We start from the raw sequence: 144179 nt of genomic DNA, 5'->3' as shown, positions 1-144179 counted from the left end.
GAAGTCACACCAGACATACGTCTGCTTCTCCTCAGCTGACACCGGGCGCTTCTCCCTCCTATCACTTCGGCTGCTCAACTGCCACTCCACCCGGGGGAGGGCTCGAGGAAGTCTCCAATGAGAATGAACCCGTGTCCAGCCTCGTAATCACTGTGAACCCGGTGGGGGGTCCATCAAGAGCACATACATTCCCCTTCTACAATTCAGAAGGTTTCGGTTCAGGGGCGTTACATACTCCCCAGTAGAATCATACGTGTCCTCATGTTCTACATCACACATGCACCAGACCTACGGCAGGTGCATATTCTCCGAGTATGGCCCCCTATGCTGCCGTGCCTCTCTGACCGCAGCCACTTTCAGCGACACACCCACATCAGCCTAACCAGTCCCGACACCTCCCAGGAACACCAACATTCTCAGACCGCGCATCTGATCATATGCTGCGTCTGTGAGCAATCGGGACACGTGCTCTGCGACTCATACACACAGACCTAAAACACGGCGTGCAACACTGACATTGCGTCCACCTTCCGAATCAGCTGTGAAACACAGGAACCCCCCGAGAGTACCACTATGGAGGGGATAGAGGACTTTACCCCACTCTGCCCAAATTTCTGGATTTTGAAACTTTCAGATTGGCTCCAAATTTATTCTGCAGCAGGACAATGTCCCCAAACATACAGCCAATGTCACTAAGAACTATCTTCAGCGTAAAAGAGAACAAGGAGTCCTGGAAGTGATGATATACCCCCCACAGAGCCCTAATCTCAACATTATTGAGTGCCTGGGATTACATGAAGAGACAGAAGGATTTGAGCAAGCTACATCTACACAATGGCCCTCATTCCGAGTTGTTCGCTCGTTCTTTTTCATCGCATCGTAGCGATTTCTTGCAAACTGCGCATGCGCAATGTTCGCACTGCGACTGCGCCAAGTAAATTTGCTAAGAAGTTTGGTATTTTACTCACGGCATTACAAGGTTTTTTCTTCGTTCTGGTGATCGTAGTGTGATTGACAGGAAGTGGGTGTTTCTGGGGGAAACTGGCCGTTTTATGGGAGTGTGTGAAAAAACGCTGCCGTTTCTGGGAAAAACGCGGGAGTGGCTGGAGAAACGGGGGAGTGTCTGGGCGAACGCTGGGTGTGTTTGTGACGTCAATCCAGGAACGAAACTGACTGAACTGATCGCAGTGGCAGAGTAAGTGTCGAGCTACTCAGAAACTGCAAAGAAATTTCTATTCGCAATTTTGAGAATCTTTAGTTTTGCTAAGCTAAGATTCACTCCCAGTAGGCGGCAGCTTAGCGTGTGCAATGCTGCTAAAAGCAGCTAGCGAGCGAACAACTCGGAATGAGGGCCAATATCTGTGGTTACTTCTCCAAGATGTTTGGAATAACCTCCCTGCCAAGTTCCTTCAAACACTGTGTGCAAGTGTACCTAGAAGAATTGATGCTGTTTTGAAGGGAAGGGTGGGCACACCAAATACTGATTTACATTTCTCTTCTGTTCATTCACTTTACATTTTGTTAACTGATAAAACTAAACTATTAACACTTCTATTATTGAAAGCATTTACTTTGCAGTTTATGTTCCACACCTGCCTAAAACTTTTGCACAGTACTGTAATCTTGCAAATAATGCACATTAATATCAGGAGCTGGTGAGTCTTTATTTACATAGCACATATTAGCAGTTACAGAAATTGGTTGTATCTTTGGGGTGTCATACAATGGGCTCTAAACCCTCTTACTGCACACAGTGCTGACATATTGGGGGGTATCCCATTATGCACCAAGTTTCACAACTATTTTTTTACAGGCTATCCAATTAGATCGCCCATAAGAAAATACATTTTCTCACAAAAACACACAGGTCTGAAGCTGTTCTTGGGGATTTTATTTCATCTGTCTGAGGTAGGTGAAACAAAATCCCAGATAAGCCGCAGCTCATAATGGTTTATCGGCAATAATAGGATTTTGGTACCCTTTCTCATAGTCTGTAGAGGATGCTGGGGTCCACATTAGTACCATGGGGTATAGACGGGTCCACCAGGAGCCATTGGCACTTTAAGAGTTTGAGAGTGTGGGCTGGCTCCTCCCTCTAAGCCCCTCCTCCAGACTCAGTCTAGAAACTGTGCCCGAGGAGACGACATACTTCGAGAGAAGGACTTAACACAGATAGTGGTGAGATTCACACCAACTCACACATACAAGGCACGTCAAGCTAACTTAGCCTGAAAACTCAGCAACCGCTGAAACAGTACTTACCAAGTAACGATGCAGTACTCAACTAAAAACAAAGTTGTACTGAACCAGATAACAGCTGCAGGAAAACGAAGCACTGGGCGAGCGGCCAGCATCCTCTACGAACTACAAGAGTTAGGATTTTAATACCAACCGGTAAATCCTTTTCTCTTAGTCCGTAGAGGATGCTGGGGTCACTTCAAGAACCATGGGGTATAGACGGGATCTGCAGGAGACATGGGCACTTTAAGACTTTCAAAGGGGTGTGAACTGGCTCCTCCCTCTATGCCCCTCCTTCAGACTCCAGTTATAGGAACTGTGCCCAGGGAGACGGACATTTCGAGGAAAAGGATTTGTTGTTAAACTAAGGTGAGATACATACCAGCTCACACCTCAAGCACGCCATACAACATAGCATTCAACACAACGCAAGTCAACGGCATGAACAACATCAGCAACAGGCTGACTATAAACGTAACACAACATGTGTGTAACCATAACCAATAACTGCAGATACAGTACGCACTGGGACGGGCGCCCAGCATCCTCTATGGACTAAGAGAAAAGGATTTACCGGTAGGTATTAAAATCCTATTTTCTCATACGTCCTAGAGGATGCTGGGGTCACTTCAAGAACCATGGGGTTTATACCAAAGCTCTAGAACGGGCGGGAGAGTGCGGATGACTCTGCAGCACTGATTGACCAAACATGAGGTCCTCATCAGCCAGGGTATCAAACCTGTAGAACTTAGCAAAGGTGTTTGAACCCGACCAAGTAGCCGCTCGGCAAAGTTGTAATGCTGAGAACCCCCCCCCCCCCCCCAGGCAGCCGCCCAGGACGAGCCCACCTTTCTGGTAGAATGGGCCTTCACCGATTTCGGTAACGGCAATCCAGCCGTAGAATGAGCCTCCTGAACCGTATGACAGATTCAACGCGCAATAGTCTGCTTGGAAGCAGGAGCCCCAATTTTGTTGTGAGCATACAGGACAAACAGAGCCTCCGTTTTCCTAAACTGAGCCGTTCTGGCCACATAAATTTTCAAAGCTCTGACTACGTTGAGAAACTTCGATTCCAGCAAGGCGTCAGTAGCCACTGGCACCACATTAGGTTGGTTCAAGTGGAACGACAAAACCACTTTCGGCAGAAACTGCTGACGAGTCCTCAACTCTGCTCTATCTTCATGGAAGATCAAATAAGGGCTCTTGTGAGACAAGGCCGCCAATTCAGACACCCGCCTGGCGGATACCAAGGCCAACAGCATGACCATTTTCCAAGTGAGGAAATTCAACTCCACCTTTTGTAAATGTTCAAACTAATGAGATTGAAGGAATTGCAACACCACGTTAAGATCCCACGGTGCCACAGGGGGCACAAAGGGAGGTTGGATGTGCAACACGCCTTTCACAAAAGTCTGAACTTCTGGAAGGGAGGCCAATTGTTTTTGGTAGAAAACCGATAATGCTGAAATTTGTCCTTTAATGGAGCCCAACTTTAGGCCCGCATACACACCGGCTTGTAGAAAATGGAGAAAACGTCCTAACTGAAATTCTTCCGAGGGAGCCTTCTTGGATTCACACCAAGACACGTATTTTCTCCAAATACGGTGGTAATGTTTAAACGTTACTCCTTTCCTGGCCTGAATAAGAGTGGGGATGACTTCCTTGAGAATACCCTTTCGGGCTAGGATCCGGCGTTCAACCTCCAAGCTGTCAAACAAAGTCTTGGAACACGCACGGCCCCTGCTGTAACAGATCCTCCCTCAGAGGAAGAGGCCAGGGATCTCCTATGAGTAATTCCTGAAGATCTGGATACCAAGCCCTCCTTGGCCAGTCTGGAAAAATGAGGATCGCTTGAACCTTTGTTCTTCTTATGATCTTTATCACTTTTGGAATGAGTGGAAGCGGAGGAAACACGTACACCAACTGAAACACCCGCGGTGTCACTAAGGCGTCCACTGCTATTGCTTGAGGGTCTCTCAACCTGGTACAATATCTCTGAAGTTTCTTGTTGAGGCAAGACGCCATCATGTCTATTTGAGGAATTCCACAAAGACTTGTCACCTCTGCAAAGACCTCTTGATGAAGACCCCGCTCTCCTGGATGGAGATCGTGTCTGCTGAGGAAGTCTGCTTCCCAGTTGTCCACTCCTGGAATGAAGATTGCTGACAGAGCGCTTGTATGCCTTTCCGCCCAACGGAGAACCTTTGTGGCCTCTGCCATGGCCACTCTGCTCTTTGTTCCGCCCTGGCGGTTTATGTACGCTACTGCTGTTATGTTGTCCGACTGAATCAAGACGGACTGATTGCGAAGATGTTCCGCTTGCAAAAGGCCGTTGTGAATGGCCCTTAACTCCAGAACGTTTATGTGTAGACACATTTCCTGGGCTTGACCATCTTCCCTGGAAGCTTTCCCCCTGTGTGACTGCTCCCCAGCCTCGGAGACTCGCATCCGTGGTCATTAAGATCCAGTCCTGGATCTCGAACCTGCGTCCCTCTAGGAGGTGAGAGCTGTGCAGCCACCACAGGAGTGAGATTCTGGTCTTGGCAGACAGAGTTATCCTTCGGTGCATGTGCAGATGGGACCCGATCCACTTGTCCAACAGGTCCCACTGAAATACTCTGGCATGGAATCTGCCAAACTGAATGGCTTCGTAGGCCGCCACCATCTTCCCCAGCAACCGAGTGCATTGATGGATCGATACTCTTGGCGGTTTCAGGATTTGTTTGACCAGGTTCTGAATTTCCAGATCCTTTTCTATTGGAAGAAAAACTCTCTGTAATTCTGTGTCCAGAATCATTCCCAAAAACGACAGCCGTCTCGTCGGAACCAACTGTGATTTTGGCAAGTTTAGGAGCCAACCATGTTGCTGCAGAATTGTCAGGGATAGCGTAATGTTCTGCAGTAATTGTTCCCTGGATCTCGCCTTTATCAGGAGATCGTCCAAGTACGGGATAATTGTGACTCCTTGCTTGTGCAGGAGTACCATCATTTCGGGCATTACCTTGGTGAAAACCCTCGGAGCCGTGGAGAGACCAAACGGCAACGTCTGAAATTGGTAATGACAATCCTGAACTGCAAACCTCAGGTAAGCCTGATGTGGAGGATAAATGGGAACATGTAAGTAGGCATCCTTTATGTCTACCGACACCATAAAATCCCCTTGCTCCAGAGTGGAGATCACCGCCCGGAGAGATTCCATCTTGAATTTGAATTTTCTTAGGTAGAAATTGAGGGATTTGAGGTTCAGGATTGCTCTGACTGAGCCGTCTGGCTTCGGGACCACGAACAGGCTCGAATAAAAGCCTCCTCCCTGTTGCGATGGGGGAACCCTGACAATGACTTGATTGAGACACAATTTTTGTATTGCGGGGCATACCACCTCTCTGTCCAGAAGAGAAGCTGGTAAGGCCGATTTGATAAATCGGCGAGGGGGAACGTCTTGAAACTCCAGTTTGTACCCCTGGGACACTATTTCTAAAACCCATGGGTCCAGGGCCGAACTAGCCCAGAACTGACTGAAGAACCTGAGACGTGTCCCCACCGGTGCGGACTCCCGCAGAGGAGCCCCAGCGTCATGTGGTGGATTTGGCAGAAGCCGGGGAGGACTTCTGCTCCTGGGAACCGGCCACGACCGGTGATCGTTTACCTTTTCCCTTTCCTCTAGTAGTAAGGAAGCAAGACCCTCGGCCTTTTCTGTATTTATTGGGCCGAAAGTACTGCATCTGATAGTGGTGTGCTTTCTTTTGTGGTACAGGCACATAAGGTAAAAATGATGACTTACCCGTGGTAGCCGTAGATACCAACTCAGCGAGGCCGTCACCAAACAATACACCACCTTTATACGGTAGAGAATCCATAGCTTTCTTAGAGTCAGCGTCAGCATTCCATTGATGAATCCACAATGCTCTCCTAGCTGAGACTGCCATGGCATTGGCCCTTGATCCCAAGAGGCCAATATCCCTCGCAGCTTCCTTTAGGTAGACTGCAGCGCCCCTGATATAACCTAGTGTCAGAAGAATGCTATCCCTATACAGGGTATCTATTTCAGATGACAAGTTATCTGCCCATCTTTCGATAGCACTACTCACCCACGCAGACGCAGTGGCTGGTCTGAGTAGCGTACCCGTGGTGATATAAATGGATTTCAATGTATTTCCCTGCCTACGATCCGCAGGATCCTTTAGAGCTGCCGTGTCAGGTGACAGAAAAGCCACCTTTTTGGACAGCCGTGCTAGAGCCTTGTCCACAATGGGGGGTGACTCCCATTTTTCCCTATCCCCAGAGGGAAATGGATACGCCACTGGAATCCTTTTGGGAATCTGAAACTTTTTGTCAGGACTTTCCCAAACCTTTTCACAAAGGCCCTCATTCCGAGTTGATCGGTCGCAAGGCGAATTTAGCAGAGTTACACACGCTAAGCCGCCGCCTACTGGGAGTGAATCTTAGCTTCTTAAAATTGCGACCGATGTATTCGCAATATTGCGATTACTAACTACTTAGCAGTTTCAGAGTAGCTCCAGACTTACTCTGCCTGTGCGATCAGTTCAGTGCTTGTCGTTCCTGGTTGACGTCACAAACACACCCAGCGTTCGCCCAGGCACTCCCACCGTTTCTCCGGCCACTCCTGCGTTTTTTCCGGAAACGGTAGCGTTTTCAGCCACACGCCCCTGAAACGCCGTGTTTCCGCCCAGTAACACCCATTTCCTGTCAATCACATTACGATCGCCGGAGCGAAGAAAAAGCCGTGAGTAAAAATACTTTCTTCATAGTAAAGTTACTTGGCGCAGTCGCAGTGCGAACTTTGCGCATGCGTACTAAGCGGATTTTCACTGCGATGCGATGAAAAAGAACGAGCGAACAACTCGGAATGAGGGCCAAAGTGCGTTCAGTTCATGAGAGGGAGGAAACGTTACCTCAGGTTTCTTTCCTTTATACATACAGACCCTAGTATCGGGAACCGCAGGGTCTTCAGTGATATGTAATACGTCTTTTATCGCCACAATCATGTACTGAATGCTCTTTGCCAATTTTGGATCTAATCTGGCATCACTATAGTCGACACTTGAGTCAGTGTCCGTGTCGGTATCCGTGTCTGCCAGCTGGCTAAATGAACGTTTTTGTGACCCCCGAGGGGGTCTGGACTTGTAACAACACATCCTCTACGGATTTCTTACAAGCCTGGATCTGAGACTCAGATTTATCCAATCTCTTATCAGAGCCACATTAGCATTCAGAGCACTCAAAACATTCACCCAATCAGGTGTCGGCGGTGCCGACAGGGTCACTCCGACAGCCGTTTGTGTCCCTATGATCGTCTCCTCCTGGGAAGAGCCTTCAGCCTCAGACATGCCGACACACGTGCACGCAGCACACACAGACACACTGGGCATATAGGGGACAGACCCGCAGTAAAGCCTGTCAGAGAGACACAGAGGGAGTTTGCCAGCTCACTCCCAGCGCTTAAACCCGGTTCTGACACAGTTACAGAATGTCCCAGACCTGCAGCGCTTTTATAATAACTTATATTGCACCAAAATTCACTGTGCCCCCCCCCCTGTTTTGCACCCTGTTACTTGTACAGCAGTGTGAGGAAGGACCAGCGTCTCTGCAGCTTCTGTGAAGAGAAAATGGCGCTGATGTGAGCTGTGAGGACTAAGCCCCGCCCCCAGAATGGCGCGCTTCAGCCCCGCTATTTTTCCAAAATCTTTATACTGGCGGGGGTTTGGACAGAGGTTTGGCACGTATGCCCTCTTGCCAGTCACTTTTTTTTAGAGGTTAATATGCTGCCCAGGGAGCCTCCCCCCGGCGCCCTGCACCCTGTAGTGCCTCTGAGTGTGGGAGCATGGAGCGAAGCGCGGCCGCTGTGCGGTACCTCTGAAGCCGTCACTGAAGTCTTCTGTCTTCTTCTACTTACCTGCCTTCTGACTTCTGGCTCTGCAAGGGGGGTGACGGCGGGTTCTGGGAACGAGCATCTAGGCGTACCTAGCGATCAGACCCCCAGGAGCTAATGATGTCCTGTAGCCAAAGAAGCAGAGCCTTGAAACTCACAGAAGTAGGGCTGCTTCTCTCCCCTAAGTCCCTCGATGCAGGGAGACTGTTGCCAGCAGGTCTGCCTGAAAATAAAAAACCTAACAAAGTATTTTCAGAGAAACTCAGTAGAGCTCCTCAGAGTGCATGAAGTCTGCCTGGGAGTCTGGAGGAGGGGCATAGAGGGAGGAGCCAGTTTACACCCCTTTGAAAGTCTTAAAGTGCCATTGTCTCCTGCGGATCCCGTCTATACCCCATGGTTCTTGAAGCGACCCCAGCATCCTCTAGGACGTATGAGAAAAGGATTTACCAGTAGGTACCAAAATCCTATTTTCTCTTACGTCCTAGAGGATGCTGGGGTCCATATTAGTACCATGGGGATGTACCAAAGCTCCCAGAACGGGAGGGAGAGCGCAGAGGCTCCTGCAGAACTGATTGACTGAACTTCAGATCATCAGAGGCCAAAGTATCGAACTTGTAAAACTTTGCAAACGCGTTCGACACAGACCAAGTTGCAGCTCTGCAAAGTTGCACTGCCGAGACACCCCGGCCAGCCGCCTAGGAAGACCCGACCTTACGAGTAGAGTGGGCCTTAACAGACTTAGGACACAGCAATCCCACCGTAGAATAAGCGTGCTGGATAGTGAACCTGATCCAGCGAGAGATCGTCTGCTTAATAGCAGGACACCCAATTTTCTTGGGATAATATAGGACAGAGAGTCCGACTTTCTGTGACGAGAAGTTCTCTTCACATGTATCTTCAGAGCCCTTACGACATCCAAGGACTTTGATGTAATTGAGGAGTCAGTAACCACTGGCACCACAATAGGTTGGTTGATATGAAATGCCGACACAACCTTCGGAAGAAACTGCTGACGATTCCGGAGCTCATCTCGTTCTTCGTGGAAGATCAAGGAAGGGATTTTACAGGACAAAGCCACCAGCTCGGACACACGTCTAGCAGAAGCTAAGGCCCAATAAAGTGACCGCCTTCCATGTAAGAAATTTGACCTCTACCTCGTGTAGAGGTTCAAACCAATCCGACTGGAGGAACTGCAACACCACGTTAAGGTCCCAAGACGCCGTAGGCGGTACAAAGGGAGGTTGGATATGCAGAACTCCCTTCAAAAAGGTCTGAACCTCAGGGAGAGCAGCCAATTGTTTCTGAAAGAAAATAGATAGGACCGAAATCTGGACCGTCACAGATCCTAACCTCAGGCCCATATTCACTCCTGCTTGCAGGAAGAGGAGGAAACGTCCCAGTTGAAACTCCACCGTAGGAAACTTCTTGGACTCACACCAAGAGACATACAGTATTTCTTCCAAATACGATGTTAATGTTTAGACGTTACCCCTTTCCTAGCCTGTATGAGGGTAGGAATAACCTCCATGCCTACAAACGTAGCCGCGGTAAGTCTTGACAGGCGAACGGGAGCTGCTGCAGGTCCTCCCGAAGAGGAAGAGGCCTCGGCTCTTCTTGCAGCAGATTCAGAAAGTCCACGTACCAAGCCCTTCTTGCCAGTCTGGGGCAATGAGGATCGCTTGAACCCTTGTTCTCCTTATGAGCTTTAGGATTCTTGGGATGAGTGGGAGTGGTGGAAACACGTACACTGACTGGAACACCCACGGAGACACCAGGGCGTCCATTGCCACTGCCTGTAGGTCCCTCGACCTGGAACAATAACGCCAAAGCTTATTGTTGAGACGAGAGGCCATCATGTCTATCTGGGGGTAAACCCCAAAGATCTGTTATTTCCTTGAACACCTCCAGATGGAGTCCCCACTCTCCTGGATGGAGATCGTGTCTGCTGAGGAAGTCTGCTTCCCAGTTGTCTACTCCCGGATTGAAGATGGCTGACAGCGCTAACGCGTGCTTTTCTGTCCAGAGGAGTATTCTTGTCACCTCTGACATTGCCGCTCTGCTCTTTATTCCGCCTTGTCGGTTTATGTAAGCCACTGTTGTTACGTTATCCGACTGCACTTTAATGGCCCGATATCTAAGAAGAGGGGTGCCCGAAGAAGACCGTTGTAGACGGCTCTTAGTTCCAGGATGTTGATGGGCAGGCCGACTTCCAGGCTTAACCACCGTCCTTGGAAGGTTACTCCTTGAGTGACTGCTCCCTAGCCCCGAAGGCTCGCATCTGTGGTTAGAAGGACCCAGTCCTGAATCCCGGACCTGCGTCCCTCCAGAAGGTGAGGCAATTGGAGCCACCAGAGGAGTGAAATCCTGGCCTTTGGCGACAGACGAATTCTCTGGTGCATGTGGAGGTGAGATCCCGACCACTTGTCCAGGAGATCCAGTTGGAAGGTCCGAGCGTGGAACCTCCCGTACTGGAGAGCCTCGTAAGAGGCCACCATCTTTCCCAATAGGCGAATGCACTGATGAACCGACACCCACCCCAGCTTCAGGACATCCCGGACCATAGCTTGTATCACCAACGCCTTTTCCTGCAGAAGAAACACCCTCTGCACTTCCGTATCCAGGATCATTCCCAGAAATGACAACCTCTGGGTTGATTCCAAATGTGACTTTGGAAGGTTCAGAATCCAACCGTGACTCTGGACCAGTCACGTTGTGAGAACAATGGACTGCAGCAGCCTCTCCTTGGACGATGCCTTCATCAGCAGATCGTCCAGATATGGAATGATGTTCACACCCTGCTTGCGGAGGAGAACCATAATTTCCGCCATCACCTTGGTGAATACCCTCGGTGCTGTGGAGAGGCCGAATGGCAGGGCCTGGAACTGGAAATGACAGTCCAGCAATGAGAAGGGGAGCCAGATCGGAATATGGAGGTATGCATCCTTGATATCCAGTGATACCAGGAATTCCCCTTCTTCCAGACCTGATATCACCGCCTTGAGCGACTCCATCTTGAACTTGAACTCCTTTAGAAAGGGGTTCAATGATTTTAGGTTCAGAATAGGCCTGACCGAACCATCCGGTTTCGGTACCACGAAAAGGTTCGAATAGTAACCTTTATTCAGCATGTGAGGTGGTACTGGCTCAATGACCTGTGCCTCTACCAGCTTTTGGACAGCGTCTTGTAGTACAGTGCTATCCTCCAAAAGAGTTGGTAAGCCTGACTTAAAAATAAGATTTTAAACCTACCGGTAAATCTTTTTCTCCTAGTCCGTAGAAGATGCTGGGGACTCCGTAAGGACCATGGGGATAGACGGCTCCACAGGAGACATGGGCACTGTAAAGCTTTAGAATGGGTGTGCACTGGCTCCTCCCTCTATGCCCCTCCTCCAGACCTCAGTTATGACTGTGCCCAGAGGAGACTGACAGTACGAGGAAAAGGATTTTGTTATCTAAGGGCGAGATACACACCAGCCCACACCATACACACCGTACAACATGGTATACAATAACCAGTTAATAGTATGAACAAACAGCATCAGCCAGAGGCCGATCTCAACTGTACTTAACCCTTAAGTATGCAATAACTATATACAAGTCTTGCAGAATGTTTCCGCACTGGGACGGGCGCCCAGCATCCTCTACGGACTAGGAGAAAAAGATTTACCGGTAGGTTTAAAATCTTATTTTCTTTTACGTCCTAGAGGATGCTGGGGACTCCGTAAGGACCATGGGGATTATACCAAAGCTCCAAAACGGGCGGGAGAGTGCGGATGACTCTGCAGCACCGATTGAGCAAACATGAGGTCCTCATCAGCCAGGGTATCAAACTTGTAGAATTTTGAAAAAGTGTTTGACCCCGACCAAGTAGCTGCTCGGCAAAGCTGTAATGCCGAGACGCCTCGGGCAGCCGCCCAAGAAGAGCCCACCTTCCTAATGGATTGGCCCTTTACCAAATTTGGTACCGGCAATCCAGCCGTAGAATGAGCCTGCTGAATCGTGTTACAGATCCAGCGAGCAATAGTCTGCTTAGAAGCATGAGTGCCAACCTTGTTGGCTGCATACAGGACAAACAGTGCCTCTGTTCTCCTAACTGTAGCCGTTCAGGCTCAATAAATCTTTAAGGCCCTGACTACATCAAGGGACTTGGAATTCTCCAAGGCCCCATAGCCACAGGCTCACAATAAGATGGTTCATATGAAATGACGAAACCACTTTAGGCAGACATTGAGGACAAGTCCTCCACTCTGCACTATCCGCATGGAAAACCAGATAGGGGCTCTTGAAAGACAAGGCCGCCAATTCGGACACCCGCCTCGCAGATGTCAAGGCCAATAACATGACCACTTTCCAATTGAGAACCTTCAATTCAACTGTTTGAAGCGGTTCAAATCAGTGTGACTCAAGGAAACTTAACATCACGTTAAGGTACCATGGTGCCACTGGGGGCACCAAAAGAGGTTGGATGTGCAACACTCCTTTTACAAAAAACAGGACTTCTGTGAGAGAAGCCAATACCTTCTGAAAGAATATGGATAAGGCAGAAAGCTGCACCTTACCAGAGCCTAACTTTAGGCCCATATCCACTCCTGTCTGTGGAAAATGGATAAAACATCCTAGTTGGACATCCTCAGTAGGAGCATTCTTGGCTTCACACCAAGACACGTATTTTCTCCAGAAATGGTGATAGTGTTTCGCCGTAACATCTTTTCTAGCTTTAATAAGAGTAGGAATGACCTCCTCTGGAATTTCCTTTAGCTAGGATTTGGTGTTCAACCGCCATGCCGTCCAACGTAACCACGGTAAGTCTTGGAACACGCACGGTCCCTGTAGTAGCAGGTCCACCCTGAGAGGAAGGCCCCATAAAATCTGCATATCAGGCCCTTCGAGGCCAATCTTGAACAATGAGTATCGTCTTCACTCTTGTTCGTCTTATGATTCTCAATATTTTTGAGATGAGAGGAAGTGGAGGGAACACATAGACCGACTGAAAACACCCACGGTGTCACCAGGGCGTCCACCGCCGCTGCCTGAGGGTCCCTCGACCTGGAACAATACATTTGAATCTTCCTGTTGAGGCGTGATGCCATCATGTCTATTTGAGGAAGTCCCCAACGACTTGTCACCTCTGTAAAGACTTCCTGATGAAGTTTCCACTCTCCTGATGAAGATCGTGTCTGCTGAGGAAGTCTGCTTCCCAGTTGTCTGTAATGAAGACAGCTGACAGTTTGCTTCCATGATTTTCTGCCCAGCGAAGAATCATGTTGGCTTCTGCCATTTCTGCTCTGCTTTTTGTCCCGCCCTGGCGGTTCACATGCGTCACGGCCGTGACGTTGTCTGATTGGATCAGAACAGGTAGGTTGCGAAGAAAATTCTCCACTTGTTTGAGGCCGTTGTAAATGGCCCTAAATTCCAGCACATTGATGTGTAGGCAAGCCTCTTGGCTTGACCGTATTCTCTAAAATTGTTTTCCTGTGTGACTGCTCCCCATCCTCGGATCCTCGCGTCCGTGGTCACAAGAACCCAATCCTGAACGTCGAACCTGCGACCTCTAGAAGGTGAGTACTCTGGAGTCACCACAGGAGAGAGAGAGACCCTGGCCCGGGGAGACAGGGCAATCTTCCAATGCATGTGCAGGTGGGACCCTGACCACTTGTCCAGAAGGTCCCACTGAAAAGTCCTTGTAGAATGGCCTCGTAGGCCGCCACCATCTTTCCTAATACATGAGTGCCTTGATGAACCGACACTCTTTTTGACTTTAACAGGTCTCTGACCATGTTCTGGAGTACTTGGGCTTTTTCCTCTGGGAGAAAGACCTTTTGTTTTCTGTGTCCAGAATCATGCCCAAAACGACAGTCGAGTTGTTGGAACCAACTGCGCCTTATTGTAGATTTAGGATCCAGCAATGTTGTTGCAGTATTCTCAGGGAGAGAGATACGCTTTGTAACAATTATTTCCCTTGAACTCGCCTTTATCAGGAGATCTTCCAAGTACGGGATAATTGTGACGCCTTGCTTGCGCAGGAGCACCATCATTTCCACCATTACCTCGTCGGGGCCGTGGAACGCCCAAACGGCCAAGCCTGAAATTGGTAAGAACAATCCTGTACAGCGAACTAGCCGTAGCAGGCGCTGTTTTCCCTCTACCTCCACCTCTGGCGAGGAAGGAAGAACCCCGACCCTTTCTGGACTTATGCGACCGAAAGGACTGCCTCTGATATTGAGGTGTTTTCCTTTGCTATGGGGAAACATAAGGCAAAAAAGAAGATTTACCCGCGGTAGCTGATCCGCGAGATCAGATCCGCGAGGCCCTCCCCAAATAAAACTTCACCTTTGTAAGGCCAAGCCTCCAAATGTCTTTTTGAATCAGCATCACCTGACCATTGGCGGGTCCACAGGGACCGTCCAGCCGAAATTGCCATGGCATTGGCTCTTGCACCCAACAGCCCAATATCTCTCGCAGCTTCTCTCATATATAATGCTGTGTCTTTAATGTTACCCAAGGTCAACCAAATGGTATCTTTATCTAGGGTGTCAATGTCAGATGACAAGGTATCTGCCCACGCTGCAGCTGCGCTACCCACCCATGCCGACGCTACTGCCGGCCTTAGTAGGGCACCCTTATGTGTATAAATCGATTTTAAGGTAGTTTCCTGTCTGCGATCAGCAGGATCCTTGAGGGTTGCCGTATCCGGAGATGGTAGCGCCACCTTTTTTGACAAGTGCGTTAAAGCCTTGTTCACTGTGGGTGGGGAATCCCACCGTAACCTGCAGGGCCGTCTTTTCGTATGGGCTCAATGGGCTCTTGCCCAAGGGCCCCAGGAGTATAAGGGCCCTAGGCTGATAGCTGAGGGTCCCCTCTTTCCAGGGGTACCAGATTTTTGAAAATCGGCCCTGGGGAACTGGAGATATCTGACTTGAAAGCAGAGGTCCCCATCCAAGCCTGTTAATTGCACTTCCCAGTCAGATATCTCAGGTTCTGTCTTTCAGTGGACACTGGCAGCTTGTCTCTACTATGCACAGAACCAGAGATATCAGCCTTCAAGCAACTGGTCCCTGCTCCAGCTCCACACGCCTAATATGCACTTTTAGATTTTCGTTGGTGAATTGCTCTGGCTCCTGAACTCTGATCCTCAAGTCCCCAGTACCTCCTGAAAGATGGAACTCACTAGTTTTTTATCCCATTCAAATCTAAGAAATATATTTTCAGGAACTTGAGATATCTGTAGTAAAGCAAGCTGCCCTCCTACCGGAAAACAATAAATATTAAGCCCACTACACTATCCACCCCTCCCCTACGAATTAAACACCCCCTAACACCCTGGAAGTCATGTACCAGGGCTTCTTCATTGAGCCCAATGCCCCCTTCTACAGTTTAGCCCCATCTGTGCAGTAAAGGAGTAATTAGCAGAAATTACTGCTCCAGGTCCTACATGCTGAGCGGAAGATAGAACACCCCCTACCGCCCGTGGGACATCAAAGCTGCAGCTGATAGCACCCCCCCCCCCCCACACCCCTACCGCTGGAGGATAGGTAGGGGGCCCAGTGCATTGCGGTGCCCAGGGGCCTACACTCCTGTTAAGACGGCCCTGGTAACCTGTCCTGGGAGTGGAAAGGTTACGCCATAATAATTCTCTTGGGAATCTGCAGTTTCTTATCTGGAGTTTCCCAAGCTTTTCAAACTGGGCGTTCAGCTCGTGAGATGGGGGAAAATTTACCTCAGGTTTCATTTCCTTAAATATGCAGACCCATATGTCAGGGACAGAGGGGTCCTTAGTGATATGCAAAACATCTTTTATTGCAATAAACATATATTGAATACTCTTGGCCACCCTTGGGTGCAACTTAGCATCATCATCGTCGACACTGGAGTCGGAATCCGTGTCGGTATCAGTGTCTACTACCTGTGAAAGGGGACGTTTCTGAGACCCCGAAGAGCCCTGTGACACAATCAAAGTTATGGATTAACTCCCTGGTTTTTTCTTTGGACTCAGCATTGTCCATTGTGTGTAAAACATTCCACATATCCACCCAATCAGGTGTCGGCGGCGCCAACAGAGACACCACAATCATCAGCTCTGCCTCCTCCTTAGATGAGCTTTCCACCTCAGACATGTCGACACACACGTACTGACACCCCCACACACACTGGGATACCTAATATTATGAGGACTGACCCACAATAAGGCCCTTAGGAGAGACAGAGAGAGAGTATGCCAGCACACACCCAGCGCCGCTGTACACCGAGACAAAAATCCCAGTCTGTCAGCGCTTTTTATATATATATGTGTAAAAACATTCTTTTTCACAAATTTTGCGCCAAGTAACGTGCCCCCCCCCCTCATTTTGACCCTCTGTATTAGGTGACAGCAGGGGAGAGTCCGGGCCGCTTCTCTGCAGCATGCTGAGGAGAAAATGGCACTGGTTAGTGCTGGAGGATCAAGCTCCGCCCCCGACGGCGGGCTTCGGTCCCGCTCTAAATCTTTATACTGGTGGGGGATTTGGAATATATAGCCTCTACAGCAGGCATGTCCAAACTGCGGCCCTCCAGCTGTTGTGAAACTACATATCCCAGCGTGCCCTGTACTTTGCCAGTGTTATCTGAGGTATATTTGCTGCCCAGGGCGCCCCCCCAGCGCCCTGCACCCTTACTGTGGTGCCTGTGTGTGTGAGCTGGGAGCATTGGCGCGCAGGGTTACCACTGCGCATTACCTCATGAAGATCTGAAGTCTTCTGCCGCCTTTGAAGTCTTCTTTCTTCTTATACTCACCCGGCTTCTTTCTTCCGGCTCTGTGAGGACGGCGGCGCGGCTCCGGGACTAACGGCGACGGTGAGACCTGCGTTCCGACTCCCTCTGGAGCTAATGGTGTCCAGTAGCCTAAGAAGCAGAGCCTATCATTTAAGTAGGTCTGCTTCTCTCCCCTCAGTCCCACGATGCAGGGAGCCTGTTGCCAGCAGTGCTCCCTGAACATAAAAAACCTAACAAAAGTCTTTTCAGAGAAACTCAGGAGAGCTCCCCTGCAGTGCACCCAGTCTCCTCTGGGCACAGGATCTAACTGAGGTCTGGAGGAGGGGCATAGAGGGAGGAGCCAGTGCACACCCATTCTAAAGCTTTACAGTGCCATTGTCTCCTGCGGAGCCGTCTATCCCCATGGTCCTTACGGAGTCCCCAGATTCCTCTAGGACGTAAGAGAAAAAACGATGAGGGAGACTTTGAAATTCCAGCCTGTATCCCTGAGACACAACATCTACCATCCAGGGATCCAGGCCGGACGATACCCAGACATGACTGAAGTGTCTGAGTCTCGCTTCCACTGGCCCCACCACCGGGGCGTGCAGTCCACCGTCATGCGGAGGACTGTGGCGTACCTGAAGCAGGCTTTTGTTCCTGGGAACCTGCAGCGGCAGGTTTCTTGGACTTAACCCGACCTCCGCTAAAGAAGGTATTGGAAGTTCTGGCCTTTCTAGGGATGTCAGGCCCAAAGTACTGCGTTGCAGATGAAGAGAAGGATTTCTTCGGAGCAGGTGCTGCTGAGGGAAGAAACGGAGACTTACCCGCTGTAGCCGTGGATATCCACTCATCTAGAGCTTCCCCAAAGAGAGCCTGACCTGTATAGGGTAGGCACTCCACACTTCTACTGGATTCCGCGTCGGCCGACCACTGGCGCAGCCACAGTCCCCGACGAGCTGAAACAGACATGAAAGATATTCCCGCAGCCATGGAACCCAGGTCTTTCATGGATTCTATCATAAAACCTGCTGAATCATGTAAATACAATGCAACGTCATCCCTATCCATCGTATCCAAATCCTCAAGTAAGGTAGCCGACCACTTTACTATTGCCTTTGCAATCCATGCAGTAGCAATAGTGGGACGTAATATGGCCCCTGAAGCAGAATACATTGATTTAAGCGTGTTATCAATTTTCCTATCAGCCGGCTCCTTTAAGGCAGTAGATCCTGGAACAGGTAAAACCACCTTCTTTGAGAGTCTGGAAACAGAGGCGTCAACAATAGGCGGGTTTTCCCATTTTTTCCTATCCTCCTCAGGGAAAGGAATGCCACCTGGACCCTTTTAGGGATCTGTAATTTTTCTCTGGGTTTACCCATGCTTTCTCAAATATAGCATTCAATTCCTTTGACGCAGGGAAGGTTAGCGAGGCTTTTTTATTTTCAGTGAAAAAAGCCTCCTCAACCTGCTCAGGTGTGGTATCATTAACATTCAACACATCCCTGATAGCCTCTATCAACAATTGCACCCCCTTTGCAAGAGATGCGGACCCCCGCAACACATCCCCATCACCATCTGTAGTGTCAGAATCGGTATCCGTGTCGTCTTGTGTGACATTCACAAGTGCACGTTTGTGGGGGTATATAGCGGGGCGTCCTGAGGTACCAGAACCAGGCCATACTGCCATGGAGCTCTGTAATACCTGGGCTGCAGATTCATTACTTTCAACCCTGTCAGAAATCTGAGAAATCCAAGATTTGATAGAGGAAAACCACTCAGGTTCCCTTGCTGGTATCTGCGCTAAACCAGTGCTATCCTGATTACATGGAGTGGGGTCATCCTGGGAGGATAAATCCTCTGCAGCATATGACACAGTGTCCCTGGACATAGCTAAAGGAGACCACCAAACACTCCACACACACACACACACACACACACACACACACACACACACACACACACACACACACACACACACGTGGGGGCAGACAGAGTTTCTCCCCCCAAGAAAGGCAAGAGAGACACAGAGATCGGAGCCAACCCACACACAGCGCTTTTAGTAAAGGGAGACCCCTTGTCAGCGCTGTGTCCCTTAATAGGAGACACAGTCGTTTTACAGCCTCCCCTCCCTTCTACAACCCCCTGGTACCGTGTACTGATAGCTGGAGTTGCTGTGGAGGGACCTGTTCTTCCACCCAGCGCTGTGCAGGCAGGAAAATGGCGCTGGAATGCTGCTGGGTCCGCTCTGAGGAGAAGTTCCGCCCCCTTAATGGCGTTTTCTTCCCGCTCTTCAAGGATTATACTGGCCTGAGGAAAATGTGCTGGCTGAGATCCGCGGACCCCGACAAACTTGTGGACCAGTGTGGGGGTAAGCGCTGGCCCAGGGCGCCCCTCACAGCGCCGCACCATGTGCCTCTGAACCTTCACAGGAGCGCAGTTAATACTACGCTCCCTCCCCGTTGCCGCCATCTTCACACCGGCCCCCCGATTGCTAGGGGGGTCGGTGTCTCACTCACCACTCTTCAGCTCTGTACGGGGTTGGCGGCATGCTGCTGGGGCGAGCGGTCCCCTGTGGCGGAGAACGATCAGACCCCTCTGGACACTGCTCCCCCCCCCTTAGTCCCTCGCTGCAGGCAGGCTGGCTGCTGTTAACAGCCTCCTGTAAAAAAATAAACTCTAAAAAATATCTTTAACTAGAAAAGCTCAGTAGAGCTCCCCTAGCTGTGACCGGCTCCTCCGGGCCCACTTTCTAAACTGAGTCTGGTAGGAGGGGGATAGAGGGAGGAGCCAGCCCACACTCTCAAACTCTTAAAGTGCCAATGGCTCCTGGTGGACCCATCTATACCCCATGGTACTAATGTGGACCCCAGCATCCTCTAGGACGTAAGAGAAAATTGGATAACCCCCGGGGATGCAATAACCTGCAGTAAATTACCATGGGTAATTGGATACCCCCATTTTGTCAAGTTAATATTTGAGTGTTGCCATTACCCCTGAAGCCGACCCTGCATGGGCACAGCCATAGTGGATTGATCAGCTCACTCCCGGTTTGTCCAATTGATGAGGAGCTAGCTCCCACATGACTTGAGCTACCAATAACTGATCAGGGACCTTTATTTAAACCCCTCAGTTTCATCTGCTCATTGCCAGGACAACTTGTACCTTACCTGTTCCTTGCTCCAGTGTCACCAGCTCTGCTTCCTGGCTTGTTGCTGTCCAATGTACACATAAGAGGTGGACACAGTGTCAATGTCACACACAAACGGCCGATGTTTTTAATCTGCGCGTGCATCAGAGTTGCACAGTTCATGTGTCCCAATTGGCAGGCGCAGAGTCTGAGAATTTTAGTGCGTGTTCCTGGTAGGTAACAGGAAGGCTGGCGAAGCTGAGGCGGCAGTATCACTGAAAGTGGCTGCTTTCAAAGATGCACAGCCAGGACGCCATACCCAGAGAAACTGCGCCAGCCATAGGGTTAATGGTGTGTCTAAATACGCACAATGTTGGATTTGCACTGGTTTAAGATGCGGCAAGTTGGCATCATGGTTGTTTAATAGGCGCCAGCATTAGCCTAAAGCAAAAATCCATCTCTGAATCAGGCCCTAGAGATTCCACACCACAGATGCCTCTGATGAAATCACATTTGTGGAGAAACGCGTCACAATAATTGCTGGTTCATTATTAAATATCTCATCTGTACAGTTTTATCATTTTATAAATCAGGTTTTATGTTTGTCCTATAAGTATTGTATGACTATTGTGCAATAAATAAGTCATGATGTGCTTCACTGGATTAGATCATGTGACCTTGATTACGACACAGCAGCGTTCTACCGACTACCTTGACTTCTGCCACCCTGTTACTGGACTCCTTTGTGTTATCCGCCTGCCCTGAACGTGGTTTGCCTCCTGTTGATTCTGCCGTCCCCAGCCCTGACTTTGGAGCAAGTGGTGCCTATTTTTGCCAGAAGTCTGTCCAAAACAGATACCTTAAGAGTCCACTCTTGTAGAAATGTAGCCGATAGCACTTCACTCAGACATTACCTTATTAGAAGAGGTCCCATGGAAAAAAATATACAGAACATTCTGGAGACATGGGGTCTATCTGAGATACTGTACATTGGAGGACCTCAGAGTGGAGCAACCAGTTGATGGGTGACAGGCCCTAGGTAAATACCTGGGGGTAAATTTACTAAGATGGGAGTTCTATTTAAGATGGGATGTTGCCCATAGCTACCAATCAGATTCTATGTATTATCTTCTAGAAGGTGGTAGATAAATGAGAAGTAGAATCTGATTGGTTGCTACGGGCAACATCCCATCTTAAATAAAACTCCCATCTTAGTAAATTTACCCCCTGGAGTGTGATGAGAAAAGTATTTACATTTGTATTGTGAGTGTTACGCACACCAGTGCTAACAGGAGTATACCGGTGTATGAACAGAGAGGGATGCGAAGCAAACAAACTCAAAGACAGTATAACATAACATACACAGGAGGTGATGGAATAACTAATAAACACAAAGTGAACGGAGAAGCCCAAAGGCTCAGGAATTGGGTGTCTCCCTAGTGTCAGGAATGCTCAGATGGAATAGAGCGGACAATGAAGCGAGGTGTAGTGATTTAACATGTGGAGCACCTGAAATGATGTTGCTAAGAGCAACAGAAGAAACCCCAAAGGGTTACCAACGGGTGTGGGAATAAACTCCTTGGTCAGAGATAGAAATATAGACACAAGGAGAGTATCCACAATCCTAACCCCCACTTGCAGGGCACATGTTCAGCTTACTGCCACTAAACTGACACCTGGACGCCCTGCACAGTGAGGGAGGATTAAGCAAGCAGGTCTGAGAGTACAGCCGCAAACCTGCTGGGTTCACAGAATAGCAAAAGAACCCCAGCAGGTCAAACAACTGACTCCAGTCTTACTGCTAGGTCCGGATTGGCAGAATGAAGTACCAAATCCCAAGGCCTATTCGCAGTAAGCAACAAGTAAATACAAAGTCACACAGTACTAGCTAACTCTCTGGAACTGACTAACAAACAAAGATTCAGCAGCATTTGCCTAGCCTGAGAGGATGGTTTATATAGCAGGTGCTGTCCACGCCCCACTCAGACCTCACAGACTGTGAGCACAAAACCAGCGCCGGATTCCCTGCCGTGCACAGAGCCTGTAACCACTACACAGTAAAAACCCGGACCGGAGTATCAGCTGCGCTCAGGTTACTTCGCTAACACTTGCCTCCCGGTTGCCATGGCGACGTGGCAGCACAGAGCAGGAGATCCTAACAGTACCCCCCCTCTGACGAGGGGTCAAAGAACCCCTACCACCGGGTTTATCGGGGAACTGCGAGAAGAAAGAGCGCATCAGTCTGGGGGCATGAAGATCACAACTGCGCACCCACGACCGCTCCTCCGGGCCATACCCCTTCCAGTGCACCAAAAATGACAGCCGACCCCGAACCATCTTGGAGTCAAGAACCCTTTCAACCACAAAATCCATGGAAATGTAGGTCCATGGCTTAGACGGAATAGAGAGTGGATGTAATGGGCCGACAGGAACCCCTCTAGGAGTTTTATTTCGGCAATGCCCGAACCCACTGATCCACATCCCTAGCCACCGAGGGCCACCACACCGCCCTAGACAGCAACTCCCGAGTTCTGGCAATACCCGGATGCCCTGCCGACCTCTTGGCATGGAATTCCAGGAACACTCGCTGTCTTAACCTAGGAGGCACAAACAAGAGACCTACCGGAAGGTCTGGAGGAGCCTGCTCCTGTGCTCTAAGGACTAATGATAAGAGGTCCTGGGTAATGCCCACTTTAATACATGATGGGGACACAATGGGCAATGGCTCCTCAGTGGTCTCTTGAACTGGAGCAAAACTCCGCGAGAGCGCATCAGCCTTGATGTTTTTTGACCCAGGGCGATATGTTATCAAAAAATTAAAGCGAGCAAAAAACAAAGCCCATCGTGCCTGCCTGGTATTGAGCCGCTTCGCCGACTCTAAATATGCCAGATTCTTATGGTCGGTGAGAATTGAGACCACAAACTTAGCCCCCTCAAGCCAGTGTCTCCACTCCCCGAGTGCATCCTTTATAGCCAACAATTCCCGGTTACCCACATCATAATTCATCTCGGCAGACGAAAATTTACGGGAAAAGTAAGCATAGGGATGAAGGCGATTATCAGACACCCCCATCTGAGAGAGCACTGCCCCAATACCTATCTCAGAGGCATCCACTTCTACCACAAAAGGACGCTCTGGATCTGGGTGTCGCAGCACCTTGGCCGAGACAAATGCCCTTTTGAGACGGGCAAAGGCCGCTTTGGCCTCCCAAGACCAGTGAGCAACTTCCGCCCCTTTCTTAGTGAGTGCCACCAAGGGGGCCACTATAGACGAAAATCCAGCGATAAACCGTCTATAAAAATTCGCAAAACCCAGAAAACGCTGAAGCGCCTTCAAACTAGTGGGCTGCACCCAATCCAGGACTGCATGTACCTTAGAACCCTCCATTTGGAAACCTTCTGAGGAGATAATATACCCTAGAAATGCGATTTGCTGGACTTCAAACTCGCACTTCTCCAGCTTCGCCCCAAGCTGGTGGTCTCTGAGTTTCTGGAGGACTAAGCGTACATGCTTCCGATGTTCATCCAGGGAATGAGAGAAGATTAGGATGTCATCTAGATAAACAACTAAGAATCTATCCAAATATTCCCTGAGCACATCGTTCATGAATTCCTGGAAGACTGCCGGGGCATTAGAGAGCCCAAAAGGCATCACCAAATATTCATAATGCCCTGAGTGGGTATTAAAGGCAGTCTTCCATTCATCCCCCTCTCTTATTCGGATTAGATTGTAAGCACCGCGTAGGTCAATCTTAGAAAAAATGGTGGCAGTACGAAGCTGGTCAAACAAAACCGAAATGAGAGGCAGTGGGTACGAGTTTTTAATCGTGATACGGTTCAATTCCCTGAAGTCGATGCAGGGTCGCAACGAACCGTCCTTTTTACCCACGAAAAAGAACCCCGACCCAACTGGGGACTGTGAGGGTCTGATAAATCCCTTAGCCAAGTTCTCCTGAATGTACTCTGCCATAGCCTGAGTCTCAGGACGTGACAGGGAGTACAACCTGCTCTTGGGAAGCTTAGCATCCGGCAACAAATCAATGGCACAGTCATAGGGGCGATGGGGAGGTAGTACCTCCGCAACTTTTTTGGAGAACACATCCGCAAAATCTGCATAACATCCTGGCAATCCTGGCAAACTTAGCTGCGAGAGCCTGACTGGAAGGCTCAAGCAACTCCTGAAACAATCACTACCCCAACTAAGAATCTACCCAGAGACCCAGTCAAATTGAGGGTTATGGGCCCTTAACCAAGGTAACCCCAAAACCAATGGGGCAAAAGAACAGACAGTCACATAAAAAGACAATTTTTCAGAGTGTGTGGCTCCAATAAACAAAGGAATTTGGCTGGTGCAGGAGGTAATTTTACCCTGGGACAATGGTTCCCTGTTTAACCCACAGATCTCAATCTCTTATGCCAAAGGTACTGAGGGAACAGAGTGTTCCAGGGCGAATTGACGGTCCATGAAAACCCCATCGGCCCCACTGTCAACAAAGGCCTCAGTCTTGACAGTTTGACCGAGAATCTCCAAAGTCACCGGAATGAGAAAAGTCTTTTTAGGAAATTCTGACTTCTGGCCTGACAGGATATTTCCCATCACCCTCAGGCCCTGAAGTTTTCCGGTTTTTCTGGGCATGATACTACAACATGACCTTTATTCCCACAGTACAAACACAAACCCTGCTGTCTCCTCCGCGTCTTCTCACGCGAGGAGAGGCGGGTAGCCCCAATCTGCATAGGCTCCTCGGAATATTCCTCAGAGTCTGAGGTTCCCTTGGGAAAAAAGGAAACTGCGGTCTCCCTTTCAAGCCTATGCTCTCTCAGCCGTCTATCCACCCGGATGGATAACTGCATGAGCTGATCTAAGCTATCAGGCGAGGGATATTGTACACCAGTTGGTCCTTTATCTGGTCAGAAAGGCCCCTTCGGTACTGGCTTCTCAGGGCTGGGTCATTCCACTGGGTATCATGAGCCAACCTCCGAAACTCCGTACTATAAACCTCAGCTGGCCGTCGCCCTTGCTTAAGAACCGTAATCTGAGCCTCGGCTGAAGCCATCTTGTCAGGGTCATCATACAAAATGCCCAGTGCCGTAAAAAAAGCATCAACACTTTTAAGCGACGGACAGTCAGGCTGTAACCCATATGCCCAGACCTGTGGGTCTCCTTGTAGCAAGGAAATCACCATGCCCACCCGCTGAATCTCCGACCCAGAAGACTGGGGCCTAAGCCTGAAATATAGCTTACAGCTTTCCTTGAAACAAAAGAACTGCGAGCGATCTCCAGAAAAACGATCCGGGAGATTTACTTTCGGCTCCTTAACCCCTGAACTTGCCGCTGCTGCTGCGGGAGCTCCGCTAGCGGCCTGCGGGGTATTCATTTTAATGGACATCTCATTAAATTGTCGAGTCAGGACCTGCACCTGATCGACCACCTGTTGCAAAGTATTTTGAGGGGTATGCTCCATATTCCCACAAAATTTCAACAGGAGTAGGGCTGCTGAATATGTTACGCACACCAGTGCTAACAGGAGTATACCGGTGTATGAACAGAGAGGGAAGCGAAGCAAACGAACTCACAGACAGTATAACATAACATACACAGGAGGTGATGGAATAACTAATAAACACAAAGTGAACGGAGAAGCCCAAAGGCTCAGGAATTGGGTGTCTCCCTAGTGTCAGGAATGCTCAGATGGAATAGAGCGGACAATGAAGCGATGTGTAGTGATTTAACATGTGGAGCACCTGAAATGATGTTGCTAAGAGCAACAGAAGAAACCCCAAAGGGTTACCAACGGGTGTGGGAATAAACTCCTTGGTCAGAGATAGAAATATAGACACAAGGAGAGTATCCACAATCCTAACCCCCACTTGCAGGGCACAGGTTCAGCTTACTGCCACTAAACTGACACCTGGACGCCCTGCACAGTGAGGGAGGATTAAGCAAGCAGGTCTGAGAGTACAGCCGCAAACCTGCTGGGTTCACAGAATAGCAAAAGAACCCCAGCAGGTCAAACAACTGACTCCAGTCTTACTGCTAGGTCCGGATTGGCAGAATGAAGTACCGAATCCCAAGGCCTATTCGCAGTAAGCAACAAGTAAATACAAAGTCACACAGTACTAGCTAACTCTCTGGAACTGACTAACAAACAAAGATTCAGCAGCATTTGCCTAACCTGAGAGGATGGTTTATATAGCAGGTGCTGTCCACGCCCCACTCAGACCTCACAGACTGTGAGCACAAAACCAGCGCCGGATTCCCTGCCGTGCACAGAGCCTGTAACCACTGCACAGTAAAAACCCGGACCGGAGTATAAGCTGCGCTCAGGTTACTTCGCTAACACTTGCCTCCCGGTTGCCATGGCGATGTGGCAGCACAGAGCAGGAGATCCTAACAGTGAGCTACATATAATACATCATATAACAGAGAATAACACACATGATCCAGAACCATTAGAGGTATAAGTAAGTCCAGCTTTCGGCCAGAAACACTGTGGGCACTTAATAGCCTGGATGAACTGGCCTACATACTGCCAACAATTAAATCTGGAATGTCCCTGTACTCCAGACATCTGGATGCTTGGGAAGTTCTCTCACTAGCAGATGGGTCAAATTATTTTGCACCTTTTAGATGAATGGTTAAAATCTTTCACCCAGAATATGCCAATGTGAGTATATTTTTGGTTATGGGGGTTGTCATCCCACGTTACTCCAGCCAAACATTAAGAGTTGCTATAATAGAGAACAAATAAGAAAAGGCAAAGGATGATACTATGGGAGCAGTCTGGAATAGCAGTCGGAATATGGATGATGCTATGGCTCCAGGGAGGAGTGTAAATCATAGTTATGTATTCCCGGCACACAGATCTGTCCACCTACCTCAGAGGAACCTCCAGATTATTTCCATGTCCCAGTGGCAGCTCTTACTTCTTAAGCAGTGGTGCTACAAGTGTTATGGACATCAACATCCCTTCACATACTGCCAAATGGTGTGCACCAGAGAGACATAAGGGAAGACCCTACATTGGAAGACCCCAACTTTTCCCCTCTATCCAACAAGACAAGGGACATCTGGGGCAACACTGTAGAGAGAAAGGAGGCGGCACTGTAAGCGGTGCAGGACTAACAAGACAGGGGAGACAAGGCTGTCACATTCGCTGCTCCAATATGGAATACACTCCGCACCCAGATGGAGTGAGGCAGAGGCATCTACAAAAGAGGATACATCGCTGGCAGAGGTGGGTGAAGGGAAAGTAGGTTCTGTGCTGTGCTACACTCAGTAGGCTCGGGTGCTAGTACCTCCTACGGCAATAGTTTATGTAAGAATGGCTTGTTTACGAAAATAGCACAAATGGAAAATCCATGCAACAACTGCTCATCTACGAGGGTACATGAAGAAAAAAAAGTCTGAGAAAAGCATCATGGGTCATGTGAGATGGTCACTGAACGCTCCTGTCTCTCTCTGTTAGTTGACCAATAATATAATGAAATGCCAACTGTTCAATGACCAACTATGTCGAAGTGGATGTAAAATGAATTTTAAAGGCACTTGACAAGGAGAAGCAGAAATGGTGAGCCGAGTTGTGCGATACAAGTGAGGAAGCTGAAATGGTGAAATGAGTTGGGCAGACAAGTGAAGAAGCTGAAATGGTGAAATGAGTTGGGCAGACAAGTGATGAAGCTGAAATGGTGAAATGAGTTGGGCAATACACGTGATGAAGCTGAAATGGTGAAATGAGTTGGGCAATACACGTGATGAAGCTGAAATGGTGAAATGAGTAGAACGACACAAGTGAGTAAGCACAAATGGTGAAATGAGTTGGGCAATACAAGTGATGAAGCTGAAATGGTGAAATGAGTTGAAAAATACAAGTGATGAAGCTGAAATGGTGAAATGAGTTGAAGGATACAAGTGATGAAGCTGAAATGGTGAAATGAGTTGGACAATAGAAGTGATGAAGCTGAAATGATGAAATGAGATGGGAAGACGAGTGAGGAAGCTGAAATGGTGAAATGAGTTGGGAAGACAAGTGATGAAGCTGAAATGGTTAAATTAGTTGAACAAAAGAAGTGAGGAAGCTGAAATGGTGAAATGAGTTGGGCAATACAAGTGAGGAAGCTGAAATGGTGAAATTAGTTGAACGATACAAGTGAGGAAGCTGAAATGGTGAAATGAGTTGGGCAGACAAGTGATGAAGCTGAAATGATGAAATGAGTTGGAAAGACAAGTGAGGAAGCTGAAATGGTGAAATGAGTTGGAAAGACAAGTGATGAAGCTGAAATGGTGAAATTAGTTGAACGATACAAGTGAGGAAGCTGAAATTGTGAAATGCATTGGTGAAATACAAGTGAGGAAGCTGAAATGGTGAAATTAGTTGAACAATACAAGTGAGGAAGCTGAAATGGTGAAATGAGTTGAATGATACAAGTGAGGAAGCTGAAATGGTGAAATGAGTTGAACGATACAAGTGAGGAAGCTGAAATGGTGAAATGAGTTGAACGATACAAGTGAGGAAGCTGAAATGGTGAAATGAGTTGAACAATACAAGTGATGAAGCTGGAATAGTGAAATGAGTCCGGAAATCCAAGTTATGAAGCTAAAATGGTGAAATGAGTTGGTAATACATTTGATGAAAATTAAATGGTGAAACAAGTTGTATGATACAAGAGATGAAGCTGAAATGGTGATATGAGTTGGAAATACAGGTGATGAAAATGAAATGGTGAAACGAGTTGAGTGATACAAGTGATGAAAATGAAATGGTGAAACGAGTTGAGTGATACAAGTGATGAAAATGAAATGGTGAAACGAGTTGAGTGATAAAGTGATGAAAATGAAATGGTGAAACGAGTTGAGCGATACATGTGATGATGGTGCACTGAATACAATGCGGCAGATGTATTAACATGGAGAAGGGAGAAAGAACTGATAAGTGCAAGGTGATAACGCACCAGCCAGTCAGCTGCTGTCACTTTTTAAATCCATAATGATTGGCTGGTGCCTTATCACCTTGCACTTATCACTTCTTTATCCCTTCTCCAGGTTAATACATCTCCCCCAATGTTCTATGAGTGGACAATGAAGACTCTTGAATGTTTTTTTTTATTACGGTTTTGGTACCTGCGCTCTGCTTCCGATAGTTCTTCCTTCTGCCAAAGTGATATCTTATCTGAAGACAGTTTCCCCACAAGGCCTTTGGAGAGACAGAGAGAGAGTATGCCAGTACACACCCAGCGCTGATGACCCAGGAAAAAAAAACACTCTATGTTTTACCCAGATAGCGCTGTAATATCTGTTTTGCGCCAAATTATGTGCCCCCCCCCCCTTCTTTAAAACCCTCTTTCACCGTGGTTAAGCAGGGGAGAGTCCGGGGAGCTTCCTCTCAGCTGTGTGCTGTGGAGAAAATGGCGCTGGTGAGTGCTGAGGAACAAGCTCCGCCCCCTCATCGGCGGGCTTCGGTCCCGCTTAAAATTTCAAAACATGGCGGGGGATCTCTCTTATATACAGTGCCCTGCCTGTATATAAGGTTATTGCCACCTTTTGAGGTCCATATTGCTGCCCAGGGCGCCCTGCACCCTTACAGTGACTGCCGTTTGTGTGTGCTGTGTGGGAGCAATGGCGCACAGCGCTACCGCTGTGCGTTACCTCAGTGAAGATCTGAAGTCTTCGGCCGCCTTTGAAGTCTTCTTTCTTCACATACTCACCCGGCTTCTATCTTCCGGCTCTGCGAGGAGAACGGCGGCGCGGCTCCGGGACGAACTGCGGGGTGAGACCTGCGTTCCGTTCCCTCTGGAGCTAATGGTGTCCAGTAGCCTAAGAAACAGAGCCTAGCATTAAAGTAGGTCTGTTTCTCTCCCCTCAGTCCCTCGCTGCAGGGACTATGTTGCCAGCAGGCTCCCTAAAAATAAAAAACCTATCAAATACTTTCTTTTTCAGGAAACTCAGAAGAGCTCCCTGTAATGCACCCAGCTCCTCTGGGCACCGTAATAAACTGAGGTCTGGAGGAGGGGCATAGAGGGAGGAGCCAGTGCACACCCATACCTAAAGTTCTTTCTTAGTGCCCATGTCTCCTGCGGAGCCCGTCTATCCCCATGGTCCTTACGGAGTCCCCAGCATCCTCTAGGACGTAAGAGAAATTGTGTTTTCTTTGGTTCTTATGTGAATGGGATGAGGACATTGTATATAACTGTGCCCTGAACACGGAAGTGATGATATTGCTTCTCACATCTACTTGTATGTCCAGGACATGCTGACAACTAAAAAGAGACGGCGTCAGGACCTGGGCTGAGAATTTATCCTTTATTGAACAGAAATAGAAAAAAGGGGAAAACACTGTAACCAGTATATGCCGGCTCAGTGACACCGGATATGAGGCGCCAGCTGGAGAACCACAGGGCCCAGGAGTGACATGAAATATTTAGACATTTTCTGAAGGAAATCAGAGCTCAAAGTAAGACAAGAGATGGGTCGGAGTCTGAATTTACCCTGTTTGGGGCAAGACCAACACTCCTCTCTGCTGACTCCTATTATGGTCAGGGGCCCAGCAAAGTAACGAAACGTGCCCCACTACCTACAGGCGCATACTATTTACAATACAAAACGTTCTGCTGTGTTTAGTAAGGATCCTGGGGGAAGACATAGTCACCGAAGTACACTTAGGGCAAGTGTCCATTCACATGTGGGCCAGAGACACGTACCCCAGGCCCAAAAAAAACCTATGTTCAAATTTTTCTAAAAATATTGTTTGGGTTTGTCCCAGCCCCCTCGTCTCTCCCCCTCTGTACAGAAAGGTCCCGCTCTTTGGTATCTGTCATTGTTACACTATATCAGCTCTTCGGCCACATCACTGGGTGCCTGGACACATGGATACTTTGACCTGTATATTAGAATTGAGTCCTGATAGATGAGATATTAGAGCACTGTCTTGTGCATTCTGGATGGGCTAAGAGTTCCATACGTGATGTACCCATGTCAGATACGTAGAAGCCTCCACCTACGTTGCGCAAGAGCAGGGTCTGATTTCTCCCTCTTTAAGGCAAGTTGCTCTATCTGTGAGCGCTCCATGCTCTCAAAACAGCGGCTGGGGGTGCTTGTCGCTCTTACGTCTGGTGCGCAGCTGTTCATTTAATCGGTTCCGGATTTCGCTGTGATCAGATTTCCTCAACGTAAAATGACGCTCCACGATCTCCATCACCCGCCTCTTGACATTCAGCGGCACGCCTTTCCTGCCTCGCAGGCCGTCCAGGTTTACGCGGTTTACCCACCCTTTATAGATATCAAATGGAACTACGGCCCGAAACACGAGAGCGGCAAACCTGCCTGGTTTCCCTGCGCTCCGGGCCAGGAGACCCCATTCTCTCTCCGCACTCATAGGCTGCATGGCAATGTTTGGCAGCCGCTCCCCCATGCTGCACGGAGCGTACTGTGGGAGTCCATAGAAAGGAGAATCTAGAGAGGTGCCCAGGTCGGATTCATCCTCTCGTTTGATGGTGGTCGTGGGTAACATGTCATCTTCATCATGAGGATTCTCGTACATCCATGAGACGTGTTCTCTGTTCTGTTCGGAGAGGGAGTCCAGACCGTAGCCGTACTCACACTGCAGACTACTCTCCGGAGAGGCCTGGCCAGACTCCGTAGACTGTCTGTCATCTGAAGCTTGGCTCCACACTGGGCAGGAATTCTGCACTACTATAGTAGGAGGATGTGATGGAGATCTGCAGGCATCGGACAATGGTTTGGAGGAACAGAGCGAGGCTACCATCTCCTTCAGCTCCTTCATCTCATGAGCCAGCTGGTCCATGGCTGCCCTCATCCAATCCCGTTCATGCTGAGCCTGCGCAGTGCTTCTGCGGAACCTTTTCAGCTCCCGTAACATCTCCTGGTGCATGCGGCTGGGCCTCTTGTTCTATCACCAAAAGAAAAAGACAGCGAAACTGAGAAGTGACCTTCTGCAAACAGCATAGACACCACAGTACTAAACACCGATATTACCTTACTAGAAATTCAACAAGGGTGGGATAATGACAAGTGTCTCCTAAAGTAAAATAACATTTCGTTGGAGCTTCTTGTACGATTTATCAGTAAAAAAAAAACAAAACAGGATTTTGATACCTACCGGTAAATCCTTTTCTCCTAGTCCGTAGAGGATGCTGGGGTCCACTTCATGACCATGGGGTATAGACTGATCCGCAGGAGCCATGGGCACTCTTAAGACTTTTCAATGGGTGTGAACTGGCTCCTCCCTCTATGCCCCTCCTCCAGACCTCAGTTATAGGAACTGTGCCCAGGGAGACGGACATTTCGAGGAAAGTATTCACTTTTATACTAATGGTGAGATACATACCAGCTCACACCTCAACCATGCCACACAACATGGCATTCAACAGAACACACGCCAACAGGCATGAACCAATTACAGCAACATGCTGAAACTAATATAACACAACTTGTGTAACTCTAATAACAAAACTGCAGGTAAAGTACACACTGGGACGGACACCCAGCATCCTCTACGGACTAGGAGAAAAGGATTTACCGGTGGGTATCAAAATCCTGTTTTCTCATACGTCCTAGAGGATGCTGGGGTCCACTTCATGACCACATGGGGTTTATACCAAAGCTCCAGTACAGGCGGGAGAGTGCGGATGACCCTGTAGCACCGATAGACCGAACTTAAGGTCTTCATCGGCCAAGGTGTCAAACTTGTAGTATTTAGCAAATGTGTTTGACCCCGACCAAGTAGCTGCTGGACAAAGTTGCAATGCAACCCCCGGGCAGCCGCCCAGGATGAGCCCACCTTCCTAGTGGAGTGGGCCTTCACCGATGTTGGTAACGGCAATCCAGCCGTAGTATGAGCGTGCTGAATCGTACTTCTGTTCCAACGCGCAATAGACTGCTTGGAAGCAGGACACTCAATCTTGTTGGGAGCATACAGGACATACAAAGACTCTGTTTTCCGTATTCGAGCTGTTCTAGCGACATAAATCTTCAAAGCCCTAACCACATCTAGAGAATTTGACTCAGTGAACGTGTCAGTAACTACTGGCACCACAATAGGTTGGTTTATGTGGAAAGATGAAACCACCTTCGGAAGAAAATGTTAACGAGTCCTCAACTCTGCCCTATCTTCATGGAAGATCAGGTAAGGGCTCCTGTGAGACAAGGCCCCCAATTCAGACACCCGCCGTGCGGATGCCAATGCCAAAAGCATCACCACTTTCCAAGTGAGAAACCTCAACTCTATCTCTTGTAGAGGCTCAAACCAATCTGATTGAAGGAACTGCAACACCACATTAAGGTCCCATGGTGCCACTGGAGGCACAAATGGAGGCTGGATGTGCAGAACCCCTTTCACGAAGGTCTGCACCTCTGGAAGAGAGGCCAATTGTTTTTGGCAGAACACTGACAAGGCCGAAATCTGGACCTTGATTGATCCCAATCGAAGGCCCGCCTCCACACCAGCCTGCAGAAAATGGAGAAAACGTCCCAACTCAAACTCTTCCGTAGGAGCCTTCTTGGATTCACACCGAGACACATATTTTCTACAAATACGGTGGTAATGTTTCAACGTTACTCCTTTCCTGGCCTGAATAAGGGTGGGGATGACTTACTTGGGAACACCCTTTCGGGCTAGGATCCGGCGCTCCACAGCCATGCCGTCAAACATAGCCGCGGTAAGTCTTGATACACGCATGGCCCCTGCTGCAGCAGGTCCTCGCGAAGAGGAAGAGGCCGAGGATCTTCTATGAGCAACTCCTGAAGATCTGGGTACCAAGCCCTCCTTGGCCAGTCTGGGGCAATGAAGATTGCTCGAGCTCTTGTTCTTCTTATGATCCTGAGCACATTTGGGATCAGCGGAAGTGGAGGGAAGACATTCACCGACCGGAACACCCACTGGGCCACCAGCGCATCCACTGCTATTGCTTGAGGGTCTCTCGACCTGGAATAATATTTCTGAAGCTTCTTGTTGAGACGAGATGCCATCATGTCTACTTGAGGAACTCCCCAAAGACTTGTCACCTCTGTGAAGACTTCTTGGTGTAGGCCCCACTCTCCTGGATGGAGATCGTGTCTGCTGAGGAAGTCAGCTTCCCAGTTGTCTACTCCCGGAATGAAAATTGCAGACAGAGCCTTTACATGTCTTTCTGCCCGGGTCTGGGACTCCAGGTCGACAACAAAAAGGTCGACACACCTTAGGTCGCCGCCAATTGGTCGACACACCTTAGGCCGACATGGACAAAGGTCAACATGGACAAAAGGTCGACAGGAACAAGGTCGACATGGAAAAAGGTCGACATGAGTTTTTTATGTTTTTTTGGTGTCGTTTTCTTCGTAGAGTGACCGGGAACCCCAATTAGTGCACCGCGTCCCCTCGCATGGCTCGCTTCGCTCACCATGCTTCGGGCATGGTGCCTTCGCTCCGCTTCGCTCGGCACAGATTACCGTTCCAATCGTAGTCTACATGGATCGTTAAGTATAAAAAAGTTCCAAAAAAGAAAAAAATTGTGATAAACTCATGTCGACCTTTTTCCATGTCGACCTTGTTCCTGTCGACCTTTTGTCCATGTCGACCTAAGGTGTGTCGACCAATTGGCGTCGACCTAAGGTGTGTCGACCTGGAGTCCGGATACCTTTCTGCCCAGAAGAGGATCTTCGTCACCTCTGCCATTGCCGCTCTGCTTTTCATTCCACCCTGCCTGTTTATGTACGCGACTGCTGTTACATTGTCCGACTGGATCTGTAGAAGGCCGTTGTAAATGTCTCTCAATTCCAGAACGTTTATGTGAAGGCAGGCTTCCTGACTTGACCATTTTCCCTGGAAGCTTTCTCCCTGAGTGACAGCTCCCCAGCCTCGGAGACTTGCATCCGTGGTTACCAGGAGCCAGTCCTGAATCCCGAACCTGCGTCCCTCTGGTAGGTGAGAACTGTGTAGCCACCACAGGAGCGAAATCCTGGCTTTTGACGACAGGATTATATGATTATCTTCCGGTGCATGTGTAGGTGGGATCCCGACCACTTGTCCAACAGGTCCCACTGAAATACCCTGGCATGGAACCTTTTCCACCGGAAGAAATACTCTCTGAACTTCTGTGTCCAGAATCATCCCGAGAAAAGACAAACTTGTCGTCGGTTCCAGCTGTGACTTTGGATAATTTATGATCCAACCGTGTTGTTGGAGTATTGACAAGGAGAGTGTGATGTTTTGTAACAACTGCTCCCTGGATCTCGCCTTTATCAGGAGATCGTCTAGATAAGGAATTACATTGACTCCTTTTTGACGCAGGAGAACCATCATCTCCGCCATCACCTTGGTGAATACCCTCGGCGCCGTGGAGAGACCGAAAGGTAAAGTCTGGAATTGGTAATGGCAATCCTGAACCGCGAATCTCAGATAAGCCTGGTGAGGAGGATAAATGGGAACATGCAGGTAAGCATCTTTTATGTCTACAGACACCATGTAGTCCCCCTCCTCCAGACTGGAAATCACTGCCCTCAGTGATTCCATTTTGAACTTGAATCGTTTCAAGTAGAGATTCAGATTTTTCAGGTTTAGTGTCGGTCTGACCGAGCCGTCCGGCTTCGGAACTACAAAAAAGCTTGAATAAAACCCATCCCCTTGTTGTGACAAAGGTACCAGGACTATGACCTGATCCTGACATAATTTTTGGATTGCCGCTGTTACTGCTTCCCTTTCTGGAAGAGAAGCTGGCAAGGTCGATTTTAAAATTCGGCATGGGGGAACGTCTTGAAACTCCAGCTTGTATCCCTGGGACACTATTTGCAACACCCAGAAATCCAGGCCAGACAGAATCCAACCTTGGCTGAACAGTTTGAGACGTGCCCCCACCCGAGCGGCCTCCCGCAGAGGAGCCCTAGCGTCATGCTGAAGATTTGGCAGAAGTAGGGGTAGACTTCTGCTCCTGGGAACCTGAAGCTGCTGTGGACTTCTTTCCCTTTCCCCTACCCGCAAAGAAGGGGGAACCTCTCACTTTTTTGTATTTATTGGGCCGAAAGGACTACATGTGCGGGTGATATGTCTTTTTTGCCGGTGCAGGCGCAGAGGGCAAAAATATTGACTTACTTGCGGGAGCCGCCGAGACTAACGCATCCAGTCCATCGCCAAATAAGGCCTCACCTTTATATGGTTGAGCCTCCATATTTCTTTTGGAATCTGTATCCGCGTTCCACTGGCGAATCCACAACGCCCGCCGAGCCGATACTGCCATGGCAGCGGCTTGTGAACTCAAGAGTCCAATATCCTTCATTGCTTCCAGCATGTATGCGGCAGCGTCTTTGATATACCCTAACTTAAGGAGTATCTCATCTTTATCAATCGTGTCAATTTCTGATGACACGCTTTCTGACCATTTTTCAATAGCGCGACTCACCCACGCGCAAGCAATAGTGGGCCTGAGTAGTGTACCATTGGCAACCTAAATGGATTTCAATGTAGTTTCCATCTTTCGGTCTGCCGGCTCTTTTAGTGAAGCCGTGCCAGGTGCAGGGAGAATTACCTTCTTTGTAAACCTGGACAGTGCACTGTCTAACACAGGGGGTGACTCCCATTTTTTCCTGTCCTCCACCGGGAAAGGATAAGCTATCTGAATTTTGTTGGGAATACGAAATTTATTTTCGGGATTCACCCACATCCCTTCAAAGAGTGTATTAAGCTTGTGGGAAGGAGGGAAAGTGACCATAGATTTCTTTTCTTTATAGAAATAAGCCTTCTCCTGAGGTACAGGAGTGGTTTCCGTGACTTCCAGAACTTCCCTTATAGCTACAATCATATATTGTATATTTTTTGCCAATTTATGATCTATTTCTCTGGAGTCACTATCGTTGACACAAGAATCAGTGTCCGTGTCGGTATCAGTGGTCTCTTATGTGACCCAGAGGAGTCGCCTGCGGATGGAAGAACAGAGCCCTGAAAAATCACATCTTCCACAGATTTTCTCCAGCACTCAGCATGAGATTCAGACATATCTAATCTCCTATTGATATGATGCATACTATCACGTATTTCTTTCACCCATGCAGGCTCTTGGTGTGCCGGCTGCCCCACCACATTACACTTCTGTGTCCCTAAAATGGTTTCCTCCAGGGAGGAACTCCCTGCCTCTGACATGTCTTACACACGTGTACAACACACACACACAGACACACTGGGACTTATAGGGGACAGACCCACAGTAAAATCTGTCAGAGGGACACAGTTTAGGAGCAGCCAGTTCACAACCCCAGCGCCAGTATCTAATGCCTGTGAACACAGAATGCCCACTGACAAGCAGCGCTTTTTACACAGTAAAACACACTTGTAAAGCACCAAATTCGCTTGTGCCCCCCCCCCCCCCCCTGTTCTGCACCCTGATACTTGTAGTCAGAAGTGAGGGAGGACCAGTGATTTCTCTGCAGCCTGAGGAGAAAATGGCACTGAGCAGTGTGCTGGCTGCCTGAGGAAGAAGCTCCGCCCTTTTTACCTCAGAAACTTTTCATAATCTTTATACTGGCGGGGGTAGGGCTGTGCCTGGGCATCTTATGCCCCCTTTTTGCCAGTTTATGGAGGTGTTTTTGCTGCCCAGGGCGCTCCCCACTCTGCAGTGCCTGTATGTGTGGGCAGCAATGGCACGCTGCGCTCCCGCCAGCCACGCTGTACCTCAGCCGTCACTTTTCTTGATAGAAGATCTGTCTTCTTCTACTCACCTGTCTTCTGACTTCTGGCTCTGTGAGGGGGGTGACGGCGTGCTGTGGGAGTGAGCATCTAGTGTTCAGTTCCCTTCAGGAGCTAATGGTGTCCTGTCAGCCAGAAGCAGAGCCATGAAACTCTGAGGAATTTGGTTCTGCTTCTCTCCCCTCACTCCCACGAAGCAGGGAGTCTGTTGCCAGCAATTCTCCCTGAAAATAAAAAACCTAACATAAGTCTTTTCAGAGAAACTCAGTAGAGCTCCTCAGAGTGCATCCAGTCTGCCTGGGCACATTTCTAAAACTGAGGTCTGGAGGAGGGGCATAGAGGGAGGAGCCAGTTCACACCCATTGAAAAGTCTTAAGCGTGCCAACGGCTCCTGCGGAACCGTCTATACCCCATGGTCATGAAGTGGACCCCAGCATCCTCTAGGACGTATGAGAAAAAGTCAAATATTAATAAACTCGCCGCTCCCAAAGAGTGAACAGTAACTCTGCACGGACAATTCGGCTTGAGAGTAGGGCCGCACACTGATCTATAAAACAAACTGGGCCGCCGTCTTGTAACGTGGCAGCTCCCTCAGACGAACTGAGTCCTATGGTGAGCGTAGGTTATACTTGCATCCCGTGCACTGACCAGTAACTGGCGTAGGCTGCCGCGTACCTACCTCTGTCTGCGTGGCCTGCTCTCTCCTGGTAGCACTCTCTGGAACGTGCTCTTCCTCCTCCAACTCAATTTTCACCGATTCTACTGACCCAAGAGCGTCATGTTCCTGAAGCTGCAGATGCTCTGCTTCTGGGGATTCCGCATTCCCCTCCGCATCCCATCGGAAGCACAGCTGAAAGGTAAGACTCTGTTACATATACTGCAATATACAGTACATAGTAACACTGCCTGCCATGTGCCACACCCGTACATAAAAACACCACCTGCCATGTGCCGCACCTGTACATAGTAACACCACCTGCCATGTGCCGCACCCGTACATAATAACACCACCTGCCATGTGCCGCACCTGCACATAGTAACACCACCTGCCATGTGCCGCACCTGCACATAGTAACACCACCTGCTGTGCCGCACCCATACAAAATAACACCACCTGCCATGTGCTGCACTCTTACATAATAACACCACCTGTCATGTGCTGCACCCGTACATAATAACACCACCTGCCATGTGCCGCACCTGTACATAGTAACACCACCTGCCATGTGCAGCACCCGTACATAATAACACCACCTGCCATGTGCTGCACTCTTACATAATAACACCACCTGTCATGTGCTGCACCCGTACATAATAACACAACCTTCCATGTGCCGCACCTGTACATAGTAACACCACCTGCCATGTGCAGCACCCGTACATAATAACACCACCTTCCATGTGCCGCACCTGTACATAGTAACACCACATGCCATGTGCCGCACTCTTACATAATAACACCACCTGCCATGTGCCGCACTCTTACATAATAACACCACCTGCCATGTGCCGCACTCTTACATAATAACACCACCTGCCATGTGCCGCACCTGTAAATAATAACACCACCTGCCATGTGCCGCAATCTTACATAATAACACCACCTGCCATGTGCCGCACTCTTACATAATAACACCACCTGCCATGTGTCAAAGTCGAAAAATATTGCAGAACACACATCACGTACAAACTGCACACACATGCCCACTGCGCGTGCACTTGTTCTGCCGTGCGTGCACATATCCGCACTTTGCGTATGGTCGCTCCCGCGGTCCTGCGCATCGGCGCGTGGTATGGGTATTTACGGCGGAGTTTGTGTACGCATGGAGAGCCATCAAAACACATTACATATTTAATCCAAATAGCGCACAATGTACACATAGTCTCCTTGCACCACATCAGAAAGTAATAGCTGTTTAAATGGTTACAGAACAAAGGAATTCACCTTTGCAGGATAAGAGGTGACAGACTAAGGCTATAAGGTGGTGTTTGGTATCCAGCTGTAGGGTATTTTAAGGGTAACATTCCGGTGTTGGTCTGCGGAAGATTGCATGTTCCTGCGGATAGTTATGTGCAGAAGCAGAAAATAGATATAAACTGTATTTACTGTATATTATGTATGCGGCGGGAATCCAGAGGAGACCACCCACAAGAGCAGTTGGGAAAGACATCGCCTACCTTTTCAAATCGACCTATGACCTCTCCTGTACTGTAAAAGTGCATTCCTGTGTCCAATGGACAAAGGGATTACAGTATCCATTGTATTGCTTTTGGAAGAATTGTATAAATAAATAAAGCCTGCTGCAGCCTGGCCTGGCAGAAGACTCACAAAGTTATCTATCAGATGACCGAGGACCAGGCCGGGTAGCGCAAGCGATTCCAATCACGTAAGTACATTGACTGTAGCCATTATTCTGTTATATTGTCTTGTATTGTAGTGTATGATTTGTATTGTAAACCCCCTTTCAGCAATATTACGCTGTGGTGTCGGAACCCAGTGGTTTAACTACAAATCAGTGTTGTGTCTTCCTTTTCCTGCTAAGGTTTAAGAGTGTATTAGTAACGCATCGCATTGCTGTATAAGGTTTAAAGTGTATTCATTGGGTGTGTATGCGCTGTGCGTGCATTGTACCGTCAGCGCGGCCTTTGTTCGCAGAGTCCGTACATCGTACGAGACTCTGTACGCTAATAGCGTAGAAAGTACGTAGCGTGTGTATTAAGTATAGCGGCCGCAGCGGCTAAAGGTTTAAAGTGTATTTAAGGTGTGTTTAAGGTATAGCTTTCATTCCTGTAAAGATAATCAGCATTATCAATTGGGGGCTCTTCGGTTTTCCACATTTTTACTGCCTAACAGGTCACAGCAGACTTAATCTATCAGCATAAGGGTGGACAGGTATCCTACGTATCCTTTTCTTGGTCGGTGGATACACTGAAAACCCTACTTAATTGCTGATAAGATGGTGTCTGCTCTGTATGGTTTGTAGAGATGCTGGTCGAACTCGTAAGGTAAACAGGAAAAAAGCTATTTAAAATCTGTGAATTTATTTTTGGCGCCAAATGCGTACACAACAAAAGCGTACACCCATACTCTTTGTACACCCGCTCACATTGTTGCCATAGGACTGATTGCTAGATTCATAATATAAATATTAAGGAAGTGTAAAACACAAACACAGTCTGGCCTAGTAATAAGGGTTTATACAGAAAAGAAACTGTGTGGCGTGTTAAGTGAGCGATTATAGTTAATATTGCTTACATTTATAGAAATTGTGTGAGTTGTTTTATTGCGTCCGCACATTAGTACACGTGGTACGGAACGTGAGGACAGCGTACACAAAACGTGCACGTGGGGCAAGGCCGCACACGTGGCATAGAGGTACGCACGGTTGCGTAATTACGCAAGCTTGCGTAGCGTTGTGTGCGCATAATAAAACCACACGATAGTTCGTTTAGTTTAAAGGTGGGACAGTAGCCACGCTACAATAGCACAAGATTGCCCAGTTTCCAAAGTTTAGTATAAAACTCTTATTTACTGTATTGCCTCTGGGAGTAAAACTGCTTGTCTGAATGAATGATAATTTTCTGTACAGAAAAACCAAAGTGTATTTGAGTGAGCGAACGTAGGAGCGAGTGGAAATTTGAACCCCGGAATTCGGAATCTCGTCGTGTGGTACATGAAGTGAGTGGAAACTTGGTGGCATGAGGCGGCTGACTCACGTTAGTATAAGGTTTAAAACGCAAATCGTGAGGTGATTTGTAGCGGAGCGTTATAGTGCATTGTATTGCGAAGTATTTGAAATAAAAAGTTTTTTTTGGTATTACGCTCCGGACTGAGGGTCCCAGTTTGTACAACGACCCGTGATCGTACGGCAGATAGGTAACAAGTACCTATACGCTGTGCAATTGGACCGCGCATTTGTGGATGCGATATATATAGCGCAACTGGATACCCCTTTGCGTGCATTGCGTAAAATCGCGGTACCATTAGCACTGTATAGAGCATAAGCAAGCGTGATTTGTGTATAAGTGTATAGGGAGTTTTCGCTGGTCTCTCTCAGGAAAATCTCCAGCGGTGTATATTCACTGGAATAGGTAAGTCACTCCTAAACACTTCCAGTGAATAGAAATCAGATAGGGATCTCACTGGGTACGCGGTGGTCATTCTTGGAGTGAGTCGTGGTACCCGGCAGAGAAGGAGTGGGTGAAAGCCCTCTAAGAACTTTCACCGTCTATTCGGTGTGCATTGGGGATTGCGTAATAAGGAAAAAAGTCCGCGATGGGATCCAATTGCACAAGCGGTGGACGATTAGCCAGGGCTCAGGTTGAGGTGCCGCGGCCCAAGGGGTCAGCAAGGTTTGTTATGTGTGGTAAATATGGATCACACACTGAAGACTTTTTGTCTGAATGGGTACGTATGACTGACAAAGATAGGGTACCATTCCCTAAAGTGGGCAGTTTTGAACCAGAGGTATTGCAGAATTTAAGGATAAGGATATGTTTAATAAAATCCAGAAAACAAAGGATTAGACATACAAATTGTTTAAATTTATGGCAAATAAATTGATATAAGGAAGAAAAGACAACTCTTTTTTATGGGGCACTCATAATTTATTATGAGTGCCCCATAAAAAGGAGTTGTCTTTTCTTCCTTATATCAATTTATTAGTTTTTTACAACTCAGGGGAGCACCGCCGGGTTCTTTGTCGATTTGATGAGTTAGTACACTATTTCCCTCATAGGTAACGGGTATTACTATTTTTTTAACAATACTATCTTCATATTCCGGTTTTCATACATCAAATACCAATAGTTAGGTAGCTCAGTGCGCCATTTCCCCCACAACATATCCAGTTTCGCTTAAATTTATGGAAAACAAGAGGGGGATATACATAGAGAATTAGCTCGCGCAGCAGGTTCCAAACCTAGCGGGAAAATAATGGCGACAGCACCACCACCACCGTATATTGTGGGGGAGAAAGTGGCTACAGACAATGGCACATTGGTACAAGATAAGAGTGTAATTCATAAATGTACTAATGCTAACCCTTGCCAGTTGTATCCCATTTTAAATTTTCCCCAGGACTACGAGCAGGAAGATGAGCCCAGTACGATATCGGCACTCTCTCTAGCAGCCACCATACAAGACACTCAGGTGGGCACGGCCCAACCAACAAGAGCAGTAGTCAGGCCCCCTAGCGGAGGGATAAGTGAGGTCGTGTCCACAGGTAAGTACGGTACCGTACATTATGCAGAAACCATAGCTCCCCACATTGTAGAATCAAACCAGAATGATGTAATTGAATTAAATCCTGTCAGGGTGATTGCAGTCCCCAATGGGAAGACTGACGCTCAGGGAGTCACTCCCATCAGGAACATTGCCATGCATTGTCCCTGGTCCCGGACAGACTTAAGGTCAATTATGTCAGAATTTCCTGATCCCAGGAAAGATCTAGTCGCATGCCAGAGGTTCATTAAAGAGTTAGGTAAAGCCACCGAACCCACCAACAAAGATTGGCAAACAGTATTACGGGTATGTTTACCCTCCAATATTGACCCCGCGAAGTTCATAACTGAATGTAAGTTAGACGCAGAGGTACCTCTCACTGAGGAGTACACTCAGGAGAATGTGCGGCAAATAAATCTGCAATTAGGAGTATATTTCCCTACTGTTGTCAAATGGAATAAAATCTTTTCCATAAGACAAAAGGAAGGTGAAACGGCATCTGAATATTTCCATCGAGCACTGGAGGAAATGGCTAGATATACTGGGATCGAGGACATTAGGGAAAACGCACACCACAGGCAGGTAGCCATTTCTGTATTAATGGACGGATTGAAGGACACACTGAGGACAAGGGTACAGACCTCTCTACCAAACTGGAGAGGTATCTCAGTGGCTGCATTGAGAGAGTCCGCTATCGAGCATGATGACCGTAAGTATAGGTGCCCTTACCACAAAGCGACATCAGCCGAAACCCCAGACCCCTGATGGTAAGTCACATGAAGCAACATGCTATAATTGTCACAAGGTAGGACATTACGCAAGGGAATGTAGAAATAAAGGTTCACATAATGTATACCGACCCCCTAGACCAGGATATGAACCACACTACAATACACATAATTGGGATCAGGGACCGCATAGGAGAAGCTACGAGCCACACGCAGGGGAAACAAGGAGGTACCCACCTAGAGGGACTGGCAGACCTCTGAAAATTCTCAGCTACCCCCCTCACATATTGTAGCTGCCAGCGCGCTGCGGGAGGGTCTCACCACACCATAGGGGTTGGGCCACACCTGTAGTCTGCAGCCAGTGAAGTTGATTGCTAGCCTTGGTAGTGAACCTGAGGTCACGGTTGATGTAGCTGGTGTACCATTACCTTTTCTCGTAGACACAGGGGCGGCCAGGTCAGTGTTAAATTCGACTGTAGGTATAAAAACCACGGGTAAAACAATTGCGGCAATGGGAGTAACAGGAACAGTGCAACACTACCCTTTGAGTAGACCTGCAGAGATTACGATAGGGCCCTTGCAAACCAAGCATTCTTTTCTGCTGACTGCATCGGCTCCGACTAATCTACTCGGCAGAGACCTATTGTGTAAAATGCGGTGTGTCATATACTGTACTCCTGAGGGTGTCTTCTTGGATATACCTGAGAATCACGTTCAGGAAGTACAAGATATATTAGACACCCCTCAAAGGCTAATGTCGCATTCTGCTGTTGTAGACAAGTGTCCAGCAAAGGTAGAGGAAATGATCTCACAAATACCAGGTTCCCTTTGGACCAAAGATGGACAAGACACTGGATTGATGGCGAATGTAGCTCCGGTAGTAGTGCAAGTAAAAGATGGTAGAATAGCTCCAAAAATCCCTCAGTATCCTCTGAAGCCAGAGGTAGAATTAGGAGTGTACCCTGTCATAGAGCGCTTGCTACAACAGGGCATCCTAGTCAGGACGTCCAGCACTGCCAATAGTCCCATCTTCCCTGTGAAAAAGAGCGGTGGGAGGGGTTACAGGCTAGTGCAGGATCTAAGGGGGATAAACAAGATAGTTGAGAGCCAATTCCCCGTAGTGCCCAATCCAGCTGTCATTCTCATGCAAATTACCCCTACTGCTAAATTTTTCACTGTCATTGACCTCTGTTCTGCTTTCTTTTCTGTCCCCCTGCACCCTGACAGCCAATACCTCTTTGCATTTACATACAGGGGAGTAAAGTACACCTGGACTCGTCTCCCCCAAGGTTTCATTGACAGCCCAAGTATTTTCTCCCAGGCTTTGCATGACTGTTTACAATCCTTTCAACCTGAGAGCGGATCAGTATTAATACAGTATGTAGATGACTTATTGCTGTGTTCTGATTCACTCGAATCGTCCTTGAAAGACACGAAACAGCTTCTGTTTCATCTTTCCCATACGGGACACAATGTTTCAAAGGATAAGTTGCAGCTGTGCCAGACCAGGGTAAAATATTTGGGACATTGCTTGACTCAAGGACTTAGACATCTCACCGCTGATAGAATACAGGCGATTCGCGACATGACTCTGCCACAAACCCAGCAACAGATCCGCACTTTCCTTGGAATGTGTGGGTACTGCCGAAACTGGATCCCAGGATTCTCCATACTGGCTTTACCTTTGCAAGAAATGGTCTCCTCGAACAAACCAGATCGGATCTTGCACACAGATGAGTCCGAACTGGCCTTTGAGAGACTCAAACAGTGCCTATCACAGGCACCTGCATTAGGTATGCCAGATTATGGGAAGCCCTTTGAATTATACGGTACAGAAAGTGCTGGGTGCGCAGCAGGAGTTTTAACCCAGAGACATGGTGATGCCAGCAGGCCGGTAGCTTACTACAGTGCACAGTTGGACACCGTAGCACGGTCCCTCCCCACATGCTTGCGAAGTGTTGCAGCGATAGCTTTGCTAGTAAGTAAAAGCGAAGACGTAGTGTTAGGACACAACCTGACCATCCATACACCTCATGCAGTATCAGCCTTACTGAACTCCGCCCAAACCAGACATGTCTCATCTGCTCGGTTTACAAAGTGGGAATTATCACTGATGGCCCCTGTAAACATCACCATTAAGAGATGCAGTGCACTAAATCCTGCAACTTACTTGCCAAGTGTGCCTGGACAGGCACAAAGGGTGGAGGATGAGAATGATGGTGAAGGAGGATTTAGTGCAGATACTGATACGCATGATTGTATGGAATACCTGAATCAGACTTTCACTGCGAGACCTGACATTAGTGACAACCCACTGGAAGGCGTAGACTTTACCTTCTACACTGACGGTAGTTGCCACAGACAGACGGACTCGGGAGACTTGTGTACTGGATACGCAGTTGTAGATGACAGAGGTATCATAGAAGCTGAACCCCTGGGCCCACCGCACTCAGCACAAGTTGCTGAGCTGGTTGCCCTAACCAGAGCGTGTGAATTGGCCAAGGGTAAGTCAGCTAATATATACACAGATTCTAGGTATGCCTTTGGAGTGGTGCATGATTTCGGGGCCCTATGGCGCCTCAGAAATTTCATGACGGCAGCTGGCACACCTGTAGCGCATGCGTCCCACATAAAAAGGCTTCTAACAGCGATACAAGAGTGGCTGTTATCAAGTGCAAAGCACACACTTACAACCAAGACCCAATCTCACTTGGTAACAGCCGCGCAGACGAAGCTGCTAAATCAGCAGCCAGCACCTCCATACAAACGAACATCACATCACTGATGACATTCAACACAATCAACACACAAAAATTAATTGAAATGCAAAATTTGTGTTCTCCACAGGAAAAGGCAGACCGCAAAGGGGTATGACCAGTCCTCAGGACTCTGGACAGGTGGACACGGTAAGCCAGTGGCCCCCAGAGCATATCTTCCAAGCTTAGCTGAGGCGGCACACGGTCTGACTCATCTGGGTAAAGAGGGTATGTGTAAGCTGGTGAGAGCCTACTGGTGTGCGCCAGGATTCTCTTCTCATGCAGGTAAGAGAGAGAGCTGGGATTTCTAAGTGTGAGTTGGAAACAGTAAAAAGGAGCTGGAAGCCGAGTGAAAAGGAGGAGCAGTGAGCTGGAACAACTGCAACTGCTAAGTGGAGTATAGGTGCCGCAGGAGAGAGTACTACGGCTGCATAAAAGTGAAGGACCAAGAACCACACAAAGATAGATAAGTATAAGCCAGCTTAATTATTGTATAAGTGATATTGCTTGTCTTCTATTTTTTATTTTTGCTGCTTTTTCTTTGAGTGTAACAGGGAGTTAGACCTTACAAACAATATGGGAGGGGCTGTGATTGGGGACCTCACTCAGTGCATGTCATGCAAGATGTATGCACACCTGGAGCTACTGGCCCAGTGTGATTACATCTGCACGAGGTGTGTGCGAACGGTTGCCCTGGAAGCCCAGGTAACTGATCTAGAGCAAACGGTTACGCGACTGAGGGAGATTCACAATCTCGAGCGTAGTTTAGACAGAACGGTGGAGGAGTTGCGGGAGGGGTCACTGGTAGAAGAGGATGATGATCAGGTAGCCAGTTGGGTCACAGTTAGAAGGAAGAAAAAGAGGGGGAGGCACGACATCTCCGAACTATCAAACCCGAACAAATTTGCCCGATTGGACGAGGAATCGGAGGATGATAGTGAAGAAATGACGGTGCCGGAGGAGACTGCTCCCTCTAGCATCCAGAGGTGCGGTCCCTCTGGCGCGGTTGGGATAAAAGATAGAGAGGTACCTAGTCAAATGGTGGTGGTAGGGGATTCTATCATCAGGAAGGCAGATAGGGCAATCTGCTACCGGGACCGTGATCGCCGTACAGTCTGTTGTCTCCCGGGTGCTCGGGTACGGCACATCGCGGACCGGGTAGATAGATTGTTGGGAGGGGCTGGCAAAGACCCGGCGGTCTTGGTGCACGTTGGCACCAATGACAAAGTTAGCGGAAGGTGGGATGTCCTTAAGAAAGACTATATGGACTTAGGAAAGAAACTGAAGGCAAGGACATCTAAGGTAATATTCTCGGAATTATTACCCGTGCCACGCGCTAGTCCAGGGAGGCAGAGGGAGATTAGGGAGGTAAATGTGTGGTTTAGGGATTGGTGCAGGAAAGAGGGGTTTGTGTTCCTGGAACACTGGGCGGACTTCTCAGTCAGGCGCCATCTCTTTTGTCGTGACGGATTGCACCTGACTGAGGAGGGGGCAGCGGTGCTGGGGGGAAGGATGGTTAGAAGGTTGGAGGAGATTTTAAACTAGGAGCCTGGGGGGAGGGTTTAGCTAGAAACTACGGGTCATGCAGTGAGAATAGTGTGGATGGCGGTAGTAAACGAAATGGGGGGAGAAGTTGGGGGGAGGGTAAGAGCAGGCAGTAAGGTTACTAACATGGGTACTAAAAGGGATTTTACCAAAGCACTAACCAATGACGATTACAGGTCATCCTTGCCACATAAGGTGAAAGATGTCCCTAACGCAAGGGAAAATACTTATCTTAGTTGTATGTATGTAAACGCCAGAAGCATTACTGGTAAAAAGGGTGAACTAGAAATACTTGCAGCAAGCAAACAGTATGATATTATAGGCATTACTGAAACTTGGTGGGATGAATCTCATGATTGGACAGTCAATCTAGAGGGCTATACACTGTTTAGGAGAGACAGACTAAATAAAAAGGGTGGAGGGGTGTGTCTGTACGTAAAGCCGTTTTTAAAACCTAATATATGGGAAGATATTCAGGAGGGGACTGTAGACACTGTTGAGACATTATGGGTAGAAATTGCATGCGGGGAAAAAGGAACAAAAAAGTTAGTATTGGGTGTATGCTATAGGCCGCCTGGTATCAACGCATCTGATGATGAATTGTTACTAAAGCAAATTGAAAAAGCAGCAGGAGTAGGAGACATAGTAGTGATGGGAGATTTTAACTATCCAGAGATAAACTGGAAAAACGATTCATGTGATACTGCTAGGGGCAGTATGTTTTTAAACACACTAAATGATAACTACCTAGTCCAACTAATTGAGGAACCAACTAGGTACAATGCAATCTTAGACCTGGTATTAACAAACAATCAGGATTTGGTATCGGGTATTATAGTAGGGGAACCCATAGGAAACAGCGACCACAATATGGTCACATTCAATATCAGTTTCTACAAACAGCCCTATACTGGCTCAACTAGGACTTTAAACTTTAGCAAAGCAAATTTTGAAAAGATGAGGGTATTTTTCAGGGATATTGAATGGGAAGGTTTGTTTTTAGGAAAAAATACTACGGAGAAATGGGAGGTACTAAAATTCCTGCTAGCTAAAAATACACTCAAATATATTCCTATGAGTAGCAAAAAAGGGAATAAAAATCATAAACCGATGTGGCTTAACAAAAAGATTAAGGAACTTATGGGCAAGAAAAGGCGAGCATTTAAAAAATACAAATCTGACGGGGAAGCAGAGTCATTTCAGCACTATAAGGAATGTAACAAAAATTGCAAAAAGGAAATAAGAGCGGCTAAAGTAGAAACTGAAAAACTAGTAGCAAAGGAAAGCAAAGCGAATCCCAAAAAATTCTTTAAATACATTAATAGCAAGAGATTAAAAAAGGAGAGTATAGGCCCTTTGAAAGACAAGTTGGGAGTCTTAAGCAAAAATGATAATGACATAGCGGACACACTAAATGAGTTTTTTTCAACAGTATTCACTAGAGAGGACCCAATTCAGGGACTGACACACAATCTCAATAATGACAATATCACACTGATAGGTACTTATTTAAGCGAGGAAGTAGTCTGTGACCGATTAAAACATTTAAAGATTAATAAATCACCAGGGCCCGATGGTATTCATCCAAGGGTTCTAATGGAGCTTCACTCTGAACTGGCAAAACCGCTATCTTTGATCTTTGAGGATTCAGTTATATCAGGTATGGTTCCCAAAGACTGGCGTATAGCGGAAGTAGTGCCTATATTCAAAAAGGGAAGTAAAGCTGAACCAGGTAATTATAGACCAGTTAGTCTTACATCTATAGTGGGGAAAGTATTGGAAGGTATTCTAAGAGATAGTATTCAGAAGTTCCTTGAAACCAATAAGGTCATTAAAAGGAATCAACATGGGTTTATGAAGGACAGATCCTGTCAAACCAACTTACTTGGCTTTTATGAAACAGTAAGCGCAAACCTAGATCAGGGTAAAGACGTGGATGTAATATTTTTAGACTTTGCCAAAGCGTTCGATACTGTACCACACATGAGACTTATATACAAGCTACAAGAATCAGGACTAGGAAGCACAATATGCACTTGGGTCAAAAACTGGTTAGATAATAGGAAGCAGCGCGTTGTGGTTAATGGATCTTTTTCAACTTGGACTGAAGTGCTAAGTGGTGTGCCACAAGGCTCAGTATTAGGACCGCTATTGTTCAATATTTTCATTAACGACCTAACAGAAGGTCTAGAGAGCATGGTGTCAATTTTTGCAGATGATACCAAATTGTGTAAGGCTATAAATACAGAGGAGGATGCCGAGTCTCTTCAGAACGACTTAGTTAAATTAGAAGCATGGGCAGCCAAATGGAGAATGCGCTTCAACACAGACAAGTGTAAGGTAATGCACTGTGGTAACAAGAACAAAAATTACACCTACCTACTAAATGGGGTAAAATTAGGGGATTCTGTACTGGAAAAGGACTTAGGTGTCCTCATAGATAGCAAGCTAAGCAGTAGTACCCAAAGTAGGACTGCAGCAAAGAAGGCTAATAAGATATTAGCATGCATAAAACGGGGTATTGATGCTAGGGACGAGAGTATTATACTCCCGTTATATAAATCACTAGTGAGGCCACACCTTGAATACTGTGTACAGTTCTGGGCACCGTACTACAAAAAGGATATCCTGGAGCTTGAAAAGGTACAGAGGAGGACGACCAAACTAATTAAGGGCATGGAGACGATGGAATACAAGGAAAGGCTTGAAAGACTAGGCATGTTTACATTGGAAAAGCGGAGACTAAGAGGGGATATGATCAACATCTACAAATATATAAGGGGACAATACACAGAGCTTGTGCGGGACCTGTTTTTGGTTAGATCAACACAGAGGACTCGTGGACACTCGCTCAGGTTAGAGGAAAGGAGATTCCGCACAATACGGCGTAAAGGCTTTTTCACGGTAAGGACAATACGTGTTTGGAATTCCCTGCCCGAGGGAGTTGTAATGGCGGAATCTGTCAACACCTTTAAGAATGGGTTAGATAAATTCCTATTGGATAAGGATATCCAGGGGTATGGTGCATAGTCATGCATTATAGTTACTATAAATAGGGATAAAATGCAACGGCTGACAGCAGCATCAGTCAGAAATTTTAGTCAAATCATCATGCATAGGACACCACAAATAGGTTGAACTCGATGGACAATTGTCTTTTTTCAACCTCAGATACTATGTTACTATGTTACATGTTTTACTTGCTTGAGGAAGAATATTGGAAAGTCAATACCAACAGAGCCATCCCATATCCCTCCGACAGACGGCCCTTTTCAGGTAATACAAATCGATTTCATACAGTTACCACCCTGTAGGAATTTAAAATATGTGTTAGTCTGTATTGATGTATTTTCCAATTGGGTAGAAGCGTTCCCTGCCGCCACAAATACTGCTACGTTCACTGCAAAGAAAATTGTGCAGGAATTTGTGTGTAGATATGGTATCCCTAGAATAACTGAAAGCGATAGGGGTACCCATTTTACCGGTGAAGTCTTTCAGGTAATGTGCAAACTGATGGGAATTAATAGCAAGCTGCATACTCCGTACCGCCCACAGGCGAGTGCGAAGGTTGAAAGAGTAAACAGCACTATTAAGAACAAGCTGAGCAAAGTGATGGCTGAGACTGGATTGTTGTGGCCAGAAGCTTTGCCACTAGTATTGTACAGCATCTGAACCACTCCCAGGTCCCCCCTTAACCTATCACCCTTTGAGATTCTTTTTGGCCGACAACCTCATGTAATGATAGACCCCCAGAATGATTTGAAATGCAATAACGAAGTGACTGTAAAATATTTGGTTAGGATGAGCCAGCAGCTGAGGAATCAAAATAGAAATCTAAAGCTGGTGATTCCTGACCTACCGAACAGTAATTGTCATGACATTGAACCTGGGGATTATGTAATGATTCGAAATTTTCTACGCTCAGGTTGCCTCATTGACAGGTGGGAAGGACCGTACCAAGTCTTGCTAACCAGCACGACAGCATTAAAGGTTGCCGAAAGAGAGACTTGGGTCCACTCGTCCCACTGTAAGAAGGTCGCTGACCCGGAGAGAACCCATGACAAAGAGCAGAGTGTAGAGAACATCGTATCACTGGTGTGTCTGTTCCGGGAAGGTTGAGAGGCAGGACTGTTGAGACGGTACCTGAGCGCGGAGAACAACAAGACCAGAGGCGGTTGTCGCACCAGTTTTTTTTTTTTCTCCATCTCCCACTTCTCTCCTTCTATTTCTCCCCCTTCTAGTTTCCCTTCTCTTCCCTTAACAAGTTGGACTTACCCCAAGAGACTGCGTTCCGGGTTTTCCTGTTAATCCTGTTGTTGACCAGGACAGTCTGTTTCGGTGAGGGTCCCAGAGAGGTCGAGAAAGGATCTGGAATGGGTTCTGATGGCGAGGATGGATTTGTAGAATCTCAAGAGCAACACATCACTCGAGCAAAGGCGAGTATCAGAAAGCGCTTTGGTAGTCAGGGAGCTCGGAGGCACTGTGAAGGGTTATTGTCTGAGGAAAATTGCATTTGTAGGAATTGTGAGAACATAGTCGAGGATGGGTGCATCCAGAGATGTCAGTCCAGCCTTAATATCGACATGGACCGTCATCCATTGAGTGATTACCACTCACTAGTGGGTAAGGTCTTAAACCAGACAGAATGCTGGGTGTGCTCACAAGTACCTCAAGGTCAGAGCAAGTCAGGATTAGTACCGTACCCTTTAGCAATAGATGAATGAGGTACTCGAATTACGGGGTGGGAGACCGGTGGACAAGAAATTCAATATTTCTAGGCCCCCTAGCTTGAAGCTCCACCAGTATCATGTAGATAGATCCTTATTATGTTTCAATATTTCCAATTACCGAAAACCGGGAAATTGGGAAGTGACGTGGAATAACCAGACAATGACCTTTTCGCACAGGGCTGATAGGATACCCATAGACTCTGAACTTGTACGCCAAATAGCCAACAGTGGTAGGTATTTTCGGTATAGGTATACTCGAGGAAGCAAGACCATGTGGGTTGGAGAAGTATCACCAGAGTACTGTGCTCATATCATCCAGCCCGATACTTGTACTGAGCAGATGGGAGAACTAGGGATTGGGTTTTTCACTTGGAAAGTTTGTAATATGGTAATGTCATATTCCGTCCCCTATGTTCTCCCCGATGATGCCTATTTCATATGTGGGAGGAAGGCGTACAAGTGGCTTGCCCCGAGCTCAGAGGGATTGTGTTATATTGGAAGAGTGTTGCCAGAGGTCATGACCATAACCCATGATAAGATAAAAGATGTTCACCGCAGTGCTCAGGCTCCTTACACTCATACTCACTATGAACACATCGTCAAGAGACACCTCATAGAGAGGACAGAGCACGTAGCCTCTGATTTGATCCACGAATCCACCGGGATTCAATTCCTTCTCGCATTAGACATCACCCGTACTGCCAGAGGAATTATAAATTATAGGTATATCCATGCGCTAGCGAACTTGATAGATAACATCACTGAGATGTATGACGACACCTTCAGGTATACAGGAAGGGAGTTACAAGCTTACAAGACGGAACTGATCCAGCACAGGATGGTCCTAAATTATATCACAGCCGTGACGGGTGGGTACTGTGTCACTTTGGCAACTCAGTATGGTGTGAAGTGCCGTACGTATATTACAAACAGCACTGATGACCCAACGGAGATTATCGATCAAAAGATGGACGATATCTTGCAGCTGAAGTGGGAGTTCCGAAGGAGAAACAACCTTACCCTGACTGCTGTGAGTAATGAACTGACCGGCTGGGTCTCATGGTTGAACCCACGAAATTGGTTCTCAGGTTTAGGAGAGTGGGCTCAAAATTTTATTATGAGTGTAGGAAAGTTTCTCCTTTGTATCCTGGGAGTCGTCATAATTATTGGCTTGATATTTAGGTGTGTTCGAATTCTAACGCGGCGCAAGCACGGCACAAAATTGATGAGTCTAAGGAGCGAGGGCATTGTCATAGCAGCAGATTTAATTTAAGACCCATCCATAGAGACAGTGTTATGATAAGGATTGCAAATGAATTCCATGGCCTGTTTCTTTCACCCGTTTCTCTGACGTCCTAGTGGATGCTGGGAACTCCGTAAGGACCATGGGGACAGCGGCTCCGCAGGAGACTGGGCACAAAAGTAAAGCTTTAGGACTACCTGGTGTGCACTGGCTCCTCCCCCTATGACCCTCCTCCAAGCCTCAGTTAGATTTTTGTGCCCGGCCGAGAAGGGTGCACACTAGGAGGCTCTCCTGAGCTTCTTAGTGAAAGTTTAGTTTTAGGTTTTTTATTTTCAGTGAGACCTGCTGGCAACAGGCTCACTGCATCGAGGGACTAAGGGGAGAAGAAGCAAACCTGCCTGCTTGCAGCCAGCTTGGGCTTCTTAGGCTACTGGACACCATTAGCTCCAGAGGGACCGAACACAGGCCCAGCCTCGGAGCTCGGTCCCAGAGCCGCGCCGCCGGCCCCCTTACAGAGCCAGAAGCAAGAAGAGGTCCGGAAAAATCGGCGGCAGAAGACATCAGTCTTCAACAAGGTAGCGCACAGCACTGCAGCTGTGCGCCATTGTTACTCAGGCACACTTCACACTCCGGTCACTGAGGGTGCAGGGCGCTAGGGGGGGGGGGGGCGCCCTGAGCAGCAATAAAAACACCTTGGCTGGCATAAATACACCACATATAACCCCCAGGGCTATATGGATGTATTTTAACCCCTGCCAGAACTCACCAAAAAGCGGGAGAAAAGGCCGCCGAGAAGGGGGCGGAGCCTATCTCCTCAGCACACGGGCGCCATTTTCCATCACAGCTCCGCTGGAAGGACGTCTCCCTGACTCTCCCCTGCAGTCCTGCACTACAGAAAAGGGTAAAAAAGAGAGGGGGGGCACTAATTGGCGCAGTTTAATACTAACAGCAGCTATAAAGGGAAAAGCACATTTTATAGTGGTATTCCTGTCTATATATAGCGCTCTGGTGTGTGCTGGCATACTCTCCCTCTGTCTCCCCAAAGGGCTAGTGGGGTCCTGTCCTCTATCAGAGCATTCCCTGTGTGTGTGCGGTGTGTCGGTACGATTGTGTCGACATGTTTGAGGAGGAAAATGAGATGGAGGCGGAGCAATTGCCTATTATAGAGTTGTCACCCCCTAGGGAGTCGACACCTGAGTGGATGAGCTTATGGAAGGAATTGCGTGACAGTGTCAGCTCTTTACGACAGACAGTTGACGACATGAGACAGCCGGCTACTCAGCTTGTGCCTGTCCAGGGGTCTCAAACGCCATCAGGGGCTTTAAAACGCCCGTTACCTCAAATGGCAGACACAGACACGGATACTGACTCCAGTGTCGATGATGAGGAGACAAACGTGACTTCCACTAGGGCCACACGTTACATGATTGAAGCAATGAAAAATGTATTGCATATCTCTGATAATACAAGTACCACTAAAAAGGGTATTATGTTTGGTGAGAAAAAACTGCCTGTAGTTTTTCCTGTATCCGAGGAATTAAATGAAGTGTGTGATGAGGCGTGGGTTTCCCCCGATAAAAAACTGATAATTCCTAAAAGGTTATTGGCATCGTACCCTTTCCCGCCAGAGGATAGGGCACGTTGGGAAACACCCCCTAGGGTGGATAAAGCGCTCACACGCTTGTCTAAACAGGTAGCACTACCCTCTCCTGATACGGCCGCCCTAAAGGAACCTGCCGATAGAAAGCTGGAAAATATCCTAAAATGTATATACACTCACACGGGTGTTATACTGCGACCAGCAATCGCCTCAGCCTGGATGTGCAGTGCGGGCCTGGCGTGGTCGGATTCCCTGACTGAAAATATTGATACCCTAGATAGGGACAGTATATTACTGACTATAGAGCATTTGAAGGATGCATTTCTATATATGCGTGATGCACAGAGGGATATTTGCCGCCTGGCATCAAGAGTTAGCGCGCTGTCCATTTCTGCAAGAAGAGGTTTATGGACGCGGCAGTGGTCAGGTGATGCGGATTCTAAAAGGCGCATGGAAGTATTGCCTTATAAGGGGGAGGAGTTATTTGGGGTAGGTCTATCAGACCTGGTAGCCACGGCAACTGCTGGAAAATCCACATTTTTACCCCAGGTAGCTTCTCAACCTAAGAAGACGCCGTATTATCAGGCGCAGTCCTTTCGGCCCCATAAGGGCAAGCGGCAAAAGGCGCCTCATTTCTGCCCCGTGGCAGAGGGAGAGGAAAAAGGCTGCAACAAACAGCCAGTTCCCAGGAACAAAAGCCCTCTCCCGCCTCCGCAAAGTCCTCAGCATGACGCTGGGGCTTTACAAGCGGACTCAGGCACGGTGGGGGCCCGTCTCAAGAAGTTCAGTGCGCAGTGGGCCCACTCGCAAGTGGACCCCTGGATCCTTCAGGTGGTATCTCAGGGGTACAAATTGGAATTCGAGACGTCTCCCCCTCGCCGTTTTCTAAAGTCTGCTTTACCGACGTCTCCCTCAGACAGGGAGGCAGTATTGGAAGCCATTCACAAGCTATATTCCCAGCAGGTGATAATCAAGGTACCCCTCCTACAACAGGGAAAGGGGTACTATTCCACACTATTTGTGGTACCGAAGCCGGACGGCTCGGTGAGACCAATTTTAAACCTAAAATCCTTGAACACTTACATACAAAGGTTCAAATTCAAGATGGAGTCACTCAGAGCAGTGATTGCAAACCTGGAAGAAGGGGACTATATGGTATCTCTGGACATCAAAGATGCTTACCTACATGTCCCAATTTACCCTTCTCACCAAGGGTACCTCAGGTTTGTGGTACAGAACTGTCACTATCAGTTTCAGACGCTGCCGTTTGGATTGTCCACGGCACCCCGGGTCTTTACCAAGGTAATGGCCGAAATGATGATACTCCTTCGAAGGAAGGGAGTTTTAGTTATCCCTTACTTGGACGATCTCCTGATAAGGGCAAGATCCATGGAACAGTTGGAAGTCGGAGTAGCACTATCTCAGATAGTGCTGCGCCAGCACGGTTGGATTCTCAATATTCCAAAATCGCAGCTGATCCCGACGACACGACTTCTATTCCTAGGGATGATCCTGGACACAGTCCAGAAAAAGGTGTTTCTCCCGGAGGAGAAAGCCAGGGAGTTATCCGAACTAGTCAGAAATCTCCTAAAACCAGGCCAAGTCTCAGTGCATCAATGCACAAGGGTCCTGGAAAAGATGGGGGCTTCTTACGAAGCAATCCCATTCGGCAGATTCCACGCAAGAACCTTCCAGTGGGATCTGCTAGACAAATGGTCCGGGTCGCATCTTCAGATGCATCGGCAGATAATCTTGTCACCAAGGACAAGGGTGTCTCTCCTGTGGTGGTTGCAGAGTGCTCATCTTCTAGAGGGCCGCAGATTCGGCATTCAGGACTGGGTCCTGGTGACCACGGATGCCAGCCTGAGAGGCTGGGGAGCAGTCACACAGGGAAGGAATTTCCAGGGCTTGTGGTCAAGCCTGGAGACATCACTTCACATAAATATCCTGGAGCTAAGGGCCATCTACAATGCTCTAAGCCTAGCAAGACCTCTGCTTCAAGGTCAGCCGGTGCTGATCCAGTCAGACAACATCACGGCAGTCGCCCACGTAAACAGACAGGGCGGCACAAGAAGCAGGAGGGCAATGACAGAAGTTGCAAAGATTCTTCGCTGGGCGGAAAATCATGTGATAGCACTGTCAGCAGTGTTCATTCCGGGAGTGGACAACTGGGAAGCAGACTTCCTCAGCAGACACGACCTCCACCCGGGAGAGTGGGGACTTCATCCAGAAGTCTTCCACATGATTGTGAACCGTTGGGAAAAACCAAAGGTGGATATGATGGCGTCCCGCCTCAACAAAAAACTAGACAGGTATTGCGCCAGGTCAAGGGACCCTCAGGCAATAGCTGTGGACGCTCTGGTAACGCCGTGGGTGTACCAGTCAGTGTATGTGTTCCCTCCTCTGCCTCTCATACCCAAGGTACTGAGAATCATAAGAAGGAGAGGAGTAAGGACTATACTTGTGGCTCCGGATTGGCCAAGAAGGACTTGGTACCCGGAACTTCAAGAGATGCTCACAGAGGACCCGTGGCCTCTACCTCTAAGAAAGGACCTGCTCCAGCAGGGACCCTGTCTGTTCCAAGACTTACCGCGGCTGCGTTTGACGGCATGGCGGTTGAACGCCGGATCCTGAAGGAAAAAGGCATTCCGGATGAAGTCATCCCTACCCTGATCAAAGCCAGGAAGGATGTAACCGTACAGCATTATCACCGTATTTGGCGTAAATATGTTGCGTGGTGCGAGGCCAGGAAGGCCCCTACAGAGGAATTTAAACTGGGTCGTTTCCTGCATTTTCTGCAAACAGGACTGTCTATGGGCCTAAAATTAGGGTCCATTAAAGTTCAAATTTCGGCCCTGTCGATTTTCTTCCAGAAAGAACTGGCTTCAGTTCCTGAAGTTCAGACGTTTGTCAAAGGGGTACTGCATATACAGCCTCCTTTTGTGCCTCCAGTGGCACCTTGGGATCTCAATGTAGTTTTGGGGTTCCTAAAATCACATTGGTTTGAACCACTCACCACTGTGGACTTAAAATATCTCACATGGAAAGTGGTAATGCTGTTGGCCCTGGCTTCAGCCAGGCGTGTCTCAGAATTGGCGGCTTTATCCTATAAAAGCCCTTACCTAATTTTTCATACGGACAGGGCAGAATTGAGGACTCGTCCTCAATTTCTCCCGAAGGTGGTTTCAGCGTTTCACTTGAACCAGCCTATTGTGGTACCTGCGGCTACTAGGGACTTGGAGGACTCCAAGTTGCTGGACGTAGTCAGGGCCCTGAAAATATATGTTTCCAGGACGGCTGGAGTCAGAAAATCTGACTCGCTGTTTATCCTGTATGCACCCAACAAGCTGGGTGCTCCTGCTTCTAAGCAGACTATTGCTCGTTGGATTTGTAGTACAATTCAGCTTGCACATTCTGTGGCAGGCCTGCCACAGCCAAAATCTGTAAAAGCCCATTCCACAAGGAAGGTGGGCTCATCTTGGGCGGCTGCCCGAGGGGTCTCGGCTTTACAACTTTGCCGAGCAGCTACTTGGTCAGGGGCAAACACGTTTGCAAAATTCTACAAATTTGATACCCTGGCTGAGGAGGACCTGGAGTTCTCTCATTCGGTGCTGCAGAGTCATCCGCACTCTCCCGCCCGTTTGGGAGCTTTGGTATAATCCCCATGGTCCTTACGGAGTTCCCAGCATCCACTAGGACGTCAGAGAAAATAAGAATTTACTTACCGATAATTCTATTTCTCGTAGTCCGTAGTGGATGCTGGGCGCCCATCCCAAGTGCGGATTGTCTGCAATACTTGTACATAGTTATTGTTACAAAAATCGGGTTATTATTGTTGTGAGCCATCTTTTCAGAGGCTCCTCTGTTATCATGCTGTTAACTGGGTTCAGATCACAGGTTGTACGGTGTGATTGGTGTGGCTGGTATGAGTCTTACCCGGGATTCAAAATCCTTCCTTATTGTGTACGCTCGTCCGGGCACAGTATCCTAACTGAGGCTTGGAGGAGGGTCATAGGGGGAGGAGCCAGTGCACACCAGGTAGTCCTAAAGCTTTACTTTTGTGCCCAGTCTCCTGCGGAGCCGCTGTCCCCATGGTCCTTACGGAGTTCCCAGCATCCACTACAGACTACGAGAAATAGAATTATCGGTAAGTAAATTCTTATTTTTTCCTTTGTCTCCCCCTCTGTCCAGATACACCCATCCGGAAAAGACATCAGCCCTACCCAAGAATGTTTATGAAAATGTTATGTGAATGTATTTTAGATATGTGTCTTATCTTCATCTCTACAACCTTCAGTTAATGACACACATAGCCGACAGGTGATATCCACATATACTAGCACTCACATATGTTCCCCCTCCATGTATCATCAACTAAATGTGCACCCCATTTGTTGGAACAAGAAGCCGAAAAAAGCTCGGTAGTGTTTGTTGGCCCACTTACAGACCCTTAATACGGGATAAGAAGGATTTAATGTATACTTCGCAATACCTCGAAGCTTATTTAGAACATATACGGCACGATGATACATGCCCCTCAGACATGGATTCATACATACATGCTTTTTACTATCCCACTAGGTCATACCTTTCCTATCTACAACTCTCCTCCAACCATCCAATCGTCTGTAGATATTGTATTGATATATTTCTGTTTAGTAATTAGATAGTGGCAGTTATTGGTGACTGCCAAAGGGTGGACTGTCAAAGTCGAAAAATATTGCAGAACACACATCACGTACAAACTGCACACACATGCCCACTGCGCGTGCACTTGTTCTGCCGTGCGTGCACATATCCGCACTTTGCATATGGTCGCTCCCGCGGTCCTGCGCATCGGCGCGTGGTATGGGTATTTACGGCGGAGTTTGTGTACACATGGAGAGCAATCAAAACACATTACATATTTAATCCAAATAGCGCACAATGTACACATAGTCTCCTTGCACCACATCAGAAAGTAATAGCTGTTTAAATGGTTACAGAACAAAGGAATTCACCTTTGCAGGATAAGAGGGGACAGACTAAGGTTATAAGGTGGTGTTTGGTATCCAGCTGTAGGGTATTTTAAGGGTAACATTCCGGTGTTGGTCTGCGGAAGATCGCATGTTCCTGCGGATAGTTATGTGCAGAAGCAGAAAATAGATATAAACTGTATTTACTGTATATTATGTATGCGGCGGGAATCCAGAGGAGACCACCCACAAGAGCAGTTGGGAAAGACATCGCCTACCTTTTCAAATCGACCTATGACCTCTCCTGTACTGTAAAAGTGCATTCCTGTGTCCAATGGACAAAGGGATTACAGTATCCATTGTATTGCTTTTGGAAGAATTGTATAAATAAAGCCTGCTGCAGCCTGGTCTGGCAGAAGACTCACAAAGTTATTTATCAGATGACCGAGGACCGGGCCGGGTAGCGCAAGCGATTCCAATCACGTATATGTATATTGACTGTAGCCATTATTCTGTTATATTGTCTTGTATTGTAGTGTATGATTTGTATTGTAAACCCCCTTTCAGCAATATTACGCTCTGGTGTCGGAACCCAGTGGTTTAAGTACAAATCAGTGTTGTGTCTTCCTTTTCCTGCTAAGGTTTAAGAGTGTATTAGTAACGCATCGCATTGCTGTATAAGGTTTAAAGCGTATTCATTGGGTGTGTATGCGCTGTGGGTACATTGTACCGTCAGCGCGGCGTTTGTTTGCAGAGTCCGTACATCGTACGAGACTCTGTACGCTAATAGCGTAGAAAGTACGTAGTGTGTGTATTAAGTATAGCGGCCGCAGCGGCTAAAGGTTTAAAGTGTATTTAAGGTGTGTTTAAGGTATAGCTTTCATTCCTGTAAAGATAATCAGCATTATCACATGTGCCGCACTCTTACATAATAATAATAATAAGGCGCCAGTATTTTCTTTCGTACTCTTACATAATAACACCACCTGCCATGTGCCGCACCCGTATGTAGTAACACCCCATGTCATGTGCCTCACCTGTACATAATAACACCCCCTGCCATGTGCCGCACATGTACATAATAACACCCCATGTCATGTGCCGCACTCTTACATAGTAACACCACCTGCCATGTGCCGCACCTGTACATAGTAACACCACCTGCCATGTGCCGCACCTGTACATAGTAACACCACCTGCCATGTGCCGCACCTGTACATAGTAACACCACCTGCCATGTGCCGCACCTGTACATAGTAACACCACCTGCCATGTGCCGCACTCTTACATAATAACACCACCTGCCATGTGCCGCACTTGTAGGTAGTAACACCCCATGTCATGTGCTGCACCCGTACATAATAACACCACCTGCCATGTGCCGCACTCTTACATAATAACACCACCGGCCATGTGTCACACCTGTACATAATAACACCACCTGCCATGTGCCGCACTCTTACATAATAACACTACCTGCCATGTGCCGCACTCTTACATAATAACACCACCTGCCATGTGCTGCACCTGCACATAATAACACCACCTGCCATGTGCCGCACTCTTACATAATAACACCACCTGCCATGTGCCGCACTCTTACATAATAACACCACCGGCCATGTGTCACACCTGTACATAATAACACCACCTGCCATGTGCTGCACTCTTACATAATAACACTACCTGCCATGTGCCGCACTCTTACATAATAACACCACCTGCCATGTGCTGCACCTGCACATAATAACACCACCTGCCATGTGCCACACTCTTACATAATAACACCACCTGCCATGTGCCGCAGTCTTACATAATAACACCACCTGCCATGTGCTGCACCTGTACATAATAACACCACCTGCCATGTGCCGCACTCTTACATAATAACACCACCTGCCATGTACCGCACCCATATGTAGTAACACCCCATGTCATGTGCTGCACCTGTACATAATAACACTCCCTGCCATGTGCTGCACCTGTACATAATAACACCCCCTGTCATGTGCTGCACCCCGTACATAGTAACACCCTGTGCCTTGTGCTGCACCTATACATAATAACACCCCGCCTTGTGCTGCACTTATACATAATAACACCCCCTGCCATGTGCCGCACCTGTACATAGTAACACACCATGCACTATATAGAACATAAAACAATGCGTACTTCACTTGTGGTTTCGGAGGGTGGAACATTTGGCAGTTTCTCAGTGGGATACTCAACGTCCAAAAAGTTGTCACTCTGCTTCCACCTGGGGTAGTTCTGCTGCCATCCTGCCTGCAAGCTCTCTCCTGAGTGTTTCTGGAGATGCCTCTGGAGAGACTTCTTGCGTATGAACCTGTCCCAGCAGTAGGGACACTCGTAAGGTCGCTCCCCGGTGTGGCGTCTCATGTGGGCCACCAGGTCCGTCTTGCGGCTGAAACGCTTGGTGCAGCAGGTACAGTGGAAAGGTTTGTGTCCGGCGTGACTCCACAGATGGGTGGTGAGGGTAGAACTCTGACGGAAACTTCTCCCGCACTGGTTACACTTGTACGGTTTGTCCTCCGTGTGGGTCCTCCGGTGAGCGCTGAGGTGCTGCTTCTTCACAAAGGTCTTAGCACACATGCTGCACTGGTAGGGCCGATCTTGGCAATTGCCCATTTGATGGGTTAAGAAGTCAATGAGACGGTTCCAGCTCTCCCCACACTGAGTGCAGGTGTGCAGCTTCTCCTTGTCTTCCGATAAGTCAGAGTTCTCCTGGACATCACATTCTTCCTTAAAAGGTTTCTTCAGATTTATAGCACGGAGATACTGGTTGGTCGCCTGCATAGCGGATCTATCTCTACCAAGTGACCTCTCTTTGCCAGCAATGGGAGGCTGGTAATGGCTGGAATTGTGCCCTGAGTCATGGTGATACAGAATGGGCGTGGTCTTATCCGTGCTATGGCTGGGAAGAATGGAGGTGGTTTTATCCGTGCTATGGCTGGGAAGAATGGGCATGGTCTTATCCGGGCTATGGCTGGGAAGAATAGGGGTGGTCTTATCAGGGCTATGGCTGGGAAGAATGGGGGTGGTCTTATGCGTGCTATGGCTGGGAAGAATGGGGGTGGTCTTATCCGGGCTATGGCTGAGAAGAATGGGGGCAGTCTTTTCTGTGTTGTGGTTGGACAGAATGTGGGTAGGCTCCTCTGTGCTATGGGTGGCCATGTTGGGGGAATCTGTTTTCCTTGCAGTTCCCTCATCTGTCCAGAGTATGGGGCTTCTCTTTTCCAGCCGTAAAGATCGTCTACTGACCACCCGTCGTCCCGCCGCGCAGTTTCTGGAGCCTCTCTGGTCCCCACGTTTGTTCTGTCGTTCTTTACCCTGCCGATCTATAAGGACCTCACGAGTCCAGGCAGTCTCTGTATCACGGCTGCCACTTACCTCCCAGTCACCTGCAAAAGACAAGACCATTATGTCGATAGTAATATAGACAAGAAACGTCCCTTTTATACAATCCACTGATACAGCACTCCTTCTGATAAAGGTAGTAGTACAGGCTCCTTTCCCATATATAATATTACATTGTTACAGTATTAATATTTTCACTGTTAACCAATTAAATAGAAATTAGCTGCATAACTAGTACATGACTTTGTCAAACAAAAAGTGTTTTTCATTTCCGGTTTTAAACCTATTAAATACTAAAACCAGAAGCCTTGAGGTGAATTGTAATTAGTATTTACACACATAACATATTATTGTACATGATCTAGAGGTGCTCAGGTACAATCACTGTAGACACAGCCTGGAGGCCTCCTGTTACCACCGGCAGGATAGTGTAACCGGAGGGTGACACGTGGATCTTCTCAGGTAATAACGCCATAAGGCTGCAGCTTACGCACCGTACATACACAGGGGTTATATACACTGGGAGGTGGGAACCAGAGCTCCTGCCTCTAGCACAGTCTCCCATCTGACTCCAGACCCAGCACAATCGTCTGTATTACTGATCTCTATATGTGACTGAGTGCAGGGCGTCACCACACTTATGTCCCCTGCACTCATACATAGGAGCAGATGAGAGGGAAGGAGCCTCTAGCACAGTCTCCCATCTGACTCCAGACCCAGCACAATCGCCTGTATTACTGATCTCTATATGTGACTGAGTGCAGGGCGTCACCACACTTATGTCCCCTGCACTCATACATAGGAGGAGATGAGAGGGAAGGAGCCTCTAGCACAGTCTCCCATCTGACTCCAGCCCCAGCACAGACGCCAGTATTACTGATCTCTATATGTGACTGAGTGCAGGGCGTCACCACACTTATGTCCCCTGCACTCATACATAGGAGGAGATGAGAGGGAAGGAGCCTCTAGCACAGTCTCCCATCTGACTCCGGCCCCAGCACACACGCCTGTATTACTGATCTCTATATGTGACTGAGTGCAGGGCGTCACCACACTTATGTCCCCTGCACTCATACATAGGAGGAGATGAGAGGGAAGGAGCCTCTAGCACAGTCTCCCATCTGACTCCAGCCCCAGCACAGACGCCAGTATTACTGATCTCTATATGTGACTGAGTGCAGGGCGTCACCACACTTATGTCCCCTGCACTCATACATAGGAGGAGATGAGAGGGAAGGAGCCTCTAGCACAGTCTCCCATCTGACTCCGGCCCCAGCACACACGCCTGTATTACTGATCTCTATATGTGACTGAGTGCAGGGCGTCACCACACTTATGTCCCCTGCACTCATACATAGGAGGAGATGAGAGGGAAGGAGCCTCTAGCACAGTCTCCCATCTGACTCCAGCCCCAGCACAGACGCCAGTATTACTGATCTCTATATGTGACTGAGTGCAGGGCGTCACCACACTTATGTCCCCTGCACTCATACATAGGAGGAGATGAGAGGGAAGGAGCCTCTAGCACAGTCTCCCATCTTACTCCAGACCCAGCACAGACGCCTGTATTACTGATCTCTATATGTGACTGAGTGCAGGGCGTCACCACACTTATGTCCCCTGCACTCACACATAGGAGGAGATGAGAGGGAAGGAGCCTCTAGCACAGTCTCCCATCTGACTCCAGACCCAGCACAGACGCCTGTATTACTGATCTCTATATGTGACTGAGTGCAGGGCGTCACCACACTTACGTCCCCTGCACTCATACATAGGAGCAGATGAGAGGGAAGGGGCCTCTAGCACAGTCTCTCATCTGACTCCGGCCCCAGCACAGACGCCAGTATTACTGATCTCTATATGTGACTGAGTGCAGGGCGTCACCACACTTATGTCCCCTGCACTTGGTATTGTGTATGAGATAACCAGCAATCATTGTCTGAACAATCCAAAAGGGGCTAAAATAGGATTTTAAATACAGTAAATCTTTTTCTCGTAGTGCATAAGGGATATTTGGGACAGATTAGTACGATGGGTATAGACGGGTCCAAAGGAGCCAGTACACTTTACATTTCTTCCACTGAGTATGCTGGCTCCTCCCCTCTATGCCTCCTCCTACAGGCAGTTATAGGTAAAACAGTGCCCGAAGGAGAATGACATACTTGAGAGAAGGAACATAACAAGTGTAGTGAGATTTACACACCAGCACACCAAAACATAACCGGGCCAGCAACGGCTGGCAACACAAACAGCAACAGCTGAACAAGTAACACATAACAGAGAACCTGCAGAAAGTCACCGCACAGAGGCGGGCGCCCAATATCCCTTATGGACTACGAGAAAAATAAGATTTTAAACCTACCGGTAAATCTTTTTCTCCTAGTCCGTAGAGGATGCTGGGGACTCCGTAAGGACCAAGGGGTATAGACGGGCTCCGCAGGAGACATGGGCACTCTAAAGACTTTAGATGGGTGTGCACTGGCTCCTTCCTCTATGCCCCTCCTTAAAGAACTGTGCCCAGAGGAGATGGACAGTACGAGAAAAGGATTTTTGTTAATCTAAGGGCAAGATACATACCAGCCCACACCATCCACACCGTACAACATGGAATATACGAACCAGTTAACAGTATGAACAAAACAGCATCAGCCAAAGACTGATCTAAACTGTAACATAACCCTTATGTAAGCAACAACTATATACAAGCCTTGCAGAAAAAAATTAGTCCGCACTGGGACGGGCGCCCAGCATTCTCTTTGGACTAGGAGAAAAAGATTTACCGGTAGGTTTAAAATCTTATTTTCTCTTACGTCCTAGAGGATGCTGGGGACTCCGTAAGGACCATGGGGATTATACCAAAGCTCCAGACCGGGCGGGAGAGTGCGGATGACTCTGCAGCACCGATTGAGCAAACAGGAGGTCCTCATCAGCCAGGGTATCAAACTTGTAGAATTTTGCAAAATTGTTTGAACCCGACCAAGTAGCCGCTCGACAAAGCTGTAAAGCCGAGACGCCTCGGGCAGCCGCCCAAGAAGAGCCCACCTTCCTAGTGGAATGGGCCTTTACAGAATTAGGTAACGGCAATCCAGCCGTAGAATGAGCCTGCTGAATCGTGTTACAGATCCAGCGAGCAATAGTCTGCTTAGAAGCAGGAGCGCCAACTTTGTTGGCTGCATACAGGACAAACAGTTCCTCTGTTTTCCGAACTCGAGCCGTCCTGGCTACACACATTTTTAAGGCCCTGACTACATCAAGAGACTTGGAATCCTCCAAGTCCCCCGTAGCCACAGGCAGCACAATAGGTTAGTTCATATGAAATGACGAAACCACCTTAGGCAGAAATTGAGGGCGAGTTCTCAACTCTGCTCTATCCACATGGAAAATCAGATAGGGGCTCTTGTGAGACAAAGCCGCCAATTCGGACACCCGTCTTGCAGACGCCAAGGCCAACAACATGACCACTTTCCAAGTTAGAAATTTAAATTTCACCGTTTGAAGAGGTTCAAACCAGTGTGATTTAAGGAACCGTAACACCACGTTAAGGTCCCACGGTGCCACTGGGGGCACAAAAGGAGGTTGGATGTGCAGCACTCCCTTTACAAAAGTCTGGACTTCTGGGAGAGAAGCCAACTCCTTCTGAAAGAGTATAGATAAGGCCGAAAGCTGCACCTTAATGGAACCTAACTTTAGGCCCATATCCACTCCTGTCTGTAGAAAGTGGAGAAACCGGCCCAGGTGAAAATCTTCCGTAGGAGCATTCTTGGCTTCACACTAAGATACATATTTCCTCCAGATACGGTGATAATGTTTCGCCGTCACCTCCTTCCTAGCTTTTATCAGAGAAGGGATTACTTCCTCCGGAATATCTTTCCTAGCTAGGATTTGGTGTTCAACCGCCATGCTGTCAAACGTAACTGCGGTAAGTCTTGGAACACGCAGGGCCCCTGCTGCAACAGGTCCTCCCTGAGAGGAAAAGGCCACGGATCTTCTGTGAGCATTTCCTGAAGATCTGAGTACCAGGCCATCGAGGCCAATCTGGAACAATGAGTATTGTCTGTACTCTTTTTCGTCTTATGATCCTCAAAATTCTTGTGATGAGGGGAAGAGGAGGAAACACATAGACCGACTGAAACACCCATGGTGTCACCAGGGCGTCCACTGCTACTGCCTGAGGGTCCCTTGACCTGGCACAATACCTCCGAAGCTTCTTGTTGAGGCGTGACGCCATCATGTCTATTTGAGGAAGTCCCCAATGACTTGTTATCTCTGCAAAAACTTCTTGATGAAGACCACACTCCCCTGGATGGAGATCGTGTCTGCTGAGGAAGTCTGCTTCCCAGTTGTCGACTCCCGGAATGAAGACTGCTGACAGAGCGCTTATGTGATTTTCCGCCCAGCGAAGAAACCTGGTGGCTTCCGCCATTGCCACTCTGCTCCTTGTTCCACCTTGGCGGTTTACATGAGCCACGGCTGTGACGTTGTCTGATTGAACCAGAACGGGTAGGTTGCGAAGAAGATTCTCCGCTTGTCGGAGGCCGTTGTATATGGCCCTCAATTCCAGCAAGTTGATGTGTAGACAAGCCTCCTGGCTTGACCATAGTCCCTGAAAGTTTCTTCCTTGTGTGAATGCTCCCCATCCTCGGAGGCTCGCGTCCGTGGTCACCAGAACCCAGTCTTGAATGCTGAACCTGCGACCCTCTAGAAGGTGAGCACTCTGCAGCCACCACAGGAGAGACACCCTGGCCCTGGGGGACAGGCTTATTTTCTGATGTATTTGCAGATGGTAAACCGACCACTTGTCCAGAAGGTCCCACTGAAATGGCCTCGCATGGAACCTGCCGAAGGGGATGGCCTCGTAGGCCGCCACCATTTATCCCAGTACTCGAGTGCATTGATGAACTGACACTCTTTTTGGTTTTAGCAGGTCTCTGACCATGTTCTGGAGTTCCTGGGCTTTTTCTATTGGAAGAAAAACCCTCTTCTGTTCCGTGTCTAGAATCATGCCTAAGAATGATAGCCGAGTCGTTGGAATCAGTTGTGACTTTGGTAGATTTAGGATCCAGCCGTGTTGCTGCAGCACTCTCAGGGAGAGCGACACGCTGTTCATCAGTTGATCACTCGATCTCGCTTTTATCAGGAGATCGTCCAAGTATGGGATAATTGTGACTCCTTGTTTGCGCAGGAGCACCATCATTTCCGCCATCACCATGGGGAAAATCCTCGGGGGGAGAAGCTGGCATTTGAAAAATCGGCGAGGAGGCACTTCTTCGAATTCCAGTTTGTAGCCTTGGGATACAATTTCTATGGCCCAAGGATCCAAATCCGACAGAACCTGGCTGAAGAGTCGAAGACGTGCCCCCACCGGTGCGGACTCCCTCAGTGGAGCCCCAGCGTCATGCGGTGGATTTAGTAGAAGCCGGGGAGGACTTTTGTTCCTGGGAACTAGCCGGAGCAGGCGTTCTTTTCCCTCTGCCCTTACCTCTGGCGAGGAAGGAAGAGCCCCGACCCCTTCTGGACTTATGCGACCGAAAGGACTGCATCTGATACTGTGGCGTTTTCTTTTGCTGAGGGGGGACGTAAGGTAAAATAGAAGACTTACCCGCGGTAGCTGTGGAAACCAGGTCCGCGAGGCCCTCCCCAAATAAAACCTCACCCTTGTAAGGTAAAGTCTCCATATGTCTCTTTGAATCGCATCACCCGTCCATTGGCGGGTCCCCAGGGACCGTCTAGCAGAAATCGCCATGGCATTGGCTCTTGAACCCAACAGCCCAATGTCCCTCGCAGCCTCTCTCATATATAACGCTGCGTCTTTAATGTGACCCAAGGTCAATAAAATGCTATCCTTATCTAGGGTGTCAATGTCAGATGACAAGTTATCTGCCCATGCTGCAATTGCGCTACCCACCCATGCCGACGCTACTGCCGGTCTGAGCAAGGCACCCGTATGTGTATAAATTGATTTCAAGGTAGTTTCCTGTCTGCGATCAGCAGGATCCTTGAGGGCTATATCTATACCCCATGGTCCTTTTGGAGTCCCCAGCATCCTCTAGGACGTAAGAGAAAATTGATTTTCTTTCCTCTCTTTAAAATGTATATAGCAGTTAGACTAGCCACTGCTTGTTGCAGTTCCTGAGTCTTATTGGCATTTGCAATATTTGACATATCAGACGTCAGGGGTGTGCGGTGTGCTGCGGCTGCAACAGCCAAGGCGCAATGCCCTGCTGAACAAACAGCCCCTCAGAACGGTGGTCCTGCAGCGGAGAAGCGGCTCTGCACCTCTAGAGGCCGGTGACCCCCCCCCCCCCCCCTAACTCCCATGGCGCAGGTATACTGTCTCCCAAACAGCATACTGAAATAAATAAAACTTTTAAAAGAAATTGAAGAAAAAACTCTGGAGCTGCAGAGTGTGCATCCTCTCCTGAGGGCACTTTCTTCTAAACTGAGCTGTGGGAGGGGACATAGGGGGGAGGAGCCAGCACACCCAGTTGAAGACATTTAAAGTAGACTGGCTCCTTTGGACCCCGTCTATACCCCATCGTACTAATGTGTTCCCCAATATCCTGTCACGATCCGGGTATCTGGACGCCATTACTTACCCTTCAGATGCCTCCTAAGGCTGGCTCAGCGTTCCAGGACCGGATCCCGCTGTTCCTGAGTTTCCACATGCAGAATGTCAGAGTGGTGATTTCATCAGCCGCGGCCTCCGCTGTGCCCGCGTGGTTAAATGTGCGCTTGTCAGTCTGGCGTCTCCTGTCTCCTGTGGCCGGCGTCGCCATTACTGTTTCAATTCTCACATGGATTACAAACCAAACTTCCCTCCAAGTGTCTGCATGGGCGCAGCCATCTTGGATTTTGTCATCTGATTATTTCCACCAATCTGCTGTCTGTATTGTTGATTTGCATAATTGCCTAGCCAACCCCTTCCTTGCTGCAGGTATAAGTATGCTGTGCCTGAGCAAGGAAGGCGTCAGTGCTTTGGTTGTCTAACCTAGTTCCAGTTTGTCTCTCTCCTGTGGTTGTCTTCCAGGTTCCAGCTCCTGTCTCCAGACTTCTGCTATAGAGACCCGCACCAGCATTCCATCTGCGGTGTAGCCTGACTCTCCGATCCATTCTGGACTCACCTGTTTCCAGCTACAACAATCACCTGCTTCCAGCCCAGCTTCCAGCAGTGTACAGCTTCTCTTAAAGGGCCGGTGTCCTTTCTGCAGTTTACCACTCTCCACCGGTATTATTATTTCACCGCTCTCAAACAATCACCTGCTTCCAGCCCAGCTTCCAGCAGTGTATAGCTTCTCTTAAAGGGCCGGTGTCCTTTTCTGCAGTTTACCACTCTCCACCGGTATTATTATTTCACCGCTCTCAAACTCCAAACTTCATTATTATTTCATCGCTCTCAAGTTCGTTTATTATTTAACTGGTTCCAGCCAGTATCCACTCCGTACCAACAACAGTCTGGTTCCAGCCAGTATCCACAGCAGCCGTTTTACCTTCAGCAGCCCAGCCTTTCCTGGAACATCAGCTGGTACGATCCTGGGTTCTCTCCATTGCTACAGTCAGGCCTGGTAAGGACTTTCCAACTAGAAGATTATAAGAACTGTCTCACACTACCAGTGCCTGTGGCCCTTGCCACCCTGTAGTACCCAGGAATTGTATTTATCCTCTGTTGACTTTTATGTTTCCTTTTACTGCTGCTGTGTTACGGAGTTTGTCATAATAAACATCATTGACTTTTATCCTGGTTGTCGTGGTCACGCCTTCGGGCAGTTATTCTACATGTTACTTACATGTCTAGGGGTCTGATACAACCTCCCAGGTTCCGTTACATCTCAGCCCCTACAACTGAGGCTGCCTCCCGTCAGCTCAGGCCCTCAGTTGTGACAGTAAGCACTGACCTAATGAATCCAGCCGGAGACCAGGATCAAGCGGCCAGGCCGATGCAAGAACTGGCAGCCCGACTTGAACATCAGGAGGCTGCACAGGGCCACATCATCCGCTGTCTCCAGGATCTCTCTTCACGGCTGGATGGGATTCAAACGACCCTCCGTGGACCTGGCACGTCCGGTGCGTCCACTACAGTAACACCAGCTGTAACCCCACCCACCTTACCCATTTCCAGTCCACATCTTCATCTTCCAACGCCAGCAAAATTTGATGGATCTCCAAAGTTCTGCAGGGGATTTCTCAATCAATGTGAAATCCACTTTGAGCTTCTACCTGGCAATTTCTTCAGTGACCGTACCAAAATTGCCTATATCATCTCCCTTCTCAGTGGCTCAGCCCTTGACTGGGCATCACCTTTATGGGAGAAGTCTGATCCCCTGCTATCCTCCTATACTGACTTTGTAGCTACATTCAGGCGCATCTTCGACGAGCCAGGCCGGATAACATCTGCTTCATCTGAGATTCTCCGTTTACACCAGGGAACACGTACTGTGGGACAGTATCTTATACAGTTTAAAATCCTGGCATCCGAACTGGCATGGAACGACGAGGCCCTGTATGCTGCATTCTGGCATGGCTTATCAGAACGCATCAAGGATGAGTTAGCTACCAGAGACTTGCCCTCTAAGTTGGATGAGCTAATTTCTCTTTGCACGAAGGTTGATCTACGTTTCAGAGAGAGAGCAACCGAGCGAGGAAGATCATCTACTCCTAAATCTTCTGCTCCTCCTCCTCGTCAACCATCTCCATCCAAGGATGAGCCTATGCAAATTAGTCGTTCCCGTCTATCTCCCGCTGAGCGCCGAAGACGTCTCTCTGAGTCTCTCTGTCTCTACTGTGCAGCTCCGTCGCACACTATCAATGCCTGTCCCAAACGTCCGGGAAACTCCAGATCCTAGCTCGCCAAGGAGAGGGCCGGCTAGGAGTAATGATCTCCTCTCCATCTCCTCATGACTGTAACCTCCCAGTGTCGCTCCAAATTGCTCAACGTTACAGGAACGTCATTGCCCTCCTTGATTCCGGAGCAGCTGGGAATTTCATAACCGAAGCTTATGTTAAACGGTGGTCCCTACCCACCGAGAGACTGTCCTCGTCCATCTCTTTGACTGCCGTGGATGGCAGCAAGATTTTTGACGCAGTCATTTCCTTAAGGACTCTTCCAGTTCGTCTGAGAGTGGGAGTTCTTCATTCTGAGTATATTTCTTTTTTAGTGATTCCAAGAGCCACACATCCAGTGGTTTTAGGCCTTCCATGGCTCCGTCTCCACAACCCATCAATTGACTGGACGACTACGCAAATACTGGCATGGGGTCCCTCCTGTGCTGAGACTTGTTTAGCCAAAGTTCTTCCTGTTTGTTCTTCCTTCCCCAGGTCATCTGATGTTCCGCCTCCTCCATATCAAGACTTCACGGACGTGTTCAGTAAAGCCTCTGCTGATATCCTTCCTCCTCATAGAGAATGGGACTGCCCAATCCACCTCATTCCAGGGAAGGTTCCACCGCGAGGCCGAACTTATCCGTTGTCTCTGCCTGAGACACACTCCATGGAAGAGTACATCAAAGAGAACCTGGCGAAGGGTTTCATCCGACCATCTTCTTCTCCAGCCGGCGCAGGCTTCTTCTTCGTTAAGAAGAAAGACGGTGGTCTGCGTCCGTGCATCGACTACAGAGGTCTGAACGACATTACCGTCAAGAACCGATACCCTTTACCCCTGATTACCGAGCTCTTTGATAGAGTTAGTGGTGCAACTATTTTCACAAAGCTGGACTTGAGGGGTGCCTACAATCTCATCCGAATCCGTGAGGGTGACGAGTGGAAGACCGCCTTTAACACCCGTGACGGACATTATGAGTACCTCGTCATGCCCTTCGGATTGAGCAACGCTCCAGCAGTCTTCCAGCACTTCGTGAATGAGATTTTCAGGGACATCTTGTACCGCCATGTCGTGGTTTATCTAGACGACATCCTCATCTTTGCTAATAATCTCGAAGATCATCGTTTCTGGGTAAAAGAGGTTCTTTCCCGTCTCCGTGTCAATCACCTCTATTGTAAATTGGAGAAGTGTGTGTTTGAAGTTAAAACCATTCTGTTTCTAGGTTACATTGTGTCCGGTTCCGGACTAGAGATGGATCCTGAGAAACTCCAAGCAATCCAGAATTGGCCTATACCCTTAAGCCTCAAAGGGGTCCAGAGGTTCTTAGGGTTCGCCAATTATTATAGAAAATTTATACGAGACTTTTCCACCATCGTGGCGCCTATCACTGCATTAACCAAGAAAGGTGCTAATCCGTCCAAGTGGTCCGAGGAAGCTACACAGGCCTTTCACCTTCTGAAGCAACGGTTCATCTCTGCACTAGTTCTGAAACAGCCCGACACCGACTCTCCTTTTATCTTAGAGGTAGATGCCTCCTCCGTTGGAGTAGGAGCAGTGTTATCCCAGAGGGCCAAAGATGGACATCTACATCCTTGCAGTTTCTTCTCCCGGAAGTTCACCCCAGCTGAGCGCAACTATGCCATTGGCGATCAGGAGTTGCTAGCCATCAAGCTCGCTCTGGAGGAGTGGAGATACCTGTTGGAGGGAGCTTCCCACTCAATCACCATACTTACCGACCACAAAAATCTTTTATATCTCAAAGGCGCACAATGTCTGAATCCTCGTCAGGCCAGATGGGCACTTTTCTTTTCTAGGTTTGACTTTAAACTCCAGTTCTGTCCGGGTTCTCAGAATCGTAAGGCCGATGCCCTTTCCCGCTCATGGGAGCAAGAAAATGAGTCCGAGTCTGCAGACAAGCATCCTATTATTAATCCGTTGGCATTCTCCACGGTAGGGATGGACTCTACGCCTCCACCAGGGAAAAGTTTTGTTAAGCCAGTTCTAAGGAAGAAGCTCATGCATTGGGCCCATGCTTCCCGTTTTGCTGGACATACAGGCATTCAGAAAACCCTTGACTTTATTTCTAGGTCCTACTGGTGGCCAACTCTGAAGAAGGACGTTATGGAATTTATTGCCTCCTGCCCAAAGTGTGCCCAACCCAAAGTCTCCCGCCAGTCGCCTGCGGGGCAACTGGTTCCATTATCTGTTCCCCGTCGACCTTGGACCCATTTGTCGATGGACTTTGTTTCCGATCTACCTATCTGCAACAAGTTTAATACCATCTGGGTGGTAGTTGACCGGTTCACCAAGATGGCACATTTCATCCCTCTCACCGGTCTTCCGTCAGCTTCCAAGTTGGCTCAAGTGTTTATACAAGAGATCTTCCGACTTCACGGTCTTCCTGAAGAGATCATCTCGGATCGTGGAGTACAATTTGTAGCCAAATTTTGGCGAAGTTTGTGTCAAGCCCTCCAAGTCAAGTTAAAGTTTTCCACGGTTTACCATCCTCAGACCAATGGTCAAACCGAGAGGGTGAATCAGGACTTGGAGGCCTTCCTCCGTATATATATGTCTTCCTCTCAAGATGACTGGGTTCAACTCCTTCCTTGGGCCGAGTTCAGCCACAACAATCAATACCATTCCTCATCTTCTTCTACACCATTCTTCATTAATTATGGATTCCACCCTAAAGTCCCAGAATTCCAACCGCTTCCCGCAACTTCTGTTCCAGCAGTGGATGTCACCTTGCGTCAGTTTTCAAATAACTGGAGGAACGTCCGCGCAGCCTTGCTTAAAGCCTCATTCAGGTATAAGAAGTTTGCCGATAGGAAGCGTAGAGCGGTTCCTGCTCTCAAGGTGGGTGATCGTGTGTGGCTGTCCACGAAGAATTTGAGGTTGAGAGTTCCCAGCATGAAATTTGCACCTCGCTACATCGGACCCTTCAAGATTGAACAAGTCATCAATCCTGTTGCCTACAGGTTACAGTTACCATCCTTCTTGAAAATACCCAGGACATTTCATGTTTCTTTGTTGAAACCGCTGATCCTGAATCGGTTTCATTCCGCACTTCCTCCAGCTCCCAAAGTTCAGACTCAACGGGGAGTCGAGTACGAGGTGGCCAAGATTTTGGACTCACGTTTCCGTTACGGTCAGTTACAATACCTCATTGACTGGAAGGGCTATGGTCCTGAAGAACGCTCTTGGACCAATGCCTCAGACGTCCATGCTCCTGCCTTGGTCCGAAATTTCCACGCAAAGTTTCCTTTAAAGCCTAAGAAGTGTCCTGGGGCCACTCCTAAAGGGGGGGGTGCTGTCACGATCCGGGTATCTGGACGCCATTACTTACCCTTCAGATGCCTCCTAAGGCTGGCTCAGCGTTCCAGGACCGGATCCCGCTGTTCCTGAGTTTCCACATGCAGAATGTCAGAGTGGTGATTTCATCAGCCGCGGCCTCCGCTGTGCCCGCGTGGTTAAATGTGCGCTTGTCAGTCTGGCGTCTCCTGTCTCCTGTGGCCGGCGTCGCCATTACTGTTTCAAGTCTCACATGGATTACAAACCAAACTTCCCTCCAAGTGTCTGCATGGGCGCAGCCATCTTGGATTTTGTCATCTGATTATTTCCACCAATCTGCTGTCTGTATTGTTGATTTGCATAATTGCCTAGCCAACCCCTTCCTTGCTGCAGGTATAAGTATGCTGTGCCTGAGCAAGGAAGGCGTCAGTGCTTTGGTTGTCTAACCTAGTTCCAGTTTGTCTCTCTCCTGTGGTTGTCTTCCAGGTTCCAGCTCCTGTCTCCAGACTTCTGCTATAGAGACCCGCACCAGCATTCCATCTGCGGTGTAGCCTGACTCTCCGATCCATTCTGGACTCACCTGTTTCCAGCTACAACAATCACCTGCTTCCAGCCCAGCTTCCAGCAGTGTACAGCTTCTCTTAAAGGGCCGGTGTCCTTTCTGCAGTTTACCACTCTCCACCGGTATTATTATTTCACCGCTCTCAAACAATCACCTGCTTCCAGCCCAGCTTCCAGCAGTGTATAGCTTCTCTTAAAGGGCCGGTGTCCTTTTCTGCAGTTTACCACTCTCCACCGGTATTATTATTTCACCGCTCTCAAACTCCAAACTTCATTATTATTTCATCGCTCTCAAGTTCGTTTATTATTTAACTGGTTCCAGCCAGTATCCACTCCGTACCAACAACAGTCTGGTTCCAGCCAGTATCCACAGCAGCCGTTTTACCTTCAGCAGCCCAGCCTTTCCTGGAACATCAGCTGGTACGATCCTGGGTTCTCTCCATTGCTACAGTCAGGCCTGGTAAGGACTTTCCAACTAGAAGATTATAAGAACTGTCTCACACTACCAGTGCCTGTGGCCCTTGCCACCCTGTAGTACCCAGGAATTGTATTTATCCTCTGTTGACTTTTATGTTTCCTTTTACTGCTGCTGTGTTACGGAGTTTGTCATAATAAACATCATTGACTTTTATCCTGGTTGTCGTGGTCACGCCTTCGGGCAGTTATTCTACATGTTACTTACATGTCTAGGGGTCTGATACAACCTCCCAGGTTCCGTTACATCTCAGCCCCTACAACTGAGGCTGCCTCCCGTCAGCTCAGGCCCTCAGTTGTGACATATCCCTTATGGATGCTAGAGAAATAGGCGTAAAACCGGCGAGCTGCGGTCATGAGCGGCTCAGTGTAAAAGTCATACTATACACCGACCTGCGTGTTCCTGAGAGACGCACGGATCTTCCCCGCTCTCCATCTTCACCACTATCTCAGGGGCTGATTCGCTGAGTCCTGCAGGGAGGAAACAAGGTGGATTTATATTCTGCTGTAACTCCCTGACCCTATAGTGTTACATCACCGTACGCTTAATATTACATCACTGTTCCCCTAGATGGTGATGCACCAGATGTAAGTTACCAGAATCATTTGTGGATATATCGGGAACAGTATATGTTTGAAGAAATGCGGATCTTTACTCAGTAAGTGAGACCTATGTGTGTAGTGTCCTGTGAGTGCGGCCTGTGTGGTAGTATCCTGTGAGTGCGGTCTGTGTGGTAGTATCCTGTGAGTGCGGCCTGTGTGGTAGTGTCCTGTGAGTGCGGCCTGTGGGGTAGTGTCCTGTGAGTGCAGGCTGTGTGGTAGTATCCTGTGAGTGCGGCCTGTGTGGTAGTATCCTGTGAGTGCGGTCTGTGTGGTAGTATCCTGTGAGTGCGGCCTGTGTGGTAGTATCCTGTGAGTGCGGTCTGTGTGGTAGTATCCTGTGAGTGCGGCCTGTGTGGTAGTATCCTGTGAGTGCGGCCTGTGGGGTAGTATCCTGTGAGTGCGGTCAGTGGGGAAGTGTCCTGTGAGTGCGGCCTGTGGAGTAGTGTCCTGTGAGTGCGGTCTGTGAGGAAGTGTCTGTGAGTGCGGTCTGCGGGGTAGTGTCCTGTGAGTGCGGCCTGTGTGGTAGTATCCTGTGAGTGCGGTCTGTGTGGTAGTATCCTGTGAGTGCGGCCTGTGTGGTAGTATCCTATGAGTGCGGCCTGTGGGGTAGTATCCTGAGAGTGCGGTCAGTGGGGAAGTGTCCTGTGAGTGCGGCCTGTGGGGTAGTGTCCTGTGAGTGCGGTCTGTGAGGAAGTGTCTGTGAGTGCGGTCTGCGGGGTAGTGTCCTGTGAGTGCGGCCTGTGGGGTAGTATCCTGTGAGTGGGGCCTGTGGGGTGGTATCCTGTGAGTGCTGCCTGTGGGGTAGTATCCTGTGAGTGCGGCCTGTGGGGTAGTATCCTGTGAGTGCGGCCTGTGGGGTAGTATCCTGTGAGTGCTGCCTGTGGGGTAGTATCCTGTGAGTGCGGCCTGTGGGGTAGTGTCCTGTGAGTGCGGCCTGTGGGGTAGTATCCTGTGAGTGGGGCCTGTGGGGTGGTATCCTGTGAGTGCGGCCTGTGGGGTAGTATCTTGTGAGTGCGGCCTGTGTGGTAGTATCCTGTGAATGCGGCCTGTGAGGTAGTGTCGTGTGAGTGCGGCCTGTGTGGTAGTGTCGTGTGAGTGCGGCCTGTGTGGTAGTATCCTGTTAGTGCGGCCTGTGGGGTAGTATCCATCCTCTGAGTGCGGCCTGTGGGGTAGTATCCTGTGAGTGCGGCCTGTGGGGTAGTGTCCTGTGAGTGCGGTGTGTGAGGAAGTGTCCTGTGAGTGCGGTCTGCGGGGTAGTGTCCTGTGAGTGCGGCCTGTGGGGTAGTATCCTGTGAGTGCGGCCTGTGGGGTAGTATCCTGTGATTGCGGCCTGTGTGGTAGTATCCTGTGAGTGCTGCCTGTGTGGTAGTATCCTGTGAGCGCGGCCTGTGTGGTAGTATCCTGTGAATGCGGCCTGTGAGGTAGTGTCGTGTGAGTGCGGCCTGTGTGGTAGTATCCTGTGATTGCGGCCTGTGGGGTAGTATCCTGTGATTGCGGCCTGTGGGGTAGTATCCTGTGAGTGCGGCCTGTGGGTTAGTGTCCTGTGAGTGTGGCCTGTGAGTGCGGCCTGTGGGGTAGTATTCTTTGAGTACGGCCTGTGGGGTAGTGTCCTGTGAGTGCGGCCTGTGAGGTAGTGTCCTGTGAGTGCGGCCTGTGGGGAAGTGTCCTGTGAGTGCGTTCTGTGGGGTAGGGTCCTGTGAGTGCGGCCTCTGGGGTAGTATCCTGTGAGTGCGGCCTGTGTGGTAGTGTCCTGTGAGTGCGGCCTCTGGGGTAGTATCCTGTGAATGCGGCCTGCGTCGCAGTGTCTTGTGAGTGCGGCCTGTGGGGTAGTATCCTGTGAGTGCGGCCTGTGTGGTAGCGTCCTGTGAGTGCGGCCTGTGTGGTAGTATTCTGTGAGTGCGGCCTGTGTGTAGTATCCTGTGAGTGCGGCCTGTGTGGTAGTATCCTGTGAGTGCGGCCTGTGGGGTAGTATCCTGTGAGTGCGGCCTGTGGGGTAGTATGCTGTGAGTGTGGCCTGTGAGTGCGGCCTGTGGGGTAGTATCCTGTGAGTGCGGCCTGTGGGGTAGTGTCATGTAAGTGCGGCCTGTGGGGTAGTGTCCTGTGAGTGCTGCCTGTGGGGTAGTATCCTGTGAGTGCGGCCCGTGGGGTAGTGTCCTGTGAGTGCGGCCTGTGTGGTAGTGTCCTGTGAGTGCGGCCTGTGTGGTAGTATCCTGTGAGTGCGGCCTGTGGGGTAGTATCCTGTGAGTGCGGCCTGTGGGGTAGTATCCTGTGAGTGCGGCCTGTGGGGTAGTATCCTGTGATTGCTGCCTGTGGGGTAGCGTCCTGTGAGTGCGGCCTGTGGGGTAGTGTCCTGTGAGTGCGGCCTGTGTGGTAGTGTCCTGTGAGAGCGGCCTGTGGGGTAGTATCCTGTGAGTGCTGCCTGTGGGGTAGTATCCTGTGAGTGCGGCTCATGGGGTAGTGTCCTGTGAGTGCGGCCTGTGGGGTAGTATCCTGTGAGTGAGGCCTGTGGGGTAGTATCCTGTGATTGCGGCCTGTGGGGTAGTATCCTGTGAGTGCGGCCTGTGGGGTAGTGTCCTGTGAGTGCGGCCTGTGTGGTAGTGTCCTGTGATTGCGGCCTGTGGGGTAGTATCCTGTGAGTGCGGTCTGTGAGGAAGGGTCCTGTGAGTGCAGTCTGTGGGGTAGTGTCCTGTGAGTGCGGCCTGTGGGGTAGTATCCTGTGAGTGCGGCCTGTGTGGTAGTGTCCTGTGAGTGCGGCCTGTGGGATAGTGTCCTGTGAGTGCGGCCTGTGGGATAGTGTCCTGTGAGTGCGGTCTGTGAGGAAGTGTCCTGTGAGTGCGGCCTGTGGGGTAGTATCCTGTGAGTGCTGCCTGTGTGGTAGTGTCCTGTGAGTGCGGCCTGTGGGGTAGTATCCTGTGAGTGCGGCCTGTGTGGTAGTATCCTGTGAGTGTGGCCTGTGGGGTAGTGTCCTGTGAGTGCGGCCTGTGGGGTAGTATTCTGTGAGTGTGGCCTGTGTGTAGTATCCTGTGAGTGCGGCCTGTGTGGTAGTATCCTGTGAGTGCGGCCTCTGTGGCAGTATTCTGTGAGTGCGTCCTGTGTGTAGTATCCTGTGAGTGCGGCCTGTGGGGTAGTATCCTGTGAGTGCGGCCTGTGGGGTAGTATCCTGTGAGTGCGGCCTGTGTGGTAGTATCCTGTGAGTGCGGCCTCTGTGGTAGTATTCTGTGAGTGCGGCCTGTGTGGTAGTGTCCTGTAAGTGCGGCCTGTGGGGTAGTATCCTGTGAATGCGGCCTGTGAGGTAGTATCCTGTGAGTGCGGCCTGTGCGGTAGTGTCCTGTGAGTGCGGCCTGTGTGGTAGTATCCTGTGAGTGCGGCCTGTGGGGTAGTATCCTGTGAGTGCGGCCTGTGTGGTAGTATCCTGTGAGTGCGGCCTGTGTGGTAGTATCCTGTGAGTGCGGCCTGTGGGGTAGTATCCTGTGAGTGCGGCCTGTGGGGTAGTATCCTGTGAGTGCGGCCTGTGGGGTAGTATCCTGTGAGTGCGGCCTGTGGGGTAGTATCCTGTGAGTGCGGCCTGTGGGGTAGTATCCTGTGAGTGCGGCCTGTGTGGTAGTATTCTGTGAGTGCGGCCTGTGTGGTAGTGTCCTGTGAGTGCGGCCTCTGTGGTAGTATTCTGTGAGTGTGGCCTGTGTGTTGTATCCTGTGAGTGTGGCCTGTGTGTAGTATCCTGTGAGTGCGGCCTGTGTGGTAGTATCCTGTGAGTGCGGCCCGTGGGGTAGTATCCTGTGAGTGCGGCCTGTGTGGTAGTATCCTGTGAGTGCGGCCCGTGGGGTAGTATCCTGTGAGTGCGGCCTGTGTGGTAGTATCCTGTGAGTGCGGCCCGTGGGGTAGTATCCTGTGAGTGCGGCCTGTGTGGTAGTGTCCTGTGAGTGCGGCCTCTGTGGTAGTATTCTGTGAGTGTGGCCTGTGTGTTGTATCCTGTGAGTGTGGCCTGTGTGTAGTATCCTGTGAGTGCGGCCTGTGTGGTAGTATCCTGTGAGTGCGGCCCGTGGGGTAGTATCCTGTGAGTGCGGCCTGTGGGGTAGTATCCTGTGAGTGCGGCCTGTGTGTAGTATCCTGTGAGTGCGGCCTGTGTGGTAGTATCCTGTGAGTGCGGCCTGTGGGGTAGTATCCTGTGAGTGTGGCCTGTGAGTGCGGCCTGTGGGGTAGAATCCTTTGAGTACGGCCTGTGGGGTAGTGTCCTGTGAGTGCGGCCTGTGGGGTAGTATCCTGTGAGTGTGGCCTGTGAGTGCGGCCTGTGGGGTAGTATCCTGTGAGTGTGGCCTGTGAGTGCGGCCTGTGGGGTAGTGTCCTGTGAGTGCGGCCTGTGGGGTAGTATCCTGTGAGTGCGGCCTGTGGGGTAGTATCCTGTGAGTGCCGCCTGTGTGGTAGTATCCTGTGAGTGCGGCCTGTGGGGTAGTGTCCTGTGAGTGCGGCCTGTGGGGAAGTGTCCTGTGAGTGCGGCCTCTGGGGTAGTATCCTGTGAATGCGGCCTGTGGGGTAGTATCCTGTGAGTGCGGCCTGTGAGGTAGTATCCTGTGAGTGCGGCCTGTGGGGTAGTGTCCTGTGAGTGCGGCCTGTGGGGTAGTACCCTGTGAGTGCGGCCTGTGGGGTAGTATCCTGTGAGTGCGGCCTGTGTGGTAGCGTCCTGTGAGTGCGTCCTGTGAGTGCGGCCTGTGTGTAGTATCCTGTGAGTGTGGCCTGTGTGGTAGTATCCTGTGAGTGCGGCCTGTGGGGTAGTATCCTGTGAGTGCGGCCTGTGGGGTAGTATCCTGTGAGTGCGGCCTGTGGGGTAGTATCCTGTGAGTGCGGCCTGTGGGGTAGTATCCTGTGATTGCGGCCTGTGGGTTAGTGTCCTGTGAGTGCGGCCTGTGGGGTAGTGTCCTGTGAGTGCGGCCTGTCTGGTAGTGTCCTGTGAGTGCTGCCTGTGTGGTAGTATCCTGTGAGTGCGGCTCGTGGGGTAGTATCCTGTGAGTACGGCCTGTGGGGTAGTATCCTGTGATTGCGGCCTGTGGGGTAGTGTCCTGTGAGTGCGGCCTGTGGGGTAGTATCCTGTGATTGCGGCCTGTGGGGTAGTATCCTGTGAGTGCGGCCTGTGGGGTAGTGTCCTGTGAGTGCGGCCTGTGTGGTAGTGTCCTGTGAGTGCGGCCTGTGTGGTAGTATCCTGTGAGTGCGGCCTGTGGGGTAGTATCCTGTGAGTGCGGTCTGTGGGGAAGTGTCCTGTGAGTGCGGCCTGTGGGGTAGTGTCCTGTGAGTGCGGTCTGTGAGGAAGTGTCCTGTGAGTGCAGTCTGTGTGGTAGTGTCCTGTGAGTGCGGCCTGTGGGGTAGTATCCTGTGAGTGCGGCCTGTGGGGTAGTATCCTGTGAGTGCGGCCTGTGTGGTAGTATCCTGTGAGTGTGGCCTGTGGGGTAGTATCCTGTGAGTGCGGCCTGTGTGGTAGTATTCTGTGAGTGCGGCCTGTGTGTAGTATCCTGTGAGTGAGGCCTGTGAGGTAGTGTCCTGTGAGTGCAGGCTGTGTGGTAGTATCCTGTGAGTGCAGCCTGTGTGGTAGTGTCCTGTGAGTGCGGCCTGTGGGGTAGTATCCTGTGAGTGCGGCCTGTGGGGTAGTATCCTGTGAGTGCGGCCTGTGTGGTAGTATCCTGTGAGTGTGGCCTGTGGGGTAGTATCCTGTGAGTGCGGCCTGTGTGGTAGTATTCTGTGAGTGCGGCCTGTGTGTAGTATCCTGTGAGTGAGGCCTGTGAGGTAGTGTCCTGTGAGTGCGGCCTGTGTGGTAGTATCCTGTGAGTGCGGCCTGTGGGGTAGTATCCTGTGAGTGCGGCCTGTGTGTAGTATCCTGTGAGTGCGGCCTGTGTGGCAGTATCCTGCGAGTGCGGCCTGTGGGGTAGTATCCTGTGAGTGAGGCATGTGGGGTAGTATCCTGTGAGTGCGGCCTGTGGGGTAGTGTTGTGTGAGTGCGGCCTGTGGGTTAGTGTCCTGTGAGTGCAGGCTGTGTGGTAGTATCCTGTGAGTGCGGCCTGTGTGTAGTATCCTGTGAGTGCGGCCTGTGGGGTAGTATCCTGTGAGTGCGGCCTGTGGAGTAGTATCCTGGGAGTGAGGCCTGTGGGGTAGTGTCCTGTGAGTGCGGCCTGTGGGTTAGTGTCCTGTGAGTGCAGGCCTGTGGGTTAGTGTCCTGTGAGTGCAGGCCTGTGGGTTAGTGTTGTGTGAGTGCGGCCTGTGGGGTAGTATCCTGTGAGTGCGGCCTGTGTGGTAGTGTCCTGTGAGTGCGGCCTGTGGGGTAGTATCCTGTGAGTGCGGCCTGTGTGGTAGTGTCCTGTGAGTGCGGCCTGTGGGTTAGTGTCCTGTGAGTGCGGCCTGTGGGTTAGTGTCCTGTGAGTTCGGCCTGTGGGGTAGTATCCTGTGAGTGCGGCCTGTGGGGTAGTATCCTGTGAGTGCTGCCTGTGGGGTAGTATCCTGTGAGTGCGGCCTGTGGGGTAGTATCCTGTGAGTGCGGCCTGTGTGGTAGTGTTCTGTGAGTGCGGCCTGTGGGTTAGTGTCCTGTGAGTGCGGCCTGTGGGGTAGTATCCTGTGAGTGCGGCCTGTGGGGTAGTGTCCTGAGAGTGCGGCCTGTGGGTTAGTGTCCTGTGAGTGCGGCCTGTGTGTAGTATCCTGTGAGTGCTGCATGTGGGGTAGTATCCTGTGAGTGCGGCCTGTGGGGTAGTATCCTGTGAGTGCGGCCTCTGGGGTAGTATCCTGTGAGTGCGGCCTGTGGGGTAGTATCCTGTGAGTGCTGCCTGTGGGGTAGTATCCTGTGAGTGCGGCCTGTGGGGTAGTGTCCTGTGAGTGCGGCCTGTGGGTTAGTGTCCTGTAAGTGCGGCCTGTGTGTAGTATCCTGTGAGTGCTGCATGTGGGGTAGTATCCTGTGAGTGCGGCCTGTGGGGTAGTATCCTGTGAGTGCGGCCTGTGGGGTAGTATCCTGTGAGTGCTGCCTGTGGGGTAGTATCCTGTGAGTGCGGCCTGTGGGGTAGTGTTGTGTGAGTGCGGCCTGTGGGTTAGTGTCCTGTGAGTGCGGCCTGTGTGGTAGTATCCTGTGAGTGCGGCCTGTGGGGTAGTGTTGTGTGAGTGCGGCCTGTGGGGTAGTATCCTGTGAGTGCTGCCTGTGTGGTAGTATCCTGTGAGTGCGGCCTGTGGGGTAGTGTTGTGTGAGTGCGGCCTGTGGGGTAGTATCCTGTGAGTGCGGCCTGTGGGGTAGTATCCTGTGAGTGCTGCCTGTGGGGTAGTATCCTGTGAGTGCGGCCTGTGGGGTAGTGTTGTGTGAGTGCGGCCTGTGGGTTAGTGTCCTGTGAGTGCGGCCTGTGTGGTAGTATCCTGTGAGTGCGGCCTGTGGGGTAGTGTTGTGTGAGTGCGGCCTGTGGGGTAGTATCCTGTGAGTGCTGCCTGTGTGGTAGTATCCTGTGAGTGCGGCCTGTGGGGTAGTGTTGTGTGAGTGCGGCCTGTGGGGTAGTGTCCTGTGAGTGCGGCCTGTGGGTTAGTGTCCTGTGAGTGCGGCCTGTGTGGTAGTGTCCTGTGAGTGCGGCCTGTGGGGTAGTATCCTGTGAGTGCGGCCTGTGGGGTAGTATCCTGTGAGTGCGGCCTGTGTGGTAGTGTCCTGTAAGTGCGGCCTGTGGGGTAGTATCCTGTGAGTGCAGCCTGTGGGGTAGTGTCCTGTGAGTGCGGCCTGTGGGGTAATATCCTGTGAGTGCGGCCTGTGTGGTAGTATCCTGTGAGTGCGGCCTGTGTGGTAGTATCCTGTGAGTGCTGCCTGTGTGGTAGTATCCTGTGAGTGCAGCCTGTGGGGTAGTGTCCTGTGAGTGCGGCCTGTGGGGTAATATCCTGTGAGTGCGGCCTGTGTGGTAGTATCCTGTGAGTGCGGCCTGTGGGGTAGTATCCTGTGAGTGCGGCCTGTGGGGTAGTATCCTGTGAGTGCGGCCTGTGGGGTAGTATCCTGTGAGTGCGGCCTGTGGGGTAGTATCCTGTGAGTGTGGCCTGTGGGGTAGTATCCTGTGAGTGCGGCCTGTGTGGTAGTATCCTGTGAGTGCGGCCTGTGTGGTAGTATCCTGTGAGTGCGGCCTGTGGGGTAGTATCCTGTGAGTGCGGCCTGTGGGGTAGTATCCTGTGAGTGCGGCCTGTGGGGTAGTATCCTGTGAGTGCGGCCTGTGGGGTAGTATCCTGTGAGTGTGGCCTGTGGGGTAGTATCCTGTGAGTGCGGCCTGTGTGGTAGTATCCTGTGAGTGCGGCTTGTGGGGTAGTGTCCTGTGAGTGCGGCCTGTGGGGTAGTGTCCTGTGAGTGCGGCCTGTGTGGTAGTATCCTGTGAGTGCGGCTTGTGGGGTAGTGTCCTGTGAGTGCGGCCTGTGGGGTAGTGTCCTGTGAGTGCGGCCTGTGGGGTAGTGTCCTGTAAGTGCGGCCTGTGGGGTAGTATCCTGTGAGTGCGGCCTGTGTGGTAGTGTCCTGTGAGTGCGGCCTGTGGGGTAGTATCCTGTGAGTGCGGCCTGTGGGGTAGTATCCTGTGATTGCGGCCTGTGGGGTAGTATCCTGTGATTGCCGCCTGTGGGGTAGTATCCTGTGAGTGCGGCCTGTGGGGTAGTATCCTGTGAGTGCGGCCTGTGGGGTAGTATCCTGTGATTGCGGCCTGTGGGGTAGTATCCTGTGATTGCCGCCTGTGCGGTAGTATCCTGTGAGTGCGGCCTGTGGGGTAGTATCCTGTGAGTGCGGCCTGTGGGGTAGTATCCTGTGATTGCGGCCTGTGGGGTAGTATCCTGTGATTGCCGCCTGTGGGGTAGTATCCTGTGAGTGCGGCCTGTGGGGTAGTATCCTGTGATTGCGGCCTGTGGGGTAGTATCCTGTGATTGCCGCCTGTGGGGTAGTGTCCTGTGAGTGCGGCCTGTGGGGTAGTATCCTGTGAGTGCGGCCTGTGGGGTAGTATCCTGTGATTGCGGCCTGTGGGGTAGTATCCTGTGATTGCCGCCTGTGCGGTAGTATCCTGTGAGTGCGGCCTGTGGGGTAGTATCCTGTGAGTGCGGCCTGTGGGGTAGTATCCTGTGATTGCGGCCTGTGGGGTAGTATCCTGTGATTGCCGCCTGTGGGGTAGTATCCTGTGAGTGCGGCCTGTGGGGTAGTATCCTGTGATTGCGGCCTGTGGGGTAGTATCCTGTGATTGCCGCCTGTGGGGTAGTATCCTGTGAGTGCGGCCTGTGGGGTAGTGTCCTGTGAGTGCGGCCTGTGTGGTAGTATCCTGTGAGTGCGGCTTGTGGGGGTTCTCACCCAGGGATGTCAGGTTGTGGTAATTGTCCGTCATCACCTCCCGGTACAGCGCTTTCTGCTGCGCGTGTAGCCCCTTCCACTCCTCCTCGGAGAAAGACACTGCAATGTCCGCAAAGGTGACCTGGGCCTGGAAGAAACACAGCGAGGTTGAGGCACAGCTCTGATCCAGCATACAATGTGCGGGCACAGCTCTGATCCAGTATACAATGTGCGGGCACAGCTCTGATCCAGCATACAATGTGCGGGTACAGCTCTGATCCAGCATACAATGTGCGGGCACAGCTCTGATCCAGCATACAATGTGCGGGCACAGCTCTGATCCAGTATACAATGTGCGGGCACAGCTCTGATCCAGTATATAATGTGCGGGTACAGCTCTGATCCAGTATACAATGTGCGGGTACAGCTCTGATCCAGTATATAATGTGCGGGTACAGCTCTGATCCAGTATACAATGTGCGGGTACAGCTCTGATTCAGCATACAATGTGCGGGTACAGCTCTGATCCAGTATATAATGTGCGGGCACAGCTCTGATCCAGCATACAATGTGCGGGTACAGCTCTGATCCAGTATACAGTGTGCGGGTACAGCTCTGATCCAGTATATAATGTGCGGGTACAGCTCTGATCCAGTATACAATGTGCGGGTACAGCTCTGATCCAGTATATAATGTGCGGTGTGACAGGACGATACCGTACGGAAGCACTCGCTGCTTGCCGCGTCCCGTGATCTGCGCACAGAATGGAAGGTCAAGCCGCACGAGGCCTGACCACATAGGGGATTCCCTGCTTACCGTCAGTAACCGCCTGTTACTGACTCCACCCACTGCGCTGTGGGCGGGTTCTCGCTGCCACCACCAAACTCCTAACCTGCCGTGGCGTTTGGAACCACGGTTCTGCTCTGTATGTGCCGACGCACTGCTTCACCACACCTGTGTGGTGTCGACGAATCCCCACTAGCCACTTGCTAGGCCTCTACCGGTAGCTGGCGGAAGGCGGAGCTTGGAGACGTCAGGTGCTTCCCTGGACAGCCGGAGGACGGGGCTAGGTTTGGCCTAACCCTGTTGGTCACAAGATGAAGCAGTCTTCTTGAGGCAATGATGTTTATTTGCTCAAATATAGTTCTAAAGAGAACTCTTCCCTATTGCTAGGGGCAACAGCATTACAGCAAGATGTTCCAGCAGAATAAGATGGTATAACTACAACTCTGGAGGCACGCAGGTCTCCTTTTTATGTCAGTTTTCCACACAGTACCACAGGGGGGTAAGCCCTCCCTGTCTTCTCCAACGAATCAGGTTATTTTACAAAATACCAATAAATTACATTTTACAAGGATATAAGTGCAATAAAACAATATCCTCCTTCCTGTCACCCAGACAACGTTTGGTATCAGATTAACATTCACTATTGATAAATTTATCACATATCTTCAAAATACAAATGTGTCTGGTCATTCCCATCTGCAGGCAATCTCAGTGTTTAAGATTACAACAGGAATGGCTACAATACAAACAAACAGTCTTCCTTCCTTTAACTTCCATTCAGGGGTCGTATATCAAATCCAAGCCCATAAACCCAATGATTAGCATCTCTCTCTAAGGAACTTACACATCAAAAGGTATTGTCCTTCACACCTCACTGCTAGTACAGGGCCCTAAGCATGCCCCTTCCTATTTCCAGAGGATAAGAGATGCGTATTCAGACAGCTATAGTAACTGCATTTTTCCTTTAAATATACACCAAGCCTGTCTTGAATATAAAATAGATACAGTTAAACATGTCTTCCTGCAATGGTGCACAGAGCACTACATATGACATGTTAAAAGTAAAACACATAATTAAACAAACTTTTAAACAGTCCGTGCCCAGCGCCGTAAGTACGTTTAACAGTGACGCCCAGCGCCCATTGTCCCTTAATATGGCGCCAGGCACGAGGGTTAACACCTTCAGTGCCGCAGCCGCCATTTCACGTGTGGCTGGTTGGTCTCTCCGGCCACACTCCTCCCCCCCCATTCAAGCGGGTCAACCAGGGACCCATGTCCCAACGATTTGGGTCCTGGTCCCGCAGTCCGTTGGGGTGAAGGGGACGCTACCTGGGGGTTGTAGGCTCTGGCCTAGACAGTTCATCCATAGTGCAGTGGGCCTCTCTTCGTGGGTGCACAATGTTCAAATAGTCCACTTGAAGTCCAAGTTCAAGGCTCCACCACAAAAGTCTGTCCAATTCCCCCAAGGTAGGTTGCAGCCACCTAACAGGTAGGTGGTAAGTCACCACGGTGGGGGGCTGGTTACAAACAAGTGCCACCCAAGGTGTCCCAACTGTGGCATACCCCACCTCCCACAATAGCAGTTTCCTGCTTAACCAGGCCACAGGGTGTTCCTGCCCATATGGCTCTTTCTGGCTCTGTACAGCTCCCAGTCCGTGCAGTGGCGCAATAGTTCGTAACACACAGTCCTGGTCAAGAATGTGCGCCATCAGCACTGGAGCGGGTACCCGAGTCTTCTTCAATGACTGGAATGCCAACTCGCAAGCGGGTGCAAAGTCCACTGACTTGGGAATGCCCTTCCTAGCCATCTCTGTCAAGGGGTTCACTACAAGACTAAAGTCAATGACAACATGTCCGTAGGGCCTTACAGGTTCTAAGGTCAGTACCGGTCTGGGTGATGTGGGCCGGGGACAGCCTCTGGTTGCCTCCACCCCCTCTGGGTTGGGCCTACCCCTGTCTCCTCCCACATGGTGCCCCAGGCACTGCACCTCCGTCATACCTATCTGGCAACTGTCTGCCCTAACTGTCAGACCTGCCCTCCAATCCTCCTCTGTCGACCTATGACTCGGGAAATCTACCCTGTCACCTAGGTCTACTCTTCCCTCCTCGTCCGCTACCTGTGCCACAGTGATGGCGGCCAGACCACCAGTCTCTGGATCCTGTGTGGCATCCACCACAGGGAGGCTGCGTGTCTTCCCCGATCTACGGTGCACAGGCAGGGGACCTGCTATGTCCACAGCAACTTGCTGCAAGGGTTCTCCTATGGGCAGAGGCCCAGAGACAACACAACCGCTGGAGTGCCCCGGCTGCCAACGCATGGCACCAGCCTTACAGTTGGTCTGGGCGTCATCCGACATTCCAGACCAGGGTAAGCTCTGTGTCAGGCACTTCAGGGTACGGTCTGTCTCCGGGTTACTGTCCAAAGGGGTTTCGCTGGCAACCGACACCGGTTGCGCAGGAACGTTCCCTGAGGGGACCAGTTGGACACATTCCCTATCTGGTCTATCCCCTCCCACTTTCCTGGCTACCCTGTACCTTAACCCTTCCCGCCAGGTCAACCTCCCCGCCCCAACCCTGTCAAGGCCGCTGCCAGAGTGGCGCCTCATGCCTTTCGGGGATGGGTCAGAGAGTTGAGCCTCCCTAAACTCCTGCCTGTGGCCCTCAATCTCTCCTAAATTGGGACGCTCTACAGGGGGATCTAGGTGGGGACTACTAGGGTCAGTCTGGTAGGGGTCAGTCATGGAAAAGTCAATGTGGTTTCTCATACTCACCGCCGGAGTTGGCAAACCACTTGGGTCAGGAGCATCATTGGGCACCCCCACAGGATCACACGAGCTGGAACCGACATCCTCTGCGTTGCTAGGGGACGTGGGCATACCAGAGGCAAAAGGCATGCGGGGTCGATGTACTGATCTAGCCGCTGTAATCTTTTCCTCTGGGCTGGTTGATGCTGTGGTTGGCTGTGCTGGCAGTTGTCTAGCAGCTGTAGTCTTTTCCTCTGGGCTGGGCTGTGCTGGAGTAGCTGATGTCAACGGTGGTTTTGGAACTTGACTCCGGGAAATGGCGCCAACAAACGTAGTGACGATCCCACCACCCAGATCATTTCCTAGGACCACATCAGTTGGGAGACCATCCATGACGGCAACTTCTCGCAACTCTGGTCCAGCTCCCCAGTCCAGGTAGACTCTTGCCATGGGAACCGCTTTTTCTGTTCCTTCTGCCAGGGTGATCGTGGCAGTGCGACCCTGCAATACTGCAGCAGGATCTATGAGGTGGGGGCTCACCACAGTGATTGAGGCCCCAGAGTCTCTTAGGCCTTCTCCCTGCAGGGGTCCCACGTGGACTGGCTGCAGGTGCCTCCACAGGTTGTGTAGGGGCTGTTTGGCCATGCAGGTGACTCTCTCCGCAGAGTGCACCTGTCTCTCGCCACACTCCATCGGACTGACTGGAGGGGGAACAGTCTCTGTAGGCTCATCTCCTCTCGTCAAACAAGCGAGCCGGGCTCCAGCACTCGGATTTGGGGCACGAGTCTGGGGTGCTTGGGATGCAGGACAGTTCATCCTCAGATGTCCGATTTTCCCACAGCCGTAGCACTTCTTCTCCAGTCGTGGCACCGATGATCTCTGATCAGTTGCAGGGACACTGCGGTGCGGTTGCTGGCCAAGAGCACCCGGGTTGGAAGATGCTTGTCTTTGGGGGTGATGAGCTGAAGAGGGGGGTCCCCTTGGTGGTACAGTCTGTTGGAGCTGGCTGCTGGCGGGGCGCTTCTGCCCCCGTGGCCGAATTGCCACATATTTGTCGGCTAATTGGGCAGCCATTTTTAAGCTGGGTGGCTCCCGATCTAGCACCCACTCCTTCACTTCTTGGGCGCATCTGCGGTAGAACTGCTCCCTGCAGATCAGGTCGATCAGTGCGTCCCATGTAGTGGCTTCCGAATCCTTCACCCACTTCACCACGTACTGCCGCAGCTGGGTGGCGAACTGCTCATGGGTGCTGCTAGGATTCTTAGGCAAGTCTCTGAATTTCTTCCTGTAAGACTCGGGAGTGATGAAGAATCGCTGGAGGAGGGCCTTCTCGACTTCGTCGTAGTTCCCACAGTCCTCCGTCGCCACTCCTCGATAGGCCTCCAAGGCCTCTCCATGCAGAGTGGGCACAAGGTGTCTCACCCACTCCGACTTGGGTAGATCGTGTAGTTTGCAAGTCCTTTCAAAAACTTGTAAATGTCCATCAATGTCCCCATCACTGTCTGCAAACTTGGCAAACTGAATGCGTCCCGATCTGTGTACAACAGCTGACAACGGCTCCCGGGGTACCACGGCCTGTGGTGCCCGCTCCGCATGCCACATCCGAATGACAAGCATGCGTTCTTGCTCCGTTGCCCTTTCCCCCAATTCCGCTAGCCGATCTGCTAGGGTATCTGGGTCGCCCCCCCTGGGACGTTGGGATCCTGGCCCTGCTAGGGATTGCTGGGAAACATTGCTGCTGTGAGAGAGGGCGGGGCTTGTGGTTCTCACCGGATCCTTACGAAGGTCCACTGTTGGGCCGTCCTCTGCGATGCTGACGCCGTCAGTGCTTTCCACCTCCGCCCGATGAGACTCCTCCACGCTCCTGAGTGCCGCCTTCATGACGCTTCTGGACGCGTTGGAAGGGATATCCACACCCTTCCCCTGGCATACGATCTCCAGATCCTCCTTGGACATTCCGCTGAATTCCGCCATCTTGTGCGTTCTCCTGCGCTGCAGTTACTCCTCTCCTGAGTAACTCGGCTTCTCCAATCGGGTGATGAAAAGCCGCCTGGGAATATCCCACCACTATGCCACCAATTTCTGTGACAGGACGATACCGTACGGAAGCACTCGCTGCTTGCCGCGTCCCGTGATCTGCGCACAGAATGGAAGGTCAAGCCGCACGAGGCCTGACCACATAGGGGATTCCCTGCTTACCGTCAGTAACCGCCTGTTACTGACTCCACCCACTGCGCTGTGGGCGGGTTCTCGCTGCCACCACCAAACTCCTAACCTGCCGTGGCGTTTGGAACCACGGTTCTGCTCTGTATGTGCCGACGCACTGCTTCACCACACCTGTGTGGTGTCGACGAATCCCCACTAGCCACTTGCTAGGCCTCTACCGGTAGCTGGCGGAAGGCGGAGCTTGGAGACGTCAGGTGCTTCCCTGGACAGCCGGAGGACGGGGCTAGGTTTGGCCTAACCCTGTTGGTCACAAGATGAAGCAGTCTTCTTGAGGCAATGATGTTTATTTGCTCAAATATAGTTCTAAAGAGAACTCTTCCCTATTGCTAGGGGCAACAGCATTACAGCAAGATGTTCCAGCAGAATAAGATGGTATAACTACAACTCTGGAGGCACGCAGGTCTCCTTTTTATGTCAGTTTTCCACACAGTACCACAGGGGGGTAAGCCCTCCCTGTCTTCTCCAACGAATCAGGTTATTTTACAAAATACCAATAAATTACATTTTACAAGGATATAAGTGCAATAAAACAATATCCTCCTTCCTGTCACCCAGACAACGTTTGGTATCAGATTAACATTCACTATTGATAAATTTATCACATATCTTCAAAATACAAATGTGTCTGGTCATTCCCATCTGCAGGCAATCTCAGTGTTTAAGATTACAACAGGAATGGCTACAATACAAACAAACAGTCTTCCTTCCTTTAACTTCCATTCAGGGGTCGTATATCAAATCCAAGCCCATAAACCCAATGATTAGCATCTCTCTCTAAGGAACTTACACATCAAAAGGTATTGTCCTTCACACCTCACTGCTAGTACAGGGCCCTAAGCATGCCCCTTCCTATTTCCAGAGGATAAGAGATGCGTATTCAGACAGCTATAGTAACTGCATTTTTCCTTTAAATATACACCAAGCCTGTCTTGAATATAAAATAGATACAGTTAAACATGTCTTCCTGCAATGGTGCACAGAGCACTACATATGACATGTTAAAAGTAAAACACATAATTAAACAAACTTTTAAACAGTCCGTGCCCAGCGCCGTAAGTACGTTTAACAGTGACGCCCAGCGCCCATTGTCCCTTAATATGGCGCCAGGCACGAGGGTTAACACCTTCAGTGCCGCAGCCGCCATTTCACGTGTGGCTGGTTGGTCTCTCCGGCCACATGCGGGTACAGCTCTGATCCAGTATACAATGTGCGGGTACAGCTCTGATTCAGCATACAATGTGCGGGTACAGCTCTGATCCAGTATACAATGTGCGGGCACAGCTCTGATCCAGTATATAATGTGCGGGTACAGCTCTGATCCAGTATATAATGTGCGGTTACAGAGCTCTGATCCAGTATACAATGTGCGGGTACAGCTCTGATCCAGTATACAATGTGCGGGTACAGAGCTCTGATCCAGTATATAATGTGCGGGTACAGCTCTGATCCAGTATACAATGTGCGGGCACATCTCTGATCCAGCATACAATGTGCGGGTACAGAGCTCTGATCCAGTATACAATGTGCGGGTACAGCTCTGATCCAGTATACAATGTGCGGGTACAGAGCTCTGATCCAGTATACAATGTGCGGTCACAGGTCTGATCCAGTATACAATGTGCGGGTACAGCTCTGATCCAGTATACAATGTGCGGGTACAGCTCTGATCCAGTATACAATGTGCGGGTACAGCTCTGATCCAGTATACAATGTGCGGGCACAGCTCTGATCCAGTATACAATGTGCGGGTACAGCTCTGATCCAGTATACAATGTGCGGGTACAGAGCTCTGATCCAGTATACAATGTGCGGGTACAGCTCTGATCCAGTATACAATGTGCGGGTACAGCTCTGATCCAGTATACAATGTGCGGGTACAGAGCTCTGATCCAGTATACAATGTGCGGGTACAGAGCTCTGATTCAGCATACAATGTGCGGGCACATCTCTGATCCAGCATACAATGTGCGGGTACAGAGCTCTGATCCAGAATACAATGTGCGGGTACAGAGCTCTGATCCAGTATACAATGTGCGGGTACAGCTCTGATCCAGTATACAATGTGCGGGTACAGAGCTCTGATCCAGTATACAATGTGCGGGTACAGAGCTCTGATCCAGTATACAATGTGCGGGTACAGCTCTGATCCAGTATACAATGTGCGGGTACAGAGCTCTGATCCAGTATACAATGTGCGGGTACAGCTCTGATCCAGTATACAATGTGCGGGTACAGAGCTCTGATCCAGTATACAATGTGCGGGTACAGAGCTCTGATCCAGTATACAATGTGCGGGTACAGCTCTAATCCAGTATACAATGTGCGGGAACAGCTCTGATCCAGTATACAATGTGCGGGTACAGCTCTGATCCAGTATACAATGTGCGGGCACAGCTCTGATCCAGCATACAATGTGCGGATACAGCTCTGATCCAGCATACAATGTGCGGGTACAGAGCTCTGATCCAGCATACAATGTGCGGGCACAGCTCTGATCCAGTATACAATGTGCGGGTACAGCTCTGATCCAGTATACAATGTGCGGGTACAGCTCTGATCCAGTATACAATGTGCGGGAACAGCTCTGATCCAGAATACAATGTGCGGGCACAGCTCTGATCCAGTATACAATGTGCGGGCACAGCTCTGATCCAGTATACAATGTGCGGGTACAGCTCTGATCCAGTATACAATGTGCGGGTACAGCTCTGATCCAGTATACAATGTGCGGGCACAGCTCTGATCCAGCATACAATGTGCGGGAACAGCTCTGGTCCAGAATACAATGTGCGGGCACAGCTCTGATCCAGTATACAATGTGCGGGCACAGCTCTGATCCAGTATACAATGTGCGGGTACAGCTCTGATCCAGTATATAATGTGCGGGTACAGCTCTGATCCAGCATACAATGTGCGAGTACAGAGCTCAGTTCCAGTATACAATGTGCGGGCACAGCTCTGATCCAGCATACAATGTGCGGGAACAGCTCTGATCCAGTATACAATGTGCGGGCACAGCTCTGATCCAGTATACAATGTGCGGGTACAGCTCTGATCCAGCATACAATGTGCGAGTACAGAGCTCAGTTCCAGTATACAATGTGCGGGCACAGCTCTGATCCAGCATACAATGTGCGGGAACAGCTCTGATCCAGTATACAATGTGCGGGAACAGCTCTGGTCCAGAATACAATGTGCGGGCACAGCTCTGATCCAGTATACAATGTGCGGGCACAGCTCTGATCCAGTATACAATGTGCGGGTACAGCTCTGATCCAGCATACAATGTGAGAGTACAGAGCTCAGTTCCAGTATACAATGTGCGGGCACAGCTCTGATCCAGCATACAATGTGCGGGAACAGCTCTGATCCAGTATACAATGTGCGGGCACAGCTCTGATCCAGTATACAATGTGCGGGTACAGCTCTGATCCAGCATACAATGTGCGGGTACAGCTCTGATCCAGCATACAATGCGCGGGTACAGCTCTGATCCAGTTTACAATGTGCGGACACAGCTCTGATCCAGTATACAATGTGCGGGCACAGCTCTGATCCAGCATACAATGTGCGGGTACAGCTCTGATCCAGTATACAATGTGCGGGTACAGAGCTCTGATCCAGCATACAATGTGCGGGTACAGGTCTGATCCAGTATACAATGTGCGGGTACAGAGCTCTGATCCAGCATACAATGTGCGGGTACAGGTCTGATCCAGCATACAATGTGCGGGCACAGCTCTGATCCAGTATACAATGTGCGGGTACAGAGCTCTGATCCAGCATACAATGTGCGGGTACAGGTCTGATCCAGCATACAATGTGCGGGCACAGCTCTGATCCAGTATACAATGTGCGGGCACAGCTCTGATCCAGTATACAATGTGCGGGTACAGAGCTCTGATCCAGCATACAATGTGCGGGTACAGGTCTGATCCAGCATACAATGTGCGGGCACAGCTCTGATCCAGTATACAATGTGCGGGTACAGAGCTCTGATCCAGCATACAATGTGCGGGTACAGGTCTGATCCAGCATACAATGTGCGGGCACAGCTCTGATCCAGTATACAATGTGCGGGCACAGCTCTGATCCAGTATACAATGTGCGGGTACAGCTCTGATCCAGCATACAATGTGCGGGTACAGCTCTGATCCAGTATACAATGTGCAGGTACAGCTCTGATCCAGTATACAATGTGCGGGTACAGCTCTGATCCAGTATACAATGTGCGGGCACAGCTCTGATCCAGTATACAATGTGCGGGTACAGCTCTGATCCAGTATACAATGTGCGGGTACAGCTCTGATCCAGTATACAATGTGCGGGTACAGCTCTGATCCAGTATACAATGTGCGGGTACAGCTCTGATCCAGTATACAATGTGCGGGTACAGCTCTGATCCAGTATACAATGTGCGGGTACAGCTCTGATCCAGTATACAATGTGCGGGTACAGCTCTGATCCAGTATACAATGTGCGGGTACAGCTCTGATCCAGTATACAATGTGCGGGTACAGCTCTGATCCAGTATACAATGTGCGGGTGCAGCTCTGATCCAGTATACAATGTGCGGGTACAGCTCTGATCCAGTATACAATGTGCGGGCACAGCTCTGATCCAGTATACAATGTGCGGGTACAGAGCTCTGATCCAGTATACAATGTGCGGGTACACAGCTCTGATCCAGTATACAATGTGCGGGCACAGCTCTGATCCAGTATACAATGTGCGGGCACAGCTCTGATCCAGTATACAATGTGCGGGTACAGCTCTGATCCAGTATACAATGTGCGGGTACAGCTCTGATCCAGCATACAATGTGCGGGCACAGCTCTGATCCAGTATATAATGTGCGGGTGCAGCTCTGATCCAGTATACAATATGCGGGTACAGCTCTCATCCAGCATATAATGTGCGGGAACAGAGCTCTGATCCAGTATACAATGTGCGGGTACAGCTCTGATCCAGTATACAATGTGCGGGTACAGCTCTGATCCAGTATACAATGTGCGGGTACAGCTCTGATCCAGCATATAATGTGCGGGTACAGAGCTCTGATCCAGTATACAATGTGCGGGTACAGAGCTCTGATCCAGTATACAATGTGCGGGTACAGCTCTGATCCAGTATACAATGTGCGGGTACAGCTCTGATCCAGCATACAATGTGCGGGTACAGAGCTCTGATCCAGTATACAATGTGCGGGTACAGCTCTGATCCAGCATACAATGTGCGGGTACAGAGCTCTGATCCAGCATACAATGTGCGGGTACAGAGCTCTGATCCAGCATACAATGTGCGGGTACAGCTCTGATCCAGTATATAATGTGCGGGTACAGAGCTCTGATCCAGTATACAATGTGCGGGTACAGCTCTGATCCAGCATACAATGTGCGGGTACAGAGCTCTGATCCAGTATACAATGTGCGGGTACAGAGCTCTGATCCAGCATACAATGTGCGGGTACAGCTCTGATCCAGTATACAATGTGCGGGTACAGCTCTGATCCAGTATACAATGTGCGGGTACAGCTCTGATCCAGTATACAATGTGCGGGTACAGCTCTGATCCAGTATACAATGTGCGGGCACAGCTCTGATCCAGTATACAATGTGCGGGTGCAGCTCTGATCCAGCATACAATGTGCGGGCACAGCTCTGATCCAGTATACAATGTGCGGGTACAGCTCTGATCCAGTATACAATGTGCGGGTACAGCTATGATCCAGCATACAATGTGCGGGTACAGCTCTGATCCAGCATACAATGTGCGGGTGCAGCTCTGATCCAGCATACAATGTGCGGGCACAGCTCTGATACAGTATACAATGTGCGGGCACAGCTCTGATCCAGCATACAATGTGCGGGCACAGGTCTGATCCAGCATACAATGTGCGGGTACAGCTCTGATCCAGCATACAATGTGCGGGTACAGATCTGATCCAGTATACAATGTGCGGGCACAGCTCTGATCCAGCATACAATGTGCGGGTACAGCTCTGATCCAGCATACAATGTGCGGGTACAGGTCTGATCCAGCATACAATGTGCGGGTACAGCTCTGATCCAGCATACAATGTGCGGGTACAGCTCTGATCCAGCATACAATGTGCGGGTACAGGTCTGATCCAGCATACAATGTGCGGGCACAGGTCTGATCCAGCATACAATGTGCGGGTACAGCTCTGATCCAGCATACAATGTGCGGGCACAGCTCTGATCCAGTATACAATGTGCGGGTACAGCTCTGATCCAGCATACAATGTGCGGGTACAGCTCTGATCCAGCATACAATGTGCGGGCACAGCTCTGATCCAGCATACAATGTGCGGGCGCAGCTCTGATCCAGCATACAATGTGCGGGTGCAGCTCTGATCCAGCATACAATGTGCGGGCATAGCTCTGATCCAGCATACAATGTGCGGGTACAGCTCTCATCCAGTATATAATGTGCGGGTACAGCTCTGATCCAGTATACAATGTGCGGGTGCAGCTCTGATCCAGTATACAATGTAAGGGTACAGCTCTGATCCAGTATACAATATGCGGGTACAGCTCTGATCCAGTATACAATGTGCGGGTACAGCTCTGATCCAGTATACAATGTGCGGACACAGCTCTGATCCAGTATACAATGTGCGGGTACAGAGCTCTGTTCCAGTATACAATGTGCGGGTACAGCTCTGATCCAGTATACAATGTGCGGGTACAGCTCTGATCCAGTATACAATGTGCGGGTACAGCTCTGATCCAGCATACAATGTGCGGGCACAGCTCTGATCCAGTATACAATGTGCGGGCACAGCTCTGATCCAGTATACAATGTGCGGGCACAGCTCTGATCCAGCATACAATGTGCGGGCACAGCTCTGATCCAGTATACAATGTGCGGGCACAGCTCTGATCCAGCATACAATGTGCGGGCACAGCTCTGATCCAGTATACAATGTGCGGGTACAGCTCTGATCCAGAATACAATGTGCGGGTACAGCTCTGATCCAGTATACAATGTGCGGGTACAGGTCTGATCCAGCATACAATGTGCGGGTACACAGCTCTGATCCAGCATACAATGTGCGGGCACAGCTCTGATCCAGAATACAATGTGCGGGTACAGCTCTGATCCAGTATACAATGTGCGGGTACAGGTCTGATCCAGCATACAATGTGCGGGTACAGCTCTGATCCAGTATACAATGTGCGGGTACAGAGCTCTGATCCAGTATACAATGTGCGGGTACAGCTCTGATCCAGTATACAATGTGCGGGTACAGCTCTGATCCAGCATACAATGTGCGGGTACAGCTCTGATCCAGTATACAATGTGCGGGTACAGAGCTCTGATCCAGTATACAATGTGCGGGCACAGCTCTGATCCAGCATACAATGTGCGGGTACAGCTCTGATCCAGTATACAATGTGCGGGTACAGCTCTGATCCAGCATACAATGTGCGGGTACAGAGCTCTGATCCAGCATACAATGTGCGGGTACAGAGCTCTGATCCAGCATACAATGTGCGGGTACAGCTCTGATCCAGTATATAATGTGCGGTTACAGAGCTCTGATCCAGTATACAATGTGCGGGTACAGCTCTGATCCAGCATACAATGTGCGGGTACAGCTCTGATCCAGTATACAATGTGCGGGTACAGCTCTGATCCAGTATACAATGTGCGGGTACAGCTCTGATCCAGTATACAATGTGCGGGTACAGCTTTGATCCAGCAAACAATGTGCGGGTACAGCTCTGATCCAGCATACAATGTGCGGGCACAGCTCTGATCCAGTATACAATGTGCGGGTACAGCTCTGATCCAGCATACAATGTGCGGGTACAGCTCTGATCCAGTATACAATGTGCGGGCACAGCTCTGATCCAGTATACAATGTGCGGGTACAGAGCACTGATCCAGCATACAATGTACGGGTACAACTCTGATCCAGTATACAATGTGCCGGTACAGCTCTGATCCAGCATACAATGTGCGGGTACAGCTCTGATCCAGTATACAATGTGCGGGTACAGCTCTGATCCAGTATACAATGTGCGGGTACAGCTCTGATCCAGTATACAATGTGCGGGTACAGCTCTGATCCAGCATACAATGTGCGGGTACAGCTCTGATCCAGTATACAATGTGCGGGTACAGAGCTCTGATCCAGTATACAATGTGCGGGAACAGCTCTGATCCAGTATACAATGTGCGGGTACAGCTCTGATCCAGCATACAATGTGCGGGTACAGCTCTGATCCAGTATACAATGTGCGGGCACAGCTCTGATCCAGTATACAATGTGCAGGCACAGCTCTGATCCAGCATACAATGTGCGGGTACAGCTCTGATCCAGTATACAATGTGCGGGTACAGCTCTGATCCAGTATACAATGTGCGGGCACAGCTCTGATCCAGTATACAATGTGCAGGCACAGCTCTGATCCAGCATACAATGTGCGGGTACAGCTCTGATCCAGCATACAATGTACGGGTACAGCTCTGATCCAGTATACAATGTGCAGGCACAGCTCTGATCCAGCATACAATGTGCGGGTACAGCTCTGATCCAGCATACAATGTGCGGGCACAGCTCTGATCCAGCATACAATGTGCGGGTACAGCTCTAATCCAGTATACAATGTGCGGGTACAGAGCTCTGATCCAGTATACAATGTGCGGGCACAGCTCTGATCCAGTATACAATGTGCGGGTACAGAGCTCTGATCCAGCATACAATGTGCGGGTACAGCTCTGATCCAGTATACAATGTGCGGGTACAGCTCTGATCCAGCATACAATGTGCGGGTACAGCTCTGATCCAGTATACAATGTGCGGGTACAGAGCTCTGATCCAGTATACAATGTGCGGGAACAGCTCTGATCCAGTATACAATGTGCGGGAACAGCTCTGATCCAGCATACAATGTGCGGGTACAGCTCTGATCCAGTATACAATGTGCGGGTACAGAGCTCTGATCCAGTATACAATGTGCGGGCACAGCTCTGATCCAGTATACAATGTGCGGGTACAGCTCTGATCCAGCATACAATGTGCGGGTACAGAGCTCTGATCCAGTATACAATGTGCGGGCACAGCTCTGATCCAGTATACAATGTGCGGGTACAGAGCTCTGATCCAGCATACAATGTGCGGGTACAGCTCTGATCCAGTATACAATGTGCGGGTACAGCTCTGATCCAGTATACAATGTGCGGGTACAGAGCTCTGATCCAGTATACAATGTGCGGGAACAGCTCTGATCCAGTATACAATGTGCGGGTACAGCTTTGATCCAGCAAACAATGTGCGGGTACAGCTATGATCCAGTATACAATGTGCGGGTACAGCTCTGATCCAGCAAACAATGTGCGGGTGCAGCTCTGATCCAACATACAATGTGCGGGTACAGCTCTGATCCAGTATACAATGTGCGGGTACAGCTCTGATCCAGTATACAATGTGCGGGTACAGCTTTGATCCAGCAAACAATGTGCGGGTACAGCTATGATCCAGTATACAATGTGCGGGTACAGCTCTGATCCAGTATACAATGTGCGGGTACAGCTTTGATCCAGCAAACAATGTGCGGGTACAGCTCTGATCCAGCATACAATGTGCGGGCACAGCTCTGATCCAGTATACAATGTGCGGGCACAGCTCTGATCCAGTATACAATGTGCGGGTACAGCTCTGATCCAGCATACAATGTGCGGGTACAGCTCTGATCCAGCATACAATGTGCGGGCACAGCTCTGATCCAGTATACAATGTGCGGGTACAGAGCACTGATCCAGCATACAATGTACGGGTACAACTCTGATCCAGTATACAATGTGCCGGTACAGCTCTGATCCAGCATACAATGTGCGGGTACAGCTCTGATCCAGTATACAATGTGCGGGTACAGCTCTGATCCAGTATACAATGTGCGGGTACAGCTCTGATCCAGTATACAATGTGCGGGTACAGCTCTGATCCAGCATACAATGTGCGGGTACAGCTCTGATCCAGTATACAATGTGCGGGTACAGAGCTCTGATCCAGTATACAATGTGCGGGAACAGCTCTGATCCAGTATACAATGTGCGGGTACAGCTCTGATCCAGCATACAATGTGCGGGTACAGCTCTGATCCAGTATACAATGTGCGGGCACAGCTCTGATCCAGTATACAATGTGCAGGCACAGCTCTGATCCAGCATACAATGTGCGGGTACAGCTCTGATCCAGCATACAATGTACGGGTACAGCTCTGATCCAGTATACAATGTGCAGGCACAGCTCTGATCCAGCATACAATGTGCGGGTACAGCTCTGATCCAGCATACAATGTGCGGGCACAGCTCTGATCCAGCATACAATGTGCGGGTACAGCTCTAATCCAGTATACAATGTGCGGGTACAGAGCTCTGATCCAGTATACAATGTGCGGGCACAGCTCTGATCCAGTATACAATGTGCGGGTACAGAGCTCTGATCCAGCATACAATGTGCGGGTACAGCTCTGATCCAGTATACAATGTGCGGGTACAGCTCTGATCCAGCATACAATGTGCGGGTACAGCTCTGATCCAGTATACAATGTGCGGGTACAGAGCTCTGATCCAGTATACAATGTGCGGGAACAGCTCTGATCCAGTATACAATGTGCGGGAACAGCTCTGATCCAGCATACAATGTGCGGGTACAGCTCTGATCCAGTATACAATGTGCGGGTACAGAGCTCTGATCCAGTATACAATGTGCGGGCACAGCTCTGATCCAGTATACAATGTGCGGGTACAGCTCTGATCCAGCATACAATGTGCGGGTACAGAGCTCTGATCCAGTATACAATGTGCGGGCACAGCTCTGATCCAGTATACAATGTGCGGGTACAGCTCTGATCCAGTATACAATGTGCGGGTACAGCTCTGATCCAGTATACAATGTGCGGGCACAGCTCTGATCCAGTATACAATGTGCGGGTACAGCTCTGATCCAGCATACAATGTGCGGGCACAGCTCTGATCCAGTATACAATGTGCGGGTACAGAGCTCTGATCCAGTATACAATGTGCGGGTACAGCTTTGATCCAGCAAACAATGTGCGGGTACAGCTCTGATCCAGCATACAATGTGCGGGCACAGCTCTGATCCAGTATACAATGTGCGGGTACAGCTCTGATCCAGCATACAATGTGCGGGTACAGCTCTGATCCAGCATACAATGTGCGGGTACAGCTCTGATCCAGTATACAATGTGCGGGTACAGCTCTGATCCAGTATACAATGTGCGGGTACAGAGCACTGATCCAGCATACAATGTACGGGTACAACTCTGATCCAGTATACAATGTGCCGGTACAGCTCTGATCCAGCATACAATGTGCGGGTACAGCTCTGATCCAGTATACAATGTGCGGGTACAGCTCTGATCCAGTATACAATGTGCGGGTACAGAGCACTGATCCAGCATACAATGTACGGGTACAGCTCTGATCCAGTATACAATGTGCGGGTACAGCTCTGATCCAGTATACAATGTGCGGGTACAGCTCTGATCCAGCATACAATGTGCGGGCACAGCTCTGATCCAGCATACAATGTGCGGGCACAGCTCTGATCCAGTATACAATGTGCGGGCACAGCTCTGATCCAGTATACAATGTGCGGGTACAGCTCTGATCCAGTATACAAAGTGCGATTACAGAGCTCTGATCCAGTATACAATGTGCGGGCACAGCTCTGATCCAGTATACAATGTGCGGGTACAGCTCTGATCCAGCATACAATGTGCGGGTACAGCTCTGATCCAGTATACAATGTGCGGGTACAGCTCTGATCCAGTATACAATGTCAGGCACAGCTCTGATCCAGCATACAATGTGCGGGCACAGCTCTGATCCAGTATACAATGTGCGGGTACAGCTCTGATCCAGTATACAATGTGCGGGCACAGCTTTGATCCAGTATACAATGTGCGGGTACAGCTCTGATCCAGCATACAATGTGCGGGTACAGCTTTGATCCAGCATACAATGTGCGGGCACAGCTCTGATCCAGTATACAATGTGCGGATACAGCTCTGATCCAGTATACAATGTGCGGATACAGCTCTGATCCAGTATACAATGTGCGGGTATAGAGCTCTGATCCAGCATACAATGTGCGGGCACAGCTCTGATCCAGCATACAATGTGCGGGTACAGCTCTGATCCAGTATACAATGTGCGGGTACAGCTCTGATCCAGTATATAATGTGCGGGTACAGCTCTGATCCAGTATACAATGTGCGGGCACAGCTCTGATCCAGTATACAATGTGCGGGTACAGCTCTGATCCAGTATACAATGTGCGGGTACAGCTCTGATCCAGTATACAATGTGCGGGTACAGCTCTGATCCAGTATACAATGTGCAGGCACAGCTCTGATCCAGCATACAATGTGCGGGTACAGCTCTGATCCAGCATACAATGTGCGGGCACAGCTCTGATCCAGTATACAATGTGCGGGTACAGCTCTGATCCAGCATACAATGTGCGGGTACAGCTCTGATCCAGTATACAATGTGCGGGTACAGCTCTGATCCAGCATACAATGTGCGGATACAGCTCTGATCCAGTATACAATGTGCGGGTACAGCTCTGATCCAGCATACAATGTGCGGGCACAGCTCTGATCCAGCATACAATGTGCGGGCACAGCTCTGATCCAGCATACAATGTGCGGGTACAGCTCTGATCCAGTATACAATGTGCTGGTACAGCTCTGATCCAGCATACAATGTGCGGGTACAGCTCTGATCCAGCATACAATGTGCGGGTACAGCTCTGATCCAGTATACAATGTGCGGGTACAGCTCTGATCCAGTATACAATGTGCGGGTACAGCTCTGATCCAGTATACAATGTGCGGGCACAGCTCTGATCCAGCATACAATGTGCGGGTACAGCTCTGATCCAGCATACAATGTGCGGGCACAGCTCTGATCCAGTATACAATGTGCGGGCACAGCTCTGATCCAGTATACAATGTGCGGGTACAGCTCTGATCCAGTATACAATGTGCGGGTACAGCTCTGATCCAGTATACAATGTGCCGGTACAGCTCTGATCCAGTATACAATGTGCGGGTACAGCTCTGATCCAGTATACAATGTGCGGGCACAGCTCTGATCCAGTATACAATGTGCGGGCACAGCTCTGATCCAGTATATAATGTGCGGGTACAGCTCTGATCCAGTATACAATGTGCGGGTACAGCTCTGATCCAGTGAACAATGTGCGGGCACAGCTCTGATCCGGAATACAATGTGCGGGCACAGCTCTGATCCAGTATACAATGTGCGGGTACAGCTCTGATCCAGTATACAATGTGCGGGCACAGCTCTGATCCAGTATACAATGTGCGGGCACAGCTCTGATCCAGTAAATAATGTGCGGGTACAGCTCTGATTCAGTATACAATGTGCGGGTACAGAGCTCTGATCCAGTATACAATGTGCGGGCACAGCTCTGATCCAGCATACAATGTGCGGGTACAGCTCTGATCCAGCATACAATGTGCGGGCACAGCTCTGATCCAGTATACAATGTGCGGGCACAGCTCTGATCCAGTATACAATGTGCGGGTACAGCTCTGATCCAGTATACAATGTGCGGGTACAGCTCTGATCCAGTATAGAATGTGCCGGTACAGCTCTGATCCAGTATACAATGTGCGGGCACAGCTCTGATCCAGTATACAATGTGCGGGCACAGCTCTGATCCAGTATACAATGTGCGGGTACAGCTCTGATCCAGTATACAATGTGCGGGTACAGCTCTGATCCAGTATACAATGTGCCGGTACAGCTCTGATCCAGTATACAATGTGCGGGTACAGCTCTCATCCAGTATACAATGTGCGGGTACAGCTCTGATCCAGTATACAATGTGCGGGCACAGCTCTGATCCGGAATACAATGTGCGGGCACAGCTCTGATCCAGTATACAATGTGCGAGTACAGCTCTGATCCAGTATACAATGTGCGGGCACAGCTCTGATCCAGTATACAATGTGCGGGCACAGCTCTGATCCAGTAAATAATGTGCGGGTACAGCTCTGATTCAGTATACAATGTGCGGGTACAGCTCTGATCCAGTATACAATGTGCGGGTACAGCTCTGATCCAGTATACAATGTGCGGGTACAGCTCTGATCCAGTATACAATGTGCGGGCACAGCTCTGATCCAGTATACAATGTGCGGGCACAGCTCTGATCCAGTATACAATGTGCGGGCACAGCTCTGATCCAGTATATAATGTGCGGGTACAGCTCTGATCCAGTATACAATGTGCGGGTACAGCTCTGATCCAGTATACAATGTGCGGGTACAGCTCTGATCCAGCATACAATGTGCGGGCACAGCTCTGATCCAGCATACAATGTGCGGGTACAGCTCTGATCCAGCATACAATGTGCGGGCACAGCGCTGATCCAGTATACAATGTGCGGGTACAGCTCTGATCCAGTATACAATGTGCGGGCACAGCTCTGATCCAGTATACAATGTGCCGGTACAGCTCTGATCCAGCATACAATGTGCGGGTACAGCTCTAATCCAGTATACAATGTGCCGGTACAGCTCTGATCCAGCATACAATGTGCGGGTACAGCTCTGATCCAGTATACAATGTGCGGGCACAGCTCTGATCCAGCATACAATGTGCGGGTACAGAGCACTGATCCAGTATACAATGTGCAGGCACAGCTCTGATCCAGCATACAATGTGCGGGTACAGCTCTGATCCAGTATACAATGTGCGGGCACAGCTCTGATCCAGCATACAATGTGCGGGTACAGAGCACTGATCCAGTATACAATGTGCGGGCACAGCTCTGATCCAGCATACAATGTGCGGGTACAGCTCTGATCCAGTATACAATGTGCGGGTACAGCTCTGATCCAGTATATAATGTGCGGGTACAGCTCTGATCCAGTATACAATGTGCGGGCACAGCTCTGATCCAGTATACAATGTGCGGGTACAGCTCTGATCCAGTATACAATGTGCGGGTACAGCTCTGATCCAGTATACAATGTGCGGGTACAGCTCTGATCCAGTATACAATGTGCAGGCACAGCTCTGATCCAGCATACAATGTGCGGGTACAGCTCTGATCCAGCATACAATGTGCGGGCACAGCTCTGATCCAGTATACAATGTGCGGGTACAGCTCTGATCCAGCATACAATGTGCGGGTACAGCTCTGATCCAGTATACAATGTGCGGGTACAGCTCTGATCCAGCATACAATGTGCGGGTACAGCTCTGATCCAGTATACAATGTGCGGGTACAGCTCTGATCCAGCATACAATGTGCGGGCACAGCTCTGATCCAGCATACAATGTGCGGGCACAGCTCTGATCCAGCATACAATGTGCGGGTACAGCTCTGATCCAGTATACAATGTGCTGGTACAGCTCTGATCCAGCATACAATGTGCGGGTACAGCTCTGATCCAGCATACAATGTGCGGGTACAGCTCTGATCCAGTATACAATGTGCGGGTACAGCTCTGATCCAGTATACAATGTGCGGGTACAGCTCTGATCCAGTATACAATGTGCGGGCACAGCTCTGATCCAGCATACAATGTGCGGGTACAGCTCTGATCCAGCATACAATGTGCGGGCACAGCTCTGATCCAGTATACAATGTGCGGGCACAGCTCTGATCCAGTATACAATGTGCGGGTACAGCTCTGATCCAGTATACAATGTGCGGGTACAGCTCTGATCCAGTATACAATGTGCCGGTACAGCTCTGATCCAGTATACAATGTGCGGGTACAGCTCTGATCCAGTATACAATGTGCGGGCACAGCTCTGATCCAGTATACAATGTGCGGGCACAGCTCTGATCCAGTATATAATGTGCGGGTACAGCTCTGATCCAGTATACAATGTGCGGGTACAGCTCTGATCCAGTGAACAATGTGCGGGCACAGCTCTGATCCGGAATACAATGTGCGGGCACAGCTCTGATCCAGTATACAATGTGCGGGTACAGCTCTGATCCAGTATACAATGTGCGGGCACAGCTCTGATCCAGTATACAATGTGCGGGCACAGCTCTGATCCAGTAAATAATGTGCGGGTACAGCTCTGATTCAGTATACAATGTGCGGGTACAGAGCTCTGATCCAGTATACAATGTGCGGGCACAGCTCTGATCCAGCATACAATGTGCGGGTACAGCTCTGATCCAGCATACAATGTGCGGGCACAGCTCTGATCCAGTATACAATGTGCGGGCACAGCTCTGATCCAGTATACAATGTGCGGGTACAGCTCTGATCCAGTATACAATGTGCGGGTACAGCTCTGATCCAGTATAGAATGTGCCGGTACAGCTCTGATCCAGTATACAATGTGCGGGCACAGCTCTGATCCAGTATACAATGTGCGGGCACAGCTCTGATCCAGTATACAATGTGCGGGTACAGCTCTGATCCAGTATACAATGTGCGGGTACAGCTCTGATCCAGTATACAATGTGCCGGTACAGCTCTGATCCAGTATACAATGTGCGGGTACAGCTCTCATCCAGTATACAATGTGCGGGTACAGCTCTGATCCAGTATACAATGTGCGGGCACAGCTCTGATCCGGAATACAATGTGCGGGCACAGCTCTGATCCAGTATACAATGTGCGAGTACAGCTCTGATCCAGTATACAATGTGCGGGCACAGCTCTGATCCAGTATACAATGTGCGGGCACAGCTCTGATCCAGTAAATAATGTGCGGGTACAGCTCTGATTCAGTATACAATGTGCGGGTACAGCTCTGATCCAGTATACAATGTGCGGGTACAGCTCTGATCCAGTATACAATGTGCGGGTACAGCTCTGATCCAGTATACAATGTGCGGGCACAGCTCTGATCCAGTATACAATGTGCGGGCACAGCTCTGATCCAGTATACAATGTGCGGGCACAGCTCTGATCCAGTATATAATGTGCGGGTACAGCTCTGATCCAGTATACAATGTGCGGGTACAGCTCTGATCCAGTATACAATGTGCGGGTACAGCTCTGATCCAGCATACAATGTGCGGGCACAGCTCTGATCCAGCATACAATGTGCGGGTACAGCTCTGATCCAGCATACAATGTGCGGGCACAGCGCTGATCCAGTATACAATGTGCGGGTACAGCTCTGATCCAGTATACAATGTGCGGGCACAGCTCTGATCCAGTATACAATGTGCCGGTACAGCTCTGATCCAGCATACAATGTGCGGGTACAGCTCTAATCCAGTATACAATGTGCCGGTACAGCTCTGATCCAGCATACAATGTGCGGGTACAGCTCTGATCCAGTATACAATGTGCGGGCACAGCTCTGATCCAGCATACAATGTGCGGGTACAGAGCACTGATCCAGTATACAATGTGCAGGCACAGCTCTGATCCAGCATACAATGTGCGGGTACAGCTCTGATCCAGTATACAATGTGCGGGCACAGCTCTGATCCAGCATACAATGTGCGGGTACAGAGCACTGATCCAGTATACAATGTGCGGGCACAGCTCTGATCCAGCATACAATGTGCGGGTACAGCTCTGATCCAGTATACAATGTGCGGGTACAGCTCTGATCCAGCATACAATGTGCGGGTACAGCTCTGATCCAGTATACAATGTGCGGGCACAGCTCTGATCCAGCATACAATGTGCGGGTACAGCTCTGATCCAGCATACAATGTGCGGGCACAGCGCTGATCCAGTATACAATGTGCGGGTACAGCTCTGATCCAGTATACAATGTGCGGGCACAGCTCTGATCCAGTATACAATGTGCCGGTACAGCTCTGATCCAGCATACAATGTGCGGGTACAGCTCTAATCCAGTATACAATGTGCCGGTACAGCTCTGATCCAGCATACAATGTGCGGGTACAGCTCTGATCCAGTATACAATGTGCGGGCACAGAGCTCTGATCCAGTATACAATGTGCGGGTACAACTCTGATCCAGTATACAATGTGCGGGTACAGCTCTGATCCAGCATACAATGTGCGGGTACAGCTCTGATCCAGCATACAATGTGCGGGCACAGCTCTGATCCAGCATACAATGTGCGGGTACAGCTCTGATCCAGCATACAGTGTGCGTGCACAGCTCTGATCCAGCATATAATGTGCGGGCACAGCTCTGATCCAGCATACAATGTGCGGGTACAGGTCTGATCCAGCATACAATGTGCGGGTACAGCTCTGATCCAGTATACAATGTGCGGGCACAGCTCTGATCCAGCATACAATGTGCGGGTACAGCTCTGATCCAGCATACAATGTGCGGGTACAGCTCTGATCCAGTATACAATGTGCGGGCACAGCTCTGATACAGTATACAATGTGCGGGTACAGCTCTGATCCAGCATACAATGTGCGGGCACAGCTCTGATCCAGTATACAATGTGCGGGTACAGCTCTGATCCAGTATACAATGTGCGGGTACAGCTCTGATCCAGCATACAATGTGCGGGTACAGCTCTGATCCAGCATATAATGTGCGGGCACAGCTCTGATCCAGCATATAATGTGCGGGCACAGCTCTGATCCAGCATACAATGTGCGGGTACAGCTCTGATCCAGCATACAATGTGCGGGTACAGCTCTGATCCAGCATACAATGTGCGGGCACAGCTCTGATCCAGTATACAATGTGGGGGCACAGCTCTGATCCAGTATACAATGTGCAGGCACAGCGCTGATCCAGTATACGATGTGCGGGCACAGCTCTGATCCAGTATACAATGTGCGGGCACAGCTCTGATCCAGTATACAATGTGCGGGTACAGCTCTGATCCAGCATACAATGTGCGGGTACAGCTCTGATCCAGCATACAATGTGCGGGCACAGCTCTGATCCAGTATACAATGTGCGGGTACAGCTCTGATCCAGTATACAATGTGCGGGTACAGCTCTGATCCAGCATACAATGTGCGGGTACAGCTCTGATCCAGTACACAATGTGCGGGTACAGCTCTGATCCAGTATACAATGTGCGGGCACAGAGCTCTGATCCAGTATACAATGTGCGGGTACAGCTCTGATCCAGTATACAATGTGCGGGCACAGCTCTGATCCAGCATACAATGTGCGGGTACAGAGCTCTGATCCAGTATACAATGTGCGGGTACAGCTCTGATCCAGTATACAATGTGCGGGCACAGCTCTGATCCAGTATACAATGTGCGAGTACAGCTCTGATCCAGTATACAATGTGCGGGTACAGCTCTGATCCAGCATACAATGTGCGGGTACAGCTCTGATCCAGTATACAATGTGCGGGTACAGCTCTGATCCAGTATACAATGTGCGGGCACAGCTCTGATCCAGTATACAATGTGCGGGCACAGCTCTGATCCAGTATACAATGTGCGGGCACAGCTCTGATCCAGTATACAATGTGCGGGTACAGCTCTGATCCAGTATACAATGTGCGGGTACAGCTCTGATCCAGTATACAATGTGCGGGCACAGCTCTGATCCAGTATACAATGTGCGGGCACAGCTCTGATCCAGCATACAATGTGCGGGCACAGCTCTGATCCAGTATACAATGTGCGGGCACAGCTCTGATCCAGTATACAATGTGCGGGCACAGCTCTGATCCAGTATACAATGTGCGGGTACAGCTCTGATCCAGTATACAATGTGCGGGTACAGCTCTGATCCAGCATACAATGTGCGGGTACAGCTCTGATCCAGCATACAATGTGCGGGTACAGCTCTGATCCAGTATACAATGTGCGGGTACAGCTCTGATCCAGTATACAATGTGCGGGCACAGCTCTGATCCAGCATACAATGTGCGGGTACAGAGCTCTGATCCAGCATACAATGTGCGGGTACAGCTCTGATCCAGTATACAATGTGCGGGCACAGCTCTGATCCAGCATACAATGTGCGGGCACAGCTCTGATCCAGCATACAATGTGCGGGTACAGCTCTGATCCAGTATACAATGTGCGGGTACAGCTCTGATCCAGTATACAATGTGCGGGCACAGCTCTGATCCAGTATACAATGTGCGGGTACAGCTATGATCCAGTATACAATGTGCGGGTACAGCTCTGATCCAGTATACAATGTGCGGGTACAGCTCTGATCCAGTATACAATGTGCGGGCACAGCTCTGATCCAGCATACAATGTGCGGGCACAGCTCTGATCCAGTATACAATGTGCGGGCACAGCTCTGATCCAGTATACAATGTGCAGGCACAGCTCTGATCCAGTATACAATGTGCGGGTACAGCTCTGATCCAGTATACAATGTGCGGGTACAGCTCTGATCCAGCATACAATGTGCGGGTACAGCTCTGATCCAGTATACAATGTGCGGGTACAGCTCTGATCCAGTATACAATGTGCGGGTACAGCTCTGATCCAGTATACAATGTGCGGGTACAGCTCTCATCCAGTATACAATGTGCGGGCACAGCTCTGATCCAGTATACAATGTGCGGGCACAGCTCTGATCCAGTATACAATGTGCGGGCACAGCTCTGATCCAGTATACAATGTGCGGGTACAGCTCTGATCCAGCATACAATGTGCGGGTACAGCTCTGATCCAGTATACAATGTGCGGGTACAGCTCTGATCCAGCATACAATGTGCGGGCACAGCTCTGATCCAGCATACAATGTGCGGGCACAGCTCTGATCCAGTATACAATGTGCGGGTACAGCTCTGATCCAGTATACAATGTGCGGGCACAGCTCTGATCCAGTATACAATGTGCGGGTACAGAGCTCTGATCCAGTATACAATGTGCGGGCACAGCTCTGATCCAGCATACAATGTGCGGGTACAGCTCTGATCCAGCATACAATGTGCGGGTACAGAGCTCTGATCCAGTATACAATGTGCGGGTACAGCTCTGATCCAGTATACAATGTGCGGGTACAGCTCTGATCCAGTATACAATGTGCGGGTACAGCTCTGATCCAGCATTCAATGTGCGGGTACAGCTATGATCCAGTATACAATGTGCGGGTACAGCTCTGATCCAGTATACAATGTGCGGGTACAGCTCTGATCCAGTATACAATGTGCGGGCACAGCTCTGATCCAGCATACAATGTGCGGGTACAGCTCTGATCCAGCATACAATGTGCGGGCACAGCTCTGATCCAGTATACAATGTGCGGGCACAGCTCTGATCCAGCATACAATGTGCGGGTACAGCTCTGATCCAGCATACAATGTGCGGGTACAGAGCTCTGATCCAGTATACAATGTGCGGGTACAGCTCTGATCCAGCATACAATGTGCGGGTACAGCTCTGATCCAGCATACAATGTGCGGGTACAGCTCTGATCCAGCATACAATGTGCGGGCACAGCTCTGATCCAGTATACAATGTGCGGGCACAGCTCTGATCCAGCATACAATGTGCGGGTACAGCTCTGATCCAGTATACAATGTGCGGGTACAGCTCTGATCCAGTATACAATGTGCGGGTACAGCTCTGATCCAGCATACAATGTGCGGGTACAGCTCTGATCCAGCATACAATGTGCGGGTACAGCTCTGATCCAGTATACAATGTGCGGGTACAGCTCTGATCCAGTATACAATGTGCGGGCACAGCTCTGATCCAGTATACAATGTGCGGGCACAGAGCTCTGATCCAGTATACAATGTGCGGGTACAGCTCTGATCCAGTATACAATGTGCGGGTACAGAGCTCTGATCCAGTATACAATGTGCGGGTACAGCTCTGATCCAGTATACAACGTGCGGGCACAGCTCTGATCCAGCATACAATGTGCGGGTACAGCTCTGATCCAGCATACAATGTGCGGGTACAGCTCTGATCCAGTATACAATGTGCGGGTACAGCTCTGATCCAGTATACAATGTGCGGGTACAGCTCTGATCCAGTATACAATGTGCGGGTACAGCTCTGATCCAGCATACAATGTGCGGGCACAGCTCTGATCCAGTATACAATGTGCGGGCACAGCTCTGATCCAGTATACAATGTGCGGGTACAGCTCTGATCCAGTATACAATGTGCGGGTACAGCTCTGATCCAGCATACAATGTGCGGGTACAGCTCTGATCCAGTATACAATGTGCGGGTACAGCTCTGATCCAGTATACAATGTGCGGGTACAGCTCTGATCCAGTATACAATGTGCGGGCACAGCTCTGATCCAGTATACAATGTGCGGGCACAGCTCTGATCCAGCATACAATGTGCGGGCACAGCTCTGATCCAGCATACAATGTGCGGGCACAGCTCTGATCCAGTATACAATGTGCGGGCACAGCTCTGATCCAGCATACAATGTGCGGGTACAGCTCTGATCCAGTATACAATGTGCGGGCACAGCTCTGATCCAGTATACAATGTGCGGGTACAGCTCTGATCCAGTATACAATGTGCGGGCACAGCTCTGATCCAGCATACAATGTGCGGGCACAGCTCTGATCCAGTATACAATGTGCGGGCACAGCTCTGATCCAGCATACAATGTGCGGGTACAGCTCTGATCCAGCATACAATGTGCGGGTACAGCTCTGATCCAGCATACAATGTGCGGGTACAGCTCTCATCCAGTATACAATGTGCGGGCACAGCTCTGATCCAGTATACAATGTGCGGGTACAGCTCTCATCCAGTATACAATGTGCGGGCACAGCTCTGATCCAGTATACAATGTGCGGGTACAGCTCTGATCCAGTATACAATGTGCGGGTACAGCTCTGATCCAGTATACAATGTGCGGGTACAGCTCTCATCCAGTATACAATGTGCGGGCACAGCTCTGATCCAGTATACAATGTGCGGGCACAGCTCTGATCCAGCATACAATGTGCGGGTACAGCTCTGATCCAGTATACAATGTGCGGGTACAGCTCTGATCCAGTATACAATGTGCGGGCACAGCTCTGATCCAGTATACAATGTGCGGGCACAGCTCTGATCCAGTATACAATGTGCGGGCACAGCTCTGATCCAGTATACAATGTGCGGGTACAGCTCTGATCCAGTATACAATGTGCGGGTACAGCTCTGATCCAGTATACAATGTGCGGGTACAGCTCTGATCCAGCATACAATGTGCGGGTACAGCTCTGATCCAGCATACAATGTGCGGGTACAGCTCTGATCCAGCATACAATGTGCGGGCACAGCTCTGATCCAGTATACAATGTGCGGGTACAGCTCTGATCCAGTATACAATGTGCGGGCACAGCTCTGATCCAGTATACAATGTGCGGGTACAGAGCTCTGATCCAGTATACAATGTGCGGGCACAGCTCTGATCCAGTATACAATGTGCGGGTACAGCTCTGATCCAGTACACAATGTGCGGGCACAGAGCTCTGATCCAGTATACAATGTGCAGGCACAGCTCTGATCCAGCATACAATGGCCCTCATTCCGAGTTGTTCGCTCGCTAGCTGCTTTTAGCAGCATTGCACACGCTAGGCCGCCGCCCTCTGGGAGTGTATCTTAGCTTAGCAGAATAGCGAACGAAAGATTAGCAGAATTGTGAATAGAAATTTCTTAGCAGTTTCTGAGTAGCTCCAGACGTACTCCTACACTGCGATCAGCTCAGGCCGTTTCGTTCCTGGTTTGACGTCACACACACGCCCTGCGTTCGGCCAGCCACTCCCCCGTTTCTCCAGACACTCCTGCGTTTTATCCTGGCACGCCTGCGTTTTTCCGCACACTCCCTGAAAACCGTCAGTTTCCGCCCAGAAACACCCACTTCCTGTCAATCACACTCCGATCACTTCAACGATGAAAATTCTTAGTTCGGACGTGAGTAAATCTACTAAGTTTTGTGCTAAAATACTTAGCGCATGCGCACTGCGTACCATGCGCATGCGCATTTTCGCCTTAATCGCTCCGTTGCGAAATTCGGCAACGAGCGATCAACTCGGAATGACCACCAATGTGCGGGCACAGCTCTGATCCAGTATACAATGTCAGGCACAGCTCTGATCCAGTATACAATGGGGGTAATTCCAAGTTGATCGCAGCAGGATTTTTGTTAGCAATCGGGCAAAACCATGTGCACTGCAGGGGAGGCAGATATAACATGTGCAGAGAGAGTTAGATTTGGGTGTGGTGTGTTCAATCTGCAATCTAATTTGCAGTGTAAAAATAAAGCAGCCAGTATTTACCCTGCACAGAAATAAAATAACCCACCCAAATCTAACTCTTTCTGCACATGTTATATCTGCCTCCCCTGCAATGCACATGGTTTTGCCCAATTGCTATCAAAAATCCTGCTGCGATCAACTTGGAATTACCCCCAATGTGCGGGCACAGCTCTGATCCAGTATACAATGTGCGGGCACAGCTCTGATCCAGTATACAATGTCAGGCACAGCTCTGATCCAGTATACAATGTGCGGGCACAGCTCTGATCCAGTATACAATGTCAGGCACAGCTCTGATCCAGTATACAATGTGCGGGTACAGCTCTGATCCAACATACAATGTGCGGGTACAGCTCTGATCCAGTATACAATGTGCGGGCACAGCTCTGATCCAGTATACAATGTGCGGGCACAGCTCTGATCCAGTATACAATGTCAGGCACAGCTCTGATCCAGTATACAATGTGCGGGCACAGCTCTGATCCAGTATACAATGTCAGGCACAGCTCTGATCCAGTATACAATGTGCGGGTACAGCTCTGATCCAACATACAATGTGCGGGCACAGCTCTGATCCAGTATACAATGTGCGGGTACAGCTCTGATCCAGCATACAATGTGCGGGTACAGCTCTGATCCAGTATACAATGTGCGGGTACAGCTCTGATCCAGTATACAATGTGCGGGCACAGCTCTGATCCAGTATACAATGTGCGGGTACAGCTCTGATCCAGTATACAATGTCAGGCACAGCTCTGATCCAGTATACAATGTGCGGGCACAGCTCTGATCCAGTATACAATGTCAGGCACAGCTCTGATCCAGTATACAATGTGCGGGCACAGCTCTGATCCAGTATACAATGTGCGGGCACAGCTCTGATCCAGTATACAATGTGCGGGTACAGCTCTGATCCAGTATACAATGTGCGGGTACAGCTCTGATCCAGTATACAATGTGCGGGCACAGCTCTGATCCAGTATACAATGTGCGGGTACAGCTCTGATCCAGTATACAATATGCGGGTACAGCTCTGATCCAGTATACAATGTGCGGGCACAGCTCTGATCCAGTATACAATGTCAGGCACAGCTCTGATCCAGTATACAATGTGCGGGTACAGCTCTGATCCAGTATACAATGTGCGGGTACAGCTCTGATCCAGCATACAATGTGCGGGTACAGCTCTGATCCAGTATACAATGTGCGGGTACAGCTCTGATCCAGTATACAATATGCGGGTACAGCTCTGATCCAGTATACAATGTGCGGGCACAGCTCTGATCCAGTATACAATGTGCGGGTACAGCTCTGATCCAGCATACAATGTGCGGGTACAGCTCTGATCCAGTATATAATGTGCGGGCACAGCTCTGATCCAGTATATAATGTGCGGGTACAGCTCTGATCCAGTATACAATGTGCGGGTACAGCTCTGATCCAGTATACAATGTGCGGGTACAGCTCTGATCCAGTATACAATGTGCGGGTACAGCTCTGATCCAGTATACAATGTGCGGGTACAGCTCTGATCCAGTATACAATGTGCGGGTACAGCTCTGATCCAGCATACAATGTGCGGGTACAGCTCTGATCCAGTATATAATGTGCGGGCACAGCTCTGATCCAGTATATAATGTGCGGGTACAGCTCTGATCCAGTATACAATGTGCGGGTACAGCTCTGATCCAGTATACAATGTGCGGGTACAGCTCTGATCCAGTATACAATATGCGGGTACAGCTCTGATCCAGTATACAATGTGCGGGTACAGCTCTGATCCAGTATACAATGTGCGGGCACGGCTCTGATCCAGCATACAATGTGCGGGTACAGCTCTGATCCAGCATACAATGTGCGGGTACAGCTCTGATCCAGTATACAATGTGCGGGTACAGCTCTGATCCAGTATACAATGTGCGGGTACAGCTCTGATCCAGTATACAATGTGCGGGCACGGCTCTGATCCAGCATACAATGTGCGGGTACAGCTCTGATCCAGCATACAATGTGCGGGCACAGCTCTGATCCAGTATACAATGTCAGGCACAGCTCTGATCCAGTATACAATGTGCGGGCACAGCTCTGATCCAGTATACAATGTGCGGGTACAGCTCTGATCCAGCATACAATGTGCGGGTACAGCTCTGATCCAGTATACAATGTGCGGGTACAGCTCTGATCCAGTATACAATGTGCGGGTACAGCTCTGATCCAGCATACAATGTGCGGGCACAGCTCTGATCCAGTATACAATGTCAGGCACAGCTCTGATCCAGTATATAATGTGCGGGCACAGCTCTGATCCAGTATACAATGTGCGGGTACAGCTCTGATCCAGCATACAATGTGCGGGTACAGCTCTGATCCAGTATACAATGTGCGGGTACAGCTCTGATCCAGTATACAATGTGCGGGTACAGCTCTGATCCAGTATACAATGTGCGGGCACGGCTCTGATCCAGCATACAATGTGCGGGTACAGCTCTGATCCAGCATACAATGTGCGGGCACAGCTCTGATCCAGTATACAATGTCAGGCACAGCTCTGATCCAGTATACAATGTGCGGGCACAGCTCTGATCCAGTATACAATGTGCGGGTACAGCTCTGATCCAGTATACAATGTGCGGGTACAGCTCTGATCCAGTATACAATGTGCGGGTACAGCTCTGATCCAGCATACAATGTGCGGGTACAGCTCTGATCCAGTATACAATGTGCGGGTACAGAGCTCTGATCCAGTATACAATGTGCGGGCACAGCTCTGATCCAGTATACAATGTGCGGGTACAGCTCTGATCCAGTATACAATGTGCGGGTACAGCTCTGATCCAGTATACAATGTGCGGGCACGGCTCTGATCCAGCATACAATATGCGGGTACAGCTCTGATCCAGTATACAATGTGCGGGCACAGCTCTGATCCAGTATACAATGTGCAGGCACAGCTCTGATCCAGTATACAATGTGCGGGTACAGCTCTGATCCAGTATACAATGTGCGGGTACAGCTCTGATCCAGTATACAATGTGCGGGCACGGCTCTGATCCAGCATACAATATGCGGGTACAGCTCTGATCCAGTATACAATGTCAGGCACAGCTCTGATCCAGTATACAATGTGCGGGCACAGCTCTGATCCAGTATACAATGTGCGGGTACAGCTCTGATCCAGTATACAATGTGCGGGTACAGCTCTGATCCAGTATACAATGTGCGGGCACAGCTCTGATCCAGTATACAATGTGCGGGTACAGCTCTGATCCAGCATACAATGTGCGGGTACAGCTCTGATCCAGTATACAATGTGCGGGTACAGCTCTGATCCAGTATACAATGTGCGGGTACAGAGCTCTGATCCAGTATACAATGTGCGGGCACAGCTCTGATCCAGTATACAATGTGCGGGTACAGCTCTGATCCAGTATACAATGTGCGGGTACAGCTCTGATCCAGTATACAATGTGCGGGCACAGCTCTGATCCAGTATACAATGTGCGGGTACAGCTCTGATCCAGTATACAATGTGCGGGTACAGCTCTGATCCAGTATACAATGTGCGGGCACGGCTCTGATCCAGCATACAATATGCGGGTACAGCTCTGATCCAGTATACAATGTGCGGGTACAGCTCTGATCCAGTATACAATGTGCGGGCACAGCTCTGATCCAGTATACAATGTGCGGGCACAGCTCTGATCCAGTATACAATGTGCGGGCACAGCTCTGATCCAGTATACAATGTGCGGGTACAGCTCTGATCCAGTATACAATGTGCAGGCACAGCTCTGATCCAGTATACAATGTGCGGGTACAGCTCTGATCCAGTATACAATGTGCGGGTACAGCTCTGATCCAGTATACAATGTGCGGGCACGGCTCTGATCCAGCATACAATATGCGGGTACAGCTCTGATCCAGTATACAATGTGCGGGTACAGCTCTGATCCAGTATACAATGTGCGGGCACAGCTCTGATCCAGTATACAATGTGCGGGCACAGCTCTGATCCAGTATACAATGTGCGGGCACAGCTCTGATCCAGTATACAATGTGCGGGTACAGCTCTGATCCAGTATACAATGTGCGGGCACAGCTCTGATCCAGTATACAATGTGCGGGCACAGCTCTGATCCAGTATACAATGTGCGGGTACAGCTCTGATCCAGTATACAATGTGCGGGTACAGCTCTGATCCAGTATACAATGTGCGGGTACAGCTCTGATCCAGTATACAATGTGCGGGTACAGCTCTGATCCAGTATACAATGTGCGGGTACAGCTCTGATCCAGTATACAATGTGCGGGTACAGCTCTGATCCAGTATACAATGTGCGGGTACAGCTCTGATCCAGTATACAATGTGCGGGTACAGCTCTGATCCAGTATACAATGTGCGGGTACAGAGCTCTGATCCAGCATACAATGTGCGGGCACAGCTCTGATCCAGCATACAATGTGCGGGTACAACCAGTCTTACTATAAGCCGTAACAGCCGATCTTTATGTCCACCATATGGAACCTGGGAGAGCTTACTGGAAGGCAGTGAGTGTAGCTGCTGCAGCACCTCTTGGCTGCATCTCCTCCATCCACTTCTGGGTATCAGCAGCCTGGCACTGACAGTGTTCTGCACAATCAGCATACAGATACAATCGCCACCTTGCACCCTGAGCAAGCGTCTTGTCCTCACGCAAAGCTCAGCAGAGTCTGCCCTCCGACATGCGGGAGCCAGGAGAGACAGGTGAGTACAACCTCGCTGGTTCCACGCCCAGCACTGCTAACTAAGCGCCCGGCTCTGCCGGATCATATGAAACGCAGGCACCTCCGTATAACCACAGAACACTAGGAGGCCATTACTTTGTGATACAACTATAGCTAGGAGACGCCGTGATCCCTACTGGGGAACTAGTGCGCAACAGCCATGACACCGACCAGCCCAAGCCTCGTACTGCGGGGACCCGGGACAGGGGTGGGACAATGGGGGCAGGCAGACACACGGACCATGAGAGACGTGTGCACGCATAAATACACTCAGACGTCACAGAACTGCGGAAGGAACGGGACAAAATTGCTGAAATACAACGTAAAAACTGCATCCAGTGAACGACTGCTTCTGGTTACTGCTGTAAAGGGGGGGAGGGGCTTAAAGGCTGCCGAATGCTGGGGGGCACTTACATTTTGTACATGGCTTCCTCTTGGTTTATTTTTTGTTGATTTATGTCACTTTTATGAAATGTCACAAGTACAATAGATTGCCTGATTCTTATTCTATTTAGCAGTTCTATTGAGGACAGACGATAGTACATTACAGCGCTGTGCAAATGTTTTAGGCAGGTGTTGAAAACTGCTGCAAAGTAAGAATGCTGCCAAAATAAATCCAGGCAGGTACTTACCCAGCATGCAGTACCATCAGGGAGGCGTCTGATTGGCTCCACATTTATTCTGCAGCAAGACAACGACCTCAAACATACAGCCAATGTCATTAAGAACTATATTCAGCGTGAAGAAGAACAAGGAGCCCTGGATGTGATGATATGGCCCCACAGAGCCCTGATCTCAACATCATCGAGTCAGTCTGGAGTTACATGAAGAGAAAGGAGGATTCTGGCAAGCTACTGTACATCCACAGAAGATCTGTGGCTACTTCTCCAAGATGTCTGGAACAACCTCCTTGCTGAGTTCCTTCAAATACTGTGTGCAAGTGCACCTAGAAAAATTGTGCGCAAGTGCACCTAGAAGAATTGACGCTGATTTGAAGGGAAAGGGTGGTCACACCAAATACTGATGTGGTTTACATTTCTCTTCTGTTCATTCACTTTACATTTTGTTAATTCATAAAGAGTTTATTGATAGAAATAATAGGATTTTAATACCTACCGGTAAATCCTTTTCTCTTAATCCGTAGAGGATGCTGGGATCACATCAAGAACCATGGGGTATAGACGGAACCCGCAGGAGACATGGGCACTTTAAGACTTTCAAAGGGGTGTGAACTGGCTCCTCCCTCTATGCACCTCCTCCAGACTCCAGTTATAAGAACTGTGCCCAGGGAGACGGACATTTCGAGGAAAAGGATTTATTGTTAAACTAAGGTGAGATACATACCAGATCACACCCCAAGCACGCCGTACAAGGTGGCATTCAACATAACGCAAGTCAACAGCATGAATAATGACAGCAACAGGCTGACTATAAACGTAACACAACATGTGTGTAACCACAACTAATAACTGCAGATACAGTACGTACTGGGACGGGCGCCAAGCATCCTCTAAGAGAAAAGGATTTACCGGTAGGTATTAAAATCCTATTTTCTCATACGTCCTAGAGGATGCTGGGGTCACATCAAGAACCATGGGGTTATACCAAAGCTCTAGAACGGGCGGGAGAGTGCGAACGACTCTGCAGCACCGATTGACCAAACATGAGGTCTTCCTCGGCCAGGGTATCAAACTTGTAAAACTTTGCAAAGGTGTTTGAACCCGACCAAGTAGCTGCTCGGCAAAGTTGTAATGCCGAGACCCCCCGGGCAGCCGCCCAGGACGAGACCACTTTTCTGGTAGAATGGGCCGTCACCGAATTCGGTAACGGCAATCCAGCCATAGAATGGGCATGGTGAATCGTATTACAGATACAGCGTGCAATAGTCTGCTTGGAAGCAGGAGCCCCAATCTTGATGGGAGCAAACAGAACAAACAGAGCCTCCGTTTTCCTAATCTGAGCCGTTCTGGCGACATAAATTTTCAAAGCTCTGACTACATCGAGAGACTTCGATTCCACTAAGGCGTCAGTAGCCACTGGCACCACAATAGGTTGGTTCATGTGGAATGATGAAACCACTTTCGGCAGAAATTGCTGACGAGTCCTCAACTCCGATCTATCCTCATGGAAAATCAAATAGGGGCTCCCGTGAGACAAAGCCGCCAATTCAGACACCCGCCTCACGGATGCCAAGGCCAACAACATGACCACTTTCCAAGTGACGAATTTCAACTCTACCTTCTGTAAACGTTCAAACCAATGAGATTGCAGGAACTGCAACACCACGGTAAGATCCCATGGAGCCACTGGGGGCACAAAGGGAGGTTGGATGTGCAACACTCCTTTCACGAAAGTCTGAACTTCTGGAAGGGAGGCCAATTGTTTTTGAAAGAAAACCGATAAGGCTGAAATTTGTACTTTAATTGAGCCCAACTTTAGGCCCGCATCCACACCTGCTTGTAGAAAATGGAGAAAACGTCCTAACTGAAACTCTTCCGTAGGAGCCTTCTTGGATTCACAACAAGACACATATTTCCTCCAAATACGGTGGTAATGTTTAGACGTTACCCCTTTTCTAGCCTGAAGAAGTGTGGGAATGACTTCAAAGGGGATACCCTTTCGGGCTAGGATCCGGCGCTCAACTGCCAAACGTAGCCGCGGCAAGTCTTGATACACACACGGCCCCTGCTGTAACAGATCCTCTCGTAGAGGAAGAGGCCAGGGATCTCCTGTGAGTAATTCCTGAAGATCTGGATACCATGCCCTCCTTGGCCAGTCTGGAACAATGAGGATTGCCTGAACCTTTGTTCTTCTTATGATCTTTAGCACTTTTGGAATGAGAGGAAGCGGAGGGAATACATACACCGACTGAAACACCCATGGTGTTACTAGTGCATCCACTGCTATTGCTTGAGGGTCCCTCGACCTGGAACAATATCTCTGCAGTTTCTTGTTGAGACAAGACACCATTATGTCTATTTGAGGAATTCCCCAACGACTTGTCACTTCTGTGAAGACCTCTTGATGAAGACCCCACTCCCCTGGATGGAGATCGTGTCTGCTGAGGAAGTCTGCTTCCCAGTTGTCCACTCCTGGAATGAAGATCGCTGACAGAGCGCTTGTATGTCTTTCTGCCCAACAGAGAACTTTTGTGGCCTCTGCCATCGCCGCTCTTCTTTTTGTTCCGCCCTGGCGGTTTATGTACGCTACTGCTGTTATATTGTCCGATTGAATCAGGACGGGCAGATGTTCGGCTTGAAGAAGGCCGTTGTAAATGGCCCTTAACTCCAGAACGTTTATGTGTAGACAAGTTTCTTGGCTTGACCATCTTCCCTGGAAGTTTTCCCCCTGTGTGACTGCACCCCAGTCTCGGAGACTCGCATCCGTGGTTACCAGGATCCAGTCCTGGATCCCGAACCTACACCCCTCTAGGAGGTGAGAGCTGTTCATCCACCACAGGAGTGAGATTCTGGTCTTGGAAGACAGGATTATTCTTTGGTGCATGTGCAGGTGGGATCCGGACCACTTGTCCAACAGGTCCCACTGAAACACTCTGGCGTGGAATCTGCCAAACTGAATGGCCTCGTAGGTCGCCACCATTTTCCCCAGTAACCGAGTGCATTGATGGTTTGACACTCTTGTCGGTTTCAGAATTTGTTTGACCAGGTTCTGAATTTCCAGAGCTTTTTCCACTGGAAGAAAAACTCTCTGTAATTCTGTGTCCAGAACCATTCCCAAAAACGACAGCCGCGTAGTCGGCACCAACTGTGATTTCGGCAAGTTTAGGAGCCAACCATGTTGTTGCAGAACTGTCAGGGAGAGCGGAATGTTCTGCAGTAACTGGTCCCTGGATCTCGCCTTTATCAGGAGATCGTCCAAGTACGGGATAATTGTGACTCCCTGCTTGCGCAGGAGAACCATCAATTCCGCTATTACCTTGGTGAAAACCCTCGGAGCCGTGGACAAACCAAACGACAACGTCTGAAATTGGTAATGACAATCCTGAACTGCAAACCTCAGGTAAGCCTGATGCAGAGGATAAATGGGAACGTGCAAGTAGGCATCCTTTATGTCTACCGACACCATAAAATCCCCTTGCTCCAGAGTGGAGATCACCGCCCGGAGAGATTCCATCTTGAATTTGAATTTTCTTAGGTAGAAATTGAGGGATTTTAGATTCAGGATTGGTCTGACCGAGCCGTCCGGCTTCGGGACCACGAACAGGCTCAAATAAAATAATTCTCCCTGTTGTGACGAGGAACCTTGATAATGACCTGATTTTGACACAACTCTTGTATTGCGTCGCGTACAACCTCCCTGTCCGGAAGAGATGCTGGTAAGGCCGATTTGAAAAATCGGTGAGGAGGAACATCTTGAAACTCTAGTTTGTACCCCTGGGACACTATTTCCAAAACCCATGGGTCCAGGGCCGAACGAACCCAGAACTGACTGAAGAGTTTGAGAGGCGCCCCCACCGGTACGGACTCCCGCAGAGGAGTCCCAGCGTCATGCGGTGGATTTGGCAGAAGCCGGGGGGGACTTCTGCTCCTGGGAACCTGCCACTGCCGGTGACTTTTTTCCTTTCCCCCTTAGTCTAGTAGCAAGGAAGGAAGAACCTTGGCCTTTCTTGTATTTATTGGGCCGAAAGGACGGCATCTGATAGTGGTGTGTTTTCTTTTGTTGTGCAGGAACATAAGGTAAAAAGGACGACTTACCTGCGGTAGCCGTAGATACCAAATCGGCGAGGCCGTCACCAAACAAGACACCACCTTTATACTGCAGAGACTCCATATTTTTCTTGGAGTCAGCATCAGCATTCCATTGATGAATCCACAATGCTCTCCTAGCTGAGACTGCCATGGCATTGGCCTTTGATCCCAAAAGGGCGATATCCCTCGCAGCTTCCTTTAGGTAGGCTGCAGCGTCCCTGATATGACCTAATGTCAATAGAATGCTATCCCTGTCCAGGGTATCTATATCAGATGACAAGTTATCTGCCCACTTTTCGACAGCACTACTCACCCACGCAGATGCAATGGCTGGCCTGAGCAGCGTACCTGTGGTGACATAAATAGTTTTCAATGTAGTGTCCTGCCTACGATACGCCGGATCCTTAAGGGCTGCCGTGTCAGGGGACGGAAGCGCCACCTTTTTGGACAGCCGTGATAGAGCCTTGTCCACAATGGGTGGTGACTCCCACTTTTCCCTATCCCCAGAGGGAAACGGATACGCTACCGGAATCCTTTTGGGAATCTGAAACTTTTTGTCAGGATTTTCCCAAACCTTTTCAAATAGAGCGTTCAGTTCATGAGAGGGAGGAAACATTACCTCAGGCTTCTTCCCCTTATACATACAGATCCTTTTGTCAGGAACAAGAGGGTCCTCCGAGATATGTAATACGTCTTTTATCGCCACAATCATGTACCGAATGCTATTTGCCAATTTCGGATCTAATCTGGTATCACTATAGTCGACACTGGAGTCAGAGTCCGTGTCGGTATCCGTGTCTGCCAACTGGGCAAATGATCGTTTTTGTGACCCCGAGGGGGTCTGAATACATCCTCCACAGATTTCTTCCATGCCTGGTTCTGAGACTCCGATTTATCCAATCTCTTATTAATAAGAGCCACATTAGCATTCAAAGCATTCAACACATTTACCCAATCAGGAGTTGGCGGTGCCGACAGGGTCACTCCCACAGCCGTTTGTGTCCCTAATACAGCCTCCTCCTGGGAAGAGCACTCCGCCTCAGACATGCCAACACACGTGTAATCACCACTCACAGACACACTGGGCATATAGGGGACAGACCCACCTAAAGCCTGTCAGAGAGACACAGAGGTATATGCAATTGCGGTCGAATTGCCGCAAATGTCGAAAAACGGGGCATTTTCGACACAAAAAAAAGATTCGACAATGCAATACAGTACTTTTCGACGAAAAAACGTCAGTTTCAAATTCGACTTTTTGAAATTCGACAGTTGTCAAATTCAACATGTCTGCAATGGTAAAAATGCGTCTTTTCGACAAAAGTATATTCAACTGAAGAATGTCGATTCGACAACAGTGCTTTTTGACAGTCATTTCGTCAATTTCAGTCTGCCTCATTTTGCTGGTGGGATCTAATAAAAAAATTTTAAAAACATGTTTTTTTTGTGTTTTTTTTTATTGCTAATAGCATATCTATTTATATTAGAAGGGATTATGTACTTGGTTTGTCTATTAGGAGCCACAAGTATTATTTATATATTTTTTAAAAGAATATTTTTTTACTTACTAAAATAAATGGAGAGATCAGAGCATGTTTTTCAGTGGGAAGGGGTGGGAATGTGTAAAAAATCCTGAAAAAAAATGCGTGGGGTCCCCCCTCCTAAGCATAACCAGCCTCGAGCTCTTTGAGCCGGTCCTGGTTGTAAAAATACGGGGGGGAAATGAAAGGGGATCCCCCGTATTTTCACAACCAGCACCGGGCTCTGCGTCCGGTCCTGGCGCCAAAAATACGGGGGACAAAAAACGTAGGGGTCCCCCGTAATTTTTAACACCAGCACCGGGCTCCATTAGTCAGAGAGATAATGCCACAGCCGGGGGACACTTTTATATCGGTCCCTGCGTCCGTGGCATTAAATCACTAACTAGTCACCGCTGGCCGGGGAACCCTGGAGGAGTGGGGATCCCTTAAATCAAGGGGTCCACCCCCTCCAGCCACCCAAGGGCCAGGGGTGAAGCCCGAGGCTGTCCCCCCCATCCAAGGGCTGCAGATGGGAGGCTGATAGCCAAGTGTCAAAAATAAAGAATATTCTTTTTTGTAGCAGAACTACAAGTCCCAGCAAGCCTCCCCCGCAAGCTGGTACTTGGAGAATCACAAGTACCAGCATGCGGGGGGAAAACGGTGGTACCTGTAGTTCTACTGCAAAAAAAAATACCCAAATAAAAACAGTACACGCACACCGTGAAAGTAAAACTTTATTACATACATGCACGCCGACACACACATACTTACCTATGTTCACACGCCGACTCGGTCCCCTTCACCAGTAGAATCCATGGGGTACCTGAAAATAAAATTATACTCACCAAAATCCTGTGTAGCATCTGTCCTATTCTCCTTGTAATCCACGTACTTGACAAAATAATAAAACGCAAAAACCCGGACCACGCACTGAAAGGGGTCCCATGTTTACACATGGGACCCCTTTCCCCGACTGCTGAGACCCCCCGTGACTCATGTCACAGAGGGTCCCTTCAGCCAATCAGGGAGCGCCACGTCGTGGCACTCTCCTGATTGGCTGTGCGCGTCTGAGCTGTCAGACGGCGCATAGCATTATGCCGCTCCATTATCTTCAATGGTGGGAACTTTGCGGTCAGCGGTGAGGTTACTCGCGGTCAACCGCTGATCGCAGAGTTCCCACCATTGGGCGTGGCCTGGCAGGCAAGCTGGAAGGACGTGCTTGAGACTAGCTCCTGGCTCCATATCCCGGCCCATCTGGCCTCTGACTGTTATACTAACCCCCCCTGCACCCGGTGTGACAGGTCCCGGAGCCGGGGGAGGCCTCCTGCCTCCTTGCGGGTTGGGGCCTACGTGCCGGGCGAAAGCCGGGGGCTGGATTTGTGTGGGGATCCCGATCGCGGCGGACGTGTGCTGTATGATCCGGCTGTACGACCCACAACTCACTGTGACCAGCTCTCCGCATTGTAATCCCGTCAGCTGGCTCCGTATGCGCCGGGAGGCGCTCCGTGCCCGCCCAGCGAGGTGAGAGACCCGACGCGAGCGGCTGCCTGCACGGAGCTCTGGGGTTGCCGGGACGACCGCCGTGGTTTGCTGTAGGCCGGCGGCCGCCCCCCCCCCCCCCCCCCCCCCCGCCGGGTGACTGACATCGGAAGCGGCTCTCCTCTGTCGCACTGGAGCCGCCTGCCCTCCTTACCTCCAGGACCCACGGAATCCCTCACGGCGGCCTGTAGCGGTTCACTCCTCTGCTGGCGGCCATTTTAGTTCCAGGACCCGGGACGCAGGTGTAACCCTCAGCGGCTGGACCGCGGCTGGGGGGCTCTATCTGCTGGACCCTGTCTATTGCCCCCAATATACTCTCTTGTGGCAGTGCGGGGAGATAGTGTATCTCGGAGCTTCCTCACATCTCGCCCGGACACTGTTTCACTACTCCCCACCACCTGATCACTAAGGGGGATCAGCTCACTCAGGACTGCAGCAAATAAGCCCAGGGGGGACCCCTTGGACCCGTTCTTTCTACACTGCAAAGGCCTCCGCCACCAATATTTTATGCCTTGATTCACCTATGATATTTGAGGCTGGAGCTCCATCTACTGGCAGCTCTAATGTTTGATTTCGGTTACATGACAGACCCTCTTTCTCTCATAATGTGATTCATCGGAACCTGCCTAGTCTTGGGACCGTCTATGTCATAATATTGACGCTGTCTATCCCCACTACCGGGACTTTTCAAACACATTGATGCAGTGATTCTCTCTCACCGCCCTATACGCACACATGTCCACCATGACTAGAGGTAATAAAAAGCAACATGGCGCAGCTGTGACCCAGAGCCTGAAAAAATTTGCCTACTCAGATACTAAATCGCCAGGACAGGGGACTCCCTCACAACCCGACGTCTCAGACTCGGAGGAATCCGACCATTCTCCATTGACCCGAAAGGATCTCCATCTGCTTTTCCGCGAAATTAAGGAGATGAGGAAATCTGTACAGGCGGTACAGGCGGAGGTACACACGGCTATTGCCTCTCTTAAAGCTGACGTTACAGATCTTGGAGACAGGACGGATCACTTAGAGTCTAAAATGGACGAAGTGGTCGCTTTCCAACAGGGGGTAGACGATGATGTTCAGAACCTAAAGCAAGAAATGCACCTACTCCTGGAACGTCAGGAGGACCAGGATAACCGGGCGCGCCGGAATAATCTTCGCATCCGGGGGGTCCCGGAGGACGTTGATATGTCATCCCTCCACGACTACCTCAAGAAACTGTTTGTGCACCTGTCGCCTTCAACTCCGGCAGATCAGTTTCTGTTGGATAGGGCCCACAGGGCTCTTCGCCCTCGCTCTCAAGATCAAGCCCAACCCAGAGATGTTATTCTCCGCTGCCATTATTATTCAGCTAAGGAGGACTTGCTTAGGGAGGCCAGAAAGCTTCCCAAGCTGGATTTCCTGGGACATTCCCTTCAAATATTCCAGGACATTGCTCCTAGCACACTACTTAAAAGAAAGGAATTCCGACCCATTACCTTGGCTCTTCGAGACAGTGGCATTCGCTATAGGTGGGGTTTCCCCTTTCGCATACTTGTATGGCATCATAACCGCCTCCACTCGGCTAGGGACCTAGCTGAAGCTAAAGGACTCTTACGCAATCTAGGCATTACTCCGCCTCCAACCCTGTCTGAGTCTCCGCAGCGGATGAACGAGGCTCCTTCTGTGGAGGGGACTGACACTCCGAGACGCTCCCTGAACCGAGACTGGTCACGAGTGCCCTCGGCACGAAAACCCGCCTCTGCTGGCCCTAACGCTTGAGGCCGTACCTGCTTAAATATTGTTTTATTTTCATCTTATATTACCTCCACGTGTGCCTATTTTGTTGAGATGTAATTTTTCTGTTTTAGTTCCACCACCGTCCCGGTTCCCCGTGCACATGGCACAACCAACTAGGCATTTAGCCTTTGCTATTGTAACCAGATGTGCGGGGAGAGTATAAAGCTGAACTTCCCCCAGTGGGGAGGGTATCCCTTTGTACTAGAGCCCATAACTCTTGTTCTATTAAGAGTAGGTACTATCCTCCGATTATGGATTTGGATATCCACTACTATATCGTTAATATGTGTTAATACTAGCCCCCGCTTAAGGTAATATTCGCTTCAGCCTTGGTTAGCCACTATTTTACTAGATACCCTAGGGGATAGTGGGGATTGGGAACAGTTGCTTACTCCTATACTCTTTAAATATTAGTTCCCGGACTCGGGGCACCATGATGAGTGCCCGTCACCCCTGATGCACCTGGCCCGACCAGGCCGCGTCCCCACAACTGGGTCTTATACTCTAGTCCGGTCATTGTCACTTAGTGACCCCCTTTGGTTTTCCCCTGACCGGCACGTTTGGCCAGATGTAGTTTCTTCTGGTCTCCAACCTTCCCCTCTTCCCTGTCTCTCCCATGTTTTGCTCCCCCTGTTTCTGTTTCTGCTTTTGTGTTCATATCCTTTTTTTGTCCGTTCGTGTAAAGCTGTTTGCAGAGTATCGTATATACTTACAATGTTTTTGTTCTGGTTTCTTATAGGGTTGCGGTGTCCGGAGGGAGGCTATGAAGCGTTTCGAAACCTGGTTGGCCATGGCTCTTAAAGTTTATTCGCAGAACGTTAAAGGTTTGAACAGCCCTAACAAACGCACCAAGCTATTCCTCTCCCTTAAACAGGCCAAGGGTGACTTGGTTTTCCTACAGGAAACCCACTTTAAGAAATCCCTTCACCCTGATTTAAAATCCAAAGCTTACCCCCTTACATTTCACGCATGTGATGCTACACACAAGAAGAGGGGGGTCTCCACTCTGATAGCTGCCCACCTTACGTTTGAATTGTTGGACAGTCATGCAGATAAATCAGGTAGATGGCTTATCCTTGTTGGGAAACTAAATGATAGCCTATGTACCCTTGTTAATATCTACGCCCCAAATCAAAATCAAGCTACATTCTTCGGGAGGCTGAGTGCACATTTGACTAGACTTGGTAGAGGAGAGGTCATAGTTGCAGGAGATTTTAATGAGGTGCTGGATGCCTCCCTGGATAGGTCCTCCCCTCCTCTTTCTCGGTCTCCTAATCGCCCCCGCCCGACCTTGGCATCTCTTGCTCTGCTAGATCTACTGAAACTTCACTTGCTATTTGACTCTTTTAGGCTATCTGAACCACTGACCAGAGACTACACCTTCTTTTCCTCTGTACACAAGTCCTACTCTAGAATTGACATGATCCTACTCAGCCAGGATCTATCTTCTAAACTGAAATCTGCCTGTATTCTCCCTATGATTTGGTCTGACCACTGCCCAATCACTGTTGACCTCCAATCCATCGCCCCACGCCCTCCCCCCATTTCCTGGCGTCTGAACGATTCCATAATACACAGCCAGGAAATTACCTGTCAGATCAAAGACTGCCTTGTTGACTACTTTCTTCTCAATGATCTCCCGGAAACTTCCCCAGCCACTCTGTGGGAGGCGCATAAAGCTGTTCTACGTGGCCATTTGATAAGCCAGGCAACTAGACTTAAAAAATCCTGGGAGCTTAGCTTCCTTTCCCTCTCTACTAAACTCCAAGCCCTGGAGCGCCAACATAAATTCTCTCCTACCCCGTCTAATCCAGAGCGCCTGTTAGAAGCTAGAAATGCAATGTCACTCTCTCTGTCGGAACGTACGGCGAAGACTCTTCAGAGACTTAACCAGACCTTCTACGAGAAAGGCGACAAAGCCAATAGAATCCTGGCTTCCCGTCTTAGAGCACAACGATCACAAAATAATATCCTAGCGGTGCACACCGACTCTGGTGAAGTCACGTATGACCCAGGGGGCATAAACAGGGTGTTCCGGGATTATTACACTAAACTATATAATTTAAACCCCACTGCTCCAAATCCCGGCCCCCCAGACGCGTTAATATCAGAATTCTTACGCCGAGCCGATCTCCCTCGACTATCTGACATCGACTCTGTGGAGCTGAATAGAGATATCACAGAGGAAGAAATAACGTCCGTCCTAAGAAATCTTAAATCTTCTAAAGCCCCGGGCCCTGATGGCTTCTCGGCCTCTTACTATAAAAAATTTGCCTCCTTGTTGGTCCCCCATCTCAGGGTATTGTTCAACGCAGTACTACATGGCACCCCATTCCCAAGTACTATGCTGGAGGCTAGAGTCATAGTCATCCATAAAGAGGGCAGAGATCCACGAAATTGCGCTAACTATCGCCCGATATCCTTATTGAACCTAGACATCAAAATATACGCAAAGATCTTGGCTACCCGCCTCAATGGTGTGCTTCCTGATCTGATACATTATGACCAGGTGGGATTTATCCCAGGACGCCAGGCCAGGGACAACACTAGAAAAGCGATTGACATTATCCAATTGTTGAATGGCAGGCAAACCCCATCTATTATCCTTTCTCTCGACGCTGAGAAGGCGTTCGACCGTATCTCTTGGCCATTCTTGTTTCAGACTCTACAGGCGTTCGGGATATCGGCGGAATTTCTGACTGGGGTCTCTGCCCTCTACTCCTCTCCAATAGCAAAGGCTCTTACCAACGGAATACTGTCCCCCTCCTTCCCGTTAGCTAATGGGACTAGGCAGGGGTGTCCTCTCTCCCCCCTGGTGTTTGCCATGGTCATTGAGCCACTGGCGGCTATGATAAGAAAATCCGGTAGTGTTCGGGGAGTGCAGGTGGGCTCACAGGAGTCTAAGATCTCGCTCTTCACCGACGATGTACTACTATCTCTCACTCAGCCGCAGTCTTCCCTCCCCGCCCTATATCGGATTATAGAGGAATATGGCTCCCTGTCAGGTTATAAAATAAATTTTACTAAATCTGAAGCCATGTTACTACATGTACCGGGAGACCTCAAACGCTCCCTGCAGTCCTCCTATGACCTTCGATGGCAGACCAATAAGATCAAATACCTCAGTGTTTATATTACTTCTCATTATAATGCTCTGTACTCTGAAAATTTCCCGAGGTTACTGACCAAGATCAAATCTGATTTGGCAAGATGGAGAACATATATCCTGGCTGGGTAGGATTATTGCCCTCAAAATGACAGTTATGCCACAACTTCTCTACCTTTTCCAAACTCTACCTGTGAGGGTACCGGAGAGGGTTCTCAGAGATGCCCAGGCCTCATTTGTGAAGTTTGTCTGGAACGACAAACCCCCACGGATTGCCTTTACCGTGCTCCGGCTCCCCCGTTCCGAGGGGGTTCGAGGATTTCCCGATGTCAAATTTTATTATCTGGCTAGCCATCTAAGTCAAATGGTGGCCTCATTTGTACCCCGCGGCTGTATCGCCTGGGTTGATCTTACTGCGCTTTCTATGGGAATTCGGTCACTGGCTTCGCTGTGGGGCCTGGGCAAATCACATCTGCTGGCACTCAGAAACACCTCTCCCTCCCTTAAATTTCACCTATCGATCTGGCACAAATCTCTTGCGAAATATAATCTGTCCTCCTCACACTCCCCTCTTACACCCCTATGGGACAACCCGGATTTCCCCGCTGTGGTCCCTCCCCGCAAGTTCACATCCTGGTTTAACGCCCGGATCCTTGTGACCTATCCCTACAAGGCCATTGGATGTCAATAGACGATATTCAATCCAAATTTCCCTCACTGTCCCCTCCCTTCTTTGAATATTTTCAACTTCGTCATTTCCTCCTCTCCCTGCCTCAGGTCGACGCTCAACGGGACCTCACTCCCTTTGAGTCTCTATGTCTTGCAAAACCCATAAGCAGAGGTCTGATCTCGCAGATATATACCACGTTGGTTGGGACCTCCTCTGGACCGCAGACCCGCCATGAACGGGAGTGGGAGAGGGACCTGGGTCCCCCTCCAGACGAAGCCTGTTGGGAAGAAGTACGGGAGGGCATCGCTAAAAGCTCTCTCTCTACCCGACTCAAGGAGACATCCTATAAATTGTATTATCGGTGGTATTATACCCCAGACAAACTATCTCGGATGTTCCCCTCTGCCACCCCGGTCTGCTGACGGGGATGCGGTCAACGTGGTACTCTCCTCCACATTTGGTGGACCTGTCCAAGTATTGTTAACTACTGGAAAAAAGTACTTGACATACTGAACTCATTATCTGGACTTATGCTCACATTGGACCCGTGGATGTTTCTATTGGCCCGCCCACACCCAGACCTTGACCCCCTATTGAATAAATTATTTTCTCATATATTAGTAGCGGCTAAATCTTTAATAGCTAAAAATTGGAAAACCACTGCCCCTCCCACTATACCAGCTCTGAATAACTATATCTGGTTCATAGCTAATATGGAAAAAATCACTTATTACCTGCATGACTGTCCCCACAAATTTGAGCTCGTTTGGGGCCCCTGGTTAATCGCGATGTCTCCTCCACTATGAGATCCAAACCATTCCTTTGACCCCGCCTGCCAGGCCTCCGACCGGGTTGCGCCTGGGCCCTCCCTCCGGGCGCCGTCTTGCCCTTCCAGATCTCTTTTGGATATGCAATGTTACGTAACCCGAAGGTATGCTCATACTGTGTTTAGCGTATACACTCTCCATGGATATATCAGATGTTTTACTTCTAATGTGGCATAGAACGGCTCTGTTGTCCCTTTTCTCTCCCTCTCTCTTTGTTCCCCACCCCCCCACCCCTCTCTCATTATTCCCTGACGTTCCTGTTTTCTCCATGTATATGCACCCCGTCTGGGGAGAAAGTTTTGTTTATCTGTTTAAATATGCACAAATTATTTGAAAAACCAACACCATGAAGACTGTCACTCATATTTTATTATGCTATTGATTCTGTATCATGTATCGTGGATTTGTCAGTCTCTCTTGGTGTAAATAAAATGTTTAAAAAAAAAAAAAGTTCCCACCATTGAAGATAATGGAGCGGCATAGTGCTATGCGCCGTCTGACAGTTCAGACGCGCACAGCCAGTCAGGAGAGTGCCACAACGTGGCACTCCCTGATTGGCTGAAGGGACCCTCTACACAGGATTTTGGTGAGTATAATTTTATTTTCAGGTACCCCATGGATTCTACATGGAGAAGTGGACAGAGTCGGCGTGTCAACATAGGTAAGTATGTGTGTGTCGGCGTGCATGTATGTAATAAAGTTTTACTTTCACGGTGTGCGTGTACTGTTTTTATTTGGGTATTTTTTTGCAGTGGAACTACAGGTACCAGCGGGCCCGTTTCCCCCCCCCGCATGCTGGTACTTGTGGTTCTCCAAGTACCAGCTTGCGGGGAGGCTTGCTGGGACTTGTAGTTCTGCTACAAAAAAAACAATATTCTTTATTTTGACACAAGGCTATCAGCCCCCCATCCGCAGCCCTTGGATGGGGGGGGGGGGGGGGACAGCCTCGGGCTTCACCCCTGGCCCTTGGGTGGCTGGTGGGGGGGGACCCCTTGATTTAAGGGGTCCCCACTCCTCCAGGGTTCCCCGACCAGGGGTGACTAGTTGGGGATTTAATGCTACGGCCGCAGGGACCGGTATAAAAGTGTCCCCCGGCTGTGGCATTATCTCTCCAGCTAGTGGGGCCCGGTGCTGGTTGTTAAAATACGGGGGATCCCCTGTCAATTTCTCCCCCGTATTTTTACAACCAGGACCGGCTCAAAGAGCCCGAGGCTGGTTATGCTTAGGAGGGGGGACCCCACGCATTTTTTTTCAGGGTTTTATAAACAATTTTGTGCCGTCCATGAAGTCAAATCCAGGACGCACACTATCCGTCAATTGGTCCGTTTTTCGACAGCGAGACTGTCAAATCCGTTTTTTATTGAATATGTTGAATTCTGGTCCCGGCGGGAGGGTTTCGCCTGTCGAATTGTGTTGAATTTAAAAACGCATATACCCCACAGAGGGAGTTTGCCAGCTCACAATCCAGCACTTCACCAACGGTTCTGAAAACACTAAATAATGCCCCAGACCTGCAGCGCTTTTATAATCAACATATATTGCACCAAATTTCCGTGCCCCCCCACCGTTTTTCACCCTGATACTTATGCAGCAGTGAGATGAAGGACCAGCGTCTCTGCAGCTTGTGTAGAGGAAATGGAGCTGGGCTGTGTGAGCTGTGAGGGCTGAGCTCCGCCCCCGTAATGGCGCGCTTCAGTCCCGCTATTTTTTCAAATATTTTATACTGACGGGGGTTAGGACAGTGCCCTGGCACTATGTCCCCTGTTGCCAGTGTCATATAGAGGTTTATATGCTGCCCAGGCCCCCCCCCCGCGCGCCCTGCACCCTGTAGTGCCGCTGTGTGTGGGAGCATGGTGCGCAGCGCGATCGCTGTGCGGTACCTCAGAAGCCGTCACTGAAGTTTTCTTTGCTTATTCTACTCACCGGTCTTCTGACTTCTGGCTCTGCAAGGGGGGTGACTGCCGGCTCTGAGAATTAGACCCTAGACGTACCTAGCGATCAGACCCTCAGGAGCTAATGGTGTCCTGTCAGCCAGAAGTAGAGCCTTGAAACTCACAGAAGTAGGTCTGACTTCTCTCCCCTCAGTCCCACGAAGCAGGGAGACTGTTGCAGCCCCCCTGAAAATAATAAACCTAACATAAAGTCTTTTCAGAGAAACTCTGGAGAGCTCCTCAAAGTGCATCCAGTCTGCCTGGGCACAGATTCTAAAACTGGAGTCTGGAGGAGGGGCACAGAGGGAGGAGCAGGTCACACCATTTGAAAGTCTTAAAGTGCCCATGTCTCCTGCGGATTCCGTCTATACCCCATGGTTCTTGATGTGACCCCAGCATCGTCTAGGACGTATGAGAAAAGCTATTAACACTTCTACTTTTTATTATTTTGCAGCATTTTTCCACACCTGCCTAAGACTTTTGCACAGTACTGTGTGTCACAATAAGTAAAGAGACAGATGTGACAGAGGACACTGTATTGGTGGCAGTACCACGTGTATATAGCAGAGCCTGATGGTGTACTCTCCGGCCATTCAGCAGGTCGGGTTACGCCTTCGCCGGGTTAGTATGTTACTGAGGCCACACGTGGAGACTCAATGACAGGCTCGGTGTAATGGCTCCTCCCAACAGCTACAATGCGGGGTCTCTGTAACAGATATGAAGGGCTCTGTCTTCTACTAGGGGGTCTCAGTGTACAGTCAGTGTAATGGATGTGGATGGTCTCTGTCTCTTACTGGGGGTCTCTGTGTACAGTCAGTGTATGGGGTGTGGGGGGCTCAGTAGAGGGGGGTTTCTGTGTTCAGTCAGTGTATGGGGTGTGGGGGGCTCAGTAGAGGGGGGGTTTCTGTGTTCAGTCAGTGTATGGGGTGTGGGGGGTTCAGTAGAGGGGGGGTCTCTGTGTACAGTCAGTGTATGGGGTGTGGGGAGCTCAGTAGAGGGGGGTTTCTGTGTTCAGTCAGTGTATGGGGTGTGGGGGGCTCAGTAGAGGGGGCAGGGGGTCTCTGTGTACAGTTTATTGGGTGTGGGGGGCTCAGTAGAGGGGGGGGGGGTCTGTGTTCAGTCAGTGTATGGGGTGTGGTGGGGGCTCAGTAGAGGGGGGGGGTCTCTCTGTACAGTTAGTGTATTGGGTGTGGGGGGGGGGGCTCAGTAGAGGGGGGGTCTCTGTGTACAGTCAGTGTATGGGGTGTGGGGGGCTCAGTAAAGGGGGGACTCTGTGTACAGTCAGTGTATTGGGTGTGGGGGGGGCTCAGTAGAGGGGGGTCTCTGTGTACAGTCAGTGTATGGGGTGTGGGGGTCTCAGTAGAGGGGGGGGTCTCTGTGTACAGTCAGTGTATGGGGTGTGGGGGGCTCAGTAGAGGGGGGTCTCTGTGTACAGTCAGTGTATGGGGTGTGGGGGGTTCAGTAGAGGGGGGTCTCTGTGTACAGTCAGTGTATGGGGTGTGGGGGGCTCAGTAGAGGGGGGGTCTCTGTGTACAGTCAGTGTATGGGGTGTGGGGGGCTCAGTAGAGGGGGGGGGGGTCTCTGTGTACAGTCAGTGTATGGGGTGTGGGGGGCTCAGTAGAGGGGGGTCTCTGTGTACAGTCAGTGTATGGGGGGCTCAGTAGAGGGGGAGTCTCTGTGTACAGTCAGTGTATGGGGTGTGGGGGGCTCAGTAGAGGGGGGGGGTCTCTGTACAGTCAGTGTATTGGGTGTGGGGGGTCTCTCAGGGGGGTCTCTGTGTACAGTCAGTGTATGGGGTGTGGGGGGGCTCAGTAGAGGGGGGTCTCTGTGTACAGTCAGTGTATTGGGTGTGGGGGGCTCAGTAGAGGGGGGTCTCTGTGTACAGTCAGTGTATGGGGTGTGGGGGCTCAGTAGAGAGGGGTCTCTGTGGACAGTCAGTGTATGGGGTGTAGGGGGCTCAGTAGAGGGAGGGGGGGGTCTCTGTGTACAGTCAGTGTATTGGGTGTGGGGGTCTCTCAGGGGGGGTCTCTGTGTACAGTCAGTGTATGGGGGGCTCAGTAGAGGGGGGGTCTCTGTGTACAGTCAGTGTATGGGGCGTGGGGGGCTCAGTAGAGGGGGGGTCTCTGTGTACAGTCAGTGTATGGGGTGTGGGGGGGCTCAGTAGAGGGGGGGTCTCTGTGTACAGTCAGTGTATTGGGTGTGGGGGGCTCAGTAGAGGGGGGGTCTCTGTGTACAGTCAGTGTATGGGGTGTGGGGGGCTCAGCAGAGGGGGGTCTCTGTGTACAGTCAGTGTATGGGGTGTGGGGGGCTCAGTAGAGGGGGGGTCTCTGTGTACAGTCAGTGTATGGGGTGTGGGGGGTTCAGTAGAGGGGGGGTCTCTGTGTACAGTGAGTGTATGGGGTGTAGGGGGTTCAGTAGAGGGGGGTCTCTGTGTACAGTCAGTGTATTGGGGGGGTTCAGTACAGGGGGGTCTCTGTGTACAGTCAGTGTATGGGGTTTGGGGGGCTCAGTAGAAGGGGGGTCTCCGTGTATAGTCAGTGTATTGGGTGTGGGTGGTTCAGTAGAGGGGGGGGGTCTCTGTGTACAGTCAGTGTATTGGGTGTGGGGGTCTCTCAGGGCGGGTCTCTGTGTACAGTCAGTGTATGGGGTGTTGGGGGCTTAGTAGAGGGGGGGGTCTCTGTGTACAGTAAGTGTAACAGATATGGGGGTCTCTCGGGGGGGGTCTCTTTGTACAGTCAGTGTATGCGGTGTGGGGGGGCTCAGTAGAGTGGGAGTCTCTATGTACAGTCAGTGTATGGGGTGTGGGGGATCAGTAGAGGGGGGGTCTCTGTGTACAGTCAGTGTATTGGGTGTGGGGGTCTCTCAGGGGGGGTCTCTGTGGTACAGTCAGTGTATGGGGTGTGGGGGGGCTCAGTAGAGGGGGGGGTCTCTGTGTACAGTCAGTGTATGGGGTGTGGGGGTCTCTCAGGGGGGGTCTCTGTGTACAGTCAGTGTGTGGGGGGGTTCAGTATAGGGGGGGTCTCTGTGTACAGTCAGTGTATGGGGTGTGGGGCTCAGTAGAGGGGGGGGGGGTCTCTGTGTACAGTCAGTGTATTTGGTGTGGGGGGCTCAGTAGAGGGGGGTCTCTGTGTACAGTCAGTGTATTGGGTGTGGGGGGCTCAGTAGAGGGGGGGTCTCTGTGTACAGTCAGTGTATTGGGTGTGGGGGGCTCAGTAGAGGGGGGGTCTCTGTGTACAGTCAGTGTATGTAGTGTGGGGGGCTCAGTAGAGGGGGGTCTCTATGTACAGTCAGTGTATTGGGTGTGGGGGGCTCAGTAGAGGGGGCAGGGGGTCTCTGTGTACAGTCAGTGTATGGGGTGTGGGGGGCTCAGTAGAGGGGGTCTCTGTGTACAGTCAGTGTATGGGGGGCTCAGTAGAGGTGGGTCTCTGTGTACAGTCAGTGTATGGGGTGTGGGGGGGCTCAGTAGAGGGGGGTCTCTGTGTACAGTCAGTGTATGGGGGGCTCAGTAGAGGGTGGTCTCTGTGTACAGTCAGTGTATGGGGTGTGGGGGGTTCAGTAGAGGGGGGTCTCTGTGTACAGTCAGTGTATGGGGTGTGGGGGGCTCAGCAGAGGGGGGTCTCTGTGTACAGTCAGTGTATGGGGTGTGGGGGGCTCAGTAGAGGGGGGGTCTCTGTACAGTCAGTGTATTGGGTGTGGGGGTCTCTCAGGGGGGGTCTCTGTGTACAGTCAGTGTATGGAGGGCTCAGTAGAGGGGGGGGTCTCTGTGTACAGTCAGTGTATTGGGTGTGGAGGGTCTCTCAGGGCGGGTCTCTGTGTACAGTCAGCGTATGGGGTGTGGGGGAGCTCAGTAGAGGGCGGGTCTCTGTGTACAGTCAGTGTATTGGGTGTGGGGGGCTCAGTAGAGGGGGGGGTCTCTGTGTACAGTCAGTGTATGGGGTGTGGGGGGCTCAGTAGAGGGGGGGGGTCTCTGTACAGTCAGTGTATGGGGTGTGGGGGGCTCAGTAGAGGGGGGGTCTCTGTGTACAGTCAGTGTATTGGGTGTGGGGGTGACTCAGGGTGGGTCTCTGTGTACACTCAGTGTATGGAGGGCTCAGTAGAGGGGGGGTCTCTGTGTACAGTCAGTGTATTGGGTGTGGGGGTCTCTCAGGGGGGTCTCTGTGTACAGTCAGTGTATGAAGGCTCAGTAGAGGGGGGGTCTCTGTGTACAGTCAGTGTATGGGGTGTGGAGGGCTCAGTAGAGGAGGGGTCTCTGTGTACAGTCAGTGTATGGGGTGTGGGGGGCGGGCTCAGTAGAGGGGGGGGTCTCTGTGTACAGTCAGTGTATTGGGTGTGGGGGTCTCTGTGTACAGTCAGTGTATTGGGTGTGGGGGGCTCAGTAGAGGGGGGCTCTGTGTACAGTCAGTGTATTGGGTGTGGGGGGCTCAGTAGAGGGGGGGGGTCTCTGTGTACAGTCAGTGTATTGGGTGTGGGGGGCTCAGTAGAGGAGGGGTCTCTGTGTACAGTCAGTGTATTGGGTGTGGGGAGCTCAGTAGAGGAGGGGTCTCTGTGTACAGTCAGTGTATGGGGTGTGGGGGGGGGCTCAGTAGAGGAGGGGTCTCTGTGTACAGTCGGTGTACGGGGTGTGGGGGCTCAGTAGAGGGGGGGTCTCTGTGTACAGTCAGTGTATTGGGTGTGGGGGGCTCAGTAGAGGGGGGGTCTCTATGTACAGTCAGTGTATTGGGTGTGGGGGGCTCAGTAGAGGGGGGTCTCTGTGTACAGTCAGTGTATAGGGTTTGGGGGGCTTAGTAGAGGGGGGTCTCTGTGTACAGTCAGTGTATGGGGTTTGGGGGGCTCAGGGGAGGGGGTCTCTGTGTACAGTCAGTGTATAGGGTTTGGGGGGCTCAGTAGAGGAGGGGTCTCTGTGTACAGTCAGTGTATAGGGTTTGGGGGGCTCAGTAGAGGGGGGTCTCTGTGTACAGTCAGTGTATTGGGTGTGGGGGGCTCAGTAGAGGAGGGGTCTCTGTGTACAGTCAGTGTATTGGGTGTGGGGGGCTCAGTAGAGGAGGGTCTCTGTGTACAGTCAGTGTATAGGGTGTGGGGAGCTCAGTAGAGGGGTGGGGGTCTCTGTGTACAGTCAGTGTATGGGGTGTGGGGGTCTCTCAGGGGGGTCTCTGTGTACAGTCAGTGTATGGGGTTTGGGGGGCTCAGCAGAGGGGTGGGGGTCTCTGTGTACAGTCAGTGTATGGGGTTTGGGGGGCTCAGTAGAGGGGTGGGGGTCTCTGTGTACAGTCAGTGTATGGGGTGTGGGGGTCTCTCAGGGGGGTCTCTGTGTACAGTCAGTGTATGGGGTTTGGGGGGCTCAGTAGAGGGGTGGGGGTCTCTGTGTACAGTCAGTGTTTGGGGGGCTCAGTAGAGGGGTGGGGGTCTCTGTGTACAGTCAGTGTATGGGGTGTGGGGGTCTCTAAGGAGGGGTGTCTCTGTGTACAGTCAGTGTATGGGGTGTGGGGGTCTCTCAGGGGGTGGGGGTCTCTGTGTACAGTCAGTGTGTGATGGATGAGGTGAGGGGGCAATGGGGGGGGGGGTCTCTGTACACTGGGGGTCAGTGTGATGGGTGGGTGGGGGGTGTCCCCGCACTGTGGGGGTCCCCGGGTGTGCAGGACGCCAGTCTCCGCCCTCCCCCGGGCGTCTCTCCGGCATAGCTCCCAGTGATGCATTGCGGCCGGAAGCTCCCGGGACCCGACCATTCCCCTGACAGCGGGGGGTGGAATACACACACATACATGTAGCGGTCTCGCGCTGTGTCACACACATGTCACATACATGTCACCTACCCGGGATCTCACCTCGCGCCTCATCCCGGCCGCTCTATGTACAGATCTCCGACCCGCCACCGCCAGGGGGCCCCCGCGGCGTGACGTCACCTGCCGTCCCGCCCACCACTGCTCTGCTACCACTACATGGGGCCCCTGCTCCTCTGCTGCCCTTACATGTGGCCCCTGCTCCTCTGCTGCCCTAACATGGGGCCCTGCTCCTCTGCTGCCCTTACATGGCGCCCCTGCTGCCCTTACATGGGGCCCCTGCTCCTCTGCTGCCCTAACATGGGGCCCCTGCTCCTCTGCTGCCCTTACATGGGGCCCCTGCTCCTCTGCTGCCCTTACATGGGGCCCCTGCTCCTCTGCTGCCCTTACATGGGGCCCCTGCTCCTCTGCTGCCATTACATAGGGTCCCTGCTCCTCTGCTGCCATTACATGGGTCCCTGCTCCTCTGCTGCCATTACATGGGCCCCTGCTCCTCTGCTGCCCTTACATGGGTCCCTGCTCCTCTGCTGCCATTACATGGGCCCCTGCTCCTCTGCTGCCCTTACATGGGGCCCCTGCTCCTCAGCTGCCATTACATGTAGCCCCTGCTCCTCTGCTGCCATTACATGGGTCCCTGCTCCTCTGCTGCCATTACATGGGGCCCTGTTCCTCTGCTGCCATTACATAGGGTCCCTGCTCCTCTGCTGCCATTACATGGGGCCCTGCTCCTCTGCTGCCATTACATGGGGCCGTGTTCCTCTGCTGCCATTACATAGGGTCC

The 144179-nt window shown here is 50.1% G+C and overlaps 1 protein-coding gene across 3 annotated transcripts; it reads right to left on the bottom strand.

The window, feature by feature from the left end:
* Positions 1-30271: 30271 nt before the first annotated feature.
* LOC134992811 (zinc finger protein 485-like) lies at positions 30272-143514 on the bottom strand. 3 transcript variants are annotated; one of them, XM_063950811.1, is made up of 6 exons: positions 143432-143514; positions 86862-86988; positions 77345-77422; positions 62608-63854; positions 38334-38504; positions 30272-31891 (listed from the first exon to the last, which is right to left on the bottom strand). In XM_063950811.1, exons 1-6 carry the CDS (start codon positions 143453-143455, stop codon positions 31055-31057), a joined length of 2484 nt encoding a protein of 827 aa, XP_063806881.1. In that variant the 5' UTR covers positions 143456-143514; the 3' UTR covers positions 30272-31054. The 3 variants fall into 3 exon arrangements, with proteins under 3 accessions (XP_063806881.1, XP_063806882.1, XP_063806883.1); XM_063950812.1 differs by having other exon boundaries at positions 143444-143508; XM_063950813.1 differs by lacking the exon at positions 86862-86988 and having other exon boundaries at positions 143432-143505.
* Positions 143515-144179: the final 665 nt, after the last annotated feature.

This window comes from Pseudophryne corroboree, chromosome 2 (genome assembly GCF_028390025.1).
Source record: "Pseudophryne corroboree isolate aPseCor3 chromosome 2, aPseCor3.hap2, whole genome shotgun sequence".
NCBI classification, from domain to species: Eukaryota; Metazoa; Chordata; class Amphibia; order Anura; family Myobatrachidae; genus Pseudophryne; species Pseudophryne corroboree.
Note: the sequence above shows the minus strand (reverse complement) of the source record. Positions and strands in the feature narration are given on the sequence as shown.

What these genes read in the sequence shown, in the direction of transcription:
- LOC134992811 (XM_063950811.1), bottom strand. Translation starts at nt 143,455, where the DNA reads ATGAGGCGCGAGGTGAGATCCCGG. An exon ending in GGCGCGAGGTGAGATCCCGG is followed by an intron (nt 86,989 to 143,431) that starts GTAGGTGACATG and finishes TGTTTCTTCCAG; the next exon opens with GCCCAGGTCACCTTTGCGGA. An exon ending in AGCAGGCCACGCAGACAGAG is followed by an intron (nt 31,892 to 38,333) that starts GTAGGTACGCGG and finishes TTTTGGTGATAG; the next exon opens with AACAAGAGGCCCAGCCGCAT.